This window comes from Bufo bufo, chromosome 5 (genome assembly GCF_905171765.1).
Source record: "Bufo bufo chromosome 5, aBufBuf1.1, whole genome shotgun sequence".
NCBI classification, from domain to species: Eukaryota; Metazoa; Chordata; class Amphibia; order Anura; family Bufonidae; genus Bufo; species Bufo bufo.
In genome coordinates this window covers 2,857,423-3,001,601 of record NC_053393.1, presented here as the reverse complement: position 1 = coordinate 3,001,601, position 144,179 = coordinate 2,857,423, and the positions used below count along the sequence as shown (strand labels likewise).

The 144,179-nt window shown below is 47.0% G+C and overlaps 1 protein-coding gene across 2 annotated transcripts; it reads right to left on the bottom strand.

Annotated features, from left to right (window-relative positions):
* Positions 1-36,483: 36,483 nt before the first annotated feature.
* SLC39A4 (solute carrier family 39 member 4) lies at positions 36,484-88,376 on the bottom strand. Of its 2 annotated transcripts, XM_040431995.1 has the most exons (12): positions 88,030-88,376; positions 69,390-69,635; positions 66,786-66,975; positions 56,573-56,844; positions 48,474-48,648; positions 47,599-47,771; positions 47,325-47,480; positions 46,111-46,233; positions 43,925-43,976; positions 43,695-43,847; positions 38,140-38,327; positions 36,484-38,062 (listed from the first exon to the last, which is right to left on the bottom strand). In XM_040431995.1, exons 1-12 carry the CDS (start codon positions 88,222-88,224, stop codon positions 37,934-37,936), a joined length of 2,052 nt encoding a protein of 683 aa, XP_040287929.1. In that variant the 5' UTR covers positions 88,225-88,376; the 3' UTR covers positions 36,484-37,933. The 2 variants fall into 2 exon arrangements, with proteins under 2 accessions (XP_040287929.1, XP_040287930.1); XM_040431996.1 differs by lacking the exons at positions 69,390-69,635; positions 88,030-88,376 and adding an exon at positions 69,214-69,374.
* Positions 88,377-144,179: the final 55,803 nt, after the last annotated feature.

The window sequence follows — 144,179 nt, the reverse complement described above, 5'->3', positions numbered from 1 at the left end:
GCCCCCTATGGCAGTAGCACCCCCATATATGGCAAAAAAAAATGCTTCGGGGAGGGGAAGGGGTGACACCATTTTCTACTGCACCGGGTGTCACCAACCCTAGCAACGCCACTGCTATCAGGGGATATGTAAATAGTTGAAATACCTTGTGGGGAAAAGGGTGCTCCAACGTTGGGGAGAATTGTGTCCTCTCTGCCTGGAGATAATTGGTTCCTCTCACTAGCTCCCAGGCAGAGAGAGGAAGGTGTTACTGTAACCCTGTATGTTACTGGGTTATTGTCCTTTGGTTACTGTGGGAGATCCTCTTGCAGGAGGATTTCTCATAAAAGCCAGTGTGTTATCAATAAAAGGGGTGCCTGTTACACCCTTCATGAAGTCTAGGCTCATGGTTGGGGAATATTCCATTTGCTGGGGAGAATCATCTTGGAAGCTGCATTCATCGACCCTATCCCCCTATGTCCTATGGTAGCTATAATCACATATGCTCAGCTATTGGGGAAGGAATAGAAGGCCGCAGTACCATAACCACTGTAGGTCCTAACAACTGGTGGCAAGCGACGGGATTGAATAGGACGCATAAAGACAACTGGTGAATGGCCCAGCAGTACGAGAGACCAAAGAGGACTATGGTAAAGGATCTGCTGGAAGCCCGAGGTCAGGTGGCTAACAACAAAAAGAAAGCTACCCTCATAGCAGAACTAAGGGAGGGCGACCAAACCAGCGGCATGGCGGATGTCAGCCGGAGGAAGCAGAGTTCCAACAGAAGGTGATTTGGAGGCTAAACCTATATGGGCCAAATCCCACACCGGAGATGGTGGTGACGCAAGTCCTGGCGCAGGTGAGCGCAGAACTCAGAGCACAGGCAAGCTTAAACCAAGGAGACATCGCTTCCTTAGCTGGATCTATAAATGGAGGACAGCGGAGAAAGATGAACTATGCTGCTTTTAAAAGTTTTTCAGATGGAGAAATGTAAATTGATGCATATCTACAAGATTTTGAGCATCAATGCGCTTTGGAGGGTCCTGAATCTGAGCAATGGGCCGTACTACATGAGGTGGACCTAGCCCAAGCCGAGGGGGACAACCGGGTGCACCACAGACAATGGGTCACCATAGATGGCAAGGAGGCTGAGGCACTACGAGACTCTGGGGCCACCCTTACTCTGGTGCAGCCTCACACCGTATCTGCAAAAGCACGCACCAACAGGACTGTTGCAGTAAGAGTGGCAGGAGGCGCCATCCACAAACTACCCACAGCCCGAGTGCAGTTAAATTGGGGCACCGGAGCCAAGCAGATGGAAGTAGGCATTATGTCTGGCCTACCTGCGGAATAATGTTGGGGAACGATTTGGGGTGCCTAACTTCACAGCTGCTTACCCCAGATCCCGCTGGTACCTGCCCTGTGACTACCAGGGCGCAAGCCCGCCGAGCTGGACAGACACACGCCGAGGAACCAAAGGTAGGAACCGAAATCCCCATAGTATGCCCTAACCCTATTCCCTTCTGGGGCACTCCCCAAGACTTTGGCCAAGCCCAGCAGTCAGACCCCACCTTAGCAGGTTACAGGAAGGCCGTAGGTACCCCTAAGGAAGGTAATGCCCAAGAGAACTTCCACTGGGACAAGGGACTGCTATATAGGGTCACAGGGGGAGTGGGAAGTGGGGCAGCCCAAGTTATAAAAAGGCAGCTAGTCGTACCCCGCAAATACAGAGCAGAGCTTCTAAAGCTCAGCCATGATATCCCGCTAGCCGGACATCTGGGTATCAAGAAAACTAAGGACCGCCTTACCCAGACGTTCTTCTGGCCAGGGATATCAAAAGACTTGCAGACGTACTGCAGGACATGTGACACATGTCAAAGGATAGGGAAACGGTGGGACCATCCCAAGGCCAAGTTACGGTCCCTACCTATAATAGAGGAACCATTCTACAGAGTGGCAGTAGACCTGATAGGGCCCCTCAACAAACCCAGCTCCTCTGGAAAGCGCTACATCCTCACAGTGGTGGACTACGCCACCAGGTACCCTGAGGCTGTGGCGCTCTCCAACATTGAGGCGGAGACGGTAGCAGAGGCTCTAGTCAGGATCTTTTCCCGAGTAGGATTCCCCCCCGGGAAATACTCTCAGATCAGGGAACACAGTTCACGGCAACTGTCACTCAACAGTTATGGCAGAGCTGCGGGGTGAAGCCGTTATTTAGCTCCCCCTACTACCCCCAGACCAATGGCCTCTGTGAACGATTCAACGGCATGCTTAAGCAGATGCTCACAGCGTTCACAGAGTCCTACGTTCAATGGGAGAAATTTCTACCCCATCTCCTGTTTGCCTACCGGGAAGTGCCCCAGGCGTCGATCGGGTTCTCCCCCTTCGAACTCCTATACGGGAGAAAAGTCTGGGGACCCCTGGACCTCATACGGGAGCACTGGGCGGGCAACACAGGAGAGGAAGGGATCCCAGTGTTGCCATACGTGCCGGAGTTCCGGGACCGCCTGCGGGCACTGACCGAATCAGTTCGGGAGAACCTGCGGGCGGCCCAGAAACGACAGAAACAATGGTATGACCGGGGAGCACGAGATAGGAACCTGGAAGTAGGGCAAAAGGTATTAGCCCTCAGACCATCCAAAAAGGACAAGCTACAGGCAGCATGGCAGGGGCTATTTAAAGTGGTGGAACGAATTAGCGACACCACCTATATTGTGGCCAAATGTTCGGATGAAAGGATCAGACGAGCCTTTCATGTGAACATGTTGAAACCGTACTTCGAGCACTTCGAGGACATGGCCGCTATCTGTGCCCCGTCCACTGATGATCGTGACGGACTCCCCTTACCCGACCTACTGGCAGCTAACCAAGGTACCCTAGAGCAGGTCGGGTTGGGGGAGAAGCTAGATCCCACACAGCAGGCAGACGCAAAACAACTGCTGCGGGAGTACGGTGGGCTTTTCTCGGTCCTACCCGGGTACACCTCCGCCTCAGTACACCGGGTGGAGACGCTGGGGGAGACCCCATTACGGCAACAACCGAGTCTCTGGAGACAATCCCCGGTTGCTGCGCTGTAGTCTAGCGTAGCAGCCCTACAATTTTACACTACAATACCGCCCGGGCAAACAGAACGGCAATGCGGATGGGCTTTCCCGCCAAACTGACGTCGAAGTATAATTTTGGTACCCGGACACCCCCTAGCCAACCCGGCAGGGTCTAGGCGGGTATGCCGACCCATGGAACTAAGGGGGAGTATTGTGAAGAAAATAGACTTTATTCGGTTTTTACCTTTGTGTGAATTGATCGACCGCACACCCAGAATTCATGGAACTGTTTTGGGCAGGAGCCTCGTGTGTGGTCGGTAACTTGTGACTTCGATGTTTTTTAAGAACCCCTGAACCGATCTGGGTGAAATTTGGATATGTTGGTCCCCTAGATCGGGGCTATCAGGGGATATGTAAATTGTGGGGATACCTTGTGGGGGAAAGGGTGCTCCAACGTTGGGGAGAATTGTGTCCTCTCTGCCTGGAGATAATTGGTTCCTCTCACTAGCTCCCAGGCAGAGAGAGGACGGTGTTACTGTAACCCTGTATGGTACTGGGTTATTGTCCTTTGGTTACTGTGGGAGATCCTCTTGCAGGAGGATTTCTCATAAAATCCAGTGTGTTATCAATAAAAGATGTTCTTGTTACACCCTTCATGAAGTCTAGGCTCATGGTTGGGGAATATTCCATTTGCTGGGGAGAATCATCTTGGAAGCTGCATTCATCGACCCTATCCCCCTATTTCCTATGGTAGCTATAATCACATATGCTCAGCTATTGGGGAAGGAATAGAAGGCCGCAGTACCATAACCACTGTAGGTCCTCACAAGGGGGAGGACCAACTCCATCACCTTGGTGAGACCTGGACTGGTAATCTGCCACATCTCTTTTTATAGCCCCCCTCTCCTGGCCCAGAATGGTAATCTCCCCTACCTGGCAGATTACCTGTGGCCCATTCTTCCAGGGGGCCACTTGATATAAATACACAGGAACTGCACTAATGGTGCAAACCCTGCAGCAATAGTGCAGCTCGGAGCCTAGCAGATCTGAAGAACCTGTGATGACAACATCATCAAGGATCCTTAACTTCCTAAGAGAGCACAAAAACTAAACTGACAATCAGTGCAGATGAAGGTTATGGTGCATTCCCTCCCACTCCAGACTCACTACTTGTGTGCTGTCCTGACAGTCTGCAAGATCTATTCGGTGCTGTTGGGGAGGTATTTTGTGCTGCACTGTGGTATTTATTTGGCGCTGTTGGGGAGGTATTTTGTGCTGCACTGTGGTATTTTGTGCTGCTTTGTGGTTTCTATTTGGTGCTGTTCAGGAGGTATTTTGTGCTGCTCTGCGGTTTCTATTTGGTGCTGTTGGAGAGGTATTTTGTGCTGCACTGTGGTATTTTGTGCTGCTTTGTGGTTTCTATTTGGTGCTGTTCAGGAGGTATTTTGTGCTGCTCTGCGGTTTCTATTTGGTGCTGTTGGAGAGGTCTTTTGTGCTGTACTGTGGTATTTCTTTGGTGCTGTTGAGGTGGTATTTTGTTCTCCACTGTGGTTTCTATTTAGTGCTGTTATGGAGGTATTTTGTGCAGCAATGTGGTATTTATTTAGCTCTGTTGGATAGGTATTGTGTGCTCCACTGTGGCATGTATTTTGTGTTGTTGAGGGGTTATTTTGTGCTGCACTGTGGTATTTATTTGGTGCTGATGAGGAGATATTTTGTGCTGCATTGTGGTATTTTTTGGGCTCTGTTGGAGAGGTATTTAGTGCTGCACTGTGGTTTCTATTTAGTGCTGTTGAGGAGGTACTTTTTGCTACACTGTGGTTTTTCTTCGATGCTGTTGAGGAGTTATTTTGTGCTGCACTGTGGTATTTTTTGGGCTCTGTTGCAGAGGTATTTAGTGCTGCACTGTTATTTATTTGGTGTTGTTGAGGAGGTATTTTATTCTGCACTGTGGTTTCTATTTAGTGCTGTTGAGGAGGTATTGTGTGCTGCACTGTGGTATTTATTTAGCTTTGTTGGAGAGGTATTTTGTGCTAAACTGTGATATTTATTTGGCGCTGTTGGGGAGGTATTTTGTCCTGCACTGTGGTATTTCCTTGGTGCTGTTGGGAGGTATTTTGTGCTCGGCCTTAAAAATTAGGCATTCACCTGACATAAAAGAAATTCTGATTATGTGGCTCGCGGTACAATATGTGGTCAATGGATAAAATTTTTACTGTAGGCCACTGGACTACGAGCCCCAAACATTAGGCATTCACCGAACAGAAAAGATCAAGTGATTATGTGGCCGGAGGTATATTACATGGTCAATGGATACCAATTTTACTGCAGGCCAGTACAAATACAGGTCAAATACATATGTTTAAAAGAACTAAAAATATAAAGTTGGATTAAAAAATCCCCCCTCTTGAAAAAATCCCTAATGATAATAGTTGAATTCGATAACACGTGGTCGTCACTGGTGTTGAATTCCTCCGAAGCCGCAAAAATTATTCATTCAGCGTACATAAAAGAACAAGTAAGTATGTGGCTGGATGTAGATTACACGGTCATTAGATATCAATTTTACAACAGACCAGTGTACTACAGGCCCCAAAAATTATTCATTCAGCGTACATAAAAGAACAAGTAAGTAATTAGCTGAAGGTAGATTACACGGTCATTGGATATCAATTTTCCAGCAGGCCAGTGTACTACAGGCCCCAAAAATTATGCATTCAACGTACATAAAAGAACAAATAAGTATGTGGCTGGATGTCTATTAGACGGTCAATGGATATAAATTTTACTGAAGGCCAGTACAAATACAGGTCAAATACATATGTTTAAAAGAACTAAAAATATAAAATTGGATTAAAAACATGGCTAACGAAATCCCCCCTCTTGAACAAAACCCTAATGATAATAGTTGAAACACGTGGTTGTCACAGGTGTTGAATTCCTATGAGGCCCAAAACATGAGGCATTCAATGGACAGAAAAGGCCTTTTATGCCGCTGTATTTACCGAAGGCAGGGACCAATATTTTTTCTTCGTGGTGGCGGATATTTGTGGGCTGGCATGAGAAAAATTCAATTAAATGTGGGCTCTTCACAGGTGTTGAATCCCTTCGAGAGCCATGCCTCATTCATTTTTAGAAATGTGAGGTAGTCCACACTGTCGTGAGCTAGGCGAGTGCGCTTATCGGTCACGATCTCCCCTGCTGCGCTGAACGTACTTTCGGACAGGACACTGGACGAGGGGCAAGCCAAGAGTTCCATGGCAAATTGGGCCAGCTCTGGCCACAGGTCAAGCCTACCCACCCAGTAGTCCAGGGGTTCCTCGCTTCTTAGAGCCTCCACATCGGCCATTAACCCGATGTAGTCGGAACACCTGTCGGTCTAGGCGTTCCGCGAGGCTGGATCCGGAGGGCGGCTGTCGATGGGTTGATTGCAAGAATGATCTCATATCCGAAGTGACCAACACATCTTCAAACCGCCCTCTTCTTGCAGGCGCTGTTGGATTGTTACCCACAACTGTTTCTCTGTGAGTGGAAATTCCTCTACCAGCGCCCGCAACAGCAGAATGCAGCATTTCTCGAAGCAAGGCCTGGAAATGCTGCATTCTGACAGCCCTCTGTGATGGTGGTAACATGTCCGCCATTTTGTGTTCTTACCGGGGGTCTAAGTACGTTGCCACCCTGTACTGGTCCTTGCCCTTTATGCTTTTGATACGGGGGTCCCTCTTCAAACACTGGAGCATGAAGGCCCCCATTTGCACTAAACTGGAAGTGGTGGAGCGGCCTGGCTCCTGCTCATTGTCCAGGATAATGTCGTCCTCGGTCTCCTCCCCCCAGCCACGGACAACACCAGGTATCCCAGAAAGGTTTAAAGCCTGCTCTTGCTCCTCCTCCACCCCGGCACCATCCTCCTCTGACTCCTCTTCAGACTCCTGTTGACTTGTCTCAGATGGAGTAGCCCCCCCTGGGAATTCATCCAGCATTGTGACTTCCTCATCTTCCTGCTCCTCGACGGCTTGATCAATGACACGACGCAATGCACGCTCCAGAAAGAAGGCGTAAGGTACGATGTCACAGATGGCGCCCTGGCTGCGACTGACCAGTTTGGTGATCTTATCAAATGGCTGCAGAAGTCTGCATGCGTCGCGCAGGAGCAGCCACTGGCACGGTGAAAAGAAACCAAGTTCCCCAGAACCTGTCCTGCCGCAGAGTTCGTACAGGTAGTCGTTAACGGCACATTTCTGCTGGAGCAGCCTATCAAGCATATACAAGGTGGAGTTCCAGCACGTCGGGCTGTCACAAATTAGACATCTGACGGGCAGGTGGCGTCGCCTCTCAACGTCAGCAAGGCGACACATGGCCGTGTAATATCTTCTAAAATGGCCAGAGATTTTCCTGGCCTGCTGCAAGACATCCTGGACATTGGGGTATTTGACAACAAATCGCTGCACGACTAAGTTCAGGACGTGTGCCATGCACGGCACGTGTGATATTTTGCCCTGTTTCAGCGCGCTCAGCAGATTGGCACCGTTGTCACACACCATTTTACAAACTGTCAAATTGAGCGTGGTTAGCCAATGATCGGTCTGTGACCGCAGAGCTGAAAGCAGTGCAGGACCGGTGTGGCTCTTGGCTTCCAGGCACAGCATGGCAACGTCTCACCTGGCACGTTGAATAGGTTCTGGGGAGCTTGGGGGGGCGCAGCGGAAGAGGCGTTAGCAGTGGAAAAGGAAGAGTCAGCCGATGAGGAGACGGAGGATGGAGTAGGAGGAGGAGAAGAAGAGGCAGGCCTGCATGCAATCCGTGGCGGTAACACCAAATTCACATGGGTGCTATGGGTTGCATGCTTGACGGCCGTCAGAAGGTTCACCCAGTGGCCAGTAAAAGTTATACCTTCCCTGCCCGTGTTTACTAGACCACGTGTAGTGTACGGGAACTATAATGCCCGTCACTACAGAAGGGTCACTTGTTGTGCTGTCGTTTCCCCTTAATTATGGGGAGGTTGGTGTGAGTCATCTTCATAATGTAATGCTATGTACTTCCCTGTTACTGTGAAATTTGCATGTGCAGGCCTGCTAGGGGTGTCATTCCAGCTCTTAGTCACAAGAGGGAGCTAGGGAGCCCTAGTTTATATAAGGCCCAGTCAGGGAAGGGAAAGGCAGTCTAAGGTTGATAGTCTAGTCTAACCAGAGATTAGACAATGTCAGAGTCAAGTCCAGGCCTGAAGCCTGCAGACCAGGAGAGGGTAATGCAGTCCCTGTAACCAGGTTCCAGATCCAAGGAGAAGGTTCCCCTCCTGAATTCATATACGCAGAAGCAGGAGTTCTGAAGTTTCTAGAGCCTGAGGAAGCTGAGAGAGAGACAGAGGCAAGTCAAGAAAAGCAAGAGGTACTCAAGACAACAGAGGAGGTACTTGATAGAGATAAAACCAAGGATATACGCCAGAGCTAGGGCATTGGACCTTGGAGAAGATTTTCTATGTTCCAGGATCAGTCAGGAATAGAGTGCAAGCTGCCTGTACTGCAAGTCCTGTGTCTAACACTCTGAAGTCACCTTGCTATATATATTGCCTGCATCAACTGTATTGAAAATCAACTGTCTTCAAAGGAACTGCGCTTCCATCAATGTCCCTATATGATGACTACTAAAGTTTGAATTCTGTTTTAACATCACGTGGTTCCTCAGTTATTCCTGCTATCAGCAAACGGCGTGCCACCGTTTAATTGGCACTGGCGTCACGAACATTTCTCATCATCACCTGCCCTTGCAGAGAGTCAGCCGTCTCAGGTTAGTGTCTATTGCACTACAACACCCAGGAACATTTCTAAACCTAACTTGAGTACGCTGCACCTCTCCTTTGGCGTCACGAACAGGATACGCACGCTTTCTAGTGCAAGAAGCGTGAACTTTGTGCCTTATACAGTTGCCCTGTGACCAAAGTGACAAATTGCCTGTTTTATTAAAGTGGACTTTGTGGACTGAAAAACATACTAAAAGTGTCCCTAAAACCTCCAAAAAGCGCTGTGCAGTGTTGCGCTATCAAGAGGAAAGAAATCGCCACATCGGTGTGTGGTTTTATGGACTTTTTATCATCCTGCTTGCTGTCAGTGAATAGACAGCGGATTTTGCTAAAGATGGCCGCTGAGCTTGCTGAATTTACTGCTGCGTCATCTTCATCCCGAAAATGCGGGAAAAGTTGGCGCCTTTTTGATGAAAAAGCGGGAAAGGGTTCAAGGTCAGGCGCCATAGCCTGTCTGGACATTTGCATGTCGGCCAGCATGGACTCCGCCTTTCGTATACTGGAATACTTGGGGGGCGGCCTCCCAGTGCAATGGGAGGATCTGGCTGATCTTATTGGCGCCACCCTGTCGCTCTCCAGAGAAGGATCGAGCATGTTGGAGAGTGAGGACTGCTCTGCTACTATGTCTGCGCCCGAGCTATTGAAGACGGATGTCGTTGGTGTCGAGCCAGAGGAGGCTCCACCGGCCTACTCTCCGGGACTGGAGAGACCCGCCTGCTCGCCACTGGGGAAAGAACCGGAGCCCTGCTATGGCTCTTGGAGAGACTTCTTTCAGCCCTCTTTCAAGTGGTCCTCATTGATGGCAGAAATCCGGGAGGCCGCTATAAAGAGGAACACAAAAACTAAAATTTACTATGAGGAATTAACCAAGACTATTCACGAGCACCACACCAGTACCCAACCCCGCCTGGAAAGGAGAAAGGGGTTGGTGGTGTCCTTTGACAAAACCCGTGGCTACGGGTTCATACAAGACTATCTAACTGGCAGAGACTTATACGTCAACAGGAGATCTGTTAAGAGAGACTACCTCCCTTCTTATCAGCATAGCCTCCGCGAGGGAGAGGAGGTGGAGTTCACCCCTGCCGAGAGCCTGAGAGGCCCATATGCGACTGCTGTGACCCGTCCAAAGCGAGAACCTGAGGACTGGGAGGCAGAAGAAGACTACTCTGGCTGCGAGCGGGAACCTGAACGCTCTCCAGAACAGGCCCATCACGCCTTCCAGGAGCGAGGCTCCTTCATTGGGCCTAATGTCTTCTGGCAGCCAACCGTGTTGGAAAAATGGGTGAGCCCCTATCCTTCCCCCGAGCTGCCTCGACGGGAGAAGACAATCCAGGACTTGGAAAATCTCAAGGGACTCCGTGTTACCCTGGAGAATATCCGGAAGGGTAGGAGACCCGATGCGCCACCGGAGCCTGCAGCGGCCGCGTCCGACGCATCGCGTACTGTACCTGCGCCGGCGGCGCCAGCAGAGGACAGCGATTCCGACACGGAAAGCATCGGTGACCAGATTGTCCGGCTGGAGGAAAAGTTGCGGGAGCTGCGCAAGATTGCCACCGCCAGGATCCAGACGCCGCCTAAGAAGGACGAGGTAAGGGTGCCTGTCACCACCCGTAAACCACCTTCTACTAATGTTGCTCCGTCAAGGTCCCAAAGAAGACCCCCTATTGCTGTGAATTGCTGCACAGAGCCCACCGGACCGCTTGCGGCGGCGGTACCAAGTCCACTACAGCCTACAGTAGTTATGCCGGGACCGGTACGGTCCACAAGAGTGTTTACCCCTAGGCCTATGGGGCCAATACCTATTAGGGGTCCCTTCATTTTGCAGCTGCCCCCTAATACTGTAATGTGGGCACATCCTCCTGTAGAGGACTACTACAGGCCGTATTTGCCAGCAGAGCCAGGTGATTATGACATGCCTCTGTGAATCAGCCTGCTAGGCCTTTGATTTATTTTGCTAAAGAATGATGTTGAAAGCTTAACCCTTCCAGGACAGGAGTCCCATGTTTCTGGTCCTTTGTTGCTGCTGCCAGTTTATCCACGGCTCAGTGGTAGGTGTCAACCACTGAAATATTAAAGTCAACAAAGCCAAGTTTGTTTCCAGGACCTCCTGCCTGCTTTTGCTACCCCACACCAAGTTGTGCCTGTTCCTTTGTTGCACCTTTTACCCTTACCCCCCTTTTCAGGTTGATCAGGGGTATTACAGCACTTGTTTTATATTGTGCAACTTGATATTAAGGAACCGTGCCCGGAGATGGACTCCACCGCATGAGAGCCTCTGTGATTTATAGGAAAGTAACCTGGGTACGGACTCATGTTTGTTCTTTGAGCCTCCAAGAACTTTTATACTGTTTTACCGTTTCTCGCTGTTCTATTAAGGACAATTTGCACACATGGACTATCCTGGTTATAATGTTACGCTGTGCCAGGTCAGCGCCCCAGTTCCATTCATTATCCTGAGAGGAGAGAACGACGCCCCTTGTCACTACCCTTCACCTTTGCCAATTGGACCTGATATGAATGTAAATGCAGATGAATTACATATATGTATGCCTGCATGTCTCTTTTTCTATTTCAGGTGAAAATTCCAGTTGGGCGACCCATGATGGAGTACGAGGTCGTACTCAGCTTAAAGCAGCGGGGTATGTAGTGTACGGGAGCTGTAATGCCCGTCACTACAGAAGGGTCACTTGTTGTGCTGTCGTTTCCCCTTAATTATGGGGAGGTTGGTATAAGTCATCTTCATAATGTAATGCTATGTACTTCCCTGTTACTGTAAAATGTGCATGTACAGGCCTGCTAGGGGTGTCATTCCAGCTCTTAGTCACAAGAGGGAGCTAGGGAGCCCTAGGTTATATAAGGCCCAGTCAGGGAAGGGAAAGGCAGTCTAAGGTTGATAGTCTAGTCTAACCAGAGATTAGACAATGTCAGAGTCAAGTCCAGGCCTGAAGCCTGCAGACCAGGAGAGGGTAATGCAGTCCCTGTAACCGGGTTCCAGATCCAAGGAGAAGGTTCCCCTCCTGAATTCATATACGCAGAAGCAGGAGTTCTGAAGTTTCTAGAGCCTGAGGAAACTGAGAGAGAGACAGAGGCAAGTCAAGAAAAGCAAGAGGTACTCAAGACAACAGAGGAGGTACTTGATAGAGATAAAACCAAGGATATACGCCAGAGCTAGGGTATTGGACCTTGGAGAAGAGTTTCTATGTTCCAGGATCAGTCAGGAATAGAGTGCAAGCTGCCTGTACTGCAAGTCCTGTGTTTAACACTCTGAAGTCACCTTGCTATATATATATATATTGCCTGCATCAACTGTATTGAAAATCAACTGTCTGCAAAGGAACTGCGCTTCCATCAATGTCCCTATATGAAAACTACTAAAGTTGGAGTTTTGTTTTAACATCACGTGGTTCCTCAGTTATTCCTGCTATCAGCAAACGGCGTGCCACCGTTTAATTGGCACTGGCGTCACGAGCATTTCTCATCATCACCTGCCCTTGCAGAGAGTCAGCCGTCTCAGGTTAGTGTCTATTGCACTACAACACCCAGGAACATTTCTACACCTAACTTGAGTACGCTGCACACGTGTCTGTGGTCAGATGTATCTTGGCACCGACACTGTGTGCCAGAGATACATTCACTTGCCGCTGAACGTGGCCATATAGCTCCAGGATGCCCTTCTGGGAGAAATATTTCCTGCCGGGTACCTTCTATTGCAGTGTGCCAATGGGCACAAATTTTCTAAAGGACTCCAAGTCCACCAATTTATATGGCAGTAGTTGGCGGGCTAGCAGTTTCGACAAGCCAGCGGTCAGCTGTTGGGCAAGAGGGTTATCCGTCGTCATCATCTTTTTTCACTCGAACATTTGGGCCACGGAAGCCTGCCTTTTGCCAGATGAACGTGAAGACTGTACGGTGGAAGGTGGAGTGGAGGACAAATGGGAGGGGAGAGGAGAAGGAGAAGAGGCAGGACGTGGAGCGTCGGGAGTGTGGCTTTGTGGGTTCTGACAGCGCTGCTCCCACTGGGCTCGGTGATGGGAGGCCAGGTGCCTTCTTAAGGCGGTCGTCCCTAGGTGAGTGTTGGGCTTACCGCGACTATACGTTGACAGCACAGGCTGCAGATGGCAACACTATTGTCAGCAGCAGACATGTTAAAAAAAGCCCACACTGTGGAGCCATGTGTCGGCGTCCTGGGAGCGCCTGGTGCATGGTGGGTGGCTCGCTCCAGATACATTAGCAGTCTTCTTGCTTCTCTTCTTTTTGCCTCCTGTGCACTGTGAGTTCTGCCTGCTTCTCCTCCCTCTCTGCTGCTCAGTCTCTCCCTCTGGACTCCCCTCCTCTTCCTCTCTTATGGGCACCCACGTGATGTTCATAGACACAACATCATTGTCCCCTTCACCACCACTGACATTAGCGATCTCGGAGTAGGCAGCAACAGCGAGGACCACCTCAGACCGCTGGGTGGTGACCGTTGATACCTCCTCTTCCTGATCCGATGCCAAGAATGGCTGCTCATCGGTAAGGTCTTATAATGGATGGGAAAATAATTCCTCTGACTCGAGTGGAGGGGCTATGGTGGTGGTGATGTCTTTGGGGGTGCACACAGCAGAGAGTGAGGAGGGTGCAGATAGAGAGGATGAGGAGGGTGCAGAAGCGGAAGGCTGAGTGAGCCACTCAACCAAGTCTGGTGTGTCCTTTGTCGTAATTAAACGCACCTTCTGCAACTTTCCACTTAGTGTCACGGTAGGTGAGGGAAGAGAAGCAAACCATATACAACAAAAGCAACAAAACACCAGGCTAGGCCCCAAAGTTAGGGAACAGGGAAAGGTCACCACCTGACAATCCCTGAGCCTTTCCCTGACTGCTGACAACATGAGCAAATCCTTAAGGTGGAAGTGCTCATGCGCTGGAACCTAAGCCTAGCTGAAACTGTAACAAACCCTCAGCTAGGGAGCTGGAGATAACACGACTGGTTCCTAGCGCTAGGTACAGGAACCAGCGTCTTCCTGAGGCCTAGCCAGAACACACAACAAAAGAGAAGGAGTAGGACTTAGCTTAAGATGGAAGCAAATATAAACCACAAGGGCTATAGTGAGGGGCGGGTATAAATAGCACCACTAAATAGCTAATAAGCAGAACCTGTGGGGAGGTGGGATCCTGCCGAAAACCACAACAACGTGAAACAGAACAATCTGTCAGGACGACTCACATGCAGCAAGTCTGTCAGATCTTCTCAGGCCTCTCACAGGGCAGGGCGTGACAGTACCCCCCTTCTACGGGTGACCTCCGGGCACCCAGGACCAACCTTATCCGGGTGTGCCCTGTGAAAGGCCTTCACAAGGCGACTAGCATGGACATCGGTAGCCGGAACCCACATTCTTTCCTCGGGGCCGTATCCCTTCTAATGCACAAGGTAATGAAGGGAGCCACGAATCACATGCGAGTTGAGTATTCTGGAGATCTGAAACTCCAGATTACCATCTACCAAGACAGGGGGAGGCGGCAAATGAGATGGTTCAGCAGGTTAAACATACTGCTTCAACAAAGACCTGTGAAATACATTATGGATCTTCAAGGCCTGCGGAAGTTCCGGACGAAACGCAACCGGATTAACAATGGCCGAGATTTTGTAAGGACCAATAAATCTTGGGCCCAACTTCCAAGAAGGTACTTTCAACTTAATGTTCTTAGTGGACATCCACACCAAATCACCCACACACAGGTCCAGACTAGTCATACGTTTATATCTTTATATCCTTTATATACCCTTTATATCTTTCACCCATTTTTTTTTTATTAGTTTGAATCTTCCGCCAGATAGAAGTGTCACGCTCTGCCTTGTGAGTGATCTGAGAAGATCTATCAGATTTGCTGCACGTTAATCTATCTGACAGATTTCTTTGTTGTGGCTTTGGGCAGGATCCTACCCCCTCACAGGTTCTGCTCATTAGTTAGTTAGTGATGCTATTTATACCTGCCTCTCACTATAGCCCTTGAGGTTTATAGTTTCTCCTGGAGATCTCTGCTGGTGTTTGGTGGATCTCCTGCTCTCAGTTCGTCTTCAGTTAAGTCCTCCTTCCTTCCCTTTTGTTGTTTGTACTGGCTAGGCCTTAGGTAGACACAGGTTCCTTCATCTTGTGCAAGGAACCAGTTGTCTTTTCGCCTGCTCCCTAGCTGAGGGTTTGTGTCAGTTGCAGCAGGGCTTAGGTTTGAGTGCATGAACACTTCTACCATCGAGATTTGTTCATGTTGGTAGCAGTCAGGGAAAGACTCAGGGTCTGTCAGGAGGTGACCTTTCTCTTTTCCCTAGCTGTGGCACCTAGCCTGCTGTTTTGTTTAATTTTGTTGTGTTTGGTTTGCTTCTTTTCCCTCACCTACCGTGACATTATAAACCGCCCATACCATCATTTTTTTTTCTTCCTTGCTCTGTGCAAATGGAAGCTGTTGATGCACTGGTGGATCGCATGCAGGAATTTTCTTTGGAGGTTGCTGACCTCCGCAATTCGGTTGCACAGTGTCAGAGATCTCTGGCGTCTGGCGCCGCTGGTGTGAACCAGGTCAGCCTTGAACCAAAGGTCGCTCTCCCAGATAGGTTTTTCGGGGGAAGTGATAACTTTGTTCGGTTCAGGGAGTCTTGTAAATTATTTTTTCGTCTGCGTCTAATTTCATCTGGAGACGAAAATTAAAGAGTGGGTGTGGCACACTGAGCATGAGTGCTTGGCCTGTGTTCTGGGGACTCGGAGCTCCCCTTTATCCAAACAAATAACTGTCCCTTCTCTGACTCGGAGCTCCCCCTTATTCAAACAAATAACTGTCCCTTCTCTCCCTCTCCATCTTCCCCCACATCCAAAACCAGACCACCGCCATAAACCTCTTAGTCCCTGACCCAGAGGTGACAACGATCACTGGCCTCCACGACACTTTATATAAACATGTATAAATATGGATAGGGCATATATTTTATTTATACTAAAAGTGTGATAAACAATCAATAAAATAATGGAATATAGGCAACAACTATATGTGTTATAATACACCACTCCTGAGAAACACCTACTATGTAAACAGTGGTTATATAGCAGCAAAATAAAACAGTGAGTACAAGCAGTAAAAATAGCAGCAAATTTCGATCCAGTAGGTAAATAGTCGAATATGGGCAATCTCAATGGTAATGACTCAATAATAAAAATAACTCGATACTTTGCCAAAATTCGACCTGCAAAATTTCGACCTAAAAAATAATCGGCCCAAAATGTAATCGAAGGTCAGAGGTGTCTACTACTAATAGTCGATGAAATAACTTCAAAGTCCTTACTTCATTCCATCAAAACCAATCTGCCCTCAAACATTGATTAAAGTTAATATCGTAGAACCACGCCTGAATGAAGCGGCGTCCCGCTAAAACAGGATAGGTAGCGGCGTCCCGCTACTGAACAGCTTGCAAGCGATTATTTATTTACCTCTAGTTCAGCTTCTATCGAAACAGACTCTACCTGTCACCGCCAGTTCTGTGAGAAGGTCTGGCAGACGTTCTTCTCTACCTCTTTGTTTTGGTTTCACTTTGTCATCTCCTTTCCTTCTCCCAGCTGTGACCTATTTACACTAATTGTCTCACTTTATATTCCCTCCCATACTGCCTCACTTTGCTGTTTATACTTCTTCCTGGATGAGGTGTTCACTGCTGGAGGCTCCTACTGCTGATTCCTCAGATAAGTCCTTTTCCTTTATTGTGTTTCCTTATTGGCTTGATTCTAGGTGACCCTGACTCTGTCCGTATTAAGTGCAGGGAGCCGGTGGTCGTGTCCCCTCACTATTATAGGGTTTTCAGGTGTCACACAGTATAAGGTACGTGGGCATGCAATCGTCTACCATAAAGATCTTTGCATGGGCATAGCAGTCAGGGAGAGCTCTAGGGGTTTTATAGGGCTCACCCATATGCTCCTTAGTTTGTGATCAAGCCAGTCGGATGTTTATTTATAAGTTCCAGCTTTCTGCATCACCATCCGTGACTACCAGACCTTGAGATATTTTCGCTCCCTGCGTTATGCCGGCGATGTTGTAGCACACTGGTATCAGGAGTTTCTTGTTAATGAAGACCACGCTGGCGGGCTGTTATTCAACACGTGGGCCAGTGATGTATCGAACCCTTTGTGTGTTAGCTTTCAAATCGCGTAGGTAACTTTCGCAGATACTAAATCTCACTTTCTCTGGTCGGTAGCGGTAGCTACCACTGAGGAAGTGGTGAATGCAAGTACCCCCGAAACGCGTCTGGTGCCACATCCCCTGCTTTTGTGACCAGATTCATTTACCTACTATCGACTGCTACCGACCAGAGAAAGTGAGATTTAATATCTGAGAAAGTTACCTACGCGATTTGACGGCTAACACACAAAGGAACTCCTGATACCAGCGTGCTACAACATCGCCGACATAACGCAGGGAGCGAAAATATCTCAAGGTCTGGTAGAGTCTGTTTCGATAGAAGCCGAGCTAGAGGTAAATAAATAATCGCTTGCAAGCTGTTCAGTAGCGGGACGCCGCTACCTATCCTGTTTTAGCGGGACGCCGCTTCATTCAGGCGTGGTTCTACGATATTAACTTTAATCAATGTTTGAGGGCAGATTGGTTTTGATGGAATGAAGTAAGGACTTTGAAGTTATTTCATCGACTATTAGTAGTGGACACCTCTGACCTTCGATTACATTTTGGGCCGATTATTTTTTAGGTCGAAATTTTGCAGGTCGAATTTTGGCAAAGTATCGAGTTATTTTTATTATTGAGTCATTACCATTGAGATTGCCCATATTCGACTATTTACCTACTGGATCGAAATTTGCTGCTATTTTTACTGCTTGTACTCACTGTTTTATTTTGCTGCTATATAACCACTGTTTACATAGTAGGTGTTTCTCAGGAGTGGTGTATTATAACACATATAGTTGTTGCCTATATTCCATTATTTTATTAATTGTTTATCACAGTTTTAGTATAAATAAAATATATTTACTGTATCTTTGCATGGTCCTCGATTTCTGAGAGTTTCCTATCCATATTTATACATTTTTTCTATTTATCGAGTGAGAGTCCTCGTTAGGTTAGGAGCACCTAGTTTTGGTGTTCTGGTTTCTTAGTGCGACCTGTATAGTGGACAGCTTCAGAGGGGTTTATTACTTTATGATAGGGGCACGCTTCCGGAGGGTGGGGGCAAGCTGCTCTCCACGCCTCGCTGTCAGTGGGAAAATACAAAAATCTTACTCCGGTCATAACTCGAAAATACAACTCAATAGAGATTATTGAGGTACGCCATTTTAACGGTCAGGAGGTGACGGTGCCACACATACCAATATCCAAACACTTATGTTAAATCCTGGCTCAGGAAATCAGTTCTTCTGATTGGGGTCACGTGGACACCCCCCGTGTTTGGTACCCCTGTGACCCCAATACTGAGAGCTGAAAAATGAGCCCACAATTATCGGGCGGGCGTTCTCCTGTGTAGAGTTATGGGCAGAAATCCATTTTAGACCAGATTTCAGCGTGACTGACCGGTCATAAAAGTCACAGCCAACCCATATGTCAGGCCCTAAAGGCGGTTTACAGACTGCCGGGACCAACTCTTATAAATTGGACAGAGCAGATTGTACTGGTTCCCCATTTTGAGGCCAATCTGATTGAATGAGGATCCGTGTCTTCCTGTCTTGCCTCAGGACCTGACAGCTGCACGTCTCTGTGTGAGGAAAGTAGGCCTCAGTTTTCTTTCATCCCTTTTATTCTAAAAAACTGTTCGGTGTATATTTGTATGCGTCTGTTTTTACATCTTTAAATTTTTATTAAAACCAATTATTTAGCCTCGCACGGGCAATGTGTTTTAAGGCAATTAGAGTTCCTAATTTTCAGCTACCTGTTTGCTTTAAAATGCGAATCTCTGAAGTTTATTAGTTGTTAGAAGGAACCGGCAACAATTTGATCTCCCGTGCGATCTGTAGATTGTAGGCAGCAGAGGGATCGATAGTGTGTGTAGTGTCAGTACTTGTCCCGATTGACCGCTGATACCGGATCCCGGTCTGATCAGGTACTGCCACCTGAGGAATCGGGCAAGATCCTGACAGTGGGGATTATCATTTCTCTACTAAAAGGTGATGCTCAGTCCTGGGCTTTTTCTCTGCCGATCGGTTCGCAGTCCCTCCGATCGGTGGACAAATTTTTCAGAGCCCTGGGCCTGATTTATGATGACCCAGATCGGGTCTCTTTAGCTGAATCTAAGCGGCGCAGCTTGTGTCAGGGAGAACGTTCTGCTGAGTCATATTGAGCTGAATTCAGAAGATGGGCGACTGACTCGGGGTGGAATGATCCTGCACTCCGTAGTCATTTCTGTCAGGGGCTGTCTGAGAAACTAAAAGACGCCCTTGCGTTTCATGAAAATCCAGATTCTTTGGAGGCGGCCATGGCTCTAGCCGTAAGGATTGATAGACGTCTGAGGTAGAGGTGCAAGGTTCCCCTCAGGCAGGAGGCACTGTCATTTGGGGAATCTGTCCCTCGGGGTACAGTGACACTTGAACCAGGGACTGGAGAGGAACCTATGCAGTTAGGTCAGGTCTCTTCTTGCCTGGGTAATAGGAACTCTAGAGTGCAGAGAAGACTGTGTTATTTCTGTGGTAAAGAAGGACATTTCGTTAATATGTGTCCTTTAAAGACATTAAAGACACTACTTCAATTCTACAATCTTTTTATGATATGACCTGGGCTGAAGACTATAGATGGCTGTCTATCGATGTGGTGTCGCTCTACCCATCGATACCACCTCATGTGGCAATGCTAGCACTGGAATTTCACCTGCACAAATATAGTAATTGTCCTGAGGATCTTATAGATTACATCCTATCCGTCACCCAATTCCTCATGTCTCATAATTACTTCTCGTTTAACTCTATATACTATGTACAGACCTCTGGCGTATCAATGGGTGCGAAGTACTCACCCTCCCTGGCTAATTTGACAATGTCTTATTGGGAGGAAGCATATGTTTATAATGTGAAAAATCCCTTCAGGGAACATGTGGTGTGGTATGGCGGGTACATCGACGATATGCTCCTCATATGGAGCGGAGATGTACTTGCCATACAGCACTTCATGCGATACCTTGAAAATAATGCATATAATTTAAAATTCACACATATGGAGCATCCACAAAGTATCAATTTCCTTGACCTTACACTTTCGGGAAAACCTGGCCAGACTATCCTAACTAAAACCTATGGCAAGGAAATAACAGGGAATACACTATTACGGGCAAACAGCCACCACCCGACTCACACAATAAAACCAATCCCTGTGGGAGAGTTCACACGCGCCTACAGAAACCGCAGCGGCTTTTGAAATAGAGGCCCAAATTATTGCAGATAGATTATAACAGAGAGCATACCCGAAATGGATGATATCCAGAGGTCTAGCTATAACAAAAAGTAAAAATAGGAAAGAATTACTCTTCCCAATCCGGGAGAAAAATACTTTTAAACAGAAACCTGGAGTTGTAGGATCGGATAAAAATGACAATGAAAATCTACCTACACTTGTTCTAACTTACAGCAAACAATTCGAAAAAATCCAACAAATTATTAGGAGATATTTACCAATCCTCTATGATGACGAAGTATTGCACTGTATGCTAAAACAAGGCTGCAGAATTGTGTCAAGACGGCCAAGAACTATAGGAAACGATTTGTCTCCATCTATGTATACACAAAGGGTTAAACATAAACGGGATCCATGGCTAATCTATAAAGGTTTCACCAGATGCGGAAGCTTGCGCTGCCGCACCTGCACATATGCAGTGAATACAAAAACCTTCCATGACGCCAATAATTCCCATATCTACCCAATCCAATCATATATTAATTGTAATTCAATAGGGGTGATATACATTATAACATGTGCAGCCTGTGACATGATGTATGTGGGCTGCACCACCAGAAAGCTCAAAACTCGAATTTTGGAGCATCTTAACTACATAAAAAATCCGCACAGTGTGAACACGTCCAATGCGGCCAGACACTTTATTTGCAAACATGAAAGCCAAGTGCGCAATTTCAAAGCCTTTGCAATAGAACAAGTGAGACTACCCAGCAGAGGAGGAGATCTCAAACGTCTGGTGAGATTGAGAGAAGCCTTCTGGATTTTCAAATTGAACACCAGGCATCCTAATGGCCTGAATATGAAAAAAGAGATCATGTATTTCTATTGACCAATGGTCTTTTTGCATCATATTACCTTTTACATTGTAACTGAGAGTACTAGCGGGAGCGGGGAAGGGGAAAAGAGCCTATGTCAGATATAGCAGTGGAACACTGTCACATATAGATCCATGCATGGACGCGGTTGTATATAGCTGGTGTGGTGTTCTACTGCTATCATGACATTTGATATTCTACCATAATTTTATTATGTATACTGTTTTTATTGATGTTATATTTCACGTTTGATTTAATTGATAAACTGATGACTATATGTGGATGCATAAATTATCCATGCATATTGTAAAACACATGAGCACTGCTACATCTGGAAAATAAGAGGTTAAAGTGTGCTTTGCCTCCTCTGCTCCCCCGCCCTGCAGGTGGGGGGCAGTGAGTAATTACTCTACAAACCAGCATAAAACCACCAGAGATAACACTGCTCATTGTTATGACTAAGAACTATTGTTCAAAACGCGTCAAAGTTGCTACACTTGTGGGTGGATGTCCTGTCTATTGTCTACTGCCTGAATAAAAGACGAAGATTTTAGCTACCAAAATCGTGAGTGCTGGAATTTCATTGTGCTTCATATTAATAATATGTGTCCTTTTATTAAGCCTCAAAGTGGTAATAAAAAACAAAAAGGCGGTTCTTTAAAAAAAAAAAAGTTCCATTACTCTTTGTAGCATGAATGAAGAGTCAGAACAGGTATATTTGTATTCTACCTGCAGTACCCGATTCCTCCTGCCTGCCATGGTGGTGCTAGACTCTGAAAATATTGAATTAGAAGTATTTGTTGACAGTGGCGCAGGGGTTAATCTTGTTGATTATCAATTTGTTCAGAGTCATGGTTTTAGAACTAGCGCATTAAGCAAAGAGATATCAGTGTTTGCTATTGATTCCGCTCCTCTCTCGCAGAAGTATCTAACTCATATTGTGCAGGATTTTCATTTGAGGGTGGGTGATTCTCATGTTGAGTCCATTTCTTGTTTTGTTATGAAAGGTTTGCCTCCTCTGCTGGTTCTGGGTTTACCATGGTTGACCAAACATAATCCTACCATTGATTGGCAAACAAGACAAATCAGTAATTGGGGTGATTTTTGTATGGACAACTGTCTCGGTGCATCTATTTCTGGGGTATCCACTAAGGTGTTACCTCCATTTCTTTCAGATTTTTCAGACGTATTCACGGAGGATTGAGATCAGGAGTTGCCCCCCCACCGACAGTATGATTGTCCGATCAATCTTATTCCCGGAGCTAAATTGCCAAAATCTTGGTTATATAATCTTTCCCAAACTGAAAGAGTAGTTATGCGGGAGTACATTGCCGAGAGTTTGACAAAAGGACATATTAGACCATCTAAATCACCTATGGCAGTGGGCTTCCAGGAACTGAATCTCATTACTGTCCATGACCCTTATCCCCTTCCCTTTATTCCGGATCTATTTGATCAGATTGTCGGTGCCGATGTGTTTTCTAAATTGGATTTAAGAGGAGCTTATAATCTGATAAGAATCAGGGAAGGGGGTGAATGGAAGACGGCCTTCAATACCCCTGAGGGCCACTTCGAGAACCTGGTTATGTCCTTTGGTTTGACTAATGCCACGGCAGTCTTCCAGCATTTTATCAATTACATTTTTCATCATTTGGTGGGGAGGTTTATTGTTATTTACCTCGATGACATACTAATTTACTCACCCGATATGGAAACTCATCAGGATCATTTAAGACAAGTATTATTGATCCTTCGGGAAAATAAATTTTATGCTAAGTTGGAAAAATGTGTGTTTGCGGTTCAGGAACTGCAGTTTCTGGGTTACTTACTTTCTGCCTCAGGTTTTCGCATAGATCCCGAAAAGGTCCGTGCGGTACTATGGGACCGGCCGGAGAATCAGAAAGCTCTGATGTGGTTTTTAGGATTTACTAATTACTACAGGAAGTTCATCCTGAATTAATCCACTATTGTCAAACCTTTGACCGATATGACTAGGAAGGGCGCTGACTTCTCTGTCTGGTCGGAAGAGGCATTACAGACTTTAGCTGCAATTAAGGAATGTTTTGCTTCCACTCCCATTCTGATGCAACCCGATGTGTCTCAACCCTTTATTGTAGAGGTTAACGCGTCAGAAGTGGGAGTCGGAGCAGTTTAGTCGCAAGGTCCCTTTCCTAGCAAATGGCGTCCGTGTGCTTTTTTCTCTAAGAAACTCTCTGCAGCCGAAAGAAATTATGATGTTGGGAATAGAGAGTTGTTGGCCATCAAATTGGCCTTTGAGGAATGGCGTCATTGACTAGATGGAGCGATTCATCCGATTACGGTAATTACTGACCATAAGAATCTGGCTTACCTGCAATCAGCAAAGCGTCTGAACCCTAAGCAGGCCAGATGGTCATTGTTCTTTATCAGGTTTAATTTTGTGGTCACTTATCGTCCTGGGATCAAAAACGTCAAAGCGAACGCTTTGTCTCGTAGCTTTCCTGGGGGGGGAGATTCGGAGGATCCCGCTCCGATTTTGGCTGATGGGGTGGTGGTATCCGCTCTTTATCCCGAACTGGAGGCGGAAGTGTTGGGGGCTCAAGGTGAGGCACGTGATTCCTGTCCTCCAGGGAAGTTGTTTATTTCATCAGAACTGCGACAAAGTCAAAAAATGGTGACTTATTGGTGGACTCCTGTCTACGGTTATTCAAATTCAGCCAAGGACAAAAACGAGGACCATTCTTCCTGATTCTCAGAGACAAAACCCCTCAAATAAGTCTCCAGGTTTTTGTTAGTGCGCTCAGTTTGTCCATTCGACTGAGGATGGAAAGCCAAAGAGAAAGACAACTGAATAGCCAGACGAGTACAAAACGCCTTCCAAAACCTGGAGACATGTTGCGTCCCCCTATCAGACACCACATCAGAGGGGATGCCATGTAATTTCACGATGTTATCGATAAACACCTGAGCGAGAGTTTTAGCATTGGGCAAACCTGATAATGGTACAAAGTGAGCCATCTTACTGAAGCAGTCCACCACCACCAAAATCACAGTTTTCCCAGAGGAACTTGGTGAATCAGTGATGAAGTCCATGGACAAATGCGTCCAAGGACGAGATGAAATGGACAAAGGAAGAAGAGATCCTGATGGCCGAGTGTGAGCCACCTTAGCGAGTGCACAGGTCTCACAAGCTGTTACATAGCCCTCAACACATTTACGCAAACCTGGCCACCAGAATCTCCGGGAAATAAGATCCACCGTGGATCTACTCCCAGGGTGTCTCGCAAGGACAGTATCATGATGTTCCTTAAACACCTTGTGTCGAAGTTCAGAAGGAACAAACAACTTTCCTGAAGGACAGGAATCAGGTGCCTCACCTTGAGCCCCCAACACTTCCGCCTCCAGTTCAGGATAAAGAGCAGATACCACCACCCCATCATCCAAAATTGGAGCGGGATCCCCCCCACCCCCCACGTGACAAAGCATCCCCTTTGACGTTTTTGAGCTTCTGGAGAAGGTCCTCTAGATCAGGACCCACCTCTACAGGAGTCTGGTCATATTTGCAGCCACCAAATACTTACTAGAAGTGCACAAATTGTCCCACAACATGGACAGTGACATACCAGAGGGGGATCAATGGCAAAAATTCCCACTAAAAATATGTATTTTAATCAGGGGCCATTTTTATGCATCTTAAAGGGAAACTCTCAAAAATGTGCCCTGCTGGAACCTAGAAATGTTTTATTTGAGGCCAAGAGAGTACAGGCCCAAAACATTAGGCATTCACCGGACAGAAAACATCAAGTGATTATGTGGCTTAAGGTATATTAGATGGTCAATGGATATCAATTTTACTGTTGGCCAGTTAGATTACAGGACCCAAAAATTATGCATTCACCATACAGAAAAGATCAAGTGATTATGTGGCTGGAGGTATATTAGACGGTCACTGGATAGCAATTTTACTGCAGGCCAGTACAAATACATGCCAAATACATATGTTTAAAAGAACTAAAAATAGATGCGTCTCCGCATATATTCAATTACACATGGTCATCACAGGTGTTGAATTCCTCCGAGATCCATGCCTCATTCATTTTTAGAAATGTGAGGTAGTCCACACTGTTGTGAGCTAGGCGAGTGCGCTTATCGGTCACGATCCCCCTTGCTGCGCTGAACATCCTTTCAGACAGGACACTTGATGAGGGGCAAGCCAAGAGTTCCATGGCAAATTGTGCCAGCTCTGGCCACAGGTCAAGCCTGCACACCCAGTAGTCAAGGGGTTACTCACTTCTCAGAGCGTCCACATCGGCCGTTAACCCGATGTAGTCGGAACACCTGTCGGTCTAGGCGTTCCCTGAGGCTGGATCCGGGGGACAGCTGTCGATGGGTTGGCTGAAAGAATGATCTCATATCCGAAGTGACCAACACAACTTCAAACCGCCCTCTTCTTGTATGCACGGTAGGATTAGTACCTGCAACTGTTTCTCTGTGGGTGGAAATTCCTCTGCCAACGCCCGCAACAGCAGAATGCAGCATCTCTTGAAGCAAGGCCTGGAAATGCTGCATTCTGACAGCCCTCTGTGATGCTGTAAACATGTCCGCCATTTTGTGTTTGCACCGGGGGTCTAAGTACATTGCCACCCAGTACTGGTCCTTGCCCTTTATGCTTTTTATACGGGGGTCCCTCTTCAAACACTGGAGCATGAAGGCCCCCATTTTCACTAAACTGGAAGAGGTGGATCGGTCTGGCTCCTGCTTATCATCCAGGAGAATGTCGTCCTCGGTCTCCTCCCCCAGCCACGGACAACACCAGGGATCCCTGAAACGTTTAAAGCCTGCTCTTCTTGCTCCTCCTCCGCCCCGGCACCATCCTCCTCTGACTCCTCTTCAGACTCCTGCTGACTTGTCTCAGATGGAGTAGCCCCCCTGGGAATTCATCCAGCATTGTGACTTCCTCATCTTCCTGCTCCTCGACAGCTTGATCAATGACACGACGCAATGCACGCTCCAGAAAGAAGGCGTAAGGCACGATGTCATTGATGGCGCCCTGGCTACGACTGAACAGTTTGGTGATCTCATCACATGGCTGCAGAAGTCTGCATGCGTCGCGCAGGAGCAGCCACTGGCACGGTGAAAAGAAAGCAAGCTCCCCAGAACCTGTCCTGCCGCAGAGTTCGTACAGTGTAGTCGTTAACTGCACGTTTCTGCTGGAGCAGCCTATCAAGCATATACAAGGTGGAGTTCCAGCGCGTCGGGCAGTCACAAATCAGACGTCTGACGGGCAGGTGGTGTTGCCGCTGAATGTCAGCAAGGCGAGCCATGGCCGTGTAAGATCTTCTAAAATGGCCTCCCGCAAGACGTCCTGGACCCCGGGGTATTTGGCATGACTAAGTTGAGGACGTGTGTCATCTTGCCCTGTTTCAGCACGCTCAGCAGATTGGCACCGTTGTCGCACACCACTTTACCAACTGTCAAATTGAGCGGGGTTAGCCACTGATCAGCCTGTGACCGCAGAGCTGAAAGCAGCGCAGGACCGGTGTGGCTCTTGGCTTCCAGGCACAACAGCCGCAGCACAGCATGACAACGTCTCACCTGGCACGTCAAATTGGTTCTGGGGAGCTTGGGGGGTGCAGCGGAAGAGGCGGTAGCAGTGGAAAAGGAGGAGTCAGCCGAGGAGGAGACGGAGGATGGAGTATGAGGAGGAGAAGAAGAGGCAGGCCTGCATGCAATCCATGGCGGTAACACCAAATCTACACGGGTGCCATGGGTTACATGCTTGACGGCCGTCAGAAGGTTCACCCAGTGGGCAGTAAATGTTATGTACCTTCCCTGCCCGTGTTTGCTAGACCACGTGTCTGTGGTCAGATGTATCTTGGCACTTCCGGGGACCTTCCATTGCGGTGTGCCAATGGCCACAAATTTTCTAAAGGTCTCCGAGTCCACCAGTTTATTTGGCAGTAGTTGGTGGGCTAGCAGTTCCGACAAGCCAGCGGTCAGCAGTTGGGCAAGAGGGTTATCCGGCTTCATCATCTTTTTACGTTCGAACATTTGGGCCACAGAAGCCTGCCTTTTGCCATATGAACGCGACAATGGCGCGGTGGAGTGGAGGACAAATGGGAGGAGAAGGAGAAGAGGCAGGACGTGGAGCGCCGGCAGTGTGGCTTTGTGGGTAATGACGGTGTTGTTCCCACTGGGCTCGGTGATGGGAGGCCAGTTGCCTTCTTAAGGCGGTCGTCCCTAGGTGACTGTTGGGCTTACCGCGACTTATGTGTTGACAGCACAGGCTGCAGATGGCAACACTATTGTCAGCAGCTGACCTGGGAGTGCCAGGTGTGACCGTACATGGTGGATGGCTCGCTCCAGATACATTAGCAGTCTGCTTTTTGCCTCCACGTGATATCCATCGACAAGTCATCATAGTCACTTTCACCACCACTGACATTAGAGATCTCGGAGTAGGCAGCAACAGCGGAGACCTCCCTCCTTGGGCTGATCTGGGTACTGTCGTCAGACTGCTGGGTGGCGGTCCTGGCTACCTCCTCTTCCTCATCCGATGCCAAGAATGGCTGCGCATTGGTAAGGTCTGGGAATAGAAGGAAAAATAATTCCTCTGACCTGAGTGGAGGGGATATGGTAGTGATGGTGGTGGTGTCTTTGGGCGTGCACTCAGCAAAGAGTGAGGAGGGTGCAGATACAGAGGATGAGGAGGGTGCAGAAGCAGAAGCCTGAGTGAGCCACTCAACCAACTCTGGTGCGTCCTTTGACGTAATCAGGACAACGGAGCGAGGCGCAGGCGTAGCGCAGTGATAGTTGACTGAGGGGTAAGTAGCAGACCAGGATAGGGTTAATTTTCATGGGAGGGGTGGAGTTGGGCCGGGGAGGAGTAGGGGGTGTTGCGTCAGTATCGCGGGCCGTTTATATGCTGGGTAGAGGGGGAGGGGCGGCATCGGAGGTCATTATTCTTTTGGAGAGTTGCGGTGTGCAGGCGAGCGTTTTTGGGCATGGCGGGCATGGTGGCGTTAGAGGACTTGCTGGTGGCAGTGCGGGCAGCGGCAGAGCGACACGGTTCCGAGTGGCTGGTCAGTAGTTTACAAGCGGCTGGGGGGACACCTACTATGCCTCCGGCAGTTGCGGGTGGGAGAGTTAGGGCTAGGCGGTCGGTACCGCCGGAGCATTTGAGCCCGGAGGTGACCCCTCGAGCGCGGCGTCGGCTTAGGAGCCCTGCTAGGAACCCTCCGCTGGCGTCGGCGGCAGCAAGCGCTTCTGCCGGCCGTCGCAGCGGGAGGAATCCTTCCCAGCGTAGTGCGGTCGCATGCGATTTGCGCAGCGGTGGTAGGTCGCCGGTGAGGGTGCCAGTGAGCGGAGTCGGCAGGGCAGTTAGTCGGGGCCCGGCGTGCGCGGCCCGGCGTAGTAGTGGTGCTCAGGTGTCTGGCGGTGGTCGTTTGAGGAACAGGCGGGAGGACGCGGCTTCACTTACCCCAGGTGAGGGCCGGGCGGCAAATACTTCCATCCGGACGCGGCGGGAGGCATCGCGGCTGGTGCTGGCAGTTGGCGGTGGTGTGGATGCAGGAAGTGCGGATGTTGCGGCTGGATCGGGACTATCACCACCTGCTGGTACGTCTTGTGTGCCAGGCAGCAACGTACAGATGAGCACGCTGGCTGGGGGCCTGGGCCTTGCTTCATCCTCAGTGCAGCGGTTAGACACTGTTTCTGAGGGACGTGCATTTGCGGCTCACGGTGGGACATCCGTGGAGCCGGAATTTAGTGATATTGAAGGGGAGGACGGCGGGGAGGTGATCGTGTCGCAGCCACGCCACTTGGATCATGGCGGGGGTTTCGTGGAGGAACAGGCGCTGGAAGACGGAGAAGTCAGCCAGGAGGCTTGGGAGACCGAGGGTCAGACGGATGATGCAGTCGGCGCATGTCCCTCTACGTCCAGATTGTCGGTGGAATCATCGCAGAGAGGTGCTACGATGCGGTCGGCGGCTGCTGGGAGGACGCCCCAGGGACAGCCAGGTGAGAGGACGTCTGGGCGAGATTCTGGAGTGGGGGTGGGGGGGGGGGGTGCAGGCTGGTGAGGACGGGTTAGCGTGGGAGCTATTGGCGGGTATGTGGACTTTGTTGTCTCGTTGGAAATCTGGGGCTGTGTCGTCTCCGGCTGCAGTATGGGCTGCTGCGCCTGCGGTTGTGGACGGTGAGCGTTTAGATGCGGCTGGTGTGGGGGGCTCTCCTGCAGTCGGGGGGGGGGGGGGACGTCGGCGGCGGCTGTCGTCGGGAGTGGAGGTAGTCAAGGTGCTGGGGAGGATGTCAGGCTGGCGGATGCTGCTAAGGGTGAAGTTTATGTGTGCTTTGAGGGGCCGTTGGGGGCTCACTTGAAGGCTGAGGTCAGGGAGAAGATTTGGAAGGACGAGTATGTGGAGATATTTTCGTTGCTTCCGTTGGACAAGTTTCAATTGGATAGGGTAAAACCGGATGAGAGTAAGAAGGAGGAGGAGGAGAAGCGGAGATATAGGCTGATTCCACGTACCTTTTTGAATTGGTTGCAAGCCTTTGCTATTCTGGCTAGTGTGGTGGGTGAAAAGGCGCCGGAGTATTGTTCGGCTCTTTTTTGCTACATGGACGCTATAGGGGAGGAGTATCGGACGTATGTAGGTGTGGCGTGGCTCAGGTATGATAAACAGTTTCGTCAGAGGAAGGCGGTCAGGCCTAGCATTTGGTGGGACCATAAGGACATAGGTCTGTGGATGCGTTTGATGACGGCGCCAAAAGGGGTGAGCCAGCCCTTTCGTGGGGCAGCCGGGGGTTCCTCGGCGTCAGAGACAGCAGGAGGGGTCAGGAGAGGTTGTTGCTGGCAGTTCAATGAGGGTCACTGCAAGTACCTGTCGGAATGTCGGTTTAAGCATGAGTGCTCCGGTTGTGGCGGTGCCCACAGTTTTGCGCGGTGTTTCAAGCGTGGTAGGGGGAAGGGATTTGAGGCTGCGCAGAAGAGGGGTGACCCCAAGAGGGTTGACGTGATGGGGCCCTTTCTAGAGACATATCCAAATAGGGAGGCGGCTGCTTTATTATTGGCAGGGTTTCGGGATGGCTTTAGGATTCCATGTTCGGCAGTAGGTGTGGGGGTTGCGGTGCGTAATTTGTCCTCGGCATTGCAACGGCCGGAGGTGGTTTCCGAAAAAATTGCGAAGGAGGTGTCAGCCGGGAGGGTTTTCTTGAGTGTCCGTTGCCAGATTTGTGGGTTTCGCCTTTGGGGTTGGTCCCGAAGAAGGAGCCTGGCAAATTTCGGCTTATTCATAATTTGTCTTACCCGGCGGGGTGTTCTGTGAATGATGGGATTGACGATGAGTTATGCTCTGTGTCTTATACGTCATTTGATGAGGCGGTTCGGTGGGTGCGTCGTTTTGGGCAGGGTGCATTGTTAGCAAAGACGGATATCAAGGCGGCGTTTTGCTTGCTACCTATTCACCCGGATAGTTTTCGTTGGCTTGGTTTTAAATGGGAGGGGCAGTTTTTTGTGGATTGTTGTTTGCCTATGGGATGTGCGATCTCGTGTTCGTTGTTTGAAACGTTTAGTTCTTTTTTGGAATGGGTGGTGCGGCAGGAGGCGGGATGGAGTTCTGTGCTGCATTACCTTGATGATTTTTTGTTTTTAGGGCCGGCAGGGTCCAGGGTGTGTTCGGTTTTGTTGCATACCATGGAGCGAGTGTCTGCGAGTTTTGCGGTTCCGTTGGCGCGTGAGAAAACGGAGGGTCCGGCTACATTGGTGAAGTTCTTGGGTATTGAGATTGACAGCGTGGCTATGGAGTGTCGTTTGCCTTTGGATAAGGTGGAGGACTTACGTTGTGAAGTGGGTTGGTTGCGGAATGCTAGGAAGGCGCAGCTTAGACGGGTACAGTCCGTGTTGGGAAAGTTGAATTTTGCCTGTAGGATTTTGCCTATGGGTCGTGTTTTTTGTAGGCGCTTGTCTATGGCCACCGCGGGTGTGAAGGCCCCGTTTCATTTTGTGCGGTTGTCGGCGGAGGTGCGTGCTGATTTGGAAGTATGGGAGAGTTTTTTAAGTGAGTTTAAAGGCCGTTCGGTGTGGATGGAGTCACCCATTCTTAATGTGGACTTGGAGTTGTTTACGGACGCGTGTGGTTCGTGTGGTTATGGGGCTTTTTGTCAGGGACAGTGGAGTGCGGGGGCTTGGCCGGAGGAGTGGAGGGTTGCTGGTTTCCTGGGGAACTTGGCTTTGTTGGAGTTGTTCCCTATTGTTTTGGCTACCGAGTTGTGGGGGGATTTGTTGAGGAATAAGCGGGTGCGTTTTTGTTGTGACAATTTAGGGGTGGTGCAGGCGGTGAATAGTCAGTCGGCAAATTCGCCCCCGGTGGTGCGATTACTTCGTCATTTGGTTTTGAACGGTCTGAAGTTGAATGCATGTTTTGTAGCAGTGCATGTACCTGGGGTAGATAATTCCATCGCTGATGCTCTTTCTCGTTTCCAGTGGGATCGTTTTCGCAGCTTGGTTCCGGGCGCGGAGGTGACGGGTCTGCGGTGTCCTCAGTGGCTCTGGAGCGTGGCCTTGGGGTCTCGTTAGATCTGGTGCAGCGGTCCGTGAGTAGCAGTACGTGGTCGGCTTATTCTTTGGTGTGGTCGCAGTGGGAACGTTTGATGGAGCAGGTGGGGGGTTGCAGAGGGGTGGAGGATTTTCACTCGTTGCTGGTTTATTTTGTGGGAATGTCGTTTAGCGATGGTCTATCTTTTTCGGTGGCGGCTAAGAGGGTGGCGGTGGTAGCTTTTTGGTTGCGAATGAGGGGTTTGGCGGATGTATCCCGGAGTTTTTTGGTGTTAAAGGGGTATCGTCGCAGTGTGGTGAGGAAGGATTCCCGTCGTCCGGTTTCTTTTCAGATTTTGCAGTTGTTGTGGGATCGGGCGGGGAGCGTGTGTAAGTCTTGGTATGAGGTGTGTTTGTTTAGAGCAGCTTTTTCCTTGGCTTTCTTTGGGGCATTTAGGGTTTCTGAGCTGGTGGCTGCTAGTCGTGTGCGGTGGGGTAGCTTGTTGCGGGAGGATGTGAGTGTTTGTGAAGGGGGTTTGCGGTGTGTTTTGCGGAAGTCCAAAACGGACCAGTTGGGTAGGGGTGTGTGCATTGTGTTGCGGCCTTTGCCGGGTTCTGTGGTGTGTCCTGTGCGTTGTTTGGAGGATTTTCTGTTGCTTCGGCTGAGTGGGGGGGGGGGGGGGGGGGGGGTCTTGCTGGTGCATGCGGATGGCTCGGCTTTGTCACGTTATCAGTTTGTGGCGGTCTTCCGGAAGTGTTTGACAGCGGCAGGTTATGTGGCGAGTGAGTTTGCGTCACATTCTTTTCGTATTGGCACGGCGACGGAGGCCGCCAGATGGGGTTTGGGTGAAGATGTCATTATGCGTATTGGCCGATGGGAGTCTGCGTGTTTTCGTTCTTATATTCGCCCGCATATGTTGTGATGTTGGTGTGTTGGGGGGGAGATCTGTGTGTCGGTGAATCATTAATAGCCTGTTGGGTCACTGTTTGTTTCTTTTGTTTGTTTTCAGGTTCGCGTTCTTGTTTGGCGTGGATTTTCGGTCATTCCTATGTATACTGGGGTGCGTTGAGAGCTGATGTGCGGAGGAGCGGTCGGCAGTTAGGTTTCCAGCCGGGCGAGTTGCAGGTCCGGTGGATAGGTTTGCGGGGTATGTTGTGGGGGCGCGTGTTGCCTGAATTCCATGCTTTTGCCTCCTTGGACAGGTGCCCGGACATTGTTGTTTTGCATGTGGGTGGGAATGACTTAGGTGTTCGCCGCTCGAGGGATGTCATTAGGGACATCAAATTGGATCTGCTGCGTTTGATGGAGGAGTTCCCGGATTTGTTGGTTGTGTGGTCGGAGGTGGTAGCGAGGAGTGCGTGGCGTTTTGCGAGGTCGGTAGACCGAATCAACAAGGCTCGGGCAAAATTAAATAAGGAGGTGGGGCGCTTCGTTCGGCGGCAGGGTGGTTTTGTGGTTCGGCACAGGGAGTTGGAGGTGGCTTCGCCTCAATTCCTCAGGTCTGATGGGGTGCATCTTAATGAGATCGGCACGGATTTGTGGGCTCTGGGGCTTCAGGATGGTTTGGAGTCAGCATACAGGGTGTGGCGGGACGTCCATAGGTGAGGTGTCTCCTATGTGTGTCGATGGCAGGTTAACGGGGGGTCCTGGAAGGCAATACTATGTTTAGTAGGTGCATGACACGTTGGAACGTGCATCTATGTGGTTCGGTAAGCTGAAAGCTGGGGGCTCCTGTTGGGCTAAAAAGGCCTATAGGGGTAGAGGAATATATGGTTCTGGAGGATTTGGTGCCCTTGGGTCGGCGAGTGCGGCCGAGGGTAAAGGAAAGATGGGTGGAGTGAAGATCGCAGCTTGCTAGGGTTGCCTTCTAGGATCCTTCCGCAGAAGTAAAATGTTAAGCGCATTGTATTGATATGTTTTGTATTTATTGATTGATATTTATTAATGTATGGTTTGTAAATGATGTTCGATTATTAGTGCTGTTTAATAAACGGCTGCTATGGCCTTTTCCACCAAGAATTACGGACTATGTGTTTTATTGGGATAGGGGATAACAGTGTGGTATAGGGGTCTGGAAAGATCTTACCTCCTTAAGTCATCACACGCACCTTCTGCAACTTCCCACTTAGGCTCCGGCCTGGTGCTCCTGCCCGACCCCTACCACCCCTGCGGAATGGCCTGCCTCCTCCTCTGCCTGTCATTTTCAAAATGAGCCTGCAACAAAGTTCCTATAGAAGAGCAATATTTGTGAGAGCAGGTATATAGAACCCCTTAAGGATTATTTGCTGGAAGCAGGTATATCAAACCCCTTAATCAGTTTTTTTGGGGGGCAACAGGTATGTAACACTAGTTGCAATTAGTTGTTCCAATAGCGTTTGTCCCTCTGTATAGCTGCGGTATCGCTGCAGAACCGCACACAACTGCTGCACAATACAAATGCACTATATAAAATATTATAGATATATCACACCCCTGCCTCAATCAGATTTTTTTGGGGGCAACTGGTATATCACACCAGTTGCAATTAGTTGTTCCAAGAGCGTTAGTTTTTTATAAGTATATCACACCTATCGATAGCACACCTGTACCAGTCCTTTATAGGGTAGGGGGTGTGTCTATGTGCTGAAACGTCTCAATTGGCTGTCCTGTCCCACCTGATCGATGTGTCATGGGTCAAAGATCGGCGCAATGCAAAAGAATATGTTGCCGGCGGACATCGCCATATGTTCGCATGTTCGGCGAATCGCAAACGAGCAAAGTTTGCTGCGAAATGACCGCCGGGTGAACCGCAAGGCCATTTCTAGTCCCAACTCGCCCATAGGGGCGAGAGAGATTCAGGAGGAAGAAATCTTACCAGGACAAGGGTCCTGCTCGCTAGTAGAGCTGGACCATCTCCACCATTCTAAAGAAAAACTGAACTGACCTTGGGAGCCACGGTGTGGACTGCGCTTGAAGGGTGAGGGCCTGTTGGCATGTTTTATGTGTTTTTATATTTCAGGCTGCCCTTTTTGTCCCCACCTGGATAATCAAAACTGGTCAGGACTCCCCCGAACTACAAATATTTCCAGGTTGTGCCCAACGGCACCGTTTTCCTCCCCCCCCCCCCCCCCCCCCCCCCCCCCCCCCCCCCCCCCCCCCTTTTCAGGTGCTGCTACATTACTACCCATGTGGATTACAAATGACTATGTGCCTTGTGGATTTCCAATAACTTTGTCACCTCATTTGGATTACAAATGCTTGTTTACCTTGGAATACAAAAAGAACTTTTATTGCACTTAAAGTGACAGTATAATGCACTTTGTCTTCAAGAGCCGAAGAAAGAGACTCTGTGATTTTTTGCACTATTCATTTATTGCACTTTGCTCTATTGCATTATTAAAAAGATTCATACACTTGCACGTATGCAACGTTTTACCTTTTCAGCAACGTTCAAGAAATTGTCTATTGTATGCATTATCTGTAAAGAATAATTTACAGATATACCATGACCTGGATAAATGAGAACCTTCACAGACATATTGTATGCATTCTTTTATAGGTGCCGCAATATGTTTTATTATGCACTTATTGTCCAACCTATGCATCTTACCATATTAGCCATATGGTTAGCACCTTACTTTATTGCTCACAATGGACTGCCTCTGAGTGCCGCTGGTACGTTCCAAGCACGTCCTATCTTTTTATTGCTCAATATGGTTTGCCTCTGAGTACAATTTGAACTAATGGTCCTTAAACCAAGTGGTATTGTGCTAAGTTACGCTAGTACATGTAGAACTAATGGTCTTAAGCCAAGTGGTTATGCTCCAAGGGTAACCTGCTGCTAATATATTTATCTGGAGTTGTAGGAGAAAGTGTTCCTCCTCCTAAAAGAAGTCTTCATTGGGGAGATTAGAGTGCGTTGCCTCATCCTCCTAGTCTTGTGCACCAGTCTTAGGAAAAATATTTGCTACCTGTTCTAATCATCAAGGTGACAAGGCGTAAAGCATAACTAGACCTTGTTGCCGGAAGGGAATACAGGATAACGCCACCCTTCTATCTGCGGGCGTTTTTATTGCATAGTGGTGGGTTGATGGAGTGAAGTCACCCCTACGCCTACTTTGATGCTAAGGGCCGGTATACAAAGTTTAGTCTGTAATGATCCCTTAATGCACACCTGTTCGGTTCTCTGGTTATACCTGAGAGGGAAACTGTTCTCGGACACCCTACTCGCAAGGGCAGAGACCTGTTAGTAGCTGTTGCTAAACATTATGTCTTTTCATGCAGCACCTTATCTACTTTTGGTAACCTTAGAGCATATATATATATTTACCTCTACCCGGAGCGCAAGTCGAGGGAGACTTGCCTTTATTTAAGGGGGAATGTAATTTCCTGGAGTGCCATTACCACTCCTTGGCACCTTGCTACCACTTCCTATAGGCTAATATAAAGTGTCATCTAATGCAGTAGTGTATTTATCTTCACCGTGCATATTTATTCATGTAAGACTGTTATGTTCATGCTATTGCCTGGTTTACCAGCAGGTGGCAGCAAATCTGTGCAGAGATAGTTTCTCTGGAGAGGAACCTTCTGGTTTCTTCCAGCCCTCTCTAGAGTTAGTCAGTGAGTCTGTGTCTAGTCCACCCTCCTCATGGAGAGGTTGTGTGCTGGCTAGCAGAGCACTGCCTGCTCTGCCAGGCCCAGCCTCTGAAGTCTACATGGTTGCTTGTCCCCTCCTGGGCTTGCATTGCCTTTATCCAAGCTGGAGCTAGAGCTTGAGGTACTCCAAAGCCAGGACAAGAAGTTCCTAGGATTAAAGTAATAGACAGATTACAGACAGCTAAAATAAGTTCCAGCAGAAGAGGAAGAGTTTCTATTTACTCCAGCTAGCATAGCAGAGCTGAGATTGTTGCAGAGAAGTAATTGCCTGCCAGATTAAGCCAATACCTGCTGATGACAAGATACCGTTTGAATTACCATTTATGCCAAGTAAAGCTGTGTTCAACGTTACTACAAAGTCTGGACTCCATTTATTCACCATCCAAGTTCAACTACCCCTTTTTGCACTTGCTTTGGACTACACCACGTATGGGATCCACGGATATCCAGGTAGGAACACCATGACACGTTGGAGACCAACATTGCCATATACAAAAGGGAGCCTTGTGCTTCCGCTGCTTAACCGCAGCTGGAGTCATGTTTACATGCTCTATAAGAGGGACATATTTCATAGAAACCTCCTAAGGGCCGAGGGATACCCCAGACGCCCTGGTAGTAGGCCGCTGCAGGAGGAGTTATATAGAATAATGGGAGTGACTATATGGAGTAATGGGAGGAGTTATATAGAATAATGGGAGTGGCTATATGGAGGAATGGGAGGAGTTATGTAGAATAATGGGAGTGTCTATATGGAGTTATGTGCAGGAGGTTTCATATATATTTCATGCTGTTTTAATTTAAAGGGGAATTCCATACAAAGCATGGCCTATTTCTGGGGTGAATGGTAAATGAGGACATGGGGAACTTCCTTTGAGCCACGCCCGATACACACTGGAGACGCCCGCATTTCTCGATGTATCTGTAAGGTGCAGAGTCTCCATAAAGGCGGTGTGTGGCCCCCTGTCATACATGGATCTATCTGCCCCAGGGCAGGGGTTTTGCCCAAAGAGCCTCCGGCTTCATAGTATGACCTCCAGAAGACAAAGGAGGTTAAGAGTATGACCCCCAGCGCTAAGGTCCTAATAATCAGAACATTACACCGCTGATGCTGCTTCTCACTCCTTTATTGAAGGTTGGGTGCCCATGCACCTGACAGGGGGCCCCCTACTACACAGAAACACAGCCCTGTCCACCTCTGCAGCACGAAGGACCATAATGATGATGTCCTCTCCTCAAACAGAAGCCTGGAGGGACCTACACTCCACATGTCACATTTGGAAGGGGCGATGCCACCGAAGACCCGGAAATCTGCAGGATCCATAACTCCTCTCCTCACCACAGTCTTCTTCCCTCTTAAATCTCATGGAGGTCTCCATGAAGTCTGAATGATCAACCAGCCATGTTAAATTGTCAACATCCCTTCCCCCCTCATTCTGTGTCTTATCAATCAGGGTACCCAGTGCTGTAATAGCAGCCATATTGGCTGTTCTGGATGAATGAAGGAGTTACATTTTCTGAGGGTTTTAAAATTTTAGGTGGAAACCTGTAAGACTCTTCCCTCTTGACAGTGAAATGCGAGGAGTCAATCTTCTCTTGTCACAACAGTGAGGGTTGTAGTAGCCAGAACTGGGCCTCCTGTCCCTGGTAGGATTATATGAAATAGTGATGGACATCTGGGGGTATCTGATGAGGGTTGCACCATCCTGGAGGGTGAGATATCCTGAGTAAACTTGGTCATGGGAACCTTCATACAGTGATGTTCTCCTCAAAGATGGCCAGGAGCAAGAGGATGGCCCAGCCCAGGAGGAGACCAAGGTTATGTAGGAAGAAGAGCAGCCAAGGTCTGCGGTCCTTCACGTTCATAATTGCCGGCAACTGCAGAAGGAGAAGAAGATTGTGAGTGATGAGGAATGCTGGCGGCACAAAGACATCTGCTGGTCACTGCTCCTTACCATGTCCACCAGAGCCACGTAGAGAAAGAGCCCGGTGGCCACTGTAAATATCCACTGCTGAATGACTTCATTTGCGGCAATGGACAGCGCAATATACAAACCAACAAATGAGGTCAGTGCACTGCCGAAATTGAGGAGAAGAGTCAGACGGACGCTGAGCCCCGCATGGAGGAGAGCCGCAAAGTCACCTGAGGAGAAGGCAGCACACGGTCAAGGACTGCAGCCATTGAAGCCAAGGTGATACAAATAATGGAGGAGGACAGAGTATGAGAGCTCCAGCTTCTGTGGACAGTGTCATGAAAGCCCCGGCTTCAGAGGACAAAGTATAAGAGCCCCGGCTTCAGAGGACAGCATCATGAGAGCCCTGGCTTCAGAGGACAGCGCTATGAGAGCTGGGCTTCAGAGGACAGGGCTATGACAGCCAGGCTTCAGAGGACAGGGCTATGACAGCCGGGCTTCAGAGGACAGGGCTATGTGAGTCCTGGGTTCAGAAGACAGCACCATGAGAGCTCCGGCTTCGGAGGACAGTGTCATGAGAGCCCCGGCTTTAGAGGACATTGTCATGAAAGCCCTGGCTTTGGAGAACAGTGCCATTAGAGCCCCGGCTTCAGAGGAGAGCACCATGAGAGCCCCAGCTTTAGAGGACAGCATCGTGAGAGTCCCAGCTTCAAAGGATACTTTCAAGAGAGCCTTGGCTTCAGAGGACAGCACTATGAGAGCCCTGGCTTCAGGGGACAGCATCATAAGTATGAGAGCCCTGGCTTCAGAACACTGTGCCATGAGAGCTGGGCTTCAGAGGACAGGGCTATGAGAGCCCCGGCTTCAGAGGACAGGACTATGAGAGCCCCAGCCTCAGAACACAGTGCCATGAGAGCCCTGGCTTCAGAGGATGGCACCTTGAGAGCCCTGACTTCAGAGGACGGCACCTTGAGAGCCCCAGCTTCAGAGGGCAGCACCATGAGACCTTGGCTTCATAGGATAGTGCCATGAGAGCCCCGGCTTCAGAGGACAGCGTCATGAGAGCCCCGGCTTCAGAAGACAGGGCCATGAGAGCTAGGCTTCAAAGGACAGGGCTATGAGAGCCGCGTTTCAATGAACAGATCTATGAGATCCAGGCTTCAGAGGACAGGACTATGAGAGCCCCAGCCTCAGAACACAGCGCCATGAGAGCTGGGCTTCAGAGGACAGGGCTATGAGAGATAGGCTTCAGAGGACAGGACTATGAGAGCCCCAGCCTCAGAACACAGTGTCATGAGAGCCCTGGCTTCAGAGGACAGCACCTTGAGAACCCCAACTTCAGAGGCTGCACCATGAGACCTTGGCTTCAGAGGATAGTGCCATAAGAGCCCCGGCTTCAGAAGACAGCGCCATGAGAGCTGGGACAGGGCTATGAAAGCCGCGTTTCAATAAACAGGGCTATGAGGTCCAGGCTTCAGAAGACAGGGCCATAAGAGCCCTGGGTTCAGAGGATAGTGCCATGAGAGCTCCGGCTTCAGAGGACAAAGTATGAGAGCTCTGGCTTTAGAGGATAGTGCCATGAGAGCTCCGGCTTCAGAGGACAGTGTCATGAGAGCTCTGGCTTCAGAGGATAGTGCTATGAGAGCTCTGGCTTCAGAGGACAAAGTATGAGAGCTCTGGCTTTAGAGGATAGTGCCATGAGAGCCCCGGCCTCAGAGGACAGCGCCATGAGAGCCCTGGCTTCAGAGGACAGCATCTTGAGAGCCCCAGCTTCAGAGGGCAGCACCATGAGACCTTGGCTTCAGAGGATAGTGCCATGAGAGCCCCGGCCTCAGAGGACAGCGCCATGAGAGCCCTGGCTTCAGAGGACAGCATCTTGAGAGCCCCAGCTTCAGAGGGCAGCACCATGAGACCTTGGCTTCAGAGGATAGTGCCATGAGAGCCCCGGCCTCAGAGGACAGCGTCATGAGAGCCCTGGCTTCAGAAGACAGCATCTTGAGAGCCCCAACTTCAGAGGCAGCACCATGAGACCTTGGCTTCAGAGGATAGTGCCATGAGAGCCCGGCCTCAGAGGACAGCGCCATGAGAGCCCTGGCTTCAGAAGACAGCGCCATGAGAGCTGGGACAGGGCTATGAAAGCCGCGTTTCAATAAACAGGGCTATGAGGTCCAGGCTTCAGAAGACAGGGCCATAAGAGCCCTGGGTTCAGAGGATAGTGCCATGAGAGCTCCGGCTTCAGAGGACAAAGTATGAGAGCTCTGGCTTTAGAGGATAGTGCCATGAGAGCTCCGGCTTCAGAGGACAGTGTCATGAGAGCTCTGGCTTCAGAGGATAGTGCTATGAGAGCTCTGGCTTCAGAGGACAAAGTATGAGAGCTCTGGCTTTAGAGGATAGTGCCATGAGAGCCCCGGCCTCAGAGGACAGCGCCATGAGAGCCCTGGCTTCAGAGGACAGCATCTTGAGAGCCCCAGCTTCAGAGGGCAGCACCATGAGACCTTGGCTTCAGAGGATAGTGCCATGAGAGCCCCGGCCTCAGAGGACAGCGCCATGAGAGCCCTGGCTTCAGAGGACAGCATCTTGAGAGCCCCAGCTTCAGAGGGCAGCACCATGAGACCTTGGCTTCAGAGGATAGTGCCATGAGAGCCCCGGCCTCAGAGGACAGCGTCATGAGAGCCCTGGCTTCAGAAGACAGCATCTTGAGAGCCCCAACTTCAGAGGCAGCACCATGAGACCTTGGCTTCAGAGGATAGTGCCATGAGAGCCCGGCCTCAGAGGACAGCGCCATGAGAGCCCTGGCTTCAGAGGTCAGCATCTTGAGAGCCCCAGCTTCAGAGGCGGCACCATGAGACCTTGGCTTCAGAGGATAGTGCCATAAGAGCCCCGGCTTCAGAGGACAGCGTCATGAGAGCCCCGGCTTCAGAAGACAGCGCCATGAGAGCTGGGACAGGGCTATGAAAGCCGCGTTTCAATAAACAGGGCTATGAGGTCCAGGCTTCAGAAGACAGGGCCATAAGAGCCCTGGGTTCAGAGGATAGTGCCATGAGAGCTCCGGCTTCAGAGGACAAAGTATGAGAGCTCTGGCTTTAGAGGATAGTGCCATGAGAGCTCCGGCTTCAGAGGACAGTGTCATGAGAGCTCTGGCTTCAGAGGACAGCGCCATGAGAGCCCTGGCTTCAGAGGTCAGCATCTTGAGAGCCCCAGCTTCAGAGGCGGCACCATGAGACCTTGGCTTCAGAGGATAGTGCCATAAGAGCCCCGGCTTCAGAGGACAGCGTCATGAGAGCCCTGGCTTCAGAAGACAGGGCCATGAGAACTAGGACAGGGCTATGAGAGCCACGTTTCAATAAACAGGGCTATGAGGTCCAGGCTTCAGAAGACAGGGCCATAAGAGCCGGGCTTCAGAGGATCGTGCCATGAGAGCTACGGCTTCAAAGGACAGTGTAATGAGAGCTCCGGCTTCAGAGGACAAAGTATGAGAGCCCTGGCTTCAGAGGACAGTGTCATGAGAGCTCCGGCTTCAGAGGACAGTGTCATGTGAGCCCTGGGTTCAGAGGATTGTGCCATGAGAGTCCTGGCTTCAGAGGACAGTGTCATGAGAGCTCCGGCTTCAGAGGATAGTGCTATGAGAGCTCTGGCTTCAGCGGACAAAGTATGAGAGCTCCGGCTTCAGAGGATAGTGCCATGAGAGCCCCGGCTTCAGAGGATAGTGCCATGAGAGCCCCGGCTTCAGAGGACAGTGCCATGAGAGCCTCGGCTTCAGAGGATAGTGCCATGAGAGCCCCGGCTTCAGAGGATAGTGCCATGAGAGTCCTGGCTTCAGAGGATAGTGTCATGAGAGCTCTGGCTTCAGAGGATAGTGCCATGAGAGCCCCGGCTTCAGAGGATAGTGCCATGAGAGCCCCGGCTTCAGAGGATAGTGCCATGAGAGCCCCGGCTTCAGAGGACAGTGCCATGAGAGCCTCGGCTTCAGAGGATAGTGCCATGAGAGCCCCGGCTTCAGAGGATAGTGCCATGAGAGTCCTGGCTTCAGAGGATAGTGTCATGAGAGCTCTGGCTTCAGAGGATAGTGCCATGAGAGCCCCGGCTTCAGAGGATAGTGCCATGAGAGCCCCGGCTTCAGAGGATAGTGCCATGAGAGCCCCGGCTTCAGAGGACAGTGCCATGAGAGTCCTGGCTTCAGAGGATAGTGCCATGAGAGCTCCGGCTTCAGAGGATAGTGCTATGAGAGCTCCGGCTTCAGAGGACAGTGCCATGAGAGCCCCGGCTTCAGAGGACAAAGTATGAGAGCTCTGGCTTCAGAGGATAGTGCCATGAGAGCCTCATGTCTGACTGGGGGGAAAATACAGAGTCACAAAGTAATGTCAACCTGCAGTAGGCGGGGCTGTCTGTCAGTGTTACCCTGCAGGAGGCGGAGCTCTCAATGTTTCCCTGCCATAGGCGGGGCTGTCTGTTAGTGTTACCCTGCAGGAGGCGGAGCTCTCAGTGTTTCCCTGCCATAGGCGGGGCTGTCTGTCTGTGTTACCCTGCAGGAGGCGGAGCTCTCAATGTTTCCCTGTATCAGGCGGGGCTGTCTGTCAGTGTTACCCTGCAGGAGGCGGAGCTCTCAATGTTTCCCTGCCATAGGCGGGGCTGTCTGTTAGTGTTACCCTGCAGGAGGCGGAGCTCTCAGTGTTTCCCTGCCATAGGCGGGGCTGTCTGTTAGTGTTACCCTGCAGGAGGCGGAGCTCTCAGTGTTTCCCTGCCATAGGCGGGGCTGTCTGTCTGTGTTACCCTGCAGGAGGCGGAGCTCTCAATGTTTCCCTGTATCAGGCGGGGCTGTCTGTCAGTGTTACCCTGCAGGAGGCGGAGCTCTCAATGTTTCCCTGCCATAGGCGGGGCTGTCTGTTAGTGTTACCCTGCAGGAGGCGGAGCTCTCAGTGTTTCCCTGCCATAGGCGGGGCTGTCTGTCTGTGTTACCCTGCAGGAGGCGGAGCTCTCAATGTTTCCCTGTATCAGGCGGGGCTGTCTGTCAGTGTCACCCTGCAGGAGGCGGAGCTCTCAGTGTTTCCCTGCCATAGGTGGGGCTGTCTGTCAGTGTCACCCTGCAGGAGGCAGAGCTCTCAGTGTTTACCTGCCATAGGCGGGGCTGTCTGTCAGTGTTACCCTGCAGGAGGCGGAGCTCTCAGTGTTTCCCTGCCATAGGCGGGGCTGTCTGTCAGTGTCACCCTGCAGGAGGCGGAGCTCTCAGTGTTTCCCTGCCATAGGCGGAGATGTCTGTCAGTGTCACCCTGCAGGAGGCGGAGCTCTCAGTGTTTCCCTGCCATAGGCGGAGATGTCTGTCAGTGTCACCCTGCAGGAGGCGGAGCTCTCAGTGTTTCCCTGCCATAGGTGGGGCTGTCTGTCAGTGTCACCCTGCAGGAGGCGGAGCTCTCAGTGTTTACCTGCCATAGGCGGGGCTGTCTGTCAGTGTTACCCTGCAGGAGGCGGAGCTCTCAGTGTTTCCCTGCCATAGGCGGGGCTGTCTGTCAGTGTCACCCTGCAGGAGGCGGAGCTCTCAGTGTTTCCCTGCCATAGGCGGAGCTGTCTGTCAGTGTCACCCTGCAGGAGGGGGGGCTCACCTAGCTCATGTGGCAGTTCATGGCAGAGAACAGCAAGTGTCGTGGCCAGACCAGTCTTCCACGATGTAGAGAATGCCGCTCCCATGGCCAGGCCGTCTGCGAAATTGTGGATGGCGTCTCCTATGGTGATCATATAGGGGATCATCCGCAGCTCTGCAAGAAACATACCAGGATGAGTGTGAAGAAGGCGGCGGAGGGATAAGATGACCACAGGATGTGATAGGACTCACCCCGACTCCTTACTGGCGCTTGGCTCTTCTGACCCTCCTCATCTGGGCTGACCTGGAGCCAGAAACAGCACAATGAGAATCACCCCTCATAGTGTACCCCAAAACCAAGCGAGTGACATGTGGGGCGGGGGACCTGCACATATGTAAGAAGCCGAGCATCAGGATGTGCCCCCCTAGAGACATGCCCTTCTCTGAGCAGTTTTAGGGTAATGAAGAGCTCCGCCAGCACCCTTCATATGATGACAGCAGGAGCACCCGAATATCTGCTTAAAGCGAACCTTTCACCTGCATTTCACTTAATAAACTATGAAAAGTACCTTCTAGATCATCCTCATGGTGTTCGCACACAGTCTTGTCCCGCTTTTCTGTACTGTATAGGCATGGAAAAATCGCCTTATAAAGTCCTCTTCTCCAGCTCCACGAGTCACGGTAGAAGTCAAGGGGGTCGCCCTTCCCTCACTCCAGGCTGTAACTCCCCTGCCCTAATTAGACTGTCCTCTATGCAGTCTAATTGACACCCGGCTCAGTCGCCGGGACCGTGCTTGTACAGGCGGCGCATGCGCCGTTGGACTCAAGCGCGATCCTGTAACTGAATTGCGCATGCGCCGTCCCCGATGCCTGCCTTTCTTTCCTTCCTCACGCGCGCGCCTGCCCCGATCTTCACGCTCCATGCGTCCACGTGATCACTGTTGACTTGCCGCAGATCGCAAGCCAGTGATCATCTGGAGCATTGTTACCATATTCAGCAGGTATTATATGTCAAAAACTCCGCATATTTCATGGGGCCATCTATCTATACATAGATATACACATGTGACAAACCCAGATTTAATTAGATGGCTATCTTGAAGATAGGCAGGCATCGGGGACGGCGCATGCGCGATTCAGTTACAGAATCGCGCTTGAGTCAGACGGCGCATGCGCCGCCTGTACAAGCGCGGTCCCGGCGACTGAGCCGGGTGTCAATTAGACTGCATAGAGGACAGTCTAATTAGGGCAGGGGAGTTACAGCCTGGAGTGAGGGAAGGGCTACCCCCTTGACTTCTATCGTGACTTGTGGAGCTGGAGAAGAGGACTTTATAGGGTGATTTTTTCATGCCTATACAGTACAGACCAAAAGTTTGGACACACCTTCTCATTCAAAGAGTTTTCTTTATTTTCATGACTATGAAGGCATCAAAACTATGAATTAACACATGTGGAATTATATACATAACAAACAAGTGTGAAACAACAGAAAATATGTCATATTCTAGGTTCTTCAAAGTAGCCACCTTTTGCTTTGATTACTGCTTTGCACACTCTTGGCATTCTCTTGATGAGCTTCAAGAGGTAGTCCCCTGAAATGGTCTTCACTTCACAGGTGTGCCCTGTCAGGTTTAATAAGTGGGATTTCTTGCCTTATAAATGGGGTTGGGACCATCAGTGGCGTTGAGGAGAAGTCAGGTGGATACACAGCTGATAGTCCTACTGAATAGACTGTTAGAATTAGTATTATGGCAAGAAAAAAGCAGCTAAGTAAAGAAAAACGAGTGGCCATCATTACTTTAAGAAATGAAGGTCAGTCAGTCAGCCGAAAAATTGGGAAAACTTTGAAAGTAAGGGCTATTTGACCATGAAGGAGAGTGATGGGGTGCTGCGCCAGATGACCTGGCCTCCACAGTCACCGGACCTGAACCCAATCGAGATGGTTTGGGGTGAGCTGGACCGCAGAGTGAAGGCAAAAGGGCCAACAAGTGCTAAGCATCTCTGGGAACTCCTTCAAGACTGTTGGAAGACCATTTCAGAGGACTACCTCTTGGAGCTCATCAAGTGAATGCCAAGAGTGTGCAAAGCAGTAATCAAAGCAAAAGGTGGCTACTTTGAAGAACCTAGAATATGACATATTGTCAGTTGTTTCACACTTGTTTGTTATGTATATAATTCCACATGTGTTAATTCATAGTTTTGATGCCTTCATAGTCATGAAAATAAAGAAAACTCTTTGAATGAGAAGGTGTACATGGCAGAAAAGCGGGACAAGACTGTATGATAACACAATGAGGATGATCTATAAGGTACTTTTGATAGTTCATTAAGTGAAATGCAGGTGAAAGGTTCACTTTAACGTAGTCTGGGGGCTTGTCTAGTAACTTATCTAACCCCATGATGTCTGTATGGGTCGTAAGGGCATCTTCCCGACATACCAAGTCTGTACGGGAAATGGAGTGCTTCTGCTCCTTCCTTTTCTTCTGCTCCTCATGGAAATTCTGCAGGGAGACCCCGTGGTCGCAGTGTCCATGGCCTTCACCATCATCATCATCACCTTCCTAGTAATGAAGAAACAACAATGCGGCTGGTCATGAGCCAGGTCTTCGTGGACTCAGCGTGTGGTCTGTGGTGGACATCAGAGGAAAGCAGCATGTGGAAGGGAGGTCACCTACAGAAGACCTCAGGACCTCATGAGGTCAAAGGGGTTTACCAAAGTAATACTCCCTGGTTAATGCCCCGTTTCATGGAGGGCCACCTGGTGGCCCCTTTACTGTGCTGCAGTGATGATGTGCCCATCTACAGACATGCTGCCAGGGTCACAAAGCTGGACGGGCACAGTAAAGGGGCCACCAGACGGCCCTCCATGAGAGGGGCATAAACCACGGAGTAACGAAGCTTTATTACTTCATGGTCATATTTTATGCTGATGTCAGAAAACCCATCTTCCTGGTGCTGTTATGTGTGATAACCCGAGAGGGGGTCCCCTGCCCCTGATAACCCGAGAGGGGGTCCCCTGCCCCTGATAACCCGAGAGGGGGTCCCCTGCCCCTGATAACCCGAGAGGGGGTCCCCTGCCCCTGATAACCCGAGAGGGGGTCCCCTGCCCCTGATAACCCGAGAGGGGGTCCACTGCCCCTGATAACCCGAGAGGGGGTCCACTGCCCCTGATAACCCGAGAGGGGGTCCCCTGCCCCTGATAACCCGAGAGGGGGTCCCCTGCCCCTGATAACCCGAGAGGGGGTCCCCTGCCCCTGATAACCCGAGAGGGGGTCCCCTGCCCCTGATAACCCGAGAGGGGGTCCACTGCCCCTGAAAACCCGAGAGGGGGTCCACTGCCCCTGAAAACCCGAGAGGGGGTCCACTGCCCCTGAAAACCCGAGAGGGGGTCCACTGCCCCTGATAACCCGAGAGGGGGTCCACTGCCCCTGATAACCCGAGAGGGGGTCCCCTGCCCCTGATAACCTGAGAGGGGGTCCCCTGCCCCTGATAACCCGAGAAGGGGGGTCCCCTGCCCCAAGTCTGGCCTGACTGTGGCCCTCAGACTCATGAATTTGTGCCATGGTTAGTTATAGCAGGATACACGAGTGGTCTTCTGTACCCTGCGGAGATCGTGCTTCCCTCCAATGGCCCCCTATTACAGTCCCCTCACCTCATGTTTCAACAGTAGCCCAAAGATCTTTTCCAGGAGGAAGAAAGCGTAGAGACCACCCAGGACGGCCAGCAGCTTCCAGATATAAGTGCGGTCTTCTTCTTCCTGGCTGTGAGCATGGTCGCTTGTGTCGCTGTGTGAGTGGAGGCCCAGGAACTGCAGAGGAGGCAGAACATGTACCCGGTCAGCAATGAAGCCTGGTGCCCCCAAAGCCTCTCTGTGCAGTGCATCAACCCACCAGCAGGGGGCAGTCCAGTCTACAATCATCCAGTACCTGTGGGATAAGGTGCAGAATGGCATCTCCAGTCAGGGACCCCACCGCCAGGCTGACGAAGAACTGAATGATGTACTGATAGGCAGCAGTGCAGGACGTACACAGCAGGACCGCGATGCCAAAGACTGCACACAGGCACACGATCAGGTTGGCGATACTGCCGTAGATGTATTCTGTGAAGTCAAGGGCCACACTTTAATTCTATCATGAAAAGTTCAGCAGTTTTCTATTACACATGCACGTGCTCACCATGACCTCTGCTTGCTGTCGGTGAATTGACACATCCTAGTTTTCACCCTGAGCCTGTCCTGCTCCCACTGTTGATGACTTGCCACAAATGTATCCAGTCCAGGTAATGCGACAAAGCAGACTGGATACATTGTGGCAACACCAGGGGTTGTATGAGCACAAGTGTGTAGACACTGACAACAAGCAGAGCTCTTGAAAACTGAGGGGTTTTAACTTGAGCAGTGGAGCAGAGGGAGAATGGAGGGAGAGTAGGAGAGCTATGGCGGGGATCTTTGTTTTTCTGGAGGCCAAGCTACTTGTGCAATTTCCGTGATTTTGTATCTGGAGCCAGTCGTAGCTATGTCAGGAAATCCTAGGAGCCAACCCCCCCACATACACACTGGGAAAGGAGGTGGAACCAACTGGAGTGTGTCCTCCATACCAGTCACAAGGCCCCTCAATGGTACAGACACCCTTCCCCCCATGCAGCTTCCTCCAGACCATGAGAACCACCAGTAACCTCCCCATCCCAGTACAATGACCGCATGGATCTATGAGTATTTGGTGTTAATCCCCACCCCTGCTTAAACAAGGACACGCCCCTGTCATATCTCATTATCTGACACCCCCAGGGAGCAGACACTCACTCTCTGCCGTGGTCAGCTGTCCATCGACGGCCCCGTGCTGGTGATTATCCGGACAGATGCCGATAAGCTGCTGCTGGATCAGACTGCTGCTTATATCGCGGAATTTCTCTCTGGAAATGTCCCCATTGACGTCCACCCCGTATATCGTCAGGATGTCCTCAGGGGTGAAGCAAGTCTAGGAGGCAGCAACCATGAATGATTACTGGTCAGGGACAGGAAGTAAACCGATTCTACTGCACAGTACCACAGCCCACCCCCTGCATATATACAGACACTGCACAGTACCACAGTCCACCCTCTGCATATATACAGACACTGCACAGTACCACAGCCCACCCCCTGCATATATACAGACACTGCACAGTACCACAGCCCACCCTCTGCATATATACAGACACTGCACAGTACCACAGCCCACCCTCTGCATATATACAGACACTGCACAGTACCACAGCCCACCCCCTGCATATATACAGACACTGCACAGTACCACAGTCCACCCTCTGCATATATACAGACACTGCACAGTACCACAGCCCACCCTCTGCATATATACAGACACTGCACAGTACCACAGCCCACCCCCTGCATATATACAGACACTGCACAGTACCACAGCCCACCCTCTGCATATATACAGACACTGCACAGTACCACAGCCCACCCTCTGCATATATACAGACACTGCACAGTACCACAGCCCACCCTCTGCATATATACAGACACTGCACAGTACCACAGCCCACCCTCTGCATATATACAGACACTGCACAGTACCACAGCCCACCCTCTGCATATATACAGACACTGCACAGTGCCACAGTCCACCCTCTGCATATATACAGACACTGCACAGTACCACAGCCCACCCCCTGCATATATACAGACACTGCACAGTACCACAGCCCACCCTCTGCATATATACAGACACTGCACAGTACCACAGCCCACCCTCTGCATATATACAGACACTGCACAGTACCACAGCCCACCCTCTGCATATATACAGACACTGCACAGTACCACAGCCCACCCTCTGCATATATACAGACACTGCACAGTACCACAGCCCACCCTCTGCATATATACAGACACTGCACAGTACCACAGTCCACCCTCTGCATATATACAGACACTGCACAGTACCACAGTCCACCCTCTGCATATATACAGACACTGCACAGTACCACAGTCCACCCTCTGCACATATACAGACACTGCACAGTGCCACAGTCCACCCTCTGCATATATACAGACACTGCACAGTACCACAGCCCACCCTCTGCATATATACAGACACTGCACAGTACCACAGTCCACCCTCTGCATATATACAGACACTGCACAGTACCACAGCCCACCCTCTGCATATATACAGACACTGCACAGTACCACAGCCCACCCTCTGCATATATACAGACACTGCACAGTACCACAGCCCACCCCCTGCATATATACAGACACTGCACAGAACCACAGCCCACCCTCTGCATATATACAGACACTGCACAGTACCACAGCCCACCCTCTGCATATATACAGACACTGCACAGTACCACAGCCCACCCTCTGCACATATACAGACACTGCACAGTACCACAGCCCACCCTCTGCACATATACAGACACTGCACAGTACCACAGCCCACCCTCTGCATATATACAGACACTGCACAGTACCACAGCCCACCCCCTGCATATATACAGACACTGCACAGTACCACAGCCCACCCTCTGCATATATACAGACACTGCACAGTACCACAGCCCACCCTGCATATATACAGACACTGCACAGTACCACAGACCACCCTCTACATATATACAGACACTGCACAGTACCACAGTCCACCCCCTGCATATATACAGACACTGCACAGTACCACAGCCCACCCCCTGCATATATACAGACACTGCACAGTACCACAGCCCACCTTCTGCATATATACAGACACTGCACAGTACCACAGCCCACCCTCTGCATATATACAGACACTGCACAGTACCACAGCCCACCCTCTGCATATATACAGACACTGCACAGTACCACAGCCCACCCCCTGCATATATACACACACTGCACAGTACCACAGCCCACCCTCTGCATATATACAGACACTGCACAGTACCACAGCCCACCCCCTGCATATATATAGACACTGCACAGTACCACAGCCCACCCCCTGCATATATACAGACACTGCACAGTACCACAGCCCACCCTCTGCATATACACAGACACTGCACAGTACCACAGCCCACCCTCTGCATATATACAGACACTGCACAGTACCACAGCCCACCCCCTGCATATATACAGACACTGCACAGAACCACAGCCCACCCTGCATATATACAGACACTGCACAGAACCACAGCCCACCCTGCATATATACAGACACTGCACAGTACCACAGCCCACCCTCTGCATATATACAGACACTGCACAGTACCACAGCCCACCCTCTGCATATATACAGACACTGCACAGTACCACAGCCCACCCTCTGCATATATACAGACACTGCACAGTACCACAGCCCACCCTCTGCATATATACAGACACTGCACAGTACCACAGCCCACCCCCTGCATATATACAGACACTGCACAGTACCACAGCCCACCCCCTGCATATATACAGACACTGCACAGAACCACAGCCCACCCTCTGCATATATACAGACACTGCACAGTACCACAGCCCACCCTCTGCATATATACAGACACTGCACAGTACCACAGCCCACCCTCTGCATATATACAGACACTGCACAGTACCACAGCCCACCCTCTGCATATATACAGACACTGCACAGTACCACAGCCCACCCTCTGCACATATACAGACACTGCACAGTACCACAGCCCACCCCCTGCATATATACAGACACTGCACAGTACCACAGCCCACCCTCTGCATATATACAGACACTGCACAGTACCACAGCCCACCCTCTGCATATATACAGACACTGCACTTTACCACAGCCCACCCTGCATATATACAGACACTGCACAGTACCACAGCCCACCCTGCATATATACAGACACTGCACTTTACCACAGCCCACCCTGCATATATACAGACACTGCACAGTACCACAGCCCACCCTGCATATATACAGACACTGCACAGTACCACAGCCCATCCTCTGCATATATACAGACACTGCGCAGTACCACAGCCCACCCTCTGCATATATACAGACACTGCACGGTACCACAGCCCACCCTCTGCATATATACAGACACTGCACAGTACCACAGCCCACCCTCTGCATATATACAGACACTGCACAGTACCACAGCCCACCCCCTGCATATATACAGACACTGCACAGTACCACAGTCCACCCTCTGCATATATACAGACACTGCACAGTACCACAGCCCACCCTCTGCATATATACAGACACTGCACAGTACCACAGCCCACCCTCTGCATATATACAGACACTGCACAGTACCACAGCCCACCCTGCATATATACAGACACTGCACAGTACCACAGCCCACCCTCTGCATATATACAGACACTGCACAGTACCACAGTCCACCCCCTGCATATATACAGACACTGCACAGTACCACAGCCCACCCTCTGCATATATACAGACACTGCACACTACCACAGTCCACCCCCTGCATATATACAGACACTGCACAGTACCACAGCCCACCCCCTGCATATATACAGACACTGCACAGTACCACAGCCCACCCCCTGCATATATACAGACACTGCACAGAACCACAGCCCACCCTCTGCATATATACAGACACTGCACAGAACCACAGCCCACCCTGCATATATACAGACACTGCACAGTACCACAGCCCACCCTCTGCATATATACAGACACTGCACAGTACCACAGCCCACCCTCTGCATATATACAGACACTGCACAGTACCACAGTCCACCCCCTGCATATATACAGACACTGCACAGTACCACAGCCCACCCCCTGCATATATACAGACACTGCACAGTACCACAGCCCACCCTCTGCATATATACAGACACTGCACAGTACCACAGCCCACCCTCTGCATATATACAGACACTGCACAGTACCACAGCCCACCCTCTGCATATATACAGACACTGCACAGTACCACAGCCCACCCTCTGCATATATACAGACACTGCACACTACCACAGTCCACCCTCTGCATATATACAGACACTGCACAGTACCACAGCCCACCCTCTGCATATATACAGACACTGCACAGTACCACAGTCCACCCCCTGCATATATACAGACACTGCACAGTACCACAGCCCACCCTCTGCATATATACAGACACTGCACAGTACCACAGCCCACCCTCTGCATATATACAGACACTGCACAGTACCACAGTCCACCCCCTGCATATATACAGACACTGCACAGTACCACAGCCCACCCTCTGCATATATACAGACACTGCACAGTACCACAGTCCACCCTCTGCATATATACAGACACTGCACAGTACCACAGCCCACCCTCTGCATATATACAGACACTGCACAGTACCACAGCCCACCCTCTGCATATATACAGACACTGCACAGTACCACAGCCCACCCCCTGCATATATACAGACACTGCACAGAACCACAGCCCACCCTCTGCATATATACAGACACTGCACAGTACCACAGCCCACCCTCTGCATATATACAGACACTGCACAGTACCACAGCCCACCCTCTGCATATATACAGACACTGCACAGTACCACAGCCCACCCCCTGCATATATACAGACACTGCACAGAACCACAGCCCACCCCCTGCATATATACAGACACTGCACAGTACCACAGCCCACCCTCTGCACATATACAGACACTGCACAGTACCACAGCCCACCCTCTGCACATATACAGACACTGCACAGTACCACAGCCCACCCTCTGCATATATACAGACACTGCACAGTACCACAGCCCACCCCCTGCATATATACAGACACTGCACAGTACCACAGCCCACCCTCTGCATATATACAGACACTGCACAGTACCACAGCCCACCCTGCATATATACAGACACTGCACAGTACCACAGACCACCCTCTACATATATACAGACACTGCACAGTACCACAGTCCACCCCCTGCATATATACAGACACTGCACAGTACCACAGCCCACCCCCTGCATATATACAGACACTGCACAGTACCACAGCCCACCTTCTGCATATATACAGACACTGCACAGTACCACAGCCCACCCTCTGCATATATACAGACACTGCACAGTACCACAGCCCACCCTCTGCATATATACAGACACTGCACAGTACCACAGCCCACCCTCTGCATATATACAGACACTGCACAGTACCACAGCCCACCCCCTGCATATATACACACACTGCACAGTACCACAGCCCACCCTCTGCATATATACAGACACTGCACAGTACCACAGCCCACCCCCTGCATATATATAGACACTGCACAGTACCACAGCCCACCCCCTGCATATATACAGACACTGCACAGTACCACAGCCCACCCTCTGCATATATACAGACACTGCACAGTACCACAGCCCACCCTCTGCATATATACAGACACTGCACAGTACCACAGCCCACCCCCTGCATATATACAGACACTGCACAGAACCACAGCCCACCCTCTGCATATATACAGACACTGCACAGTACCACAGCCCACCCTCTGCATATATACAGACACTGCACAGTACCACAGCCCACCCTCTGCACATATACAGACACTGCACAGTACCACAGCCCACCCCCTGCATATATACAGACACTGCACAGTACCACAGTCCACCCCCTGCATATATACAGACACTGCACAGTACCACAGCCCACCCCCTGCATATATACAGACACTGCACAGAACCACAGCCCACCCTCTGCATATATACAGACACTGCACAGTACCACAGCCCACCCTCTGCATATATACAGACACTGCACAGTACCACAGCCCACCCTGCATATATACAGACACTGCACAGTACCACAGCCCACCCTCTGCATATATACAGACACTGCACAGTACCACAGCCCACCCTCTGCATATATACAGACACTGCACAGAACCACAGCCCACCCTGCATATATACAGACACTGCACAGTACCACAGCCCACCCTGCATATATACAGACACTGCACAGTACCACAGCCCACCCTCTGCATATATACAGACACTGCACAGAACCACAGCCCACCCTGCATATATACAGACACTGCACAGTACCACAGCCCACCCTGCATATATACAGACACTGCACAGTACCACAGCCCATCCTCTGCATATATACAGACACTGCACAGTACCACAGCCCACCCTCTGCATATATACAGACACTGCACAGTACCACAGCCCACCCTGCATATATACAGACACTGCACAGTACCACAGCCCATCCTCTGCATATATACAGACACTGCGCAGTACCACAGCCCACCCTCTGCATATATACAGACACTGCACGGTACCACAGCCCACCCTCTGCATATATACAGACACTGCACAGTACCACAGCCCACCCTCTGCATATATACAGACACTGCACAGTACCACAGCCCACCCTCTGCATATATACAGACACTGCACAGTACCACAGTCCACCCTCTGCATATATACAGACACTGCACAGTACCACAGCCCACCCTCTGCATATATACAGACACTGCACAGTACCACAGCCCACCCTCTGCATATATACAGACACTGCACAGTACCACAGCCCACCCTCTGCATATATACAGACACTGCACAGTACCACAGCCCACCCTCTGCATATATACAGACACTGCACAGTACCACAGCCCACCCTCTGCATATATACAGACACTGCACAGTACCACAGCCCACCCTGCATATATACAGACACTGCACAGTACCACAGCCCACCCTCTGCATATATACAGACACTGCACAGTACCACAGTCCACCCCCTGCATATATACAGACACTGCACAGTACCACAGCCCACCCTCTGCATATATACAGACACTGCACACTACCACAGTCCACCCCCTGCATATATACAGACACTGCACAGTACCACAGCCCACCCCCTGCATATATACAGACACTGCACAGTACCACAGCCCACCCCCTGCATATATACAGACACTGCACAGAACCACAGCCCACCCTCTGCATATATACAGACACTGCACAGAACCACAGCCCACCCTGCATATATACAGACACTGCACAGTACCACAGCCCACCCTCTGCATATATACAGACACTGCACAGTACCACAGCCCACCCTCTGCATATATACAGACACTGCACAGTACCACAGTCCACCCCCTGCATATATACAGACACTGCACAGTACCACAGCCCACCCCCTGCATATATACAGACACTGCACAGTACCACAGCCCACCCTCTGCATATATACAGACACTGCACAGTACCACAGCCCACCCTCTGCATATATACAGACACTGCACAGTACCACAGCCCACCCTCTGCATATATACAGACACTGCACACTACCACAGTCCACCCTCTGCATATATACAGACACTGCACAGTACCACAGCCCACCCTCTGCATATATACAGACACTGCACAGTACCACAGCCCACCCTCTGCATATATACAGACACTGCACAGTACCACAGTCCACCCCCTGCATATATACAGACACTGCACAGTACCACAGCCCACCCCCTGCATATATACAGACACTGCACAGTACCACAGTCCACCCCCTGCATATATACAGACACTGCACAGTACCACAGCCCACCCTCTGCATATATACAGACACTGCACAGTACCACAGCCCACCCTCTGCATATATACAGACACTGCACAGTACCACAGTCCACCCCCTGCATATATACAGACACTGCACAGTACCACAGTCCACCCCCTGCATATATACAGACACTGCACAGTACCACCACATCCAAAGCCGCAGTGATGTAACAGAATAATTGCAACAGCAGCTTTGGATGTGATTGGAGACGTGGTAAAATAATGTTTACAATGCTGCCCAGCTCGATCTAGATGTCCCCTGTATATAGCAGTGAGGCTCTGCTTTATATCAGGACATGTCTCCATGTACAGGTCAGGAGACACACCTGGTCCCAGTGATGTATATGGATATCGCTTTGTCGTAAGCTGCGCCTGCGCCTCTGATTCCCATCTGTCTGGTTTTTGTGATCTTCTTCGTGGTCATGGTGATCATTGTGGTCATGGTCCTCATCGTGGTCATGGTCCTCATCGTGGTCATGGTCATCAACGTGGTCATGGTCATCAACGTGGTCATGGTCATCAACGTGGTCATGGTCAGAGTCGTGTTCGTGATCATCTTCAGTCACCAGGTTTAAATTTATCATGAGTTTGGTAAGTCCTGGAATGAGAAGAATCAGAGGGGATGGTGGGTTCAGTACACAGACCATTTAAACCATTTAATACAGTGACTAGAAGTGTTCTGTAGAGATATGGAATGTGTGTGTGTGGGGGGGGGGGGGTGATGATGGAGCAGAGAGGCTCTGATAGTGAGGGGGTGATGGAGTGGAGAAGCTCTAATGGAGATGGTCTAATGGAGTGGAGAGGCTCTAATGGAGAGGGGTGATGGAGTGGACAAGTTCTGATGGAGAGGAGGTGATGGAGTGGAGTGGAGAGGCTGTGATGGAGAGGGGGTGATGGAGTGGACAGGCTGTGATCGAGTGGGGTTGATGGAGTGGACAAGTTCTGATGGAAAGGAGGTTATGGAGTGGAGGGGCTCTAATGGAGAGGTAGTGATGGAGTAGACAGGCTTTGAAGGTGAGGGGGTGATGGAGAGGCTCTGATGGAGAGGTAGTGATGGAGTGGACTGGCTCTGATGGAGAGGAGGTGATGGAGTGGAGAAGCTCTAATGGAGAGGTTCTAATGGAGTGGAGAGGCTCTAATGGAGAGGGGGTGATGGAGTGGAGAGGCTGTGATGGAGAGGGGTGATGGAGTGGACAGGCTGTGATCGAGAGGGGTTGATGGAGTGGACAAGTTCTGATGGAGAGGAGGTTATGGAGTGGAGGGGCTCTAATGGAGAGGGGGTGATGGAGTGGAGAGGCTCTGATGGAGAGGTAGTGATGGAGTAGACAGGCTCTGAAGGTGAGGGGGTGATGGAGTAGACAGGCTCTGATGGAGAGGGGCTGATGGAGTAGACAGGCTCTGGTGAAGAGAGGGTGATGGAGTAGAGAGGCTCTGATGGAGTGGACAGGCTCTGGTGAAGAGAGGGTGATGGAGTAGAGATGCTCTGATTGAGAGGAGGTGATGGAGTGGAGAGGCTCTAATGGAGAGGGGGTGATGGAGTGGAGAGGCTCTGATAGTCAGCGGGTGATGGAGTGAACAGGCTGTGATGGAGAGGGGATGATGGAATGGACAGGCTCTGATCGAGAGGGGGTGATGGAGTGGAGAGGCTCTGATATTCAGCGGGTGATGGAGTGGACAGGCTTTGATGGAGAGGGGTTGTTGGAATGGACAGGCTCTGGTGGAGAGAGGGTGATAGAGTGGACAGGCTCTGATGATCAGGAGGGGATGGAGTGGACAGTGTCTGGTTGAGAGAGGGTGAAGGAGTGAATAGGCTGTGATGGTGAAAGGGTGATAGAGTAGACAGGCTCTGGTTAAATGGAGGGATACAGGTGATATGGAGGTACACTTCTATATGGGGTGCACAGGTTATATGGAGGTACACTTCTATATGGGGTGCACAGGTGATATGGGGGTACACTTCTATATGGGGGTGCACAGGTGATATGGAGGTACACTTCTATATGGGGTGCACAGGTGATATGGGGGTACACTTCTATATGGGGGTGCACAGGTGATATGGAGGCACACTTCTATATGGGGGTGCACAGGTGATATGGAGGCACACTTCTATATGGGGGTGCACAGGTGATATGGAGGCACACTTCTATATGGGGGTGCACAGGTGATATGGAGGTACACTTCTATATGGGGTGCACAGGTGATATGGAGGTACACTTGTCATATGGGAGTGCACTGGTTATATGGAGGGGTACAGGCGATATGGAGGTACACTTCTATATGGGGGTGCACAGGTGATATGGAGGTACACTTCTATATGGGGGTGCACTGGTTATATGGAGGTACACTTCTATATGGGGGTGCACAGGTGATATGGAGGTACACTTCTATATGGGGTGCACAGGTGATATGGAGGTACACTTGTCATATGGGAGTGCACTGGTTCTATGGAGGAGTACAGGCGATATGGAGGTACACTTGCTATATGGGGGTGCTGTCACGGCCTATGGTGTGCGCTGTGACACTGTTGCTACACTTGCGGTTGCCCGCGGCAACGCGTTGCTGTGTGGGCATGCGGTGGCAGTGTCTCGGCCTTCTGGGTGATTGCTGTGACATGCCTGCTGCAACGTGTAGCTTTCCATGCTTGTGTGTGCACTTCCCCTTTAAGTGGCTTCCTCCCCTTGTCTGGTGTTTGAAGGGTTAACTCCCTTCCTAGTGTTTTGTTAACACTGGGTTCATGTGTGTGTGGGTGTGAACCGAGAGCAAGGCAGGTGATTTGACTCCGCCACCAGAAAAGAGCGCGTACGCAGAAGTCAAGATTAAGAAAATTGCATTTACTATAAGTATTAAGGCAGATTGCCTGGATTTGTGGGAGGGGCTGAGGTCCGCCTCCAGCCTATTTAGGGCACTCCCCTTACCTGGCTCCTGCATCATTGAGGTCTGAGCTTTTGAGAGAGGAGGTCGCTTGTGGAGTTCCTGGAGAGTTACCTGCGAGTCGCTGAATTCCTGGGAGTTTATTCGTTGCCATCAGTTCTGGATTTGGAGCATTTCTGTTCTATTTTTCCGGCTTTACTCAGGTTCACTGTGGGTCACGTTTGCCCGTTAAACTGCGAGTCATCTATACGGTACAGCCGGGGCCTCACGGTTGCCCCTGTACCTGTTCAATTCATTTCACCAAACGCTGCACCAATGTCACTGTTTTCTCATACAAGTCACCAGTATTTCATTTCTGTCACGCCTTGTTCAGGCACAATTTGTCTACATGGTACCACTATTCCGGTCAGCACCCTGCGGCAGGCATGCAGTCGGTTCCTGGGCAATCCCCCATTTCTGTTCATTTCGTTTCACCGAACGCTGCAAATGTCACAGCTTTCTCGCCCAGGTCACCAGCATTTAATTTCTGTCATGTCTTGTTCATGCGTAAATTTATCTACACCGTATCACCACTCCGGTCAACACCCCTGCGGCATGCAGGCAGTGGTTTCTGAGTCATCCACACGGTACAGCCGGGGCCTCACGGTTGCCCCCTGTACCGGTTCATTTCTTTTTCATCATACGCTGCACCAATGTCACGGTTTTCTTATACAAGTCACCAGTATTCATTTCTGTCACGCCTTGTTCATGCGCAATTTGTCCACACCGTACTACCATTCCGGTCAACACCTCTGCAGCATGCGGCATGGTTTCTGGCCTAATCCCCCATTTCTGTTTCATTTCATGGACGCTGCGCTAATGTCACGGATTTCTCACAGTCACCAGCATCTCTTTTTGTCATGTCTCGTTCAGCAATCTTCCTACAGGCACAACACTGCGGTCAGCACCCCTGGGGTCCAGGCTCGTTCCCCATTTCTTTTTTAGTCCATATCACCCCACAATCATCCACATTCATGCCCCCCCCCCCCCTCCTCATGTTCATGTGCACGGCTGCAGGAGCACAAATGCGTATGAGTTATTTCATACGGTACAGCAGGGCCTCACGGTTGCCCCTGTACCGGTTCATCTCACTTCATCAATGCGCACCAATGTCACGGTTTTCATGCAAGTCACCAGCATTCATTTCTGTCACACCTGTTTCATGCATATTCATTCACAAACCGCACCACCATTCCGGTCAACAGCTCTGGCAGCATGCGACCAATGGTTCCTGGATTAAATCCCCCCCTTTTTTTTTCCATGGTTCTTTTCACACACACTGCATCCATGTCACGGCTGCTCGCAGCAATCACCGGCAGCTCATTGCTCATGCCTATTCTGGCGTCTCCCCACAGGACCGTCACTCCGGTCAGCCCCCTGATGATTCCAGCCCCATTCCCCATTCCTGGGTTTCACCCCTCCAACATCCAACATTCATGCCCTCCCCTCCCCTCCCCTCCCTCCCCTCCTCGTTTTCCAGGTACACAGCACAGGGGCCAGCTGCGGTACACCCGGCACACCCCCCATTCATTTCAAACTTCACTGGGCTTGCCGCGGCGCGGACATCCCCTCCCCACCGCCTCCTGCCTGTTTGCCACTCCTCCTGCCGCGCGGCCGATGGCGCCCGGCCGCGTCCTGGGGCCTGGTCTGCGCATGCGCGGCCGGGGTTCTGCGCATGCGCGGCGATTTCATCGGCGCATGCGCAGTGTCCCGGCGGCCGTGGGGGGACTCCGGACGAATGGGTTCAAAAATAAATGGCTTTCATTTTTCCTATGTTCCAAAATGTCACTCCTTACAAACAGTCACATAATCCTCCAAGCATGTTCCACATGATTCATTTTCACTTCACCAACAACATTCATGGCCCCCCCCCCCCGGTCATTTAGGTGCGCTGTCACGGGGGCCAGCGGCGGTGCAACCTGCACCCCCCATTCATTTCACCTCCACTGGGCTTACCGCTGCCCTGACATCCCCTCCCCACCACCTCCTGCCTGGTTACCGCTCCTCCTGCCGCGCGGCCGATGGCGCCCGGCCGCGTCCTGGTGCCTGGTCTGCGCATGCGCGGCCGGGGTTCTGCGCATGCGCGGCGATTCCGTCGGCGCGTGCGCGGTGTCCCGGCGGCCGTGCGCGCCGCTTCTGTTGCGGGGGGGCGCCGTCGGACGGCAGGGGAGCCTTCTAGCACGCCCCTTACAGTCATACAACACCCCAGCAGCCCACACAAGAAAAGAAAAATAAATAAATTTAAAAAAAAACGCCATCAAACACCTTTTGGAATAAACATGAAGATTATAAGCCAGGCCCTCTTGTCCAAAATCAATGTATGATCTTATAAATGCTCTTCTGGCTGAAAGGGCAAAACTTCCCATACACACACTCAGCTGCAAAGAGACTGTCTCAAAAGGGTTCTTCACCTTTTTGCTAACAATGATCTACCCTTTGGATAGGTCATCAGCTTAAAAAAAATAATAATAATAATAATGGAAGCACTGGGGGGGAGGAGTCATCGTCTGGTCATCCGGAAAAAAAAAAAAAATATATATATATATTATAATTGTTTTATCATAATCAATAAATAGGTGGGAATTGCAGGGACACTGTCCAAATGTTCCATTAAATTGCCGGCACGCGCTTTCCGCCTGGGCATGGCCACACGGCACGCACTGGTCTCTTTTCACACCAGGCGCAAGCTGTCGTTTCATGAACAACCGCCATGATCCTCCCGGTCGTGTATATGTACCATATGCATTTGCACATTTCATCACACTATTTTATGTCTACCCTCCCCCTTTCTTTTTTCAGGCGGTCAACCTATATTGTATTTTGCACTACCATGTATCCGGAGAATTTTTTCTTACCACCAGGTACGTTCACCTGCTCATTAACAAAAGTCTTCCTTACATTTCGAATAATCCCGTTAGGGTCAGCGTGCTGGCTTTAGGGGCACCATCATCCCACTAGGTTACCCCCTTCTTGGCTTCGCCAGCAGTTAGTGGTCCCGCGAGGCCGACACCCCGCCTCAAACGTACAGAGGCACCCGCCCAACGCGCCACCTCGTTAGTAAGCCGCCTCGCGTGTTGCATAGAGAGGGCCTCACCTGTCACTCCCTTCCCCTAGTCCTGTCTTACAGTCACCGAGAGGCCAACGCTCCTGCCACTACCACAAGTGGCCTCATTAACCCCTCGCGCCAAATCATAGGTAGAGCCTCTCAAGCCGCTTGGCAATTAGCAGGGCCTCATCTGTCACCATGCAAGTATAATTTTTTCGCCGTCCGGCCTAGCTAGCCAGCACGATCCTGTGTTTCCCCAAGCTAATCAACTGTTTTGTTTTACTATGTCTCTGGAAGGGAAAGAGAACTTCTCCCTACCTGGCACCCCTGCTAGATCCGTCACTGCTACCCAGGGAGACGGTCTAGCCAGTCCAGCACCCATCAGATCCTGGGCAATCCCACGCATAACGACGGAGTCAAGGTGACGGCATGTTCCCTTCCCCGCCACGGCGAGGGAAGCAGAGCTTTTCCGGCTGCTGCGCACGCCAATCGATAACAGGGAGGCAGGGGAGGACCTAGCCAGTCCAGCACAGGGGATATACATACCATGCTGTCCTCCCTAAATGTCATCCATGTCTAAAGTCAACGTCAGGTTGGAGAGGCTGGAATCGGTCACCGCGACCCTCTCCCTGGCAGGGCCACCACCGGCAGCGTCACCGGCCGGATTGCCAGTGATCACGTCGACCGTTAGCCTGGAGGACCAAGAAGTCAGCCCGACGCACATAATACCGGAGGAGGAACCGGGGGTACCCATCGCCACCAAGAAGACAGAAGGGCCAGACACGGTCATCACCTTTCCTGGGTACCCAGTTGGATTCAGCCAGTTTGCCATCCGGGAAGATCCAGGACATCCTCGCCCACATAGGCAACTACCTTCAACTCAGCACCGGCAACCGCAAAGAACTGCAGTCCCTGCTGGGCTCCCTGATCTTTGCCATGCGCATCCACCTCAGTGTCGCTCATTTATATCACGGCTCCTGCACCTCTCCCCTTTTCCTACACGACTCGCACAGGTTGTCCCTGGATGCCCACGCTGCAGGCAGGTCTGGGCATGTGGGGGAGATTTCTGTCCACCTGGAATGGCGGGAGCTTGTTTCTCCCTCAGCCGTCGGACTCTTCCCCCTCTATCTGGTCAGATGCGGCATCTACCACAGGCTTCGCGGCCATTTTTGGGAACGATTGGCTGTGGGGCAGCTGGCCTCCTGCGGTCCGGGGTTTGGAAGGATTCTCCACTGCCTCAGCGCTTTTCAAGATCTACCCCATCGTGGCGGCGGCCGTAGCATGGGGTCATTCATGGGCAACATGTCGGTCCGGTGCTATTCAGACAACCATACGACCTGCCAGTTCATCAACAGGATTGTTCCAAATCTCTCACAATCGTGAGGTTTCTGCGGAGACTTCCTTGGTTGGCCGCTTGCAATATTTTCTTCTTGCATTGTTTCCATGTCCCGGGGGTGGGCAATACGGCAGCTGACAGTCTGTCTCGCGTCAAATTTCAGGCATTTCATCAAGCTCTCCCATCAGCGTTACCCACGGCCTCCATCACTCCATCATTTCAAACAGCTCATTCTGGATTAGAAGGCATCATGCGGCATAGCCAGTCTTTGTCCCGCTTAGCACTATCAGACGATACACATAGAACATACGACAGAGCGTTCACACTATTCAACAGGTCCTGTTGGAACACAACATCACGCACCCTTTTTGTCATGACGTCTCTTCCGGGGTTGGCTTCTTTTGCCACCTCAAACTCATGTCATACAACACCATCAAACCATATCTCACTGGCATTTCAACATCATATGCTAATCATACACCCCAATAACATCAGCTTCATGTCCTCGCACCAGATCAAATCCATACTCAGAGGTATTCAGGAAACGGAACCCGCACGTCCAGCCCAGAGGCTACCCATAATCAATCATATCTTCAAAGCATTATCCGACTTACTGGACGCCACGCCTCTGGAAACGGATACCAACTCCATCATCAATACGGCATTTACTTGACCTTTTACGGATTCCTGAGTTACGGGAAATTCACTACAGCCTCCACGACCCGAACCTCACCTTGTCTTCTTGTCTCCCACTTGTCAAAACACATGGTTCACTACATCCTGTCCTTACCTCACTCCAAGAATAGTCAGCACTTACCCGTCAACATTTCATATTACCCCACGCACAACAGATGGTGTCCAGTCAGGGTCCTGGATGCTCACAATCAGCGTCACAAGTTCTACCCTCTCAACCGCTACTTCAACTACATGGTTCGGTACTCACCACCACCACCTTCATGACCCATGTCGGGTCATCCCTCACACAACTAGGCCTCAACGCAGCCAACTACTCAGGGCACTCCTTTCGCATTGGAGCCACGTCCACGGCCTCCAGTGCCAACATCCTCACTCAATGCATCAGGGGATTGGGGCGCTGGGAGTCATCCGCTTACGCGCAATACATTCCCCAATCCAACACAAGAGTTTAAGAGTGGCTTTCCAAAACATGTCGGGTCAAGCTATTGATACATCAATTGGCTACAATAAACTGGTTATTTCCATTTTTGCCCTCTTCTTTCTCAGGCCTACCTCATCCTCGGTTTCGGCACACCACAACCGACTACACTCATTCCCTGCTTTCCCAGGGCTCTTCACTGTACTACCGTAAGCCCCCTTACACAAGTATTAAGGCAGATTGCCTGGATTTGTGGGAGGGGCTGAGGTCCGCCTCCAGCCTATTTAGGGCACTCACCTTACCTGGCTCCTGCATCATTGAGGTCTGAGCTTTGACCCTCCCACCACTCCACTCATTTACAACTCATTTCTTCCATATCTTTTCCTTGGGTAGGCCCTCTTCTTTCTCAGGCCTACCTCATCCTCGGTTTCGGCACACCACAACCGACTACACTCATTCCCTGCTTTCCCAGGGCTCTTCACTGTACTACCGTAAGCCCCCTTACACAAATTAATAAAAGCAGGTTAACAATGCAGTCACAGAGGTAAAGACGAGCAAAATATTCAAAACAGTATAAACAATACAAGTTAAACACCGCAACAATTTTCACCTTCGCTGTGTCCGTATTCGCAGTGCGGACACTAAGAAATAATAGTCCCAGAAACTGTTCCTAACTGACCCTAACCTTCAAGCAGGTGCGCACCCCCTTATCCCAGTGGTCCAAGTGGACCGCTTACAGTTTGTGGAAGTGCACGGTGGGGCCCGATGTCGACCTTTTCCTCTAACCAGAGCAGGATCAGCAACAAAGAAGTCCTCCTCAGCAGGCCGGAGAACCAGCTGAATATAATCCAGGATTATTACAGTTACTGTCCGGTACCTCGACAGCACTGTGAGTCTCTTTACTGTTTGGGGCAATCCACTCAGCTCAATGTCGGCTCCACAGGTTAGTTGCTGCACACAGTCCTTTTAACTTGGCTTCACTAAATGCACGGTCTCTTTGTACTACATCCATCTCTAGACCGAAGTTCACACAGCTTGGCTGTACAGGGAAGTCCTTTAGTATCTCCACACACGTCTTACACAACACAGAACTTGTTTTCTATCTTGCCAATATGGCGGCATCTGCAGTTCCAGTCTCTCTTCCTCCTTCTTCCTGCTCACACTGAGGCAGGGTGACATCATAAGGGGTGTGTCACTTCAACACTTAGCTGCTGCCTTAAAGAACCAGTATCACAGTAATACACTTTCTCTATGGTAAACTCCAATGCAAATTGGTCCTATGCTGCCATCTACTGACCGAACAAATACTGCAGGCATTTTACATTAAATTTTAACACAGTTTACCAGGATAATGAAACTTAGAGACATTACATGACTGTTTCTTACATGGGTGTGGCTGCTTGGGCTATTTAGCCTCTGCTGGATGCCTGAAACTGGGGGTACTCCAGCCATGGTTTATGCTGGAGCTATCCTCCTGGTCTTCATATTCCATCTGTCCAGTGAGGGCCCCCCTTGTGGTCATAGATGTTAGATGTTCTTATGGGGTCTCACGTTTATTGCAGCTGTGCTGTCCTGGGTCCCTGTGTGGTTTGTGGTGTGTGCTGTGTCCTTAATGTTTGTGTGGACACCAGCACTTGTGCACGGGTTCCAGTCAGTGTGTCTGTGGCAGGTAAGTGTGTTACTGGTCTCGCTTACCTGCCATCTCTATAGCTGTATGTGTTCCCCTCTCCTTGCAGCCTGGCCTCAGATAGAGACTCCTGTTCCTCCATTACTGGGATGAACAGGTCGTCTCTCCCCTGCTCCTAAGTGAGGGATTACCAGGGCGATTTAGGGTTTCTAGGTATCCTGAGTATGAGTCGTCCTACCATCGGGGTCCGCTCATACGGTGAGGAGTCAGGGAGAGGATTAGGGACGCAGTAGGAGGTGACCTGCTCCCTTATTTCTCCTTTTGGCCATGCTGATCCCCTTTTTCCCTTTGACACCGCATGGTGGGGGGTTTCCCCCACTCCCCGTCGTGACAGGTGCACTGGTTATATGGAGAGGTGCAGGTGATATAGAGGTACATTTGCTGTATTGAGGTGCACTGGTTATATATACTGTACACGTATATACTCTATATAGGGGTGTATTTACCTGTTACGTTTAGACTGTGGTCACCATATGATTTGTAGATGAAGTTGATGAAGTAGTCGGGGGGTGGCAGGACCGTCACACAGGCTCCCTCTAGAACCACTGCTAGAATGGCTTCCTCAATCATGGGGGTGGTGTGACCGGGATCAGACGTCATGTTTAGGATATCCTCTGCATTCACACATTCCCCAAACTGAAAACAAATGCAAGCCATTGTGTAGTGGAATTTTCTTATTGGGCAATGATGAACGATCCTGGATCCTGTCAACTCCGCTCTCCTGATACTACGATCCAGCAATGCCCTACCTATATCTACCCGCACCCCATTCACTGACTGTACTGTCGTCATCTCCTACCTACTGACCTAGTCTGCTCCTTCACCCCTTTCCCATAACTGGGAGTCTTCACATCTCAACTACTGATTAATCACATCTTCTCAATGCCTGCCAATCAAACTCAACAAGACCTTTCTAGGCAAAAGCTCCTGTCTGATGGTGGATCATGTGAGTACAGTACAGTAAACCCACAATCAGATAGGAATTGGTCACGCCACTACCAATATCCTCATCCTTCCCTTGTCTTCTCCACATCCCCATACCCGGCCTCATCCTTCCCTTGTGTTCTCCACATCCCCATACCCTCATCCTTCCCTTGTGTTCTCCACATCCCCATACCCTCATCCTTCCCTTGTCTTCTCCACATCCCCATACCCGGCCTCATCCTTCCCTTGTGTTCTCCACATCCCCATACCCTTATCCTTTCCTTGTCTTCTCCACATCCCCATACCCTCATCCTTCCCTTGTCTTCTTCACATCCCCATATTCTCATCCTTCCCTTGTCTTCTCCGCATCCCCATATCCTCATCCATCCCTTGTCTTCTCCATATCCACATCCTTCCTTTGTCTTCTCCACATCCCCATATACTCACCCTTCCCTTGTCTTCTTCACATCCCCATATTCTCATCCTTCCCTTGTCTTCTCCACATCCCCATACCCTCATCCTTCCCTTGTCTTCTCCACATCCCCATACCCTCATCCTTCCCTTGTCTTCTCCACATCCCCATATTATCATCCTTCCCTTGTCTTCTCCATATCCACATCCTTCCCTTGTCTTCTCCACATCCCCATATCCTCATCCTTCCCTTGTCTTCTCCACATCCCCAGATCCTCATCCTTCCCTTGTCTTCTCCACATCCCCATACCCTCATCCTTCCCTTGTCTTCTTCACATCCCCATATCCTCATCCTTCCCTTGTCTTCTCCATATCCACATCCTTCCCTTGTCTTCTCCACATCCCCATACCCTCATCCTTCCCTTGTCTTCTCCACATCCCCATACCCTCATCCTTCCCTTGTCTTCTCCACATCCCCATATTATCATCCTTCCCTTGTCTTCTCCATATCCACATCCTTCCCTTGTCTTCTCCACATCCCCATATCCTCATCCTTCCCTTGTCTTCTCCACATCCCCAGATCCTCATCCTTCCCTTGTCTTCTCCACATCCCCATACCCTCATCCTTCCCTTGTCTTCTTCACATCCCCATATCCTCATCCTTCCCTTGTCTTCTCCATATCCACATCATTCCCTTGTCTTCCCCACATCCCCACCCTTCCCTTGTCTTCTTCACATCCCCATATTTTCATCTTTCCCTTGTCTTCTCCACATCCTCATATCCTCATCCTTCCCTTGTCTTCTTCACATCCTCATATCCTCATCATTCCCTTGTCTTCTTCACATCCCCATATCCTCATCCTTCCCTTGTCTTCTTCACATCCCCATATCCTCATCCTTCTCTTGTCTTCTCCATATCCACATCTTTCCCTTGTCTTCTCCACATCCCCATATCCTCACCCTTCCCTTGTCTTCACATCCCCATACCCTCATCCTTCCCTTGTGTTCTCCACATCCCCATACCCTCATCCTTCCCTTGTATTCTCCACATCCCCATACCCTCATCCTTCCCTTGTATTCTCCACATCCCCATACCCTCATCCTTCCCTTGTATTCTCCACATCCCCATACCCTCATCCTTCCCTTGTGTTCTCCACAGCCCCATATTATCATCCTTCCTTAGTCTTGTTCACATCCCCATATCCTGATCCTTCCCTTGTCTTCTCCACATCCCCATATCCTCACCCTTCCCCTGTCTTCTCCACATCCCCATATTATCATCCTTCCCTTGTTGTCTCCACATTCCCATATCCTTACCCTCCCCTTGTCTTCTCCTCATCCCTATATTCTCATCCTTCTCCTATCTTCTCCACATCCCCATACCCTCATCTTTCCCCTGTCTTCTCCACATCCCCATATTATTAAACTTCCCTTGTCTTGTTCACATCCCCTTATCCTCAATCTTGCCTTGTCTTCTCTAAATCCTCATATCCTCCTCCTTTCCTTGTCATCTCCACATCCCCATATCCTCATCCTTACCTTGTGATCTCCAGATCGCCTCATCCTTCTCTAGCCTTCTCCACCTCCTTCCCTTGCCTTCTCCACATCTCCTTATAGTTGTCTTGTCTTGTACACACCCTCTCATCCTTCCCTTGCCTTCTCCTCATCCTCTCTTCCTTCTCTTGTGTTCCCCACAAGCCTTCTTCGTTCTTTACCTGATCCTTGGCTGACTTGTAGTGAGGCAGTATGGTTGCTATTACATATAGTGTGGCCTCCACAGCCTGGTCACTCCCGGGCAGGAGGCTTTTCAGCCAGTTTCCCTCTTTAACAGCCGCACAGGTTGATGAAGAGTTTGAGATGTAGCTTAGCAAACCTCCAGATAAGGCTGCATACCCTTGGGCATCCAGCTGGGATTCTGGAGCTTTCCTCAGTGAATCTAACAGGATGGATGGGGTCAGACACTGCAGAGAGAAAAAACGTCTGATGAGCAAACACACATAAAAGACCTTATGTTTCTACCATTATGTCATCCAGAACACAACATGAAGGTTTCATACAAAGAACCCAGACCCTATAATACCTGGGGAAACTTCAGCTGTATGAGCCATAGAAAGAAGAGTATTTGTAGAATCTACAGTATGTGTAGTATTATGTAGTAGTATTTTAACCCCCAATATATTTTATATATATATATACACACAATACTTTGTATTGTACATTATACAGATTACAGGGTGATATGGCTACTCAGTACTCAATGTTATACTGGTTACAGTGTAAATTAATACTCAGTACTGGATGTTATACTGATTACAGGGGATACACCTAATACATGCTCCAGACTATCCATACACCTACTCCAGACTAACCATACACCTGCTCCAGACTAACCATGCACCTGCTCCAGACTAATCATACACCTGCTCTAGACTAACCATACAACTGCTTCAGACTATCAATACACCTGCTCCAGACTATCCACTATCCATTCACCTGCTCCAGACTAAGCATACATGTCTTCCAGACTAACCATACATCTGCTCCAGACTAACCCTACACCTGGTTCAGACTAACTATACAGCTGATCCAGACTATCCATACACCTGCTCCAGACTATTTATTCACCTACTCCAGACTATCCATACACCTGCTTCAGACTATCCATACACCTGTTCCTGACTAAGCATACATGTCCTCCAGACTAACCATACATCTGCTCTAGACTAACCATATACCTGCTCCAGACTAACCATATACCTGCTCCAGACTAACCATACACCTGGTCCAGACTAACCATACACCTGTTCCTGACTAAGCATACATGTCCTCCAGACTAACCATACACCTGCTCCAGACTAACCATACACCTGCTCCAGACTAACCATACACCTGCTCCAGACTAACCATACACCTGGTCCAGACTAACCATACACCTGGTCCATACTAACCATACACCTGGTCCAGACTAACCATACACCTGTTCCTGACTATCCATACACCTGGTCCAGACTATCCATACACCTGCTCCAGGCTATCCATTCACCTGCTCCAGACTAACCATAAACCTGGTGCAGATTATTCATACACCTGCTCCAGACTATCTGTCACGGGGTTCCAAAGGTGCACTCGGTCCCCCATTGCCCGCAGAACTGTTGCTTAGCTTTTGGAATGAGGTTCTGTGTTTGACCTCATTCCCAGGGCGGCTTTACTAGCTGGGTGGCTCCTTGCTCCTAAGTCTGCCTTGAGCGCCGAGCTGATCACTCGGTGCTCGACTGGTTGGTCTGTCGGTCATGTGACGCTGGCCACGTCACATGACCCTCACTCCCCACTATAAATACAGGCAGCCTGCTGGCTACAGGTTGCCTGTTAATTTCTAGGTTCCTGGTATTTGTTGGACTGCTGAATACTTACCTGATCCTGTTCCTTGACCATCCTTTTGCCTGATCCTCCTGTACTGCGCATCCGTCCTGGTATTGTGACCTCGGCTCCCACCTGACTACTCTCTTAGGACTCCTCTTGTACTTCTCTGCTCTCCTGGTATTTATGACCCCGGCTTCTCCTGACAATTCTCTGCTTGCTCCATTTGTACTTTGCAGCTTTCCTGGTATTGACTCGGTCCGTTCACGTCCTGTTGTTTGTCTGTCTGTCATCCCTGCACTTATTCCAAGTTAGGGATTGCCGTCCAGTTGTCCCCTGTTATCAGGACTCGCGAGGCAAGTAGGCAGGGCCAGGGGTAAGGGTGGAGCGCAGTGGTCACTTCCCTTTCCGCTGTGTGTGTGTGTACGCGACCGTTACAGATTAACAGGCCCAATAACCACTGTATTATGAATCCTCTGGTGACCCTGACTGACTATGTCTCTAATCTGACGCAGATGGTGCAGGAGTTAGGGGAAAAACTCAGCTCTTTTGAGTTAGGGCAAGGCTCTTCCACTCCTCAGGCCTCCAGTCCGCTTTTTGAGCCCCAGATTAAGCTCCCAGAAACCTTTTCTGGAGACCGGAAGAAGTTTCTCTCTTTTAAGGAGAGTTGCAAACTTTACTTCCGTTTGCGCCCCGTGTCCTCTGGCCCCGAGAGTCAACGCGTGGGCATTATCATTTCCCGATTACAGGGTGATCCCCAGGACTGGGCGTTCTCTTTACCTGCTGGCGCCAGTTGTTTATATTCTGTGGAGGGGTTCTTTCAGGCCCTAGGTACCCTCTATGATGAACCAGACAGGGCTCTAGTAGCCGAGACGGCTCTAAAGGCACTGGTTCAGGGCAATTTACCAGCGGAGGATTATTGCACCCAATTCAGAAGGTGGTGTGTCCCCTCAGGATGGAACGAACCAGCCCTGCAGAGTCAGGTCAGGTCAGGTCTGTCTGATAAATTAAAGGATCTTCTGGTCAGTTATCAACTTCCAGAGACCTTAGAGGAGATGATGACCCTTGTTGTCCGACTTGACCGACGGGTTAGAGAGAGACGACAGGAACAACAGTTCTCTTCCCAGATGGTGGTCCAGCCAGAGGCCTATCCCAGAGACAATGCTGAGGTCTCCACCGAGGAACCCATGCAGGTTGGCATGACCCGAGGGAATCTTCGCCGCAGACGTGGAGAATGCTTTTACTGTGGAGATTCTGACCATTGGATCAACCAGTGTCCTAAGAAGGTCCTCTCTGTCAAGTCTCCTAAGACAAGGCATAAAGACCAGGTACACCCTGAATTTTCTAAATGTAAGCTTTCGGTACCCATTACGATTTCTCTGGGAGTAGATAAATGGGCGGGTAAGGCCTTTATTGATTCTGGCTCAGCGGCTAGCTTTATTGACTCTGAGTATGCTGTTAGATTGGTTATTCCTATGTTTGCCTTACCAACTCCTATCCATGTCATGGCTATTGATGCTACTCCTCTTATTGGTGGTACGGTGAGCTTATGTACCTCGGAGATTTCTCTAACCGTGGGTGTGTGCCACTCAGAGAGATGTTCGCTTCTAGTCCTGGAGAACCTACCTGCTGAGGTGGTACTAGGGTTGCCTTGGCTCCGACTACATAACCCCACTATAGATTGGTCCAATGGGGAGTTGGTGAGATGGGGGCCTAAGTGTGACTCGTGCCTGTCCGTGGTACAGGCTGGGGTCTCAGTAAAGTCTGATACTTTACCCTCTGTTGTTAGAGAATATTCTGATGTATTCTCATCACCAACCCCAGAGGTTCTACCCCCCCATAGACCTTATGATTGTACCATAGAGCTAGTAGAGGGGGCCAAGTTTCCTAAAGGACGAATTTATAATCTTTCTATGCCCGAACGCAAGGCCATGGAAGATTATATTAAGGAGAGCCTTGGTAAAGGGCATATTAGACCTTCTATCTCTCCTATGGGGGCGGGGTTTTTCTTCGTTAAGAAAAAAGATGGTGGTCTTATGCCATGTATCGATTACCAGAGATTAAATAAAATCACTGTCCAGAATAGATACTCCCTCCCATTGATTCCGGATTTATTTAACCAGGTCCTGGGGGCAACCTGGTTTTCCAAAATTGACCTGAAAAGGGGCATACAATCTAATCCGAATCAAGGAGGGAGACGAATGGAAGACGGCGTTCAATACTCCGGTAGGACACTTTGAATATCAGGTGATGCCTTTTGGACTCAGCAATGCCCCAGCTGTGTTCCAAAACTTCATGAATGACATTCTTAGGGAATTCTTAGGTAAATTTGTTATTGTCTATCTTGACGACATTTTGATATTCTCTCCTGACTTCGAATCCCATGTGTCTCATGTTAGACAAGTATTAGAGGTGTTGAGGGAGAATCAGCTATCCGCTAAACAAGAGAAATGTGTCTTTGGTGTACAGGAGATTCTGTTTCTAGGGCATGTTCTGACTCCTCACTCCTTCAAGATGGATCCTGGTAAGGTACTAGCAATTAAGGAATGGGTAAGACCTTCATCCTTAAAGGCCTTACAACGGTTCTTAGGTTTCGCCAATTACTATCGTAAATTTATTATGAATTTTTCCGTAATTGCTAAACCGTTGACCGACCTTACTAAGAAAGGGGCGGATTTGGAGAATTGGTCTACTGAGGCCATTTCTTCATTTGAAAAATTAAAAAAGGCATTCAGTAGCGCTCCCATTCTGATCCAGCCTGATCAGGAGAAACCTTTTATTGTGGAGGTGGATGCGTCCGAGGACGGCGCAGGAGCAGTCCTTTCACAAGGTCCTGCCAGCCTCACTAATCTGAGACCATGTGCCTTCTTCTCCAGGAAATTCTCTCCCACGGAGAGAAACTACGACATAGGGAATAGGGAGCTGCTGGCCATTAAATGGGCATTTGAGGAGTGGAGGCATTTTCTGGAGGGGGCAAGGCATTGTGTAACTGTTGTCACTGACCATAAAAACCTTATGTTTCTCGAGTCTGCTAAGAGGTTGAATCCCCGTCAAGCCAGATGGGCTCTGTTTTTTACTCGTTTTGATTTTTCCATCACGTTCAGGCCGGGAAGTAAAAATGTGAAGGCGGACGCATTATCTCGGAGCTTCCAGGCTTTTCAACCTACTGAGGTACCACCTGAATCCATCCTACCAGCAAAAATCTTCTTAGCAGCTCTTACCCAGGATATCTCGGCTCGCATTAGGTCGGAACAACATCTGGCACCGGTATCCACCCCAACAGATAAGTTGTTTGTTCCCGTACAATTTCGTCTCCAGCTGTTGGGTGAGTGTCACGATTCTGCCTTTTGTGGACATCCGGGTGTTGAGGGCACTAAGGATCTGGTTTCTAGATCTTATTGGTGGCCCACTCTAACTAGGGATGTCAAGTCCTATGTGTCAGCCTGTGAGGTTTGTGCCAGGTCCAAGACACCTAGGACTCGCCCTGCTGGTAACCTACGACCCCTACCCATTCCCAGTAGACCCTGGTCCCATATCTCGATGGACTTTATAACTGACCTACCGCTGGCGGAGGGTAAGACTGTAGTGTGGGTAGTGGTGGATAGGTTTAGCAAGATGGTCTATTTCATTCCCCTGTCTAAACTCCCGAATGCCAAAACCCTGGCGTCTATTTTTGTGAAAGAAATTGTTCGATTGCACAGGGGTGTGCAGTTTGTGTCCAAATTCTGGAGGGCCTTCTGTCAAAGATGTAAAATTTCATTGTCTTTTTCTTCCGCCTACCATCCTGAGAGTAATGGGCAGACTGAACGCCTTAATCAGTCTGTGGAACAATTCCTGAGGTTGTATGTTGCTGATGACCAGCAATTATGGGTCAAATTCCTTCCGTTGGCTGAATTTGCTCTGAATAACCGTGTCAATTCTTCTGCTGGGGTCTCCCCTTTCTTTTGTAACCATGGTTTTCATCCCCTTTTTTATTCTGGGTCGTCCGTCTCCTCCTCTAACCCTGAAGCTGATAAACTCTCCTCCGAACTGTGCACAGTTTGGGCCCAGGTTCAATCGAACCTAGAAAAGGCTCAATGTTCTCAAAAACTTAAGGCCGATAGGAGACGTTCAAGGGGGGTAAACTTTCAGGTTGGGGATAAAGTATGGTTGTCCTCCAAGAATTTATCTCTCAAGGTAACTTCTAAAAAATTTGCTCCTCGTTTTATTGGACCATGTAAGATCACGGAAGTGATTAACCCGGTATCTTTTAGGTTGGAGCTGCCTGAGTCATTCCACATTCATAATGTGTTCCATAAATCTCTGCTTAAAAAATATTTTGAACCGGTAGTACCATCAAAAGCCTCGCCTCCGCCGGTTCTTGTTAATGATGCTGTCGAGTATGTGGTGTCTAAAATAGTGGATGTCAGGAAGGTGCGTAACTCCTTGCAGTACCTGATTCACTGGAAGGGGTATGGACCTGAAGAGAGATCTTGGGTACCTGCCAGGGAGGTTCATGCTCCTAGACTTGTTCGTAAATTTCATTTAGAACACCCTGAAAAGCCATCGCCTGAAGTCTTGGGTCCTGTGGCCCCTCGTAAAAGGGGGGGGTACTGTCACGGGGTTCCAAAGGTGCACTCGGTCCCCCATTGCCCGCAGAACTGTTGCTTAGCTTTTGGAATGAGGTTCTGTGTTTGACCTCATTCCCAGGGCGGCTTTACTAGCTGGGTGGCTCCTTGCTCCTAAGTCTGCCTTGAGCGCCGAGCTGATCACTCGGTGCTCGACTGGTTGGTCTGTCGGTCATGTGACGCTGGCCACGTCACATGACCCTCACTCCCCACTATAAATACAGGCAGCCTGCTGGCTACAGGTTGCCTGTTAATTTCTAGGTTCCTGGTATTTGTTGGACTGCTGAATACTTACCTGATCCTGTTCCTTGACCATCCTTTTGCCTGATCCTCCTGTACTGCGCATCCGTCCTGGTATTGTGACCTCGGCTCCCACCTGACTACTCTCTTAGGACTCCTCTTGTACTTCTCTGCTCTCCTGGTATTTATGACCCCGGCTTCTCCTGACAATTCTCTGCTTGCTCCATTTGTACTTTGCAGCTTTCCTGGTATTGACTCGGTCCGTTCACGTCCTGTTGTTTGTCTGTCTGTCATCCCTGCACTTATTCCAAGTTAGGGATTGCCGTCCAGTTGTCCCCTGTCATTAGGACTCACGAGGCAAGTAGGCAGGGCCAGGGGTAAGGGTGGAGCGCAGTGGTCACTTCCCTCCCCCCTGTGTGTGTGTGTACGCGACCGTTACACTATCCATACACCTGCTCCAGACTAACCATACACTTTTTCCAGACTAACCATATACCTGCTCCAGGCTATCCATACACCTGCTCCAGACTAACCATACACCTGCTCCAGACTAACCATACACCTGCTCCAGACTAACCATACACCTGCTCCAGACTAACCATACACCTGCTCCAGACTAACCATACACCTGCTCCAGACTAACCATACACCTGCTCCAGACTAACCATACACCTGCTCCAGACTAACCATACACCTGCTCCAGACTAACCATACACCTGCTCCAGACTAACCATACACCTGCTCCAGACTAACCATACACCTGCTCCAGACTAACCATACACCTGCTCCAGACTATCCATACACCTGCTCCAGACTATCCATACACCTGCTCCAGACTATCCATACACCTGCTCCAGACTATCCATAAACCTGGTTCAGACTATCCATAAACCTGGTTCAGACTATCCATAAACCTGGTTCAGACTATCCATAAACCTGGTTCAGACTATCCATACACCTGCTCCAGACTAACCATACACCTGCTCCAGACTAACCATACACCTGCTCCAGACTATCCATACACCTGGTTCAGACTATCCATACACCTGCCCCAGACTAACCCTAGAGTGCTCTACATCATTCAACAAAGCAAATATACACCCGTCCATTATATAAACTACAGATTATTACATATGTGGACAAAATTGTTGGTACCTTCTGTCAAAGAAAGATAAAACCCACAACGATCACTGAAATAACTTGAAACTCAGAAAATAATAAAATGTAATGAAAATCAGCGAATAAAGATCAGACGTTGCTTCTGAATTGTGGTTCAGCAGAATCTCTTATATATCTAAAAATTAGTTTCTGTCTGTCTTTCTGTCTGTCTGTTCTTGGCGGAAATAACCTCGCCACTGGGTTTTGGAGGGGCCTGTTTGCCAGCCTCTTGCCTCAGGATTATGGGCCATATACTTAAACTTTGAAGGAGAAGACAGACCGGCCGCACAGCCTTAATCTGTGGAACTGTTGTGGGCAGGAAAGCCATGCTTGCGGTCGGTCAAATGTGACTTCCATGGAATTCGGGAACCCCTGCTCAGATCTGGGTGATTTCTGGATATGTTGTTTGCTCAGATCAGAGCTATCGAGGGATGTATAATTTATGGGGATATGTTGGGCTTTGGGGTGTTTTCTGTGTTTTGGGGGAAAATGTGTGTTTTCTGCCTGTGAGTTATTAAGTTAGCCCATTGTGTTTGTTAATTGTACCACAAGCAGAGCCCATTGTGTTTGTTAGGCTACTTTCACACTCGCTTTTGGTGCGGATCCATTAAGGATCTGCACAGACAGATCCGTTTATATAATACAACCGTCTGAATCCGTTCAGAACGGATCCGTTTGTATTATCTTTAACATAGCCAAGACGGATCCTTCTTGAATACCATTAAAAGTCAATGGAGGACGGATCCATTTACTATTGTGCCAGATTGTGTAATAGAAAACTGATCTGTCCCCATTGACTTACATTGTGAGTCAGAACGGATCCGTTTGGCTCAGTTTCGTCAGACGGACACGAAAACACTGCAAGCAGCATTTTGGTGTCCACCTCTAAAGCGGAATAGAGATGGAACGGAAACAAACTGATACATTCTGAGCGGATCCTTTTCCATTCAGAATGCATTAGGGCAAAACTGATCCGTTTTGGACCGCTGAGCCCTGAACAGATCTCACAAACGGAAAGCCAAAACACCAGTGTGAAAGTAGCCTTAATTTTATCACAGGCAGAGCCCATTGTGTTTGTTAATTGTATCACAGGCAGAGGGGGGGGGGGGGGGGGGGGTTGTGTACAATTGCTGGGAGTTTTTCCATACTGTAAGTGTGTCCCTTGCTGGAAGACCTGCATAAAAGGCTGACATGTAGCCCCATTAAAGAGTTTCTGTTTTACCCTCAACATAGAGCTTCCTCTCATGTATGTGGGAAAAGGTTGCATCTACACTGGGGAATGCTATACGGTGTATACTCCCCTGGCTATAATCCCTGAGCTCTCTGAAGGAAGAGAGGTTCACTCACTGGAGCCTGGAAGCCTTGTCGTAGGTCCAGGGAGGGTAGAAGACGGCGAGATCCCAACCAAGCTGCGGCGTAAAGTGGAGTGCTTGGAGCCCTCGGGAAGCACTAGGAGCATCCATCAACGGAGGTACCCAGTCGGGGTGCCAGGAGATCCATTACACTGATCTTCACCAAATTCAGCACACAGGTAAATCAGGTGTCCGGAAAGGTTTTAGACCATGTCACAGCTCTCTAGGACGTACCGTTCCTGAGATATTCCCAAAAAATTACCTGCATTAGCCAATAGAAGCCTGCAAGTCTTTCTCTTCAAATCCCAACTGCCGTATGCAGTGTCATATGTATACCAAATGTATTGTTGTATCAAGCTGTAATTACTCATAGCAGACTGTTTTAGTGTCATTACATCGATCCACCCCTAGGTGGTGCTGGCCATATATATATAAATATATATACCAGAGGGTTTTCTAATACTACGGAGAACAGAGAGGAAGTAGAACAGAAAAGGAGAAGGTAGGAAGTTAATGGAGGTGAGGAGCAGCACAAGGCAAATATGTAGCTGCCACTTTAGCCCCTTGGCCCTGATCAAGCTGAGGGAGTCTGGACTAAATCCTAAGGGTACTTTCACACTAGCGTTTTTGTTTTCCTGTGTTGAGATCCGTCACAGGAGCTCAATACCTGAAAAGAACGGATCAGTTTTATCCTAATGCATTCTGAATGGAGAGTAATCCGTTCAGGATGCATCAGTTCAGTCCCTCTTACGTTTTTTGGACGGAGAAAATACCACAGCATGCTGCAGTTTTATCTCTTGCCAAAAATACTGAACACTTGCCGGAATCCCGGATTCGGCATTAATTTACATTGAAGTGTATTAGTGCCGGATCCGGCATTAAGTGTTCCGGCAAAACGGATCCGGCATGCGCAGACCTTTAAAAATGCAAAAAAGAATTTATACCGGATCCATTTTTCTGGATGACACCGGAGAGACGGATCCGGTATGGCAATGCATTTGTCAGACGGATCCCTATCCGTATCCGTCCGACAAATGCCATCAGTTTGCGTCCAGATTGCTGGATACGGCAGGCAGTTCCGGTGACGGAACTGCCTTCCCGGAATCCTCTGCCGCAAGTGTGAAAGTACCCTTACAGCGACCTAGCACAGAGCAGAGAGTCCATGTCTGGATATAGAGAGAGTCTAGTGGAGACAGGAGCAGCATTAGCCCACGGACTCCACAAGCACCAGTAACCGGGACAAGCCTGGAAGCGCCTGGACGCAGCCGGACGACTGTACGCGTGGTTGTCTATTACCACATGCCTCTATGGACATTGTGGAGCAGAGTAAAGCATCCTGCACAAAGAATGGAGCAGAGGATTTGCCTGCCGTTAGGGGGACCGCCCTGGGGATTGCTGATTACAAGAAGAAGTTATTATACCCAGGACCTGAGGGCTGAGTGTGGACCTGGTGAGGACAGAGAGAAGAAGGAACCTCTCCTGCAGCTATCTCTGCCGAGCCTGTGACCAGGATTACAGCTGAGACCATGTCTGGTGACCTGCACTGGTGACTCTGAGACAAGGGATTCAGTAAAGGTTCCATTGCTTTCAACCATTGACTCCTCATCGTTGCACCTACCGGTGCTGGCGTCACGAACACCAGGGACCCTGCCTCCAAGCACCTAAAACTCATTCCACCAAGGGCACCTCAACCACCATCTGGCGGGAGTCCCTGTACAGCGGAGTGTGCCCCGAAGGAACTGGTGCTGTCCTTCCCTTCACTGCGCGCCGGCCCAGGGAGCGCTGCTAATTGTGAGTAAAACTACTACTACCCCCATCGACCCACCATAGCTCACATGTTGCCCCTGCGGTCCGGCCGCTGCACATACACACAGGCACATGACCCTCATCAGCCAATAGAAGCTTGCAGGCCCTTAGTCTCCACATACACACAGTTTTACCCCAGGTTTCCATAACAACCCATCCATGTTTCTTCACTGCTGTAGGTCAGCTTTAGGCTACGGCTACACGACGACATGTGTTGCCTGACAATATGTCTCACGACACATAGGGCACAACTACACTGCGACATTCATGTCAAGCAACAATAGTCTATTGTGTTGCACTGCGACATGTGACATCTTGGATGGATTTTTTGCGACTGTCGTGTCGCTGTGGCAGCATGTCGCAGTGCAACGCCATAGCCTATCATTATAAAAAAAATTGCGGGACATTGGTGTGAAAAAATGTCGCGCGACACATGTTGTCGTGTAGCCCTAGCCTTAAAGGGGCAGGGCGCTGTGGAGGTCACTGTTAAGGGGGCAGGGGCCACTATTAAAGGGGCAGCTGCTGTGGAGCTCACTGTTAAATTGGTGGGCACTGTGGAAGTCACTGTTAAGGGGGCAAGGGCCACTATTAAAGGGGCAGCTGCTGTAGAGGTCACTGTTAAGTCAGCAGGGTACTGTGAGGTCACTGTTAAGGGAGAGAGGTACTGTGAGGTCACTGTTAAGGGAAAGAGGTACTGTGAGGTCACTGTTAAGGGGGCGGGTGATGTAGAGGTCACTGTTAAGTCAGCAGGGTACTGTGAGGTCACTGTTAAGGGAGAGAGGTACTGTGAGGTCACTGTTAAGGGAAAGAGGTACTGTGAGGTCACTGTTAAGGGGGCGGGTGATGTAGAGGTCTCTGTTATGGGGGCGGTCCACTGAGGAGGTCACTGTTAAGGGGGCGGGTGATGTGGAGGTCACTGTTATGGGGGCGGGCCCCTGAGGAGGTCACTGTTAAGGGAGAGAGGTACTGTGAGGTCACTGTTAAGTCAGCAGGGTACTGTGAGGTCACTGTTAAGGGAGAGAGGTACTGTGAGGTCACTGTTAAGGGAAAGAGGTACTGTGAGGTCACTGTTAAGGGGGCGGGTGATGTAGAGGTCTCTGTTATGGGGGCGGTCCACTGAGGAGGTCACTGTTAAGGGGGCGGGTGATGTGGAGGTCACTGTTATGGGGGCGGGCCCCTGAGGAGGTCACTGTTAAGGGAGAGAGGTACTGTGAGGTCACTGTTAAGGGAATGGGATACTGTGGAGGTCACTGTTAAGGGAATGGGATACTGTGGAGGTCACTGTTAAGGGAATGGGATACTGTGGAGGTCACTGTTAAGGGAGCGGGTGCTGTAGAGGTCTCTGTTATGGGGGGCGGGCCCCTGAGGAGGTCACTGTTAAGAGGCGGGTGCTGTAGAGGTCTCTGTTATGGGGGGCGGGCCCCTGAGGAGGTCACTGTTAAGAGGCGGGTGCTGTAGAGGTCTCTGTTATGGGGGCGGGCCCCTGAGGAGGTCACTGTTAAGGGGCCGGGTGCTGTAGAGGTCTCTGTTATGGGGGCGGGCCCCTGAGGAGGTCACTGTTAAGGGGGCGGGTGCTGTAGAGGTCTCTGTTATGGGGGCGGGCCCCTGAGGAGGTCACTGTTAAGGAGGTGGGTGCTGTAGAGGTCTCTGTTATGGGGGAGGGCTCCTGAGGAGGTCACTGTTAAGGGGGCGGGTGCTGTAGAGGTCTCTGTTATGGGGGCGGGCCCCTGAGGAGGTCACTGTTATGGGGGAGGGCTCCTGAGGAGGTCACTGTTAAGGGGGCGGGTGCTGTAGAGGTCTCTGTTATGGGGGCGGGCCCCTGAGGAGGTCACTGTTAAGGGGGCGGGGTGATGTAGAGGTCTCTGTTATGGGGCGGGCCCCTGAGCAGGTGACTGTTAAGGGGGCGGGTGCTGTAGAGGTCTATGTTATGGGGGCGGGCCCCTGAGGAGGTCACTGTTAAGGGGGCGGGTGCTGTAGAAGTCACAGTTATGGGGGCGGGCCCCTGAGGAGTTTACTGTTAAGGGGGCAGGTGCTGTAGAAGTCACAGTTATGGGGGCGGGCCCCTGAGGAGGTCACTGTTAAGGGGGCGGAGTGCTGTAGAAGTCACAGTTATGGGGGCGGGCCCCTGAGGAGGTTACTGTTAAGGGGGCGGGTGCTGTAGAGGTCTCTGGTATGGGGGCGGGCCCCTGAGGAGGTCACTGTTATGGGGGCGGGTGCTGTAGAGGTCTCTGTTATGGGGGCGGGCCCCTGAGGAGGTCACTGTTAAGGGGGCGGGTGCTGTAGAGGTCACAGTTATAGGGGCGGGCCCCTGAGGAGGTCACTGTTATGGGGGCGGGCCCCTGAGGAGGTCACTGTTAAGGGGGCGGTGTGCTGTAGAAGTCACAGTTATGGGGGCGGGCCCCTGAGGAGGTCACTGTTAAGGGGGCGGGTGCTGTAGAAGTCACAGTTATGGGGGCGGGCCCCTGAGGAGGTTACTGTTAAGGGGGCGGGTGCTGTAGAAGTCACAGTTATGGGGGCGGGCCCCTGAGGAGGTCACTGTTAAGGGGGCGGGTGCTGTAGAGGTCTCTGTTATGGGGGGATACTGTCGATATCTTTTAACGACACACAGAAACATGAAATGAAATAGATGAAATATCCCCGAGTGAAGCCGCGTCCGTCTGCTAATAATTTATAAAACAGACTAATGACGCCGGTCTGGAGACAGATGATCGTTCCCTTAAAGGGGTTGTATCACTTCAGCAAGTGGCATTTATTATGTACATGCAGTTAATACCCGGCACTTACTAATGCATTGTGATTCTCCATGTTGCCTCCTTTTCTGGCTGGATTCATTTTTCCATCACATTATACATGGCTTGTTTCCAGGGTTACGGCCACCCTGTAATCCAGCAGTGGTGGTCGTGCTTGCACACTATAGGAAAAATTGCCGGCTTCTTTGGTGACCGGGATAGTGGGAGTGCACATAGGCTGGTGCTTTTTTTATAGTGTGCAAGCACGGCCACTACTGATGGATTGCAAGGTGGTCGTAGCTGTGGAAACGAGTGGTGTATAATGTGATGGAAAATGAATCCAGCCAGCCAAGGAGGCAACATGGAGAATCACAGCACATTAGTAAGGGCCTGGTATTAACTGCATCTACATGATAAATGCTATTTTCTGAAGTGAAACAGCCCATTGCACGACTTTTGAGGCAATCCGTACAATCGAGCGACTTCTGTGACTCTCAGTTGGACTTCTGCCCCCGTCCACAGGTATTTCATCCACTCCTCGTGAGGAGCCTCAGGTTTGAAGGTGCCTTCTCCAGGCGGCATGTCTCGGCTCCTTCCACAGATGTTCAGCAGGATTTAGGGCCGCGCTCATAGGGGCCTCTTCAGAGTAGTCCAGTGCTCTTCTTGGATGTTTTTAGCTGTCTTTTGGGTCATTATCCTGCTGGACGACCCATGACCTGCGGCTGAGACCAAGCTTTCTGGCATTGGGCAGCACATTTAGCTGCCTTGATAGTCTTGAGATTTCATTGTACCCGGCACAGATTCAAGACACCCTGTGCCAGATGCAGTAAAGCTGCCCCAAATCATACTCGAGCCTCCTCCGTGTTTAACAGTAGGTATAATGGGGGTGTAAAGTAGAGCTGGCCTAGGTGCCCATAGCAACCAATCAGATTCCACCTTTCATTTTCCAAGGGAGCTGTGAGTAATGAATGGAGAAATCTGATTGGTTGCTATGGGCACCTAGGCCAGTTCTACTTTACACCGGTTTGCTAAATCTCCCCCAATGTTCTTTTCTTTGATGGATTCATTGTTGTGCCTGTGAATTTGCCAAATGCGATGTGATTTGCCAAAAAGCTCCAGTTTTTTCTCATCTTTCCAAATGACATTCTCCCAGAAGCTTTGTGGCTTGTCAATGGGCATTTTGGCCAAGACAGTGACGGATGGTGTGATCTGACACCGATGAACCTTGACCTTGGAGTTCTCCTCTAATCTGTTTGAAAGTTTTTGGGACTCGTTGATAACCATTTGTGTTCTCCGTCTCTTTGTCATCAATTTTCCTCTTGTGGCCACGTCCAGGGAGGTTGGCTACAGTCCTGTAGACCTTCCTGAATAATATGTGGAACTGTAGTAACAGGAACTCCACGCTGTTTGGAGAAGGTCTTGGAGCCTTCACCTTTACCATACAGTATTTGTTTAGAACTTTCTCCTAATCTGAGGCAGACATCTCCTTAGCTTTCTTTGGTCCATGTTCAGCGTGGTTCCCACCATGACACCAAACAGCACAGGGACTATCCTTCAAATGAGCAGACGGACTGACTACAAGTCTGAAGAACCTGTGATGCTCATTACGGGACGGACCTTACTTTAACATGTCCCCATGGTCACATTATTTTCAATATTTTCTAGGGTCCCATCATTTTTATCCAGTTTTATTTTTTGTTTTTATTATTCTGTTAAACCACAATTCAAAAGCAATGTCTGATTTTCATAAAGTTTTATTTATTATTACCTTTGTCAGTTTCATGTTATTTCAGTGACTGTTGTGGGTTTTTCTTTCTTTAATGGAAAGTACCAACAATAGTGTCCCCCTATTCTGAGACCCCCACCACCACCGTTTAATAACCATCCAACACCAGCCACATCCTATTGTGAGACCCCCACCACCCTGTAATGACCATCCAACACCAGCCACATCCTATTCTGAGACCCCCACCACCCTATAATAACCATCCAACACCAGCCACATCCTACTGTGAGACCCCCACCACCCTATAATAACCATCCAACTCCAGCCACATCCTACTCTGAGACCCCCACCAGACTATAATGACCATCCAACACCAGCCACATCCTATTGTGAGACCCCCACCACCCTGTAATGACCATCCAACACCAGCCACATCCTATTCTGAGACCCCCAACACCCTATCATAACCATCCAACACCAGCCACATCCTATTCTGAGACCCCCACCACCCTGTAATGACCATCCAACACCAGCCACATCCTATTCTGAGACCCCCAACACCCTATCATAACCATCCAACACCAGCCACATCCTATTCTGAGACCCCCACCACCCTATAATAACCATCCAACACCAGCCACATCCTCTTGTGAGACCCCCACCACCCTATAATAACCATCCAACACCAGCCACATCCTATTCTGAGACCCCCACCACCCTATAATGACCATCCAACACCAGCCACATCCTATTGTGAGACCCCCACCACCCTGTAATGACCATCCAACACCAGCTACATCCTATTGTGAGACCCCCACCACCCTATAATAACCATCCAACACCAGCCACATCCTATTCTGAGACCCCCACCACCCTGTAATGACCGCCCAGCAACAGTCACATCCTATAATAACCATCAAACACCAATGACATCTGATTATAAAACCCACCACCACCCTATAATGACCATCCAACACCAACCACATTCAATTCTGAGTCACATCCTAATGTGGGACCCTCACTCTATAACAGTGTCTTATATGGCAGTCACATCTTGTAGTTGGACCCTCTATAACAGTGTCTTATATAGCACTCACATCTTGTACTGGGACCCTCTATAACAGTGTCTTATATAGCAGTCACGTCTTGTGGTTGGACCCTCTATAACAATGTCTTATATAGCAGTCACATCTTGTAGTTGGACCCTCTATAACAGTGTCTTATATAGCAGTCACATCTTGTAGTTGGACCCTCTATTACAGTGTCTTATATAGCACTCACATCTTGTACTGTGACCCTCTATAACAGTGTCTTATATAGCAGTCACGTCTTGTGGTTGGACCCTCTATAACAATGTCTAATATAGCAGTCACATCTTGTAGTGGGACCCTCTATAACAGTGTCTTATATAACAGTCACATCTTGTACTCGGACCCTCTATAACAGTGTCTTATATAGCAGTCACATCTTGTAGTTGGACCCTCTATAACAGTGTCTTATATAGCAGTCACATCTTGTAGTTAGACCCTCTATAACAGTGTCTTATATAGCAGTCACGTCTTGTAGTTGGACCCTCTATAACAGTGTCTTATATAGCAGTCACATCTTGTAGTTAGACCCTCTATAACAGTGTCTTATATAACAGTCACATCTTGTAGTTGGACCCTCTATAACAGTGTCTTATATAGCACTCACATCTTGTACTGGGACCCTCTATAACAGTGTCTTATATAGCAGTCACGTCTTGTGGTTGGACCCTCTATAACAATGTCTTATATAGCAGTTACATCTTGTGGTTGGACCCTCTATAACAGTGTCTTATATAGCAGTTACATCTTGTAGTTGGACCCTCTATAACAGTGTCTTATATAGCAGTCACATCTTGTAGTTGGACCCTCTATAACAGTGTCTTATATAGCAGTCACATCTTGTAGTTGGACCCTCTATAACAGTGTCTTATATAGCAGTCACATCTTGTAGTGGGACCCTCTATAACAGTGTCTTATATAACAGTCACATCTTGTACTCGGACCCTCTATAACAGTGTCTTATATAGCAGTCACATCTTGTAGTTGGACCCTCTATAACAGTGTCTTATATAGCAGTCACATCTTGTAGTGGGACCCTCTATAACAGTGTCTTATATAACAGTCACATCTTGTACTCGGACCCTCTATAACAGTGTCTTATATAGCAGTCACGTCTTGTAGTTGGACCCTCTATAACAGTGTCTTATATAGCAGTCACGTCTTGTAGTTGGACCCCCTATAACAGTGTCTTATATAGCAGTCACATCTTGTAGTTGGACCCTCTATAACAGTGTCTTATATAGCAGTCACATCTTGTAGTTGGACCCTCTATAACAGTGTCTTATATGGCAGTCACATCTTGTAGTTGACCCTCTATATCAGTGTCTTATATAGCAGTCACATCTTGTGGTTGGACCCTCTATAACAGTGTCTTATATAACAGTCACATCTTGTAGTTGGACCCTCTATAACAGTGTCTTATATAGCAGTCACATCTTGTAGTTGGACCCTGTATAACAGTGTCTTATATAGCAGTCACATCTTGTAGTTGGACCCTCTATATCAGTGTCTTATATAACAGTCACATCATGTACTGGGACCCTTTATAACAGTGTCTTATATAGCAGTCACATCTTGTAGTTGACCCTCTATAACAGTGTCTTATATGGCAGTCACATCTTGTAGTTGGACCCTCTATAACAGTGTCTTATATAGCAGTCACGTCTTGTAGTTGGACCCTCTATAACAGTGTCTTATATAGCAGTCACATCTTGTAGTTGGACCCTCTATAACAGTGTCTTATATAGCAGTTACATCTTGTAGTTGGACCCTCTATAACAGTGTCTTATATAGCAGTCACATCTTGTAGTTGACCCTCTATAACAGTGTCTTATATGGCAGTCACATCTTGTAGTTGGACCCTCTATAACAGTGTCTTATATAGCAGTCACGTCTTGTAGTTGGACCCTCTATAACAGTGTCTTATATAGCAGTCACATCTTGTAGTGGGACCCTCTATAACAGTGTCTTATATAGCAGTCACATCTTGTAGTTGGACCCTCTATAACAGTGTCTTATATAGCAGTCACATCTTGTAGTTGGACCCTCTATAACAGTGTCTTATATAGCAGTCACATCTTGTAGTTGGACCCTCTATAACAGTGTCTTATATAGCAGTCACGTCTTGTAGTTGGACCCTCTATAACAGTGTCTTATATGGCAGTCACGTCCTGTATTGTGACTCTATTAGCTTTGTGGCACTCTTATCATCCGATGCCCTTTACTCTCTGTCACTGATGGCTGTAAGGTTTTGCACTCATCTCGCACACTATCTCGCTCCTTACTGCTCACCTTTTCACACGACACATTTCCGCAGTGCACACGGTCTTCCAGATGCTTTATAAGATCAGCCACGGCGGTCTCATTCAGCACAGACTGCCCCGGGGACAGCAGGTTGAGCACTCTTTGGAATGGGGTCTCCTTTGTGGTGGCAGCTTGACACAGGAGCACAAGTGCAAGGCATGACCACAGTGAGGACAAGGACATGGCTGATGGTATGAGGAGAGATGGTGACCGCTGTATCCTCGTACTGGTGACAAAGTGACAGCAAGAAATCCCAGCTGTTCCTCTCCATGTTCCTGGCCTGGACGGTGATTGGACGGAGCACAGATTGTCGTTATCACCTCCTCCTATTACCTGCTAACCTGCGTCTGCTCACCTTTCCTCCCTCGTCCGGGTGTCCTGCACACAGAGAACAAGTCTTTCAAGTACTTCAGGAGATTTAACTCTTCACTGAACTTGGAGAGCAGCCAGGATCAGACACCGCATCTGTCTGCAGCTCAGTCCCGTACGGCAGGGACCTCTCCTCAAAGTGTGGAATGTGCTGTGTGCACTGGGACATTGGGGACCCTACTCATATGTTAGCACCTACAGCTGTTCCCTAATCACTGGAGCCTTGGTTACACCGTCATTGCCCCTGGACTCTCAGCAGAATACAGGTCACCCCTTCATTACTCTGCATTGTTATCCTGGAGGCTTTCAGCAGAATACAGGTCAGCCACCATTGTTTGGAGGGACTCTCAGCAGAATACAGGTCACCCCTTCAATGGAATCTCTCAGTAGAATACAGGTCAGCCACCATTGTTCTGAGGGACTCTCAGCAGAATACAGGTCACCCCTTCAATGCCATGAGAATCTCTCAGTAGAATACAGGTCAGCCACCATTGTTCTGAGGGACTCTCAGCAGAATACAGGTCACCCCTTCAATGCCATGAGAATCTCTCAGTAGAATACAGGTCATCCACCATTGTTCGGAGGGACTCTCAGCAGAATACAGGTCACCCCTTCAATGCCATGAGAATCTCTCAGTAGAATACAGGTCATCCACCATTGTTCGGAGGGACTCTCAGCAGAATACAGGTCACCCCTTCAATGCCATGAGAATCTCTCAGTAGAATACAGGTCAGCCACCATTGTTCTGAGGGACTCTCAGCAGAATACAGGTCACCCCTTCAATGGAATCTCTCAGTAGAATACAGGTCAGCCACCATTGTTCTGAGGGACTCTCAGCAGAATACAGGTCACCCCTTCAATGCCATGAGAATCTCTCAGTAGAATACAGGTCAGCCACCATTGTTCTGAGGGACTCTCAGCAGAATACAGGTCACCCCTTCAATGCCATGAGAATCTCTCAGTAGAATACATGTCAGCCACCATTGTTCTGAGGGACTCTCAGCAGAATACAGGTCACCCTTTTAATGCCATGAGAATCTCTCAGTAGAATACAGGTCAGACACCATTGATCGGAGGGACTCTCAGCAGAATACAGGTCACCCCTTCAATGCCATGAGAATCTCTCAGTAGAATACATGTCAGCCACCATTGTTCTGAGGGACTCTCAGCAGAATACAGGTAACCCCTTCAATGCCATGAGAATCTCTCAGTAGAATACATGTCAGCCACCATTGTTCTGAGGGACTCTCAGCAGAATACAGGTCACCCCTTCAATGCCATGAGAATCTCTCAGTAGAATACATGTCAGCCACCATTGTTCTGAGGGACTCTCAGCAGAATACAGGTAACCCCTTCAATGCCATGAGAATCTCTCAGTAGAATACAGGTCAGCCACCATTGTTCGGAGGGACTCTCAGCAGAATACAGGTCACCCCTTCAATGCCATGAGAATCTCTCAGTAGAATACAGGTCAGCCACCATTGTTCGGAGGGACTCTCAGCAGAATACAGGTAACCCCTTCAATGCCATGAGAATCTCTCAGTAGAATACAGGTCAGCCACCATTGTTCGGAGGGACTCTCAGCAGAATACAGGTCACCCCTTCAATGCCATGAGAATCTCTCAGTAGAATACAGGTCATCCACCATTGTTCTGAGGGACTCTCAGCAGAATACAGGTCACCCCTTCAATGCCATAAGAATCTCTCAGTAGAATACAGGTCATCCACCATTGTTCGGAGGGACTCTCAGCAGAATACAGGTCACCCCTTCAATGCCATGAGAATCTCTCAGTAGAATACAGGTCAGCCACCATTGTTCGGAGGGACTCTCAGCAGAATACAGGTCACCCCTTCAATGCCATGAGAATCTCTCAGTAGAATACAGGTCAGCCACCATTGTTCGGAGGGACTCTCAGCAGAATACAGGTCACCCCTTCAATGCCATGAGAATCTCTCAGTAGAATACAGGTCAGCCACCATTGTTCTGAGGGACTCTCAGCAGAATACAGGTCACCACTTCAATGCCATGAGAATCTCTCAGTAGAATACAGGTCAGCCACCATTGTTCTGAGGGACTCTCAGCAGAATACAGATCACCCCTTCAATGGAATCTCTCAGTAGAATACAGGTCAGCCACCATTGTTCGGAGGGACTCTCAGCAGAATACAGGTCACCCCTTCAATGCCATGAGAATCTCTCAGTAGAATACAGGTCAGCCACCATTGTTCGGAGGGACTCTCAGCAGAATACAGGTCACCCCTTCAATGCCATGAGAATCTCTCAGTAGAATACAGGTCATCCACCATTGTTCTGAGGGACTCTCAGCAGAATACAGGTCACCCCTTCAATGCCATGAGAATCTCTCAGTAGAATACAGGTCAGCCACCATTGTTCTGAGGGACTCTCAGCAGAATACAGATCACCCCTTCAATGGAATCTCTCAGTAGAATACAGGTCAGCCACCATTGTTCGGAGGGACTCTCAGCAGAATACAGGTAACCCCTTCAATGCCATGAGAATCTCTCAGTAGAATACAGGTCAGCCACAATTGTTCTGAGGGACTCTCAGCAGAATACAGGTAACCCCTTCAATGCCATGAGAATCTCTCAGTAGAATACAGGTCAGCCACCATTGTTCTGAGGGACTCTCAGCAGAATACAGGTCACCCCTTCAATGCCATGAGAATCTCTCAGTAGAAGACAGGTCAGCCACCATTGTTCGGAGGGACTCTCAGCAGAATACAGGTAACCCCTTCAATGCCATGAGAATCTCTCAGTAGAATACAGGTCAGCCACCATTGTTCGGAGGGACTCTCAGCAGAATACAGGTAACCCCTTCAATGCCATGAGAATCTCTCAGTAGAATACAGGTCAGCCACAATTGTTCTGAGGGACTCTCAGCAGAATACAGGTAACCCCTTCAATGCCATGAGAATCTCTCAGTAGAATACAGGTCAGCCACCATTGTTCTGAGGGACTCTCAGCAGAATACAGATCACCCCTTCAATGCCATGAGAATCTCTCAGTAGAATACAGGTCAGCCACCATTGTTCTGAGGGACTCTCAGCAGAATACAGGTCACCCCTTCAATGCCATGAGAATCTCTCAGTAGAATACATGTCAGCCACCATTGTTCTGAGGGACTCTCAGCAGAATACAGATCACCCCTTCAATGCCATGAGAATCTCTCAGTAGAATACAGGTCAGCCACCATTGTTCTGAGGGACTCTCAGCAGAATACAGGTCACCCCTTCAATGGAATCTCTCAGTAGAATACAGGTCAGCCACCATTGTTCTGAGGGACTCTCAGCAGAATACAGATCACCCCTTCAATGGAATCTCTCAGTAGAATACAGGTCAGCCACCATTGTTCTGAGGGACTCTCAGCAGAATACAGGGAACCATCTATCACAAACTCTCCGGCTGTAAGGATCCCAATGGGGGCCATTAATTATATACTGAATGCAGAGGAGGCTCAGCAGGGGCCCTTGTATGGATGACCCACAGCTCTGAGAACTGGGGAAGTTTTACCCCTACCTGAGGTAACTGTGTATACAGAGTCCTTCAAGACCATTACATGCACATAATAGGCAGGTGAAGGAAGAAACAACGTCCCCCGTCCCCCCCAGCGGCTCCTTCCAGCACTGAATCCAGGGGCCACTGATGGTTAGTGTCACAGGACACACTCTATATCTGTGATACAGCAGGGAAATTATTTGACTTAGTTATATAAATAAATATGAAGCTCCTGGACCACAGTACTGATTCTATATCAGGCCCCAATTCCCAAACCACAAGGAGGTGCCACAGGAGTACCAGACAGTACCCAGAACATTAGTACCATACAGTGCCCCAGTAATTCCAGACAGTACCCAGACCATTAGTACCATACAGTACAGTGCCCCAGTAATATCAAACAGTACCCAGAACATTAGTACCATACAGTGCCCCAGTAATACCAGAAAATACCCAGACCATTACTACCATACAGTGCCCCAGTAATTCCAGACAGTACCCAGACCATTAGTACCATACAGTACAGTGCCCCAGTAATATCAAACAGTACCCAGAACATTAGTACCATACAGTACAGTGCCCCAGTAATACCAGAAAATACCCAGACCATTAGTACCATACAGTGCCCCAGTAATACCAGACAGAACCCAGACCATTAATACCATACAGTACAGTGCCCCAGTAATATCAAACAGTACCCAGAACATTAGTACCATACAGTGCCCCAGTAATACCAGAAAATACCCAGACCATTACTACCATACAGTGCCCCAGGAATACCAGACAGTACCCAGACCATTAGTATCATACAGTGCCCCAGCAATATCAGACAGTACCCAGACCATTAGTACCATACAGTGCCCCAGGAATACCAGACAGAACCCAGACCATTAATACCATACAGTACAGCGCCCCAGTAATATCAAACAGTACCCAGAACATTAGTACCATACAGTGCCCCAGTAATACCAAACAGTACCCAGACCATTAGTACCATACAGTGCCCCAGTAATTTCAGACAGTACCCAGACCAGTAGTACCATACATTGACACAAGAATACCAGACAGTACCCAGAACATTAGTACCATACAGTGCTCTAGTAATACCAGACAGTACCCAGACCATTAGTACCATACAGTGCCCCAGTAATACCAGACATTACCCAGAACATTAGTACCATACAGTGCTCTAGTAATACACGACAGTACCCAGACCATTAGTGCCATACAGTGCCCCAGTAATACCAGACAGTACCCGGACCATTAGTACCATACAGTGCCACAGTAAAACCAGATAGTACCCAGACCACTAGTACTATACAGTGCCCCAGTAATACCAGACAGTATCCAGAACATTAGTACCATACAGTGCCGCTGTAATACCAGACAGTACCCAGACCACTAGTACTATACAGTGCCCCAGTAATACCAGACAGTACCCAGAACATTAGAACCATACAGTGCCCCAGTAATACCAGACAGTACCTAGAACATTAATACCATACAGTGCCCCGGTAACACCAGATAGTACCTAGAACATGAATACCATACAGTGCCCCAGTAATTCCAGACATTACCCAGACCTTTAGTATCATACAGTGCCCCAGTAATACCAGGAAGTACCCAGACCATTAGTACCATACAGTGCCCCAGTAATTCCAGACAGTACCCAGACCATTAGTACCATACAGTGCCCCAAGAGTACCAGGAAGTACCCAAAACATTAGAACCACACAGTGCCTCAGTAATTCCAGACAGTACCCAGATTATTAGTGCCATTTATTGCCCCAAGAATACCAGAAAGTACCTAGAAAATTAGAACCATACAGTGCCCCAGTAATACCAGACAGTGCCCAGAACATTAGTACCATAAAGTGCCCCAGTAATTCCAGACAGTACCCAGAACATTAGAACCATACAGTGCCTCAGTAATTCCAGACAGTACCTAGAACATTAGAACCATACAGTGCCCCAGTAATACCAGACAGTGCCCAGAACATTAGTACCATACAGTGCCCCAGTAATTCCAGACAGTACCCAGACCATTAGTACCATACAGTGCCCCAGTAATTCCAGAGAGTACACAGACCATTAGTACCATACAGTGCCCCAGTAATACTAGTTAGTACCTAGAAAATTAATACCATACAGTGCCCCAGTAATTCCAAACAGTACCCAGAACATTAGTACCATACAGTGCTCTAGTAATACCAGACAGTACCCAGACCATTAGTACCATACAGTGCCCCAGTAATACCAGACAGTACCCAGAACATTAGTACCATACAGTGCTCTAGTAATACACTACAGTACCCAGACCATTAGTACCATACAGTGCCCCAGTAATTCCAGACATTACCCAGACCTTTAGTATCATACAGTGCCCCAGTAATACCAGGAAGTACCCAGACCATTAGTACCATACAGTGCCCCAGTAATTCCAGACAGTACCCAGACCATTAGTACCATACATTGCCCCAGTAATTCCAGACAGTACCCAGACCATTAGTACCATACAGTGCCCCAAGAGTACCAGGAAGTACCCAAAACATTAGAACCATACAGTGCCTCAGTAATTCCAGACAGTACCCAGACTATTAGTGTCATTTATTGCCCCAAGAATACCAGAAAGTACCTAGAAAATTAGTACCATACAGTGCCCCAGTAATACCAGACAGTGCCCAGAACATTAGTACCATACAGTGCCCCAGTAATTCCAGACAGTACCCAGAACATTAGAACCATACAGTGCCTCAGTAATTCCAGACAGTACCCAGACTAGTAGTGCCTTTCATTGCCCCAAGTATACCAGAGAGTACCTAGAACATTAGAACCATACAGTGCCCCAGTAATACCAGACAGTGCCCAGAACATTAGTACCATACAGTGCCCTAGTAATTCCAGACAGTACCCAGACCATTAGTACCATACAGTGCCCCAGTAATTCCAGAGAGTACACAGACCATTAGTACCATACAGTGCCCCAGTAATATTAGTTAGTACCTAGAAAATTAATACCATACAGTGCCCCAGTAATTCCAGACAGTACCCAGACCATTAGTACCATACAGTGCCCCAGTAATACCAGGAAGTACTTTGAACATTAGTACCATACAGTGCCCCAGTAATTCCATACAGTACCCCGACAATTAGTACCATGCAGTGCCCCAGTAATTCCAGACAGTACCCAGACCATTAGTACCATACAGTAGAAAAAATGGCACCGGCAGCATCTCACATCTTCAAACTTTTATTGCGACCCTCAGACATGTAAAAACAGCAACGTTTCGGCTGAAACTCAGCCTTTGTCAGGCTTGACAAAGGCTGAGTTTCAGCCGAAACGTTGCTGTTTTTACATGTCTGGGGGTCGCAATAAAAGTTTGAAGATGTGATATGCTGCCGGTGCCATTTTTTCTACTATTACTCTATGGCCTGTTGGATCAAGGGTCAACGGTGAGGCTGCTGCATCCCTTCACACATCGACGAAGGATCGTTTAGTGCTGCTTCTATTTATCATTTATTGCATTAGTACCATACAGTTCCCCAGGAGTACCAGGAAGTACCCAGAACATTAAAACCATACAGTGCCCCAGTAATACCAGACAGTACCCAGAACATTAAAACCATACAGTGCCCTAGTAATTCCAGAACGTACCCAGACCATTAGTACAATACAGTGCCCCAGTAATTCCAGACAGTAGCCAGACCATTAGAACCATACAGTGCCCCAGTAATAGTAGATAGTACCCTGATCATTAGTTCCATACAGTGCCGCTGTAATTCCAGACAGTTCCCAGACCATTAGTACCATACAGTGCCCCAGAAATACCAGACAGTGCCCAGAACATTAGTACCATACAGTGCCCCGGGAATACCAGACAGTACCCAGAACATTGAAACCATACAGTGCCCCAGGAATACCAGACAGTACCCAGAACATTGAAACCATACAGTGCCCCAGTAATTCCAGACAGTACCCAGACCATTAGTACCATACAGTGCCCAATAATTCCAGACAGTACCCAGACCATTAGTACCATACAGTGCCCCAGTAATTCCAGAGAGTACACAGACCATTAGTACCATACAGTGCCCCAGTAATACTAGTTAGTACCTAGAAAATTAATACCATACAGTGCCACAGTAATTCCAGACAGTACCCAGACCATTAGTACCATACAGTGCCCCAGTAATACCAGGAAGTACTTTGAATATTAGTACCATACAGTGCCCTAGTAATTCCATACAGTACCCAGACAATTAGTACCATACAGTGCCCCAGTAATTCCAGACTGTACCCAGACCATTAGTACCATACAGTTCCCCAGGAGTACCAGGAAGTACCCAGAACATTAGAACCATACAGTGCCCCAGTAATTCCAGACAGTACCCAGAACATTAGAACCATACAGTGCCCCAGTAATTCCAGACAGTACCTAGAACATTAGTACCATACAGTGCCCCAGTAATTTCAGACAGTACCCAGACCAGTAGTACCATACATTGCCCCAAGAATACCAGACAGTACCCAGACCATTAGTACCATACAGTGCCCCAGTAATACCAGGAAGTACTTTGAATATTAGTACCATACAGTGCCCTAGTAATTCCATACAGTACCCAGACAATTAGTACCATACAGTGCCCCAGTAATTCCAGACTGTACCCAGACCATTAGTACCATACAGTTCCCCAGGAGTACCAGGAAGTACCCAGAACATTAGAACCATACAGTGCCCCAGTAATTCCAGACAGTACCCAGAACATTAGAACCATACAGTGCCCCAGTAATTCCAGACAGTACCTAGAACATTAGTACCATACAGTGCCCCAGTAATTTCAGACAGTACCCAGACCAGTAGTACCATACATTGCCCCAAGAATACCAGAGAGTACCTAGAACATTAGAACCATTCAGTGCCACATAAATACCAGACAGTGCGCAGAACATTAGTACCATACAGTGCCCCAGCAATGCGAGACAGTACCCAGAACATTAGTACCATACAGTGCCCTAGTAATTCCAGACAGTACTGTGGCGAAACCAACCTCGCCACTGGGTTTTGGAGAGGCCTGTTTACCAGCCTCTTGCCCTACGACTATGGCCCCGGGACATATTACCCTTCAAGAACAGTGTAACAGAACTATGCCGCATGTCTGGACTGTTAATAGGACCGAACGCGGTCAGCGGTGTATACTAAAGATTCTGTGGAACTAAAATCGGATGCGCGGATACACGAACGCCGCTGACCCTTACCCTCTTCCATACTGAACTTTCAGCTCCAGAGACTAAGTCCCGTTCGAAGATGGGACTTAGTCGTTTTTCTGCATGAAATTGACCGACCGCACAGCCCAAATCTATGGAACTGTTTTGGGCAGGAAATTGTGCTTGCGGTCGGTCATAAAGGACTTCCACTTAACTTTTGATCCGCTGGAGGGATTTGTGTGATTTTTGGAAGTGGTTATATTTGATGTATGCTTAATTTAAATATGTAATTTTTATGGAGATGGAATGTATGGTTTTAAAGTTATAGAGTATGTTTAACAACTGTATTTTTACTGTCTGTGATAGTTATGTTAATCCATAATTATATCACAGACAGAAGTTGAGGATTTTGTGTGTTTGGGTGGGGATTCCTGTCCTGTTGTTCCACATGTGTATTGGCGATTTCCCTTTGTCCTGAGAGATAATTGGATTACTCCCCGGTTGTCTCCAGGACAGAGAGGAGGAAACCATGATGCATTGTGGGGATGTGTTGTAATAAATTGATTGGTTGTATTTCAAACCCCTGTGGTCAGTACTATGTTTTTGGTTTGTGAATAAAAGAGGCTGTACGTGAAGTACAGTCAGTTCCTGTTTTACCCTTTATCATGTTGAGGCTGATATTTGGGTAACTGATCGACGCGGGGGATTGCTATACGCTGGGAGATTTGCTATACTCCCCTGGCTATAACTACTAGCTCTTGTAAGAGCTTGTTCCTGGTTCCTGCTCTCTGGTTTTAGGAGAGGTTCACCAACTGGAGCCTGGAGCCTTGTCGTAGGTCCAGGGTGGGTAGGAGACGGTGAGACCTCAACCAAGCTTCGGCGGTTCGTGGGGTCTGCAGTGCGTACGGTGTCAAGTGGAGTGCTTGGAGTCCTCGGAAAGCACTAGGAGCATCCATTCAACGGAGGTACCCGGTCGGGTGCTAGGCGTTCCGTTACAAGTACCAAGACCATTAGTACCATACAGTGCCCCAAGAATACCAGAAAGTATCCAGACCAAAAGAACCATACCATACAGTGCCCCAGAAATTCCAGACAGTGCCTAGAACATTAATACCATAAAGTTCCCCAGTAACACCAGACATTATCTAGAAAATTAATACCATACAGTGCCCGAGTATTACCAGACAGTACCCAGACCATTCGTACCATACAGTGCCCCAGTAATACCAGACAGTACCCAGACCATTAGTACCATACAATGGCCCATGAGTACCAGGAAGTACCCAGAACATTAGTACCATACAGTGCCCTAGTAATCCCAGGAAGTACCCAGACCATTAGTACAATACAGTGCCCCAGTAATACCAGACAGTACCCAGAATATTAGTACCATACAGTGCCCCAGTAATACCAGAAAATACCCAGACCATTACTACCATACAGTGACCAAGTAATACCAGACAGTATCCAGACCATTAGTACCATACAGTGCCCCAGTAATTTCAGACAGTACCCAGACCATTACTACCATACAAAGCCCCAGGAGTACCAGACAGTATCCAGACCATTAGAACCATACAGTGCCCCAGTAAAACTAGATATTACCCTGACCAATAATACCATACAGTGCTTCAGTAATTCCAGACAGTACCCAGGACATTAGTACCATACAGTGCCCCAGTAATACCAGACAGTACCCAGACCAGTAGTACCATACAGTGCCTCAGTAATTCATAGTAACATAGTACATAAGGCCGAAAAAAGACATTTGTCCATCCAGTTCGGCCTGTTATCCTGCAAGTTGATCCAAAGGAAGGCAAAAAAAAAACTGTGAGGTTGAAGCCAATTTTCCCCACCAAATAAAAAATTCCTTTCCGACTCCAATTAGGCATCAGAATAACTACCTGGATCAATGACCCCTCTCTAGTAGCTATAGCCTGTAATATTATTACACTCCAGAAATACATCCTGGCCCCTCTTTAATTCCTTTATTGTATTCACCGTCACCACCTCCTCAGGCAGAGAGTTCCATAGTCTCACTGCTCTTACCGTAAAGAGTCCATAGTCTCACTGCTCTTACCGTAAAGAGTCCATAGTCTCACTGCTCTTACAGTATAGAGTCCATAGTCTCACTGCTCTTACCGTAAAGAGTCCATAGTCTCACTGCTCTTACAGTATAGAGTCCATAGTCTCACTGCTCTTACAGTAAAGAGTCCATAGTCTCACTGCTCTTACAGTATAGAGTCCATAGTCTCACTGCTCTTACCGTAAAGAGTCCATAGTCTCACTGCTCTTACCGTAAAGAGTCCATAGTCTCACTGCTCTTACAGTATAGAGTCCATAGTCTCACTGCTCTTACAGTAAAGAGTCCATAGTCTCACTGCTCTTACAGTATAGAGTCTATAGTCTCACTGCTCTTACCATAAAGAGTCCATAGTCTCACTGCTCTTACCGTAAAGAGTCCATAGTCTCACTGCTCTTACAGTACAGAGTCCATAGTCTCACTGCTCTTACAGTAAAGAATCCATAGTTTCACTGCTCTTACTGTAAAGAGCCCATAGTCTCACTGCTCTTACAGTATAGAGTCCATAGTCTCACTGCTCTTACAGTATAGAGTCTATAGTCTCACTGCTCTTACCATAAAGAGTCCATAGTCTCACTGCTCTTACAGTACAGAGTCCATAGTCTCACTGCTCTTACTGTAAAGAGTCCATAGTCTCACTGTTCTTACTGTAAAGAGTCCATAGTTTCACTGCTCTTACTGTAAAGAGCCCATAGTCTCACTGTTCTTACCGTAAAGAGTCCATAGTCTCACTTTTCTTACCGTAAAGAGTCCATAGTCTCACTGTTCTTACCGTAAAGAGTCCATAGTCTCACTGCTCTTACAGTAAAGAGTCCATAGTCTCACTGCTCTTACAGTAAAGAGTCCACAGTCTCACTGCTCTTACCGTAAAGAGCCCATAGTCTCACTGCTCTTACAGTCAAGAGTCCATAGTCTCACTGCTCTTACAGTAGAGTCCATAGTCTTAATGCTCTTACAGTAAAGAGTCCAAAGTCTCACTGCTCTTACCGTAAAGAGTCCATAGTCTCACTGCTCTTACCGTAAAGAGTCCATAGTCTCACTGCTCTTACCGTAAAGAGTCCATAGTCTCACTGCTCTTACCGTAAAGAGTCCATAGTCTCACTGCTCTTACAGTAAAGAATCCATAGTCTCACTGCTCTTACAGTAAAGAGTCCATAGTCTCACTGCTCTTACAGTAAAGAGTCCATAGTGTAACGGACCGTTTCAGCAGACAAGGGGTTAAAATCCGTTTAGGCGATAAGCCCCTTTCTGAGAGACAGGCACAGCTACTGCAGGATACACCAAACTCCCGAACTGGATACAAAGTAGCACTCCAAACTGGAACCTCACGAATAGCTGCTAGCAGACGAACAGGAAAAGCTTACACTCCTGGCAATCGGTCTTCTAACAGCATACAGCGGATCCCCCCAATAACGAGACAAGGCTCTGTGTTGAGGGTCAAGCAGTGGTCTGACTGTACTTCACGTACAGCCTCTTTTATTCATAAACCACAAACATAGTACTGCCCACAGGGGTTTGAAATACAACCAATCAGTAATTAACAACACATACAATGTAACTACAGCAACCAATCGTTCACGCCCCCAGAGGACCAGAATGAAGACTGGGACATAGGACAACATATCCCCACAATGCATCATGGTCTCCTCCCCTCTGTCCAGACAACCTGAAGAGCAATCCAATTATCTCTGAGGACAAAGGGAGATCGCCAATACACATGTGAGGACAACAGAACAGACATCACCATTTAAACACACAATGGGACAATGGCACAATAGAAACACACCCGCATATTCCTCCCAAGCTGACAAGTTACACTTATTATAAATTGTTACAACTTTGTGAGTTTACATTGGCCATACATATAACTTACATCAATTCAAACAGTATAACTTGGGGACAAACCTATCCAAAATTCACTTGAATCGGTTCAGGGGTTTAAAAGTTAGTATATGGCCCATAATCCTGGGGCAAGAGGCCAGCAGCCAGTCCTCTCCAAAACCCAGTGGCGAGGTTGGTTTCGCCACACATCTCCGCCCCCCCAGGGAAGACTAACCAGATACCTGACCTCACGCCGGTCGGTACCTGAGTTAGTCTGGCAGCCCACCCACAACCAAATACTGGACCTGTTGATTTTAGTAGCCTGTCTCTGTCCAGTGAGTCCACCAAGGTTGTGTTGGAAGCTGGTACCCTCGGTCTCTGTGTTGCTCCCTGGCTTGGAGTGGCGGTTGCTTTTGTGGGCAGGTATCAGCAGTACTCTGCCCTGGTGCCAGCGCTAACACGGAAGAAGCCTGGTTGGAGCCTGGTTGTTGGAGGGGGAGACCGACTGTCTCTACCCCCTGTGCTGTAAGTGCAGAGACCACGGTCCCATCTGCACTGTTGTGGGGCTTACTTTGTCCCCCTGGTGCGTTAAGCTGCCGCTGGGGAGAGGGGGTAATGAGCTCCTCTCCCATACATACTTCCAGCCGCTGGGGAGGGCGACCGACCGTCTCCGCTCCCAATACAGTGTCCTGCTGCTGGGGAAAGGAGATTGGGCTCTCTATTCCCTGCTGGACACTCTGCCGCTGGGGGACAGGACCGACTGTCTCTGCCCCCTGTAACTCCGCCTGCCGCTGGGGAATGGAGACTGGGCTCCCAATTCCCCAAAAATCATGCTGCTGCTGGGGTGCAGGAACAACTACCTCTGCCCCCTGTAACTCCGCCTGCCGCTGAGGAGGGAGGACGCTGCTCTCCTCTCCCTGCACTTCACACTGCCGCTGGGGAATGGAGACTGGGCTCCCAATTCCCTGCAATTCACACTGCCGCTGGGGAATGGAGACTGGGTCTGTCACCTTACTGTCCTGCTGAGCCTTCTCACTGGCGTGGAACAGCTGCTGGTAGCCCTGTTCCAGCTCCATCTCCCGGGTCACCAGGTGGACCAGTTCCTGCTCAATCTCATGAGTGTCGTCCCAGTCATACCTGCTCTCCCTCCATTCCAAGAGATCATGGAACCGGGCTTGTGTAGGGCTCCCAAACTCCAGCTCTGAAAAGGTCTCCCATAACAAGCCAGGACCATCAAACTCCTCTCCCTCCGGCTTGTCATGCTCAGCTGTCCTGGGTAGGTACTGTGCCCCATACCACCAGAGCGCCTGGTAGGCATCTTCCAGCCACAGCTCCCGCCATGCTAGGAGTTCCAATTCCTTTACCCATTCCTCCCGGGGCTGCTCTCCCAGGAAGGGCATCCGCAGGGCTACTCGCTTCTGCAACCGCTGGTCTTCCGTGGGGAGTCTCTCGTCCTGCATATACTCCACAATACCCAGTACCTGGTACCAGATGCCTTTGCGGACTGCATCTCGGTCATCCATGACACCCTCATCGTACTCCACTGCTGTTTCCATTCTGGTGCTGTCAGGGTCGCTGTACTGGGACAAGCGTTGCCCTCAAATTGTAATTCCAGGGAATGATGTTTCTTTGTAGCTGTCCTTCTGGCTGTAGGAACGATCCCGCTGCTTGCCACCAATGTAACGGACCGTTTCAGCAGACAAGGGGTTAAAATCCGTTTAGGCGATAAGCCCCTTTCTGAGAGACAGGCACAGCTACTGCAGGATACACCAAACTCCCGAACTGGATACAAAGTAGCACTCCAAACTGGAACCTCACGAATAGCTGCTAGCAGACGAACAGGGATCAGCTTACACTTCTGGCAATCGGTCTTCTAACAGCATACAGTGAATCCCCCCAATAACGAGACAAGGCTCCGTGTTGAGGGTCAAACAGTGGTCTGATTGTACTTCACGTACAGCCTCTTTTATTCATAAACCACAAACATAGTACTGCCCACAGGGGTTTGAAATACAACCAATCAGTAATTAACAACACATACAATGTAACTACAGCAACCAATCGTTCACGCCCCCAGAGGACCAGAATAAAGACTGTGACATAGGACGACATATCCCCACAATGCATCATGGTTTCCTCCTCTCTGTCCAGACAACCTGAAGAGCAATCCAATTATCTCTGAGGACAAAGGGAGAGCGCCAATACACATGTGAGGACAACAGAACAGACATCACCATTTAAACACACTATGGGACAATGGCCCAATAGAAACACACCCGCATTTCCTCCCAAGCTGACAAGTTACACTTATTATAAATTGTTACAACTTTGTGAGTTTACATTGGCCATACATATAACTTACATTAATTCAAACAGTATAACTTGGGGACAAACCTATCCAAAATTCACTTGAATCAGTTCAGGGGTTTAAAAGTTAGTATATGGTCCATAATCCAGGGGCAAGAGGCCAGCAGCCAGTCCTCTCGAAACCCAGTGGCGAGGTCGGTATCGCCACACATAGTCTCACTGCTCTTACAGTAAAGAGTCCACAGTCTCACTGCTCTTACAGTAAAGAATCCATAGTCTCACTGCTCTTACAGTAAAGAGTCCATAGTCTCACTGCTCTTACAGTAAAGAGTCCATAGTCTCACTGCTCCTACAGTAAGGAGTCCATAGTCTCACTGCTCTTACAGTAAAGAGTCCATAGTCTCACTGCTCTTACAGTAAAGAGTCCATAGTCTCACTGCTCTTACAGTATAGAGTCCACAGTCTCACTGCTCTTACAGTAAAGAGTCCATAGTCTCACTGCTCTTATAGTAAAGAGTCCATAGTCTCACTGCTCTTACAGTAAAGAGTCCATAGTCTCACTGCTCTTACAGTAAAGAGTCCATAGTCTCACTGCTCTTACAGTAAAGAGTCTATAGTCTCACTGCTCTTACAGTAAAGAGTCCATAGTCTCACTGCTCTTACAGTGAAGAGTCTATAGTCTCACTGCTCTTACAGTAAAGAGTCCATAGTCTCACTGCTCTTACAGTAAAGAGTCCATAGTCTCACTGCTCTTACAGTAAAGAGTCCATAGTCTCACTGCTCTTACAGTAAAGAGTCCATAGTCTCACTGCTCTTACAGTAAAGAGTCCATAGTCTCACTGCTCTTATAGTAAAGAGTCCATAGTCTCACTGCTCTTACAGTAAAGAGTCCATAGTCTCACTGCTCTTACAGTAAAGAGTCCATAGTCTCACTGCTCTTACAGTAAAGAGTCCATAGTCTCACTGCTCTTACAGTAAAGAGTCCATAGTCTCACTGCTCTTACAGTAAAGAGTCCATAGTCTCACTGCTCTTACAGTAAAGAGTCCATAGTCTCACTGCTCTTACAGTAAAGAGTCCAAAGTCTCACTGCTCTTACAGTAAAGCGTCCATAGTCTCACTGCTCTTACAGTGAAGAGTCTATAGTCTCACTGCTCTTACAGTGAAGAGTCTATAGTCTCACTGCTCTTACAGTAAAGAGTCCATAGTCTCACTGCTCTTACAGTAAAGAGTCCATAGTCTCACTGCTCTTACAGTAAAGAGTCCATAGTCTCACTGCTCTTATAGTAAAGAGTCCATAGTCTCACTGCTCTTACAGTAAAGAGTCCATAGTCTCACTGCTCTTACAGTAAAGAGTCTATAGTCTCACTGCTCTTACAGTAAAGAGTCTATAGTCTCACTGCTCTTACAGTATAGAGTTCATAGTCTCACTGCTCTTACAGTAAAGAGTCTATAGTCTCACTGCTCTTACAGTATAGAGTTCATAGTCTCACTGCTCTTACAGTAAAGAGTCCATAGTCTCACTGCTCTTACAGTAAAGAGTCCAAAGTCTCACTGCTCTTACAGTAAAGCGTCCATAGTCTCACTGCTCTTACAGTAGAGTCCATAGTCTCACTGCTCTTACAGTAAAGAGTCTATAGTCTCACTGCTCTTACAGTATAGAGTTCATAGTCTCACTGCTCTTACAGTAAAGAGTCCATAGTCTCACTGCTCTTACAGTAAAGAGTCCAAAGTCTCACTGCTCTTACAGTAAAGAGTCCATAGTCTCACTGCTCTTACAGTACAGAGTCCATAGTCTCACTGCTCTTACAGTAAAGAGTCCATAGTCTCACTGCTCTTACAGTAAAGAGTCCATAGTCTCACTGCTCTTACAGTAAAGAGTCCATAGTCTCACTGCTCTTACAGTAAAGAGTCCATAGTCTCAGTGCTCTTACAGTAAAGAGTCCATAGTCTCAGTGCTCTTACAGTATAGAGTCCATAGTCTCAGTGCTCTTACAGTAAAGAGTCCATAGTCTCACTGCTCTTACAGTACAGAGTCCATAGTCTCACTGCTCTTACAGTAAAGAGTCCATAGTCTCACTGCTCTTACAGTAAAGAGTCCATAGTCTCATTGCTCCTACAGTATAGAGTCCATAGTCTCACTGCTCTTACAGTAAAGAGTCCATAGTCTCACTGCTCTTACAATAAAGAGTCCATAGTCTCACTGCTCTTACAGTATAGAGTCCATAGTCTCACTGCTCTTACAGTATAGAGTCCATAGTCTCACTGCTCTTACAGTAAAGAGTCCATAGTCTCACTGCTCTTACAGTAAAGAGTCCATAGTCTCACTGCTCTTACAGTAAAGAGTCCATAGTCTCACTGCTCTTACAGTAAAGAGTCCATAGTCTCACTGCTCTTACAGTACAGAGTCCATAGTCTCACTGCTCTTACAGTAAAGAGTCCATAGTCTCACTGCTCTTACAGTAAAGAGTCCATAGTCTCACTGCTCTTACAGTAAAGAGTCCATAGTCTCACTGCTCTTACAGTAAAGAGTCCATAGTCTCACTGCTCTTACAGTAAAGAGTCTATAGTCTCACTGCTCTTACAGTAAAGAATCCTCTTCTATGTTTGTGTACAAACCTTCTTTCCTCCAGACGCAGAGGATGTCCCCTCGTCACAGTCACAGTCCTGGGGATAAATAGATGATGGGAGTGATCTCTGTACTGACCCCTGATATATTTATATATAGTTATTAGATCTCCCCTCAGTCGTCTTTTTTCTAAAGTAAATAACCCTAATTTTGATAATCTTTCAGGGTACTGTAGTTGCCCCATTCCAGTTATTACTTTAGTTGCCCTCCTCTCGACCTTCTCCAGCTCTGCTATGTCTGCCTTGTTCACAGGAGCCCAGAACTGTACACAGTGCTCCATGTGTGGTCTGACTAGCGATTTGTAATGTAGTAGGACTATGTTCTTATCACTGCCATCTATGCCCCTTCTGATGCCCCCATTACCATTTAGTATGTACGGGTGACTTGGATTGTTCCTACCCATGTGCATAACTTTACATTTGTCAGTGTTAAACCTCATCTGCCACTTATCTGCCTAAGCCTCCAATCTACCCAGATCCCTCTGTAGCAGTATACTGCCCTCTGTAGTATATATATATACAGTATACTGTCCTCTGTAGTTTATATACAGTATACTGTCCTCTGTAGTATATATACAGTGTACTGTCCTCTGTAGTGTATATGCAGTATACTGTCCTCTGTAGTATATATACAGTATACTGTCCTCTGTAGTATATATATACAGTATACTGTCCTCTGTAGTATATATACAGTATACTGTCCTCTGTAGTATATATATATATACAGTATACTGTCCTCTGTAGTATATATACAGTATACTGTCCTCTGTAGTATATATACAGTATACTGTCCTCTGTAGTATATATACAGTATACTGTCCTCTGTAGTGTATACACAGTATACTGTCCTCTGTAGTATATATATACAGTATACTGTCCTCTGTAGTATATATACAGTATACTGTCCTCTGTAGTATATATATATATATATATACAGTATACTGTCCTCTGTAGTATATATACAGTATACTGTCCTCTGTAGTATATATTCAGTATACTGTCCTCTGTAGTATATATACAGTATACTGTCCTCTGTAGTATATATACAGTATACTGTCCTCTGTAGTATATATACAGTATACTGTCCTCTGTAGTGTGTATATATATATATATATATATATACAGTATACTGTCCTCTGTAGTATATATACAGTATACTGTCCTCTGTAGTATATATACAGTATACTGTCCTCTGTAGTATATATTCAGTATACTGTCCTCTGTAGTATATATACAGTATACTGTCCTCTGTAGTGTATATATATATATATATATATATACAGTATACTGTCCTCTGTAGTATATATACAGTATACTGTCCTCTGTAGTATATATACAGTATACTGTCCTCTGTAGTATATATACAGTATACTGTCCTCTGTAGTGTATACACAGTATACTGTCCTCTGTAGTATATATATACAGTATACTGTCCTCTGTAGTATATATACAGTATACTGTCCTCTGTAGTATATATATATATATATATATATACAGTATACTGTCCTCTGTAGTATATATACAGTATACTGTCCTCTGTAGTATATATTCAGTATACTGTCCTCTGTAGTATATATACAGTATACTGTCCTCTGTAGTGTGTATATATATATATATATATATACAGTATACTGTCCTCTGTAGTATATATATACAGTATACTGTCCTCTGTAGTATATATACAGTATACTGTCCTCTGTAGTATATATACAGTATACTGTCCTCTGTAGTATATATATAGTATACTGTCCTCTGTAGTATATATACAGTATACTGTCCTCTGTAGTATATATACAGTATACTGTCCTCTGTAGTATATATACAGTATACTGTCCTCTGTAGTATATATACAGTATACTGTCCTCTGTAGTGTATATATACAGTATACTGTCCTCTGTAGTATATATACAGTATACTGTCCTCTGTAGTATATATACAGTATACTGTCCTCTGTAGTATATATACAGTATACTGTCCTCTGTAGTGTATATATACAGTATACTGTCCTCTGTAGTATATATACAGTATACTGTCCTCTGTAGTGTGTATATATATATATATATATATACAGTATACTGTCCTCTGTAGTATATATACAGTATACTGTCCTCTGTAGTATATATACAGTATACTGTCCTCTGTAGTATATATATGCAGCGTCCCACTACGTGTGTGTGGGCACTGCTTAAAAGCACTTTTTACCTTTATCAAAAGCACTAGGTTGTAATGTATGATTTTGTATTAATGTATCTGCAAAATCCCTGTTACCAGGCAGATTAGGTGACATTCATACATCCCACCACTAGATGGGGATAAAGTTCAGGTCCTATATATATACCCAGGTCAGGCCTAGTTAGGGAGTCCAGATCCTAGTTGGAAAGATGTAGTCAGAGATGAGACCAGATCTGAGGTAGTCAGATCAGATTAGTGGGAGAGAATGCAGAGTGAAGACTCCATGACACAGATTAGTGAGTGGAGCCGACTCCGCTAGGAGGTGATACTCAGATGTGAGGCGCAGAAGAGCGTTTTCCTTCTGTGGCCGTACTATAGACTTGCATCCCTGACCAGTAGGAGAGAGTTTGCCTCCCTGGAAAAGAAACAAGCTTTCCTAAGGAATCATCGGTGATAAGAGCCATTATTGAGGGCCACAGACACCTTTGCATGATGGAGGACTTATAGCTTCAGGCAGACACACCAAACTTCTGAGAGACAGATGAGTTTTCCTGTCTAAATATTCAGCTTGTAGGGAAAGACAAGGAATAGGATCCCACACATCTAAAGGAACCAGGTACACCGAACCCACTGCTCCAAAACCACGAAACCTAAACAGCCTAAAACAGTGGATTTGCAGAATTAACTCTGTACCATCCAGAGACTGCATATTTGTACTGCTGCAACCAAAGTCATCAACAGTAAAAGTTGTGAGTTGCATCTCACCACTGTCTACCTCATTATTACTACTATTTGTTGTACCACCATTAACGGTACTGGCGTCATGACAAAAACCATCAAGGGACTCAGCCGCAACAAGCACCCTAAGCACCCTAACATCAAGGGCACCTCAACCACCATCTTGGCTGATGCTTCCTACCACAGAGCGTGCCCCGGAGGATTTCATGATGTCCACCTCAATACTGTGCTGCCGGCCCAGGGAGGCTTTCTGCTAACCGTGAGTAAACTGATGAACTGTGTGTTATTTGGCCCCTCATCGGTCCACCGTGCACCTCACGTGTTGCCCCTGCAACTAGCTGGCTGCATATATACAGTATACTGTCCTCTGTAGTGTATATATACAGTATACTGTCCTCTGTAGTGTATATATACAGTATACTGTCCTCTGTAGTATGTATATACAGTATACTGTCCTCTGTAGTGTATATATACAGTATACTGTCCTCTGTAGTATGTATATACAGTATACTGTCCTCTGTAGTGTATATATACAGTATACTGTCCTCTGTAGTATATATACAGTATACTGTCCTCTGTAGTATATATACAGTATACTGTCCTCTGTAGTATATATATACAGCATACTGTCCTCTGTAGTATATATACAGTATACTGTCCTCTGTAGTGTATATATATACAGTATACTGTCCTCTGTAGTATATATACAGTATACTGTCCTCTGTAGTGTATATACAGTATACTGTCCTCTGTAGTATATATACAGTATACTGTCCTCTGTAGTATATATACAGTATACTGTCCTCTGTAGTATATACAGTCGTGGCCAAACGTTTTAAGAATTACATAAATATTGGAAATTGGAAAAGTTGCTGCTTAAGTTTTTCTAATAGCAATTTGCATCTACTCCAGAATGTTATGAAGAGTGATCAGATGAATTGCATAGTCCTTCTTTGCCATGAAAATTAACTTAATCCCAAAAAAACCTTTCCACTGCATTTCATTGCTGTCATTAAAGGACCTGCTGAGATCATGTCAGTAATCGTCTTGTTAACTCAGGTGAGAATGTTGACGAGCACAAGGCTGGAGATCATTATGTCAGGCTGATTGGGTTAAAATGGCAGACTTGACATGTTAAAAGGAGGGTGATGCTTGAAATCATTGTTCTTCCATTGTTAACCATGGTGACCTGCAAAGAAACGCGTGAAGCCATCATTGTGTGCATAAAAATGGCTTCACAGGCAAGGATATTGTGGCTACTAAGATTGCACCTCAATCAACAATTTATAGGATCATCAAGAACTTCAAGGAAAGAGGTTCAATTCTTGTTAAGAAGGCTTCAGGGCGTCTAAGAAAGTCCAGCAAGCGCCAGGATCGTCTCCTAAAGAGGATTCAGCTGCGGGATCGGAGTGCCGCCAGTGCAGAGCTTGCTCAGGAATGGCAGCAGGCAGGTGTGAGCGCATCTGCACGCACAGTGAGGCCAAGACTTTTGGAAGATGGCCTGGTGTCAAGAAGGGGAGCAAAGAAGCCACTTCTCTCCAAAAAAAAACATCAGGGACAGATTGATCTTCTGCAGAAAGTATGGTGAATGGACTGCTGAGGACTGGGGCAAAGTCATATTCTCCGATGAAGCCTCTTTCCGATTGTTTGGGGCATCTGGAAAAAGGCTTGTCCGGAGAAGAAAAGGTGAGAGCTACCATCAGTCCTGTGTCATGCCAACAGTACAGCATCCTGAGACCATTCATGTGTGGGGGTGCTTCTCCTCCAAGGGAGTGGGCTCACTCACAATTTTGCCCAAAAACACAGCCATGAATGAAGAATGGCACCAAAACACCCTCCAACAGCAACTTCTTCCAACAATCCAACAACAGTTTGGTGAAGAACAATGCATTTTCCAGCACGATGGAGCACCGTGCCATAAGGCAAAAGTGATAACTAAGTGGATCGGGGACCAAAACGTTGACATTTTGGGTCCATGGCCTGGAAACTCCCCAGATCTTAATCCCATTGAGAACTTGTGGTCAATCCTCAAGAGGCGGGTGGACAAACAAAAACCCACTAATTCTGACAAACTCCAAGAAGTGATGATGAAAGAATGGGTTGCTATCAGTCAGGAATTGGCCCAGAAGGTGATTGAGAGCATGCGCAGTCGGATTGCAGAGGTCCTGAAAAAGAAGGGCCAACACTGCAAATACTGACTCTTTGCATAAATGTCATGGAATTGTCGATAAAAGCCTTTGAAACGTATGAAGTGCGTGTAATTATATTTCACTACATCACAGAAACAACTGAAACAAAGATCTAAAAGCAGTTTAACAGCAAACTTTGTGAAAACTAATATTTGTGTCATTCTCAAAACTTTTGCCACGACAGTATACAGTATACTGTCCTCTGTAGTATATATACAGTATACTGTCCTCTGTAGTATATATATACAGTATACTGTCCTCTGTAGTATATATACAGTATACTGTCCTCTGTAGTATATATACAGTATACTGTCCTCTGTAGTATATATACAGTATACTGTCCTCTGTAGTATATATATATACAGTATACTGTCCTCTGTAGTATATATACAGTATACTGTCCTCTGTAGTATATATACAGTATACTGTCCTCTGTAGTATATATACAGTATACTGTCCTCTGTAGTGTATATATACAGTATACTGTCCTCTGTAGTGTATATATACAGTATACTGTCCTCTGTAGTATATACACAGTATACTGTCCTCTGTAGTATATATACAGTATACTGTCCTCTGTAGTGTATATACAGTATACTGTCCTCTGTAGTATATATACAGTATACTGTCCTCTGTAGTATATATACAGTATACTGTCCTCTGTAGTATATATACAGTATACTGTCCTCTGTAGTATATATACAGTATACTGTCCTCTGTAGTATATATACAGTATACTGTCCTCTGTAGTATATATACAGTATACTGTCCTCTGTAGTACAGGGTGGGCCATTTATATGGATACACCTTAATAAAATGGGAATGGTTGGTGATATTAACTTCCTGTTTGTGGCACATTAGTATATGTGAGGGGGGAAACTTTTCAAGATAGGTGGTGACCATGGTGGCCATTTTGAAGTCGGCCATTTTGAATCCAACTTTTGTTTTTTCAATAGGAAGAGGGTCATGTGACACATCAAACTTATTGGGAATTTCACAAGAAAAACAATGGTGTGCTTGGTTTTAACGTAACTTTATTCTTTCATGAGTTATTTTTAAGTTTCTGACCACTTATAAAATGTGTTTAATGTGCTGCCCATTGTGTTGGATTGTTAATGCAACCCTCTTCTCCCACTCTTCACACACTGATAGCAACACCGCAGGAGAAATTCTAGCACAGGCTTCCAGTATCCGTAGTTTCAGGTGCTGCACATCTCGTATCATCTGAAGGCAATCGTCTATGCTGTGAAGATACGAGATGTGCAGCACCTGAAACTACGGATACTGGAAGCCTGTGCTAGCATTTCTCCTGCGGTGTTGCTATCAGTGTGTGAAGAGTGGGAGAAGAGGGTTGCATTGACAATCCAACACAATGGGCAGCACATTGAACACATTTTGTAAGTGGTCAGAAACTTGTAAATAACTCATGAAAGAATAAAGTTACGTTAAAACCAAGCACACCATTGTTTTTCTTGTGAAATTCCCAATAAGTTTGATGTGTCACATGACCCTCTTCCTATTGAAAAAACTAAAGTTGGATTCAAAATGGCCGACTTCAAAATAGCCACCATGGTCACCACCCATCTTGAAAAGTTTCCCCCCTCACATATACTAATGTGCCACAAACAGGAAGTTAATATCACCAACCATTGCCATTTTATTAAGGTCTATCCATATAAATGGCCCACCCTGTATATATACAGTATACTGTCCTCTGTAGTATATATACAGTATACTGTCCTCTGTAGTATATATATCGTATACTGTCCTCGGTAGTATATATACAGTATACTGTCCTCTGTAGTATATATACAGTATACTGCCCTCTGTAGTATATATACAGTATACTGTCCTCTGTAGTATATATATCGTATACTGTCCTCGGTAGTATATATACAGTATACTGTCCTCTGTAGTATATATACAGTATACTGTCCTCTGTAGTATATATACAGTATACTGTCCTCTGTAGTATATATATCGTATACTGTCCTCGGTAGTATATATACAGTATACTGTCCTCTGTAGTATATATACAGTATACTGTCCTCTGTAGTATATATACAGTATACTGTCCTCTGTAGTGTATATACAGTATACTGTCCTCTGTAGTATATATACAGTATACTGTCCTCTGTAGTATATATACAGTATACTGTCCTCTGTAGTATATATATCGTATACTGTCCTCGGTAGTATATATACAGTATACTGTCCTCTGTAGTATATATACAGTATACTGTCCTCTGTAGTATATATACAGTATACTGTCCTCTGTAGTGTATATATACAGTATACTGTCCTCTGTAGTATATATACAGTATACTGTCCTCTGTAGTATATATATACAGTATACTGTCCTCTGTAGTATATATACAGTATACTGTCCTCTGTAGTGTATATACAGTATACTGTCCTCTGTAGTATATATATACAGTATACTGTCCTCTGTAGTATATACAGTATACTGTCCTCTGTAGTATATATATACAGTATACTGTCCTCTGTAGTGTATATATACAGTATACTGTCCTCTGTAGTATATATATATACAGTATACTGTCCTCTGTAGTGTATATACAGTATACTGTCCTCTGTAGTATATATACAGTATACTGTCCTCTGTAGTATATATATCGTATACTGTCCTCGGTAGTATATATACAGTATACTGTCCTCTGTAGTATATATACAGTATACTGTCCTCTGTAGTATATATACAGTATACTGTCCTCTGTAGTATATATATGCAGCGTCCCACTACGTGTGTGTGGGCACTGCTTAAAAGCACTTTTTACCTTTATCAAAAGCACTAGGTTGTAATGTACAAACCGGATTCCAAAAAAGTTGGGACACTAAACAAATTGTGATTAAAAACTGAATGCAATGATGTGGAGATGGCAAATGTCAGTATTTTATTTGTAATAGAACGTAGATGACAGATCAAACGTTTAATCCGAGTAAATGTATCATTTTAAAGGAAAAATACGTTGATTCCAATTTTCACGGTGTCAACAAATCCCCAAAAAGTTGGGACAAGTAGCAATAAGAGGCTGGAAAAAGTAAATTTGAGCATAACGAAGAGCTGGAAGACCAATTAACACTAATTAGGTCAATTGGCAACATGATTGGGTATAAAAAGAGCTTCTCAGAGTGGCAGTGTCTCTCAGAAGCCAAGATGGGCAGAGGATCACCAATTCCCACAATGTTGCGCAGAAAGATAGTGGAGCAATATCAGAAAGGTGTTACCCAGCGAAAGATTGCAAAGACTTTGCATCTATCATCAACTGTGCATAACATCACCCGAAGATTCAGAGAATCTGGAACAATCTCTGTGCGTAAGGGTCAAGGCGGTAAAACCATACTGGATGCCCGTGATCTCCGGGCCCTTAAACGACACTGCACCACAAACAGGAATGCTACTGTAAAGGAAATCACAGAATGGGCTCAGGAATACTTCCAGAAACCATTGTCAGTGACCACAATCCACCGGGCCATCCGCCGCTGCCAGCTGAAACTCTACAGTGCAAAGAAGAAGCCATTTCTAAGCAAGATCCACAAGCTCAGGCGTTTTCACTGGGCCAGGGATCATTTAAAATGGAGTGTGGCAAAATGGAAGACTGTTCTGTGGTCAGACGAGTCACGATTCGAAGTTCTTTTTGGAAATCTGGGACGCCATGTTATCCGGACCAAAGAGGACAAGGACAACCCAAGTTGTTATCAACGCTCAGTTCAGAAGCCTGCATCTCTGATGGTATGGGGTGGCATGAGTGCGTGTGGCATGGGCAGCTTGCATGTCTGGAAAGGCACCATCAATGCAGAAAGATATATTCAGGTTCTAGAACAACATCTGCTCCCATCCAGACGTCATCTCTTTCAGGGAAGACCCTGCATTCTTCAACAAGATAATGCCAGACCACATTCTGCATCAATCACAACATCATGGCTGCGTAGGAGAAGGATCCGGGCACTGAAATGGCCAGTCTGCAGTCCAGATCTTTCACCTATAGAGAACATTTGGCGCATCATAAAGAGGAAGGTGCAACAAAGAAGGCCCAAGACGATGGAACAGTTAGAGGCCTGTATTAGACAAGAATGGGAGAGCATTCCTATTTCTAAACTGGAGAAACTGGTCTCCTCGGTCCCCAGACGTCTGTTGAGTGTTGTAAGAAGAAGGGGAGATGCCACACAGTGGGGAAAATGGCCTTGTCCCAACTTTTTGGGGATTTGTTGACACCATGAAATTCTGATTCAACATATTTTCCCCTTAAAATTGTACATTTTCTCAGTTTAAACTTTTGTTCCGTGATTTATGTTCTATTCTGAATAAAATATTAGAAGTTGGCACCTCCACATCATTGCATTCAGTTTTTATTCACGATTTGTATAGTGTCCCAACTTTTTTGGAATCCGGTTTGTATGATTTTGTATGTATGTATCTGCAAAATCCCTGTTACCAGGCAGATTAGGTGAAATTCATACATCCCACCACTAGATGGGGATAAAGTTCAGGTCCTATATATATACCCAGGTCAGGCCTAGTTAGGGAGTCCAGATCCTAGTTGGAAAGATGTAGTCAGAGATGAGAGCAGATCTGATGAGATCAGATTAGTGGGAGAGAATGCAGAGTGAAGACTCCATTACACAGATTAGTGAGTGGAGCCGACTCCGCTAGGAGGTGATACTAAGATGTGAGGCGCAGAAGAGCGTTTTCCTTCTGTGGCCGGACTGTAGACTTGCATCCCTGACCAGTAGGAGAAGAGTTTGCCTCCCTGGAAAAGAAACAAGCTTTCCTAAGGAATCATCGGTGATAAGAGCCATTATTGAGGGCCACAGACACCTTTGCATGATGGAGGACTTATAGCTTCAGGCAGCCACACCAAACTTCTGAGAGACAGTTGAGTTTTCCTGTCGAAAATATTCAGCTTGTAGGGAAAGACAAGGAATAGGATCCCACACATCTAAAGGAACCAGGTACACCTAACCCACTGCTCCAAAACTAGAAACCTGAAAAGCCTAAAACAGTGGATTTGCAGAATTAACTCTGTACCATCCAGAGACTGCATATTTGTACTGCTGCAACCAAGAGACATCCAAAGTAAAAGTTGTGAGTTGCATATTACCACCTTCTACCTCATTATTACTACCTATGGTTGTACCACCATTAACGGTACTGGCGTCACGACAAAAACCATCAAGGGACTCAGCCGCAACAAGCACCCTAAGCACCCCTAACATCAAGGGCACCTCAACCTCCATCTTGGCTGATGCTTCCTACCACAGAGCGTGCCCCGGAGGATTTTGTGCTGTCCACCTCAACACTGTGCTGCCGGCCCAGGGAGGCTTTCTGCTAACCGGGAGTAAACTGATGAACTGTGTGTTATTTGGCCCCTCATCGGTCCACCGTGCACCTCACGTGTTGCCCCTGCGACTGGCAGGCTGCATAACCTTTATTGGCGTCACGAACAGGATATTAACTCTTGCGCCATATTTGAGAGACTGTCGCATGTGAATAAGCCCCTTTATTTGCTTGAGAGACTTTTGCTTATTGTGCGCTGCTTTGGGGTCCAGAACTGTTTAAACTGATTGCAAAGTATATGGAGGCGCTATACTCGTCCCCAGCATCAAAACCGCAGTGTCAAAAGTGAGAAAATCCAACATTTGTGTGTCACTATAACTGCTTGCTGTCAGTGAATAGACTGTTACTGTGCAATTAAATATGGCTGCCGGAGCTCCGATTTGAAAAATAATACTGCGCCATCACTGTGCACAAGTTGGCGACACCCCCTGAAGAGCGGGAAAATATTGTGCCGCCCCTTTATGCAAAACTGTCTGGGCAAAGCCCGTCCTACCTGCACTGTGTGGGTTCTGAAAGGCGGGCCCTGTATGCAGCACAGCACCGCCCTCTTTGCCCTAGGAAGAGCCCTACCATCACACCAAAATGGGTGGAACTATGTGTGGCCTAACAATGTGCCTACCTATTAACAGTTGGGACAAAAGCGCAGACGCAGATACAGTCCCCTATGAACCTCTTTATACCCAAAAGACGGCTCCAGTCACCAAACAACCAAACCCCATTGGGGTACTGACCGATATTGTGCCAAAGGTCCGACTCGCTGAGACCGCCCCTTGTGTGGTGGATAATGGTTGCGCCGCTCCTGTCATTCAAACAGACCTGGGTTTGCAGGAACTAACACCCTTTGGCAACCCGCCATTGTCACCAGAGATCCTGACACCAAACCAAAACCCCAAAGGGAAATGGTTAGGAGAAAAAGGCCCGAGCCTCAAAACCTCACTGCAGCCACAGAGGACTGGGCTAGGCTATTACAACAACTGGCTGTACAGCAATGTCAGGGGTTTGCTATCCCGCACTATGGAGAGGAGCCGCCTGCTGGTTCTTCAGCACAGAGAGCAACTGAGAGTCCAAATCCTGTGACCAGAAATGACCCTACTGTTGGGCTGGCTGATAAAGAAAAGAGAGAGCTGCCCCCTATCCTTGAAAAGGTGAGGCAGGAGCTTGGTCTGCCATCTACCCCTAAGCAGAAAGTGATGGAGGGACGTCCAGAAGGATCATCCCCTGATTCCTGGGATTCTGGGAGCCCTATTCCGACAGATGTGTCTTCCTGTTCGGATCCCTACAACTAAGTATGCCGTCTAATCACCGTAATATGGAGCAGGAGCTGCCATCGTTTGGGAGGACTTCTCTTCTTGTTTTGTATTGAGCCCCTCTCTAAGTTCTTTTGCAAGGACTCCACCTAATTCAAGATGTTGCACTATAATTGTGTGTTTTACCATGTTTAACCCCTTTTTACCCCATTTCCAGGTTATCAAGGGACTGTATTAACGCAACGTTTAAAGCAAAATACCCAGAAAGACTTTTCTGTGCTTAACCGTTCTACAACAAAATTTTTGCACTTTAAAATGTTTTTATACATGTTTTATACCCCATTTTAGGTATGGACTTTACTGCCCTAATGTGAGATCATTCTCTTATAACCATTTTGGCCGTAACACATCTACCATAAAGAGAAAAATGTATGTGGTATATTTTATATATTTGCCTAGAATGTATTTTTGTGCATAACCCTTTATTCAGAGGAGGTTATTGAAGAGTCATGATAATACATTGCAATGTCTGTATTCACATGTGCATATTTGGAGGAGTGTATTTGGTGTATTTCAGGACACGGTTTAGAGATCCACAGCTTCAGGCAATACCAACGTCGAGGGCGACTTTCATTTTACCATGGGGGTATGCAGCGTCCCACTACGTGTGTGTGGGCACTGCTTAAAAGCACTTTTTACCTTTATCAAAAGCACTAGGTTGTAATGTATGATTTTGTATGTATGTATCTGCAAAATCCCTGTTACCAGGCAGATTAGGTGAAATTCATACATCCCACCACTAGATGGGGATAAAGTTCAGGTCCTATATATATACCCAGGTCAGGCCTAGTTAGGGAGTCCAGATCCTAGTTGGAAAGATGTAGTCAGAGATGAGAGCAGATCTGAGGAGATCAGATTAGTGGGAGAGAATGCAGAGTGAAGACTCCATGACACAGATTAGAGAGTGGAGCCGACTCCGCTAGGAGGTGATACTAAGATGTGAGGGCAGAAGAGCGTTTTCCTTCTGTGGCCGGACTGTAGACTTGCATCCCTGACCAGTAGGAGAAGAGTTTGCCTCCCTGGAATAGAAACAAGCTTTTCTAGGAATTCATCGGTGATAAGAGCCATTATTGAGGGCCACAGACACCTTTGCATGGTGGAGGACTTATAGCTTCAGGCAACCACATCAAACTTCTGAGAGACAGATGAGTTTTCCTGTCTATAATATTCAGCTTGTAGGGAAAGACAAGGAATAGGATCCCACACATCTAAAGGAACCAGGTACACCTAACCCACTGCTCCAAAACTAGAAACCTGAAAAGCCTAGGAACAGTGGATTTGCAGAATTAACTCTGTACCATCCAGAGACTGCATATTTGTACTGCTGCAACCAAGAGACATCCAAAGTAAAAGTTGTGAGTTGCATCTTCCCACTGTCTACCTCATTATTACTACCTATGGTTGTACCACCATTAACGGTACTGGTGTCACGACAAAAACCATCAAGGGACTCAGCCGCAACAAGCACCCTAAGCACCTCTAACATCAAGGGCACCTCAACCACCATCTTGGCTGATGCTTCCTACCACAGAGCATGCCCCGGAGGATTTCGTACTGTCCACCTCAACACTGCGCTGACGGCCCAGGGAGGCTTTCTGCTAACCGTGAGCAAACCGATGAACTGTGTGTTATTATTACTGACCCCTCATTGGCCGACCGTGCACCTCACGTGTTGCCCCTGCGCTACTGGCTGGCTGCATATATACAGTATACTGTCCTCTGTAGCGTATATATATACAGTATACTGTCCTCTGTAGTATATATACAGTATACTGTCCTCTGTAGTATATATACAGTATACTGTCCTCTGTAGTATATATATACAGTATACTGTCCTCTGTAGTATATATATACAGTATACTCTCTTCTGTAGTATATATACAGTATACTGTCCTCTGTAGTATATATATATACAGTATACTGTCCTCTGTAGTGTATATATATACAGTATACTGTCCTCTGAGGTATATATATACAGTATACTGTCCTCTGTAGTATATATATACAGTATACTGTCCTCTGTAGTATATATATATATACAGTATACTGTCCTCTGTAGTATATATACAGTATACTGTCCTCTGTAGTATCTATACAGTATACTGCCCTCTGTAGTATATATATACAGTATACTGTCCTCTGTAGTATATATACAGTATACTGTCCTCTGTAGTATATATATACAGTATACTGTCCTCTAGTGTATATATACAGTATACTGTCCTCTGTAGTATATATATACAGTGGGGGAAATAATTATTTGACCCCTCACTGATTTTGTAAGTTTGTCCAATGACAAAGAAATGAAAAGTCTCAGAACAGTATCATTTCAATGGTAGGTTTATTGTAACAGTGGCAGATAGCACATCAAAAGGAAAATTGAAAAAATAACTTTAAATAAAAGATAGCAACTGATTTGCATTTCATTGAGTGAAATAAGTATTTGAACCCCTACCAACCATTAAGAGTTCTGGCTCCCACAGAGTGGTTAGACACTTCTACTCAATTAGTCACCCTCATTAAGGACACCTGTCTTAACTAGTCACCTGTATAAAAGACACCTGTCCACAGAATCAATCAATCAAGCAGACTCCAAACTCTCCAACATGGGAAAGACCAAAGAGCTGTCCAAGGATGTCAGAGACAAAATTGTAGACCTGCACAAGGCTGGAATGGGCTACAAAACCATTAGCAAGAAGCTGGGAGAGAAGGTGACAACTGTTGGTGCGATTGTTCGAAAATGGAAGGAGCACGAAATGACCATCAATCGACCTCGCTCTGGGGCTCCACGCAAGATCTCACCTCGTGGGGTGTCAATGGTTCTGAGAAAGGTGAAAAAGCATCCTAGAACTACACGGGAGGAGTTAGTTAATGACCTCAAATTAGCAGGGACCACAGTCACCAAGAAAACCATTGGAAACACATTACACCGCAATGGATTAAAATCCTGCAGGGCTCGCAAGGTCCCCCTGCTCAGGAAGGCACATGTGCAGGCCCGTCTGAAGTTTGCCAATGAACACCTGAATGATTCAGAGAGTGACTGGGAGAAGGTGCTGTGGTCTGATGAGACCAAAATAGAGCTCTTTGGCATTAACTCAACTCGCTGTGTTTGGAGGAAGAAAAATGCTGCCTATGACCCCCAAAACACCGTCCCCACCGTCAAGCATGGGGGTGGAAACATTTTGCTTTGGGGGTGTTTTTCTGCTAAGGGCACAGGACAACTTATTCGCATAAACGGGAAAATGGACGGAGCCATGTATCGTGAAATCCTGAGCGACAACCTCCTTCCCTCTGCCAGGAAACTGAAAATGGGTCGTGGATGGGTGTTCCAGCACGACAATGACCCAAAACATACAGCAAAGGCAACAAAGGAGTGGCTCAAGAAGAAGCACATTAAGGTCATGGAGTGGCCTAGTCAGTCTCCGGACCTTAATCCAATCGAAAACCTATGGAGGGAGCTCAAGCTCAGAGTTGCACAGAGACAGCCTCGAAACCTTAGGGATTTAGAGATGATCTGCAAAGAGGAGTGGACCAACATTCCTCCTAAAATGTGCGCAAACTTGGTCATCAATTACAAGAAACGTTTGACCTCTGTGCTTGCAAACAAGGGTTTTTCCACCAAGTATTAAGTCTTTTTTTGTTAGAGGGTTCAAATACTTATTTCACTCAATGAAATGCAAATCAGTTGCTATCTTTTATTTAAAGTTATTTTTTCGATTTTCCTTTTGATGTGCTATCTGCCACTGTTACAATAAACCTACCATTGAAATGATACTGTTCTGAGACTTTTCATTTCTTTGTCATTGGACAAACTTACAAAATCAGTGAGGGGTCAAATAATTATTTCCGCCACTGTACAGTATACTGTCCTCTGCAGAATATATACAGTATACTGTCCTCTGTAGTATATATACAGTATACTGTCCTCTGTAGTATATATATACAGTATACTGTCCTCTGTAGTGTATATATACAGTATACTGTCCTCTGCAGAATATATACAGTATACTGTCCTCTGTAGTATATATACAGTATACTGTCCTCTGTAGTATATATATACAGTATACTGTCCTCTGTAGTATATATACAGTATACTGTCCTCTGTAGTATATATATACAGTATACTGTCCTCTGTAGTATATATACAGTATACTGTCCTCTGTAGTATATATATACAGTATACTGTCCTCTGTAGTATATATACAGTATACTGTCCTCTGTAGTATATATATACAGTATACTGTCCTCTGTAGTATATATACAGTATACTGTCCTCTGTAGTATATATATATATACAGTATACTGTCCTCTGTAGTATATATACAGTATACTGTCCTCTGTAGTATATATATATACAGTATACTGTCCTCTGTAGTATATATACAGTATACTGTCCTCTGTAGTGTATATATACAGTATACTGTCCTCTGTAGTATATATATACAGTATACTGTCCTCTGTAGTGTATATACAGTATACTGTCCTCTGTAGTGTATATACAGTATACTGTCCTCTGTAGTATATATACAGTATACTGTCCTCTGTAGTGTATATATATATACAGTATACTGTCCTCTGTAGTATATATACAGTATACTGTCCTCTGTAGTGTATATATACAGTATACTGTCCTGTGTAGTATATATATACAGTATACTGTCCTCTGTAGTGTATATACAGTATACTGTCCTCTGTAGTATATATACAGTATACTGTCCTCTGTAGTGTATATATACAGTATACTGTCCTCTGTAGTATATATATATACAGTATACCACTGTCTACCTCATTATTACTACCTATGGTTGTACCACCATTAACGGTACTGGTGTCATGACAAAAACCATCAAGGGACTCAGCCGCAACAAGCACCCTAAGCACCTCTAACATCAAGGGCACCTCAACCACCATCTTGGCTGATTCTTCCTACCACAGAGCGTGCCCCGGAGGATTTCGTACTGTCCACCTCAACACTGCGCTGCCGGCCCAGGGACGCTTTCTGCTAACCGTGAGCGAACCGATGAACTGTGTGTTATTATTACTGACCCCTCATCGGCCGACCGTGCACCTCACGTGTTGCCCCTGCACTACTGGCTGGCTGCATATATACAGTATACTGTCCTCTGTAGTATATATACAGTATACTGTCCTCTGTAGTATATATACAGTATACTGTCCTCTGTAGCGTATATATATACAGTATACTGTCCTCTGTAGTATATATACAGTATACTGTCCTCTGTAGTATATATACAGTATACTGTCCTCTGTAGTATATATACAGTATACTGTCCTCTGTAGTATATATATACAGTATACTGTCCTCTGTAGTATATATACAGTATACTGTCCTCTGTAGTATATATATACAGTATACTGTCCTCTGTAGTATATATACAGTATACTGTCCTCTGTAGTATATATATAGACAGTATACTGTCCTCTGTAGTATACATTCAGTATATTGTCCTCTGTAGTATATATATATATACAGTATACTGTCCTCTGTAGTATATATATATATACAGTATACTGTCCTCTGTAGTATATATATATATACAGTATACTGTCCTCTGTAGTATATATACAGTATACTGTCCTCTGTAGTATCTATACAGTATACTGTCCTCTGTAGTATATATATACAGTATACTGTCCTCTGTAGTATATATACAGTATACTGTCCTCTGTAGTATATATACAGTACACTGTCCTCTGTAGTATATATACAGTACACTGTCCTCTGTAGTATATATATACAGTATACTGTCCTCTGAGGTACATATATACAGTATACTGTCCTCTGTAGTATATATATATATACAGTATACTGTCCTCTGTAGTATATATATATACAGTATACTGTCCTCTGTAGTATATATGCAGTATACTGTCCTCTGTAGTATATATACAGTATACTGTCCTCTGTAGTATATATATACAGTATACTGTCCTCTGTAGTATATATATACAGTATACTGTCCTCTGTAGTATATATACAGTATACTGTCCTCTGTAGTATCTATACAGTATACTGTCCTCTGTAGTATATATATACAGTATACTGTCCTCTGTAGTATATATATACAGTATACTGTCCTCTGTAGTATATATACAGTATACTGTCCTCTGTAGTATATATATATATACAGTATACTGTCCTCTGTAGTATATATATACAGTATACTGTCCTCTGTAGTATATATATACAGTATACTGTCCTCTGTAGTATATATATACAGTATACTGTCCTCTGTAGTGTATATACAGTATACTGTCCTCTGTAGTATATATATATACAGTATACTGTCCTCTGTAGTATATATATATACAGTATACTGTCCTCTGTAGTATATATATATACAGTATACTGTCCTCTGTAGTGTATATATACAGTATACTGTCCTCTGTAGTGTATATATACAGTATATTGTCCTCTGTAGTATATATACAGTATACTGTCCTCTGTAGTGTATATACAGTATACTGTCCTCTGTAGTATATATACAGTATACAGTCTACTGTAGTATATTTACAGTATACTGTCCTCTGTAGTATATATACAGTATACTGTCCTCTGTAGTGTATATATACAGTATACCACTGTCTACCTCATTATTACTACCTATGGTTGTACCACCATTAACGGTACTGGTGTCATGACAAAAACCATCAAGGGCCGCAACAAGCACCCTAAGCACCTCTAACATCAAGGGCACCTCAACCACCATCTTGGCTGATGCTTCCTACCACAGAGCGTGCCCCGGAGGATTTCGTACTGTCCACCTCAATACTGTGCTGCCAGCCCAGGGAGGCTTTCTGCTAACCGTGAGCGAACCGATGAACTGTGTGTTATTATTACTGACCCCTCATCGGCCCCCCGTGCACCTCACGTGTTGCCCCTGCGCTACTGGCTGGCTGCATATATACAGTATACTGTCCTCTGTAGTGTATATATATACAGTATACTGTCCTCTGTAGTATATATACAGTATACTGTCCTCTGTAGTATATATACAGTATACTGTCCTCTGTAGTATATATATAGACAGTATACTGTCCTCTGTAGTATATATATATACAGTATACTGTCCTCTGTAGTATATATATATACAGTATACTGTCCTCTGTAGTATATATATATATACAGTATACTGTCCTCTGTAGTATATATACAGTATACTGTCCTCTGTAGTATATATATAGACAGTATACTGTCCTCTGTAGTATACATTCAGTATATTGTCCTCTGTAGTATATATATATACAGTATACTGTCCTCTGTAGTATATATATATACAGTATACTGTCCTCTGTAGTATATATACAGTATACTGTCCTCTGTAGTATATATACAGTATACTGTCCTCTGTAGTATATATATACAGTATACTGTCCTCTGTAGTATATATATACAGTATACTGTCCTCTGTAGTATATATACAGTATACTGTCCTATGTAGTATATATACAGTATACTGTCCTCTGTAGTATCTATACAGTATACTGTCCTCTGTAGTATATATATACAGTATACTGTCCTCTGTAGTATATATATACAGTATACTGTCCTCTGTAGTAAATATACAGTATGCTGTCCTCTGTAGTATATATACAGTATACTGTCCTCTGTAGTATATATACAGTATACTGTCCTCTGTAGTATATATACAGTATACTGTCCTCTGTAGTATATATACAGTATACTGTCCTCTGTAGTATATATACAGTATACTGTCCTCTGTAGTATATATATACAGTTTACTGTCCTCTGTAGTATATATATATACAGTATACTGTCCTCTGTAGTATATATATACAGTAAACTGTCCTCTGTAGTATATATACAGTATACTGTCCTCTGTAGTATATATACAGTATACTGTCCTCTGTAGTATATATACAGTATACTGTCCTCTGTAGTATATATACAGTATACTGTCCTCTGTAGTATATATACAGTGTACTGTCCTCTGTAGTATATATATATATACAGTATACTGTCCTCTGTAGTGTATATACAGTATACTGTCCTCTGTAGTATATATACAGTATACTGTCCTCTTCAGTGTTAATTACTTTACACAGTTTAGTGTCATCTGCGAAAATTGACACTTTACTGTGCAAGCCTTCTACAAGATCATTAATAACTAGAAAAGCTACAATTTCTGGGGAAATTGTGTGAAGTGTTCTTGCCTCCACCAGTAGCTTACAACTGGAGTGGGCGGAGTAACTGGGTAACCTAATCGTTGGGGTGGTTGCACCTAAGGGTCGGAGTGGGTGCACCTAAGGGTCGGGGTGGTTGCACCTAAAAGTCGGGGTGGTTGTTCCTAAGGGTCGGGGTGGGTGCACCTAATCGTTGGGTTGGTTGCACCTAAGGGTCGGGGTGGTTGCACCTAAAAGTCGGGGTGGGTGCACCTAATCGTTAGGGTGGTTGCACCTAAGGGTCGGAGTGGGTGCACCTAAGGGCTAGGGCGGGGGCACCCATGAGTCACCTGGTAGACCGGGGGGAGGGGGGTCACCTGGTGGTCTAAATTAAATGGCTGAAATTTGATTGGCTATTTTAGGCTCCGCCCACTTTTTAAAATTTGAATCCCAGTCACCCATTGACCAACTGTTCCAAGTTTAGTGACTTTGCCATTGACCCTCTAAGAGCAGCGGCAGTTTTAAATTTTCCCATTAAAACATATGGCTGAAATTTGATTGGCCATTGTAGACTCCGCCCACTTTTAAACATTTGAATTATAGTCACCTATTAACCGAATATATTAAGTTTAACAACCCTGCCATTAACATTGTTGAAATGGCAGCAATTAAAAATTTTCTCATTGAAGTCAATAGGGAAAATCTGATTGGTTGTTTGTAGCTCCGCCCACTTTTTAATGTCCCCAAAATGTGACAGAAATTTTGAGGTTGACCCCATGACTAAGTGACCCAAGTTTGGTCAGTTTAACTCCGAAGCTGTCTGAGTGACAAACGTTTGCATTTTTCCAATAAAACTCTATGGGAGAAAAAAATAGGTTTTCGGGGGCCCGCCCCAGGGGCCCGGAGGGTGGGAACGGTTAACAAAGCACAAGCAAGATACTCGGGTATGTGCCGACCAAGAGTGCAAAGTTCGGTATTTATACTCCTAAATCTGTGGGAGGAGTAGCAATTTGAACATCTCATTATAGTCAATGGGGAGAATTTGATTGGTTCTGTGTGGCCCCGCCCACATTTTAGGGTCTCCGAAATGTTCTAAAAAATTGCGCGTTGACCCCATGACTAAGTGACCCAAGTTTGGTGACTTTAGTTTCAAATCTGTGCGACTGGGAGCGATTTGAAAATTTTCCCTGTCAAAGTCAATGGGAAAAACGTGGATTTTGGGGGCCCGTCCCAGGGGCCCGGAGGGTGGGATCGGTTAACAAAGCACAAGCAAGGTACTAGGGTGGGTGCCGACCAAGTCTGCAAAGTTTGGAATTTGTACTCCTGAAAATGTGGGAGGAGTAGCAATTTGAACGTCTCATTACAGTCAATGGGGAGATTTTGATTGGTTCTGTGTGGCCCCGCCCACTTTTTGGGGTCCCCAAAATGTGCAAAAAATTTTCGGGTTGACCCCATGACTAAGTGACCCAAGTTTGGTGACTTTAGCGTCAAAGCCTGGCGAGTGGGAGCGATTTGAAAATGTACCCTGTCAAAGTCTATGGGAAAAAAGGGGGCTTCCGGGGCCCGCCACGGGGGCCCCGGGGGTGGGATCGCTCCACAAAGTAATAGCAATCCGATCGGGAACAATCTGCACGTTTTGGTAAATTTTTGTCTATGTAGTGTAAAAACTGTGGGAGGAGTTAGGGTGGCAAATTTGGCTATAATAAGAATAATATATATGTGAGATAACATTAAGTGGTCTCGCTATGCAGGAACACTTAAATATATTGAAGAGAATAGGGCCCAATTCCAGACAGTACCGAGAACATTAGTACCATACAGTGCCCCATTAATAACAGACAGTACCCAGAACATTAAAACCATACAGTGCCCCAGTAATTCCATACAGTACCTAGAACATTAGTACCATACAGTGCCCCAGTAATTCCATACAGTACCTAGAACATTAGTACCATACAGTGCCCCAGTAATTCCATACAGTACCTAGAACATTAGTACCATACAGTGCTCCAGTAATTCCATACAGTACCCAGAACATTAGTACCATACAGTGCCCCAGTAATTCCAGACAGTACCGAGAACATTAGTACCATACAGTGCCCCATTAATAACAGACAGTACCCAGAACATTAAAACCATACAGTGCCCCAGTAATTCCATACAGTACCTAGAACATTAGTACCATACAGTGCTCCAGTAATTCCATACAGTACCGAGAACATTAGTAACATACAGTGCCCCATTAATAACAGACAGTACCCAGAACATTAAAACCATACAGTGCCCCAGTAATTCCATACAGTACCTAGAACATTAGTACCATACAGTGCCCCAGTAATTCCATACAGTACCTAGAACATTAGTACCATACAGTGCCCCAGTAATTCCATACAGTACCTAGAACATTAGTACCATACAGTGCTCCAGTAATTCCATACAGTACCCAGAACATTAGTACCATACAGTGCCCCAGTAATTCCAGACAGTACCGAGAACATTAGTACCATACAGTGCCCCATTAATAACAGACAGTACCCAGAACATTAAAACCATACAGTGCCCCAGTAATTCCATACAGTACCTAGAACATTAGTACCATACAGTGCTCCAGTAATTCCATACAGTACCGAGAACATTAGTACCATACAGTGCCCCATTAATAACAGACAGTACCCAGAACATTAAAACCATACAGTGCCCCAGTAATTCCATACAGTACCTAGAACATTAGTACCATACAGTGCCCCAGTAATTCCATACAGTACCTAGAACATTAGTACCATACAGTGCCCCAGTAATTCCATACAGTACCTAGAACATTAGTACCATACAGTGCTCCAGTAATTCCATACAGTACCCAGAACATTAGTACCATACAGTGCCCCAGTAATTCCAGACAGTACCGAGAACATTAGTACCATACAGTGCCCCATTAATAACAGACAGTACCCAGAACATTAAAACCATACAGTGCCCCAGTAATTCCATACAGTACCTAGAACATTAGTACCATACAGTGCTCCAGTAATTCCATACAGTACCGAGAACATTAGTAACATACAGTGCCCCATTAATAACAGACAGTACCCAGAACATTAAAACCATACAGTGCCCCAGTAATTCCATACAGTACCTAGAACATTAGTACCATACAGTGCCCCAGTAATTCCATACAGTACCTAGAACATTAGTACCATACAGTGCCCCAGTAATTCCATACAGTACCTAGAACATTAGTACCATACAGTGCTCCAGTAATTCCATACAGTACCCAGAACATTAGTACCATACAGTGCCCCAGTAATTCCAGACAGTACCGAGAACATTAGTACCATACAGTGCCCCATTAATAACAGACAGTACCCAGAACATTAAAACCATACAGTGCCCCAGTAATTCCATACAGTACCTAGAACATTAGTACCATACAGTGCTCCAGTAATTCCATACAGTACCGAGAACATTAGTAACATACAGTGCCCCATTAATAACAGACAGTACCCAGAACATTAAAACCATACAGTGCCCCAGTAATTCCATACAGTACCTAGAACATTAGTACCATACAGTGCTCCAGTAATTCCATACAGTACCTAGAACATTAGTACCATACAGTGCCCCAGTAATTCCATACAGTACCTAGAACATTAGTACCATACAGTGCTCCAGTAATTCCATACAGTACCCAGAACATTAGTACCATACAGTGCCCCAGTAATTCCATACAGTACCTAGAACATTAGTACCATACAGTGCCCCAGTAATTCCATACAGTACCCAGAACATTAGTACCATACAGTGCTCCAGTAATTCCATACAGTACCTAGAACATTAGTACCATACAGTGCCCCATTAATAACAGACAGTACCCAGAACATTAAAACCATACAGTGCCCCAGTAATTCCATACAGTACCTAGAACATTAGTACCATACAGTGCCCCAGTAATTCCATACAGTACCTAGAACATTAGTACCATACAGTGCTCCAGTAATTCCATACAGTACCTAGAACATTAGTACCATACAGTGCCCCAGTAATTCCATACAGTACCTAGAACATTAGTACCATACAGTGCTCCAGTAATTCCATACAGTACCCAGAACATTAGTACCATACAGTTCCCCAGTAATTCCATACAGTACCTAGAACATTAGTACCATACAGTGCCCCAGTAATTCCATACAGTACCCAGAACATTAGTACCATACAGTGCTCCAGTAATTCCATACAGTACCGAGAACATTAGTACCATACAGTGCCCCATTAATAACAGACAGTACCCAGAACATTAAAACCATACAGTGCCCCAGTAATTCCATACAGTTCCTAGAACATTAGTACCATACAGTGCTCCAGTAATTCCATACAGTACCGAGAACATTAGTACCATACAGTGCCCCATTAATAACAGACAGTACCCAGAACATTAAAACCATACAGTGCCCCAGTAATTCCATACAGTACCTAGAACATTAGTACCATACAGTGCCCCAGTAATTCCATACAGTACCTAGAACATTAGTACCATACAGTGCTCCAGTAATTCCATACAGTACCCAGAACATTAGTACCATACAGTGCCCCAGTAATTCCATACAGTACCTAGAACATTAGTGCCATACAGTGCCCCAGTAATTCTATACAGTACCCAGAACATTAGTACCATACAGTGCTCCAGTAATTCCATACAGTACCCAGAACATTAGTACCATACAGTGCTCCAGTAATTCCATACAGTACCCAGAACATTAGTACCATACAGTGCCCCAGTAATTCCATACAGTACCTAGAACATTAGTACCATACAGTGCTCCAGTAATTCCATACAGTACCCAGAACATTAGTACCATACAGTGCTCCAGTAATTCCATACAGTACCCAGAACATTAGTACCATACAGTGCCCCATTAATAACAGACAGTACCCAGAACATTAAAACCATACAGTGCCCCAGTAATTCCAGACAGTACTCAGACCATTAGTACCATACAGTGCTCCAGTAATTCCATACAGTACCCCGACCATTAGTACCATACAGTGCCCCAGTAATTCCAGTCAGTTTCCTGACCATTAGTACCATACAGTGCCCAATAATGCCAAACAGTTACCAGACCATTAATACCATACAGTGCTCTAATAATTCCAGACAGTACTCAGAGCACAAGTACCATACACTGCCCTAGAAGTGCCAGACAGTACCCATACCATTAGTATCATACACTACCCCAGTAATGCAATAAAGCAACCAGACTACTAGTACTATACAGTGCCCGAGTAACACCAGACAGTACCTAGATTATTAGTACCATACACTGCCCCAGTAATGCCAGACAGTACCCTGACAATTAGTACCATACAGTGCCCCAATAATAATAGGCAGTTCTCAGACCATTACTACCATACACTGCCCCAGTAATGCCATAAAGCAACCAGACCACTAGTACTATACAGTGCCCAAGTAACACCAGACAGTACCCAGGTCATTAGTACCATACAGTGCCCCAGTAACACCAGACAGTACCCAGACCATTAGTACCATACTTTGCCCTAGTAATGTCAGACAGTACCCAGACCATTAGTACCATACAGTGCCCCAGTAATACCGGACAGTACCCAGACCATTAGTACCATACACTGCCCCAGTAATACCGGACAGTACCCAGACCATTAGTACCATACACTGCCCCAGTAATACCGGACAGTACCTAGATCATTAGTACCATACAGTGAAGAGATACGGTACAACTAAAATCAAAACTAGTATGACTGAGTGTCCACTTCAACAGGATATACAAAACCTCAAGTCAGGATAAGTGCTCTCAATGCCATTCTGATGCTACATCATTTTTCAGGAGATTAGGGCAACACCTGAAATCCCAGATGCGTGTTTCGTCATCAGCTTTCTAAAGTGATAATTCAAGATCTGGCATTAGGGGGATGCGTCAGTGGGTAATGTTACTTTGGGATCACTGGCTATATCTCTCCTTTAGACAGTCGTGGCCAAAAGTTTTGAGAATGACACAAATATTAGTTTTCACAAAGTTTGCTGCTAAACTGCTTTTATATCTTTGTGTCAGTTGTTTCTGTGATGTAGTGAAATATAATTACACGCACTTCATACGTTTCAAAGGCTTTTATCGACAATTACATGACATTGATGCAAAGAGTCAGTATTTGCAGTGTTGGCCCTTCTTTTTCAGGACCTCTGCAATCCGACTGCGCATGCTCTCAATCACCTTCTGGGCCAATTCCTGACTGATAGCAACCCATTCTTTCATCATCACTTCTTGGAGTTTGTCAGAATTAGTGGGTTTTTGTTTGTCCACCCGCCTCTTGAGGATTGACCACAAGTTCTCAATGGGATTAAGATCTGGGGAGTTTCCAGGCCATGGATCCAAAATGTCAACGTTTTGGTCCCCGAGCCACTTAGTTATCCCTTTTGCCTTATGGCACGGTGCTCCATCGTGCTGGAAAATGCATTGTTCTTCACCAAACTGTGGTTGGATTGTTGGAAGAAGTTGCTGTTGGAGGGTGTTTTGGTGCCATTCTTTATTCATGGCTGTGTTTTTGGGCAAAATTGTGAGTGAGCCCACTCCCTTGTATGTGAAGCAACCCCACACATGAATGGTCTCAGGATGCTTTACTGTTGGCATGACACAGGACTGATGGTAGCGCTCACCTTCTCTTCTCCGGACAAGCCTTTTTCCAGATGCCCCAAACAATCGGAAAGAGGCTTCATCGGAGAATATGACTTTGCCCCGGTCCTCAGCAGTCCATTCACCATACTTTCTGCAGAAGATCAATCTGTCCCTGATGTTTTTTTTGGAGAGAAGTGGCTTCTTCGCTGGCCTTCTTGACACCAGGCCATCTTCCAAAAGTCTTCGCCTCACTGTGCGTGCAGATGCGCTCACACCTGCCTGCTGCCATTCCTGAACAAGCTCTGCACTGGTGGCACTCCGATCCCGCAGCTGAATCCTCTTTAGGAGACGATCCTGGCGCTTGCTGGACTTTCTTGGACGCCCTGAAGCCTTCTTAACAAGAATTGAACCTCTTTCCTTGAAGTTCTTGAAGTTCTCCTATAAATTGTTGATTGAGGTGCAATCTTAGTAGCCACAATATCCTTCCCTGTGAAGCCATTTTTATGCAACGCAATGATGGCTGCACGCGTTTCTTTGCAGGTCACCATGGTTAACAATGATTTCAAGCATCACCCTCCTTTTAACATGTCAAGTCTGCCATTTTAACCCAATCAGCCTGACAGAATGATCTCCAGCCTTGTGCTCGTCAACATTCTCACCTGAGTTAACAAGACAATTACTGAAATGATCTCAGCAGGTCCTTTAATGAGAGCAATGAAATGCAGTGGAAAGTTTTTTTTGGGATTAAGTTAATTTTCATGGCAAAGAAGGACTATGCACATTATCCGATCACTCTTCATAACATTCTGGAGTAGATGCAAATTGCTATTATAAAAACTTAAGCAGCAACTTTTCCAATTTCCAATATTTATGTAATTCTCAAAACTTTTGGCCACGACTGTACACCCTAAAATCTTTTTTGCTTTTGCACCTGCTGCCCGATATTGGGCACTGCTTCTGCAGCGGGCCGGACTGCAGGGGCAACACGTGGGGCACAGTGGGCCGATGGGTGTAGTAGTTCATCTGCTCACGGTTAGCAGAGCCTCCCTGGGCCGGCGTGCAGTGATGAGGAAGACAGCACTAAATCCTCTGGGGCACTCTCTATTGCAGGGAACACCAGCCAGATGGAAGCTGAGGTGCCCTTGATGGTAATGGGTACGCTTAGGGTGCTTTGGTGGCTGGGCCCCTGTGTTCGTGACGCCAGCACCGTGAGGTGCAATTAGGAGATGAGGTGGAATAAAGAGGGAGGCAGTAGTTGAACATAACAGGATCTTACTGGTAAATTGAGAATTCAGGTGGCTCCATCCTTTGACATTGACAATGACGTTTTTCTGTCCAGTTAGGAAGAGGTATGTACTGAGTCAGCTAAGAAGCTTATGAACCTCCTGATTAATCATAACATTCAGACCTAACATCTTTGGGTGCTGATATTGAGAAGATTCAATTGACTCTTAAACAAGAATGTAGTCAGGAGTCTCTAGCTGCCTTTGATATGACACTCAATAAGAATTTTGAGAAGTGGGAGAAAGAGATTCAAGAAGTACAATCAAGGAAATTTGCGAGAGACTGTAACAATTTCCAGCAAAAGCGAGTATATAAATGGAGGTGCAAAGAGAATTATCCAGAGAGGAGGGATAATCGGGCTATCCGCAATCGCACATCTTCTATGCTATCTATCATCAATTTCAGATAGCCAGGAATTGACCAGCAGAATGACAAGGTCAGGTTCAGTGCAGAAAAGAAAAACACCTCCTGGACCTCCTTTAAGTGGAAAGAGGAGGACCTTTCTTCAGAAGAGGGAAAATGGTAATTAAAATGATTTGAAGGTAATTAATTTATCCGTACACACTCTCTCACTAACAGATATCTCATTGCTGGAAAATGGTTTCACCTTCTCACCATGTGCTGCCTTTGACTCTTTTACAGCGGTAAAAGATTTGCATATTTTTGCTCACTTTTAAAGAGATGGCATCATAAGGAGGAGGATTTGGGAAATTTGACCACCCCGGAAGAACAACAAGCGGTTCGGATCTTGGAGGAATTGGAAGGAGAAGCTAAACAGCCTATCCCGGAGGAGATCCATGCCTCCATCAAATGTAAGAAATTTCCCCCGCTGTCATTATGTCCAGCGATTGACCTGTTTGTCAAGCTCGTATCTAAAGAGTTTCAAAACATGGCAATGTTTATTCCAAGGGACAATCTTTTTAAGGCCCAGCGTCAGAGTTTAAAACATCTATCTAGACTCTCTGATGTAGTGTTTAAACCCTCTGTGTGGCCCCATACTCTCTATGAACGAGAGGCCCATAGACAACTGAGAGAGAAGGATTGCTACAAGAAACTAACCTATAATCCTTTGCATTCATTTGAAGGAAACCTAATTCAGATTTTAGATAAAGCTGCGGAGAATCAAATGATATCCAAGGCTCTTCATGATGCTCTAATTGTTAAAGAACCTACTATACCTATATATTCTACCGAAGATCCACAAGAACACTTGAGTGCCTCCTGGTTGGCCCATCATTTCGGGCAGAGGAAGCCTGGCTGAAAAGGTAGGACGATATTTGGATTCTCAATTTAAGAATATTGTAGCCAATCTTCCTTCGTATATTAAGGACACCACAGATTTTCTGCGATGTTGAGTCCCTATATACCAGCATTAGACATCAAGACGGGATTCAAGAAGTGGAATTTTTTCAAACACAAGAGAATTTAGATGCCGGCAAGAAGGAATTTTAGTTGGATCTTTTATTTTTTGTTCTGATTCATAATTCTTTTATTTTTGATGGGTCCTTCTACCTGCAGCTTCAGGGGACTGCGATGGGGGCGCCCTGTTACGCAAACTTGTTCCTGGGGCTGTGGGAGAAGGACCTTTTCCTGTCAGATCGGTGCATGTCGATGAACCGCACCATTTTATGGGCGCGGTACATCAACAATGTATTTATGATCTGGCAGGGGAATCCATCAGATTTACAAGATTTTTTTGGGCTGTTGAACAATAACTCTAAAAACATCAAACTCACATACAAATTTGATAGGAATTTCATCACATTTTTGGATGTTCAGCTGGAAAGGGGCTTGTATGGCTCCATTATGACTAATGTTTTTAGGAAACCAACATCTGTTAATGCTTATTTACATGCGTCTTCATCCCATCCTCCAGAGATGATCAACTCAATCCCGATTAGACAATTTTTACGGGCTCGGAGGATATGTTCAACGGATCAGATGTTCGAGCAACAGGAAAATGATCTGAAACAGAGATTCACAAGCCGAGGGTACAGTCAACGCTCAATCAAATAAGCATACAGAAGAGCAAGGACATGTTCTCGTCTTGATCTCCTCTTTTCAGAAAGACAAAGGTCAAATGACAACGAAGCAAGATTCATTCCAGGGTATCACTATAGATGGTTTGAAATGAAGGATATCTTTAAAAAGTTTTGCCCGGTTCTCTTGACAGACCCCATTCTTGCCAAATACCTGTCCTCTGGTCCATTAGTAACGGCAAAACGCTCTAAAAATCTGAGAGATCATCTTGTCTGGAGTTTCTTTTCGAAACAAATTCCGACAATTTTCTCACGTGTGTGCAAACCAAGGTGGGGCTTCTCCTCATGTGGAAAATGCATTACTTGTCCAAACATGGAGAGAGCTACTTCCTTCAATGACTCGACTTACGAGAAAACATTTCAAATAACACACTAACATGCACAAGCACAGCAGTCATATATTATGCGATGTGCCCTTGCCCGAAAATTTATGTGGGTTTAACCACAAGGGAATTGAAGGTTAGGGTACGGAACATGTTAGAGATATTATATCAGAAATTAATAAGAAAGTTCTGAATAATCTAAAACCTGTGGCTAGACATTTTAAGTCCCACCATGGTTGAAATCCCAGGAGGTTGAAGGTTCGAGCGATTGATTGTGTCTTGAAAAATGTCCGAGGTGGGGACATATCAAAAAGATTAGCGCAGCTTGAATGTAAATGGATTTGGAAATTAAACACTTTACGTCCAAATGGATTAAACAAATCCACTGGTTTTTCATCCTTTTTGTAGGCTCATTCCGTGGTGGACTTCTCTGGGTCTCCATATTCCATAGGTTTTGAGTTTAACGTTTTCACTTGTGATTTTTAGGCTACTTTCACACTAGCGTTCGGAGCGGATGTTTCATCAGACGGATCCGCTCCGATAATGCAGACGTTCGCATCCGTTCAGAACGGATGCGTCTGCATTAAAACTTAGAAAATTTTCTAAGTGTGAAAGTTGTCTGAGCGGATCCGTTCAGACTTTACATTGAAAGTCAATGGGGGATGGATCCGCTTGAAGATTGAGCCATATGGTGTCATCTTCAAGCGGATCTGTCCCCATTGACTTACATTGTAAGTGTGGACGGATCCGCTCGCCTCCGCACGGCCAGGCGGACACCCGAACGCTGCAAGCAGCGTTCAGGTGTCCGCTCACTGAGCGGAGGCTGAGCGCTGGCAGGCGGATGCATTCTCAGTGGATCCGCCTCCATTGAGAATGCATTGGGGCCAGACGGATGCGTTTGGGACCGCTCGTGAGCCCCTTTAAACGGAGCGCACGAGCGGACACCCGAACGCTAGTGTGAAAGTAGCCTTAATCAGATAAATGATCTCTTTTTTAGGTCATCTATGGGGTTCACTTTTCTAGACATATATTGTACGTAACTACCTACGTGGTCAAATTTTTTATGTTGTGACTCTGGAATTTATAGGAGTTTTGTTGGCGTGAGGTGGTTGGAATAATTGCGGGGTGTATGGGACATGGTTGTCTTAGGGGGAGCGGTATAAGAGTATGAGTTGGCACGATTGTTATGAATTATAGCGCCATATGTGTATTTATCACTAATTTTAAATACTATGATGTACAGGGAGTGCAGAATTATTAGGCAAGTTGTATTTTTGAGGATTAATTTTATTATTGAACAACAACCATGTTCTCAATGAACCCAAAAAACTCATTAATATCAAAGCTGAATATTTTTGGAAGTAGTTTTTAGTTTGTTTTTAGTTTTAGCTATTTTAGGGGGATATCTGTGTGTGCAGGTGACTATTACTGTGCATAATTATTAGGCAACTTAACAAAAAACAAATATATACCCATTTCAATTATTTATTTTTACCAGTGAAACCAATATAACATCTCAACATTCACAAATATACATTTCTGACATTCAAAAACAAAACAAAAACAAATCAGTGACCAATATAGCCACCTTTCTTTGCAAGGACACTCAAAAGCCTGCCATCCATGGATTCTGTCAGTGTTTTGATCTGTTCACCATCAACATTGCGTGCAGCAGCAACCACAGCCTCCCAGACACTGTTCAGAGAGGTGTACTGTTTTCCCTCCTTGTAAATCTCACATTTGATGATGGACCACAGGTTCTTAATGGGGTTCAGATCAGGTGAACAAGGAGGCCATGTCATTAGATTTTCTTCTTTTATACCCTTTCTTGCCAGCCACGCTGTGGAGTACTTGGACGCGTGTGATGGAGCATTGTCCTGCATGAAAATCATGTTTTTCTTGAAGGATGCAGACTTCTTCCTGTACCACTGCTTGAAGAAGGTGTCTTCCAGAAACTGGCAGTAGGACTGGGAGTTGAGCCTGACTCCATCCTCAACCCGAAAAGGCCCCACAAGCTCATCTTTGATGATACCAGCCCAAACCAGTACTGCACCTCCACCTTGCTGGCGTCTGAGTCGGACTGGAGCTCTCTGCCCTTTACCAATCCAGCCACGGGCCCATCCATCTGGCCCATCAAGACTCACTCTCATTTCATCAGTCCATAAAACCTTAGAAAAATCAGTCTTGAGATATTTCTTGGCCCAGTCTTGACGTTTCAGCTTGTGTGTCTTGTTCAGTGGTGGTCGTCTTTCAGCCTTTCTTACCTTGGCCATGTCTCTGAGTATTGCACACCTTGTGCTTTTGGGCACTCCAGTGATGTTTCAGCTCTGAAATATGGCCAAACTGGTGGCAAGTGGCATCTTGGCAGCTGCACGCTTGACTTTTCTCAGTTCATGGGCAGTTATTTTGCGCCTTGGTTTTTCCACACGCTTCTTGCGACCCTGTTGACTATTTTGAATGAAACACTTGATTGTTCGATGATCACGCTTCAGAAGCTTTGCAATTTTAAGAGTGCTGCATCCCTCTGGAAGATATCTCACTATTTTTGACTTTTCTGAGCCTGTCAAGTCCTTCTTTTGACCCATTTTGCCAAAGGAAAGGAAGTTGCCTAATAATTATGCACACCTGATATAGGGTGTTGATGTCATTAGACCACACCCCTTCTCATTACAGAGATGCACATCACCTAATATGCTTAATTGGTAGTAGGCTTTCGAGCCTATACAGCTTGGAGTAAGACAACATGCATAAAGAGGATGATGTGGTCAAAATACTCATTTGCCTAATAATTCTGCACGCAGTGTATACAGTAACACATGGTTCACACAATTAGATTACACCATATAGGTCATTTAGTTTGACACACAATAGGCAATAGTTTTTTTGGTCATATGAGTTGACCCAACATCACATTGTTTACACTTTTTTATGGTCACTTTAATAAATGCGCCAAAACGACGTTTAGCTTAAGGCCGGATCCGGATTAATGCTTTTCAATGGGCATTAATTCCGGATCCGGCCTTGCGGCAAGTGTTCAGGATTTTTGGCCGGAGCAAAAAGCGCAGCATGCTGCGGTATTTTCTCCGGCCAAAAAACGTTCCGTTCCGGAACTGAAGACATCCTGATGCATCCTGAACGGATTTCTCTCCATTCAGAATGCATTAGGATAAAACTGATCAGGATTCTTCCGGCATAGAGCCCCGACGACGGAACTCTATGCCGGAAGAAAAGAACGCAAGTGTGAAAGAGCCCTTAAGATCATGTTTTGCATTTGGTGATTCAGTACTTGACTATATAGAGTAAATCCATTGTATGAATATTTTTTATATAATCATGTTTTTTATTTATTTATTTATTTATTTATTTTTTATATAATTATGTCTTCTAGTTATTTGTTTATATAATTTTTGGCGGCCGCCCTTCTCTTTCTCTTTTTCCCCCATTTGTTTTTTTCCCTTTTTTCCTTCTATTACTTCTATTTCCCCTAAGACTCTATTTCTCTTCCCATCCATTTAGATTATGTGGTGAATCCGATGACTATCAGGTCTGATATTATGTGACGCGATTCTGTGCTGACGCCATCCTCACGTGCTCGCGGAGGTAATCACGTGCTTTAATCTCGTGACTTCTTGATCACATGACTCCCTAGCGTCGTTTGGCATGGCTGTATATTGTTTCCAGAGACTCACAGGTTTTATAGATTAAGATAATCATTGTATTTAGGTTGATTGGTTGGTCGGTACATTTAACCTGTGTCCCCCAGTGATGACGCCACCCCCAGACGAAGGTTTGCCATCCTGGAGGGAGCACAACATGGGTAACCGTTCATTGTCCATTTGATTATTATGTCATATATGTCACTGACATGGAAAAGGATCTAGGAATTTTAATAAACAGCAAACTAAGCTGCAAAAAACAGTGTCAGGCAGCTGCTGCCAAGGCCAATAAGATAATGGGTTGCATCAAAAGGGGCATAGATGCCCGTGATGAGAACATATTCCTACTACTTTACAAATCACTAGTCAGACCACACATGGAGTACTGTGTACAGTTCTGGGCTCCTGTGAACAAGGCAGACATAGCAGAGCTGGAGAGGGTCCAGAGGAGGGCAACTAAAGTAATAACTGGAATGGGGCAACTACAGTACCCTGAAAGATTATCAAAATTAGGGTTATTCACGTTAGAAAAAAGACGACTGAGGGGAGATCTAATTACTATGTATAAATATATCAGGGGGCAGTACAGAGATCACTCCCATCATCTATTTATCCCCAGGACTGTGACTGTGACGAGGGGACATCCTCTTCGTTTGGAGGAAAGAAGGTTTGTACACAAACATAGAAAAGGGTTCTTTACTGTAAGAGCAGTGAGACTATGGACTCTGTACTGTAAGAGCAGTGAGACTATGGACTCTTTACTGTAAGAGCAGTGAGACTATGGACTCTTTACTGTAAGAGCAGTGAGACTATGGACTCTGTACTGTAAGAGCAGTGAGACTATGGACTCTTTACTGTAAGAGCAGTGAGACTATGGACTCTTTACTGTAAGAGCAGTGAGACTATGGACTCTTTACTGTAAGAGCAGTGAGACTATGGACTCTTTACTGTAAGAGCAGTGAGACTATGGACTCTATACTGTAAGAGCAGTGAGACTATGGACTCTGTACTGTAAGAGCAGTGAGACTATGGACTCTTTACTGTAAGAGCAGTGAGACTATGGACTCTTTACTGTAAGAGCAGTGAGACTATGGACTCTGTACTGTAAGAGCAGTGAGACTATGGACTCTTTACTGTAAGAGCAGTGAGACTATGGACTCTATACTGTAAGAGCAGTGAGACTATGGACTCTATACTGTAAGAGCAGTGAGACTATGGACTCTATACTGTAAGAGCAGTGAGACTATGGACTCTTTACTGTAAGAGCAGTGAGACTATGGACTCTTTACTGTAAGAGCAGTGAGACTATGGACTCCTTACTGTAAGAGCAATGAGACTATGGACTCTATACTGTAAGAGCAGTGAGACTATGGACTCCTTACTGTAAGAGCAGTGAGACTATGGACTCCTTACTGTAAGAGCAGTGAGACTGTGGACTCTTTACTGTAAGAGCAGTGAGACTATGGACTCCTTACTGTAAGAGCAGTGAGACTGTGGACTCTTTACTGTAAGAGCAGTGAGACTATGGACTCTTTACTGTAAGAGCAGTGAGACTATGGACTCTTTACTGTAAGAGCAGTGAGACTATGGACTCTATACTGTAAGAGCAGTGAGACTATGGACTCTTTACTGTAAGAGCAGTGAGACTATGGACTCTATACTGTAAGAGCAGTGAGACTATGGACTCTATACTGTAAGAGCAGTGAGACTATGGACTCTTTACTGTAAGAGCAGTGAGACTATGGACTCTATACTGTAAGAGCAGTGAGACTATGGACTCTATACTGTAAGAGCAGTGAGACTATGGACTCTTTACTGTAAGAGCAGTGAGACTATGGACTCTTTACTGTAAGAGCAGTGAGACTATGGGTTCTTTACTGTAAGAGCAGTGAGACTATGGACTCTTTACTGTAAGAGCAGTGAGACTATGGACTCTATACTGTAAGAGCAGTGAGACTATGGACTCTATACTGTAAGAGCAGTGAGACTATGGACTCTTTACTGTAAGAGCAGTGAGACTATGGACTCTTTACTGTAAGAGCAGTGAGACTATGGACTCCTTACTGTAAGAGCAATGAGACTATGGACTCTATACTGTAAGAGCAGTGAGACTATGGACTCCTTACTGTAAGAGCAGTGAGACTATGGACTCCTTACTGTAAGAGCAGTGAGACTGTGGACTCTTTACTGTAAGAGCAGTGAGACTATGGACTCCTTACTGTAAGAGCAGTGAGACTGTGGACTCTTTACTGTAAGAGCAGTGAGACTATGGACTCTTTACTGTAAGAGCAGTGAGACTATGGACTCTTTACTGTAAGAGCAGTGAGACTATGGACTCTATACTGTAAGAGCAGTGAGACTATGGACTCTTTACTGTAAGAGCAGTGAGACTATGGACTCTATACTGTAAGAGCAGTGAGACTATGGACTCTATACTGTAAGAGCAGTGAGACTATGGACTCTTTACTGTAAGAGCAGTGAGACTATGGACTCTATACTGTAAGAGCAGTGAGACTATGGACTCTATACTGTAAGAGCAGTGAGACTATGGACTCTTTACTGTAAGAGCAGTGAGACTATGGACTCTTTACTGTAAGAGCAGTGAGACTATGGGTTCTTTACTGTAAGAGCAGTGAGACTATGGACTCTATACTGTAAGAGCAGTGAGACTATGGACTCTTTACTGTAAGAGCAGTGAGACTATGGACTCTATACTGTAAGAGCAGTGAGACTATGGACTCTATACTGTAAGAGCAGTGAGACTATGGACTCTATACTGTAAGAGCAGTGAGACTATGGACTCTTTACTGTAAGAGCAGTGAGACTATGGACTCTTTACTGTAAGAGCAGTGAGACTATGGACTCTTTACTGTAAGAGCAGTGAGACTATGGACTCTTTACTGTAAGAGCAGTGAGACTATGGACTATACTGTAAGAGCAGTGAGACTATGGACTCTTTACTGTAAGAGCAGTGAGACTATGGACTCTTTACTGTAAGAGCAGTGAGAGTGTGGACTCTGTACTGTAAGAGCAGTGAGACTATGGACTCTATACTGTAAGAGCAGTGAGACTATAGACTCTTTACGGTAAGAGCAGTGAGACTATGGACTCTTTACGGTAAGAGCAGTGAGACTATGGGCTCTTTACGGTAAGAGCAGTGAGACTATGGAACTCTCTGCCTGAGGAGGTGGTGATGGTGAGTACAATAAAGGAATTCAAGAGGGGCCTGGATGTATTTCTGGAGTGTAATAATATTACAGGCTATAGCTACTAGAGAGGGGTCGTTGATCCAGGGAGTTATTCTGATGCCTGATTGGAGTCGGGAAGGAATTTTTTATTCCCCTAAAGTGAGGAAAATTGGCTTCTACCTCACAGGGTTTTTTTGCCTTCCTCTGGATCAACTTGTAGGATGACAGGCCGAACTGGATGGACAAACGTCTTTTTTCGGCCTTATGTACTATGTTACTATGTTACTATGTATATGTTTTCTGCACTTGCACTTTATTAGTAACCATGTCTGTATAGATGGACAGGTCTATGAACGTAGTATCCGCTGTGTTCATCCTCCAGATGATGTTGCTTTTTCCCTGCACCTATGTTCTTTTAATCATGTTTGTGAGAAAATGACATTAATTCATCAGCGGTCTGGTAGTTATTTGTAGGTTCTATGTTATGGTGTATACCATAGCCTTATGTGTGTAATTCTATTCATGTGTTTGAATAGTATAGGAATCCCTGGTTGGGGCATATATTGGTTATTTTACTCTCCAGCAGTAAGTAGATGCTATAAAGTCTCTTGTAGGGGTTTTTACAGATAGGGGGGCCTTCCAGGCGCAAAAGTAGATCCTGTTTGTGACGCCAAAATTTGCAACGGTCAGCCTCACCCCAGGGCCCTCTATATAACGCGTCCCAGGTGTAGGAATGCTGAGTGGTGTAGTGCGGCCTAAATGTCTATGTGTCTCACGGTGCTCTTACCAAATACCGCTGGACCCCAGGCTTTGGCTCCGAAGTAATAAATAAGGGGAATAATTAAGGAATTGGAAAAAATAACTTGAGTCCAGACATTGAGATGAAGTTCAATGGCAGCTTTACTTTGAATAAACGTTTCTTCAAACAGTTTACAGGCTTTGTCTTGGTTCCAGCAGGCTTTAGCATTAAACTGGCAGGCAAACTCAACTCTGCTATATCTTTTTCTCTCTGCTGTACTGACAAGCTGACTTTTTAACTTGGCTTCTTCTTTACGCTGCACTTCACTTTTTAGTCGGACTTATCTTCAGCCAAGGAATAGGTTAGAATCTTGGCAGCTCCAACATGGAGTCTCAACCAGCACAAACCAGAACTGCCCCGCCTCCTTCTGG

Excerpts from the sequence above, each read along its gene's own strand:
- SLC39A4 (XM_040431995.1), bottom strand. The coding sequence starts at position 88,224 with ATGTCCTTGTCCTCACTGTGGTCATGCCTTGCACTTGTGCTCCTGTGT. Across the intron at positions 43,977-46,110 it reads CCATTTCCCGTACAGACTTG|GTCAGCCCAGATGAGGAGGG; the intron begins GTATGTCGGGAA and ends TTCTGGCTCCAG. Across the intron at positions 43,848-43,924 it reads AGCGCCAGTAAGGAGTCGGG|AGCTGCGGATGATCCCCTAT; the intron begins GTGAGTCCTATC and ends TGTTTCTTGCAG.